Source organism: Solanum dulcamara, chromosome 11 (assembly GCF_947179165.1).
Source record: "Solanum dulcamara chromosome 11, daSolDulc1.2, whole genome shotgun sequence".
Lineage (NCBI taxonomy): Eukaryota > Viridiplantae > Streptophyta > Magnoliopsida > Solanales > Solanaceae > Solanum > Solanum dulcamara.
The window spans coordinates 35001357-35145535 of NC_077247.1; the positions used below are offsets into that span (position 1 = coordinate 35001357).

The 144179-nt window shown below is 35.4% G+C and overlaps 6 protein-coding genes, 1 long non-coding RNA gene and 1 pseudogene across 21 annotated transcripts in view; 3 read left to right on the plus strand and 5 right to left on the minus strand.

Annotated features, from left to right (window-relative positions):
- Positions 1-846: 846 nt before the first annotated feature.
- Positions 847-4122, plus strand: LOC129872529 (uncharacterized). The gene has a single exon (XM_055947493.1). It carries the CDS (start codon positions 847-849, stop codon positions 4120-4122), a length of 3276 nt encoding a protein of 1091 aa, XP_055803468.1.
- A 19230-nt stretch (positions 4123-23352) lies between these two features.
- Positions 23353-26437, minus strand: LOC129873882 (peroxidase 72-like). The gene is made up of 4 exons (XM_055949068.1): positions 26176-26437; positions 24618-24809; positions 24366-24531; positions 23353-23931 (listed from the first exon to the last, which is right to left on the minus strand). The coding sequence occupies exons 1-4, from the start codon at positions 26398-26400 to the stop codon at positions 23501-23503; spliced, it is 1014 nt and encodes a 337-aa protein (XP_055805043.1). The 5' UTR covers positions 26401-26437; the 3' UTR covers positions 23353-23500.
- Positions 26438-31414: 4977 nt separating this feature from the next.
- LOC129873290 (uncharacterized) lies at positions 31415-33157 on the plus strand. The gene is made up of 2 exons (XR_008762703.1): positions 31415-31706; positions 32144-33157. It is a non-coding gene; the product is annotated as an uncharacterized LOC129873290 (long non-coding RNA).
- A 1157-nt stretch (positions 33158-34314) lies between these two features.
- On the minus strand, positions 34315-98996 carry LOC129872821 (RNA pseudouridine synthase 5). Of its 6 annotated transcripts, XM_055947714.1 has the most exons (16): positions 98980-98996; positions 49549-49714; positions 49414-49471; positions 49303-49330; positions 49161-49207; positions 48978-49068; positions 43042-43210; positions 42056-42140; positions 37725-37809; positions 37491-37566; positions 37287-37354; positions 37097-37166; positions 36066-36144; positions 35385-35478; positions 34780-34841; positions 34315-34741 (listed from the first exon to the last, which is right to left on the minus strand). In XM_055947714.1, the coding sequence occupies exons 1-16, from the start codon at positions 98980-98982 to the stop codon at positions 34738-34740; spliced, it is 1185 nt and encodes a 394-aa protein (XP_055803689.1). In that variant the 5' UTR covers positions 98983-98996; the 3' UTR covers positions 34315-34737. The 6 variants fall into 6 exon arrangements, with proteins under 6 accessions (XP_055803689.1, XP_055803688.1, XP_055803692.1 ...); XM_055947713.1 differs by having other exon boundaries at positions 34315-34841; XM_055947717.1 differs by lacking the exon at positions 98980-98996 and adding an exon at positions 51735-51901 and having other exon boundaries at positions 34315-34841; positions 49549-49706.
- Positions 83256-98955, minus strand: LOC129872823 (double-stranded RNA-binding protein 1-like). Of its 5 annotated transcripts, none has more exons than XM_055947727.1 (7): positions 98820-98955; positions 97307-97374; positions 97107-97178; positions 92551-92612; positions 91392-92283; positions 89245-89504; positions 83256-84255 (listed from the first exon to the last, which is right to left on the minus strand). In XM_055947727.1, the coding sequence occupies exons 5-7, from the start codon at positions 91414-91416 to the stop codon at positions 83572-83574; spliced, it is 969 nt and encodes a 322-aa protein (XP_055803702.1). In that variant the 5' UTR covers positions 91417-92283; positions 92551-92612; positions 97107-97178; positions 97307-97374; positions 98820-98955; the 3' UTR covers positions 83256-83571. The 5 variants fall into 5 exon arrangements, with proteins under 5 accessions (XP_055803702.1, XP_055803700.1, XP_055803701.1 ...); XM_055947725.1 differs by having other exon boundaries at positions 91392-91429; positions 92042-92283; positions 97107-97374; XM_055947726.1 differs by having other exon boundaries at positions 97107-97374; positions 98910-98930.
- Positions 93399-94108, minus strand: LOC129873189 (leucine-rich repeat receptor-like serine/threonine/tyrosine-protein kinase SOBIR1; annotated as a pseudogene).
- A 13381-nt stretch (positions 98997-112377) lies between the features above and the next one.
- LOC129872530 (uncharacterized) lies at positions 112378-112977 on the plus strand. Its single transcript, XM_055947494.1, has 2 exons — positions 112378-112516; positions 112568-112977. Exons 1-2 carry the CDS (start codon positions 112378-112380, stop codon positions 112975-112977), a joined length of 549 nt encoding a protein of 182 aa, XP_055803469.1.
- Positions 112978-132752: 19775 nt separating this feature from the next.
- LOC129872822 (double-stranded RNA-binding protein 1-like) overlaps positions 132753-144179 on the minus strand; it is a 15698-nt gene continuing 4271 nt past the window's right edge. For 3 of the 6 annotated variants that reach the window (XM_055947721.1, XM_055947719.1, XM_055947724.1), the window contains 4 exons: positions 141989-142050; positions 140830-141721; positions 138673-138932; positions 132753-133793 (listed from right to left, as the gene is read on the minus strand). In XM_055947721.1, coding sequence (XP_055803696.1) covers positions 133110-133793; positions 138673-138932; positions 140830-140854 — 969 coding nt within the window. In that variant the 5' untranslated portion in view covers positions 140855-141721; positions 141989-142050 and the 3' untranslated portion in view covers positions 132753-133109. Of the gene's footprint in view, positions 133794-138672; positions 138933-140829; positions 141722-141988; positions 142051-142217; positions 143535-144179 lie in introns of those variants that run through there. The other 3 variants (XM_055947722.1, XM_055947723.1, XM_055947720.1) reach the window with 3 other exon arrangements.

Here is a 144179-nt window from a genome sequence, read left to right on the forward strand (position 1 = left end):
GATAGAGGCAGGAAATGAAAAATGGTGCACGCCAGAATATTATGTGTGGCGTACCACTGTGAGACATTTGGCTCGGCCAAGTACGAAGGGGATTGTGGGTGTTGCGGACAACCAATGGATTAATTGGGTTAAGCAGGGAGTACTCCCTCACATTGAATTCACAACACCAATGTACAATCAAATAATTCCAGGATCAGTAGATCATTTGATACCAATGATCGAAGAAGATCCAGAGGAAGACCCTGAAGAGGATCCAAGTGAAGATCCTGAGGATCCAGAAGAGGACCCAGAGGAAGAAGCTCACTCTGAGTATGGTTCGATAGGGTTCGATGAAGAGGTAGGATCGAACCAGATTGACGAACTGTCGGAGTACTATCCAGGGCCCTATTATGATTATGATGATGATGACGACGCTCCAACATGGCCTTAGAGTTTCATTCTTATCATGTGCTTTGTCATCCTTTTGTTCGCCTTATGGCCTCCATGTACTTTCTTTTTTTTTAGGTTTCTGCCCATATACTTCATTACAAAGATCCAAGGCATCTTTGATTAATAAAATTATGTTATTCCAAATCCGAAATGTGTTTAATGGATCATTTATCATCAAATTGATTGCAATATATGTCATCCTCTAGCAAAAAGAGGCTATGTATAGGACACATTTGAATGTCGTTAACTTGGCGTGTATGTGTATTATATACTTGTTGTACTTTTAAATCTTTCCCAAACTAACATACTTTCCTTTTTCTTTCTTTTATTTTGTTTTGTTAATCCCTAAAAGAACGTTGATTTGTGTCGACTTGCGAACTGGCTGACTCACGATACAACCTTCGATCAAGGGGAAGGATGACAGGTGGAGAAGAATTTAATGCTGCTGCAAACATAATGATACCAGTAGAAAATCCTGAAAGTTCTCAAAATATAGCCGACATCCAAAATGACGAGAAGATGGCTCACATGGCGCAAGAGCTTGAGATTTTGAGAGAGGAACTACGTCAAGTGCGAGACTTGGCCAAGCTTTCGGCTACTACCTTCCCAAGTTTCAAGATGCCCAGCTACCTCCCTAGAGCTGACCTGCCTCCTACAGATTCTCCAAACATGCCTAAACGTGCTCCCGTTCATGGTCAAGCACCATTAGCTCATCCGTCTGCAATCAGGACTGCTCCTGACCTTCCCACTCAAGACCCCGTCACACCTACCTACCCAGTGACAAACCAGATATTTGGAGCACACACCGTCGCTCCTTATGATTCACAAATCCCACCTGTATATGCTGTTGAGGCCCCTACTTTCACGACACCGGTTAGGGTCAAAGTCCCGTATGAGGTTGACCAATATGCAGAAATGGAGAAGGATGCTCGATTAAAAGAAGATAAGTCAATAGACGCTCAACTTCGAGGTCTAAGAAAGGCGTTGAAAAACCTACAAGTCACTAGGGGAACAGAGAGCTTAGATTATGATGACTTATGCATCCACCCAGATATTGACATGCCGGTAGGATACAAGCCCCCAAAGTTTGACATATTTGATGGAAAGAGCGATCCTCACGCACATCTGAGGGCATACTGTGACAAGTTAGTCGGTGTAGGGAGAAATGAGAAACTAAGAATGAAGTTGTTCATTCGAAGTCTATCTGGAGAAGCGTTGACTTGGTATACACGCCAGGATCCTCGCAAATGGTATAACTGGCAGGAAATGGCTGAGGATTTCATGAATCGTTTCAGATTTAATACTGAAATCACTGCGGACAGGTTCTCATTAGCCAACATACAAAAGAAACCATCGGAGGACTTCCAGGAGTATGCACGACGTTGGAGAACCGAGGCTGCAAGGGTTCAACCACCGCTCGATGAGAGTGAGCTCTCAAAATACTTTATTCGAGCCCAAGAAGGTATCTACTTTGACAAGATGATGTCAATGATGGGCCAAAAGTTTGCAGAATTGGTCAAGATGGGAGATTTTATAGAGGAAGGCATCAAATCAGGTAAAATTCAGTCCATGGCTGCATTGCAAGCTGCAAGTAAGGCCATACAATCAGGATCCATTGGTGGCATCAAGAAGAAAAGGGAGGATGTTTCAGTCGTCAATTACCAACATGGAGGACAATCCCACCAATACCCAAACAATCCCCAAATTGTTGCACATACTCCATACACCTCGTATCCAGTGTATAATACCCGACCACACTATAATCCACCTCGAGCACCAACATACCAAAGTCCAACAAGACCACATGTCCCACTCCAAGCACCAACCCACCAAAACAGACCAGCATATGTGCCAAGACCACGTCCAAATCTCGAAGCCAGAAATACTCGCACCTATACACCCATTGCTGAACCTTATGCTCAATTGTTTGAAAGGTTAAGGATAGCAGGAGTACTACAGCCAGTTGAGGGAAAACTCCCCGACCCAATCCCTTACAATTTTGATGGAAACAAGCGATGCGCTTACCACTCGGGAATCCAAGGGCATGACACAGAAGATTGTTATGGCTTGAAAAACCAGGTTGAGACGTTGATCAGAAGAGGAATAATAAAATGCACTCCAACACCTCCGAATGTGAACAACAACCCTTTGCCAAATCATGAGAATCGAGAAGTCAACATGATTTCTCTAGAAGAAGAGTACAACTTGGGAGAAACCATCACGCCTGTCTGGAACGCCGAAGAAGCTGCCACTGCATCTCCAGTGCAACCTATTATCACTGTTCAGCTAAAGGAACCTCTTACTGTCCAAACATATCTCCCGAGAGTTGTAGTAACCACTACAGTTGCTAGAAAGGCTGAGTTTGACACCAAAGAAGTCCCATGGGATTATAAAACAAAAGCCAAGGGCAAGATGATTGACACCGCTGTGGCTCAGGGGATGACTAGATCAGGAAGGTGCTATACTCCCGAGAATCTGGATCAAGGAGTTATTGGGGAGGAGCCGAATCCCAAGAAGAATGTTACGGATGCTGAAGTCACAAAATTTTGGAGAAAGATGCAGCCGAAAGACTATTCAGTCGAAGAGCAACTGAAGAAGACCTCGGCTCATATATCCATAATGTCTTTGCTAATGAGTTCTGAGGCTCATAGGAATGCTTTGATGGAGGTGTTAAATGGGGTTTGCATTCCAAAAGAGACCGCAAGTGAAACCTTAGCTGCAACAATTGGACAAGTATTGGAATCTAACAAAATCTCTTTCCATGATAATGAGCTACCAACGGAAGGGACTGGACACAACAAAGCACTCCATATCGCGGTCAAATGTCGTGATAAGATTGTGACCCGAGTTCTGATTGATGACGGTTCTGGATGTAACATCTGCCCTTTCACAACTATGAGAGTTTTAGGCTTGAATATGGGAGATATAGAGGAAAGTCGTGTAAAGGTGAGAGCTTTTGATGGAGCACAGAGAAGCGTCATTGGAGAAATCCATCTCACATTGCAAGTGGGACCAGCAGAATTCCCTATTTTATTTCAAGTGATGGATGTGTCATCGAACTACAACCTGCTGCTGGGAAGACCATGGGTCCATATGGCAAAAGCAGTCCCTTCAACTCTTCATCAATGTGTAAAGTTTGAGTGGGGTCACACAGAAGTTACTGTTCATGGGGAGCTCAATCACCCCATTTATTCTGTCAATTCTGTTCCAGTAACTGAGGAATTAGATGGAGCCACTTTTCACACTTTAGAAATCATGCAAGCTGTGAGGATTGACGAGAAGTTAGAGTCGGTTGGTGTGAAATTGTCAGGGGCAGCGAAGATGGTCGCAACAGAGATGTTGAAATACGGGTATCAGCCTAAGACAGGACTTGGACCCAGGGCCAATGGCATAGTTGAACCCATCCAGTTGAAGCATCAGAAAGGTACCACTGGACTCGGATATGGATCTACATCGGGACGAGTCCACAACAGGGGATCCATCAAGACAACGTTCGTACCAGAGCAAGTTCCGATTCTAGATCACGCATCTGACGATGATATAGTGGAAGGAATAGGAAATTTGTTCGTGACCATGATTGGAGAAAAGGAAGAGATAGATCTCCGCAAATTGAGCATCCGTGATTCCAAGCCTGGAGAAAGCTTGCAGAATTGGACCGTCAGTCCTTCCCTGTTTCGACAAAAGTCCTGGTAGTGTGGAACGTAGTTTTGTATTTTTAAATTTGAATGATCAAAGCTGAGGCTTGTATCATGCTTGATCTTTGTTTTTGGTTGCTTTTTCTAAAAAAGCTAGAACGCTTTTAAATAAAAGTCTTTAATTTCTTTAAAAAATTATCTTATTATTTCTACCTACTTATTTTTTTTACTCGCCTTTTATACGTTTCAGCATTCATATTAAAAATCCTAGTTCAACGGTTATGACATGTAATGAATCCATCGAGCAAAGTGAAAAGAATGAACACGATCAAGAAGAATATGATGAAAGCATGATGCCTGAAAATCTACCACAGGAGATCGAGAAGTTTGAAAGTCAGGAGAAACCTAATATGGATGAAACAGAGGTTGTCAATTTAGGAGATGAGGAAACTGTGAAGGAAACCCGAATTAGCATACATTTGGAGGCCGAAAGAAAGAAGGAGTTAATAGAATTGCTTAGGCAACATGTCGACATATTTGCTTGGTCTTATGACGATATGCCAGGGTTATGCACCGATATCATTTCACATAGACTACCAATTGATCCCACCTGCCTACCCGTTAAACAAAAGACAAGAAAGTTCAAGCCAGACTTGAGTCTAAGGATCAAAGAAGAGGTAACCAAGCAGATTGAGGCGAACATTGTAAGGGTCACAAATTACCCCACTTGGTTGGCAAATATAGTACCAGTGCCAAAAAAGGATGGAAAGATCAGAATATGTGTGGACTATCGAGATCTCAACAAAGCTAGTCCTAAGGATGATTTCCCTCTCCCAAATATCCATATACTCATTGACAATTGTGCAAAACATGAATTGCAATCATTTGTCGATTGTTTCGCGGGATATCACCAGATATTGATGAATGAAGACGATGCAGAAAAGACAGCATTTATCACTCCATGGGGGGTGTATTGCTATAGAGTAATGCCATTTGGCCTAAAAAATGCTGGTGCAACCTATATGAGGGCCATGACCACCCTCTTTCATGATATGATCCACAAGGAGATTGAAGTATATGTGGACGATATCATTATCAAATCCAAAAGGAGTTTGGACCACCTATATGATTTGCGAAAATTCTTTGAGAGGTTGCGAAAGTATAATCTAAAATTAAATCCAGCAAAGTGTGCATTTGGAGTACCTGCAGGAAAACTGTTAGGATTCATTATTAGCAGGAGAGGCATAGAGTTGAACCCCTCTAAGATCAAAGCAATTCAAGAATTACCTCCCCCGAAGACCAGGAAGGACGTGATGAGTTTCTTGGGAAGGCTTAACTACATCAGTCGGTTCATAGCACAATCCACAGTAATTTGTGAACCCATTTTCAAATTACTTAAGAAGGATGCTGCCACAAAATGGACGGAGGAATGTCAAAGGGCTTTCGACAAAATCAAAGAATATTTGTCCAACCCGCCAGTATTAGTCCCACCTGAGCCTGGGAGGCCGTTGCTACTATACTTATCTGTCATGGATAATGCATTTGGATGCGTATTGGGACAACATGATCAGACAGGTAGAAGAGAGCAAGCCATTTATTACTTGAGCAAGAAGTTCACACCGTATGAGGCAAGATATACCTCGTTGGAACGAACATGTTGTGCTTTGACTTGGATCGCGCAGAAATTTAGGCATTACCTGTCTGCATACACCACGTACTTAATCTCAAGATTGGATCCACTCAAGTACATCTTTCAAAAACCAATGCCTACAGGTAAATTGGCAAAATGGCAAATTTTGTTGAGCGAGTTCGACATTGTGTACGTGACACAAAAGGCCATCAAAGGACAAGCCTTGGCTGACCACCTCGCAGAAAATCCAGTGGATCAAGATTATGAGCCTCTAAAGACTTACTTCCCTGATGAAGAAGTATTATTTGTAGGAGAAGACGTATCAGAACGATACGATGGTTGGAGGATGTTTTTTGATGGAGCATCAAATTCCAAAGGGGTTGGAATAGGAGCGGTTTTAATTTCAGAAAAGGGTCAATATTACCCAATTTCAGCCAAGATTAGGTTTGATTGCACCAATAACATGGCAGAGTATGAAGCTTGTATTCTCGGACTTAGAATGGCCATAGACATGAACGTCAAAGAGCTTTTGGTCATAGGTGATTCTGATTTATTGGTTCATCAGGTGCAAGGAGAATGGGCTGCTAAGAATGTGAAGATCCTTCCTTATTTGCATTGCATAAAGGAGTTGAGTAGGAGATTCACAAAGATTGACTTCAAACATGTCCCTCGAGCTCAAAATGAATTTGCCGATGCTTTGGCAACAATATCCTCAATGATTCAACATCCGGACAAGAATTACATCGACCCTATTGAAGTAAAGTTATATGATCGACATGCATATTGTTTTCATGTTGATGAGGAATTGGATGGAAGACCATGGTACTATGACATCAAGAGATTGATAGAAGCACGAGAATATCCCGAAAATGCCACCAGCAAGCAAAAAGGGACTCTGAGAAGGATGGCCAATCATTTCTTTCTTAATGGAGAAATTTTGTATAGGAGGACTCCAGATTTAGGATTGCTAAGATGTGTTGACGCCAAGGAAGCGACGAGACTTTTAGAAGAAATACATGCAGGAACATGTGGACCTCATATGAATGGGTTCACTCTAGCTAAGAAGATCTTAAGAGCTGGATATTTTTGGATGACCATGGAGAGAGATAGCATTCGATACGTGCAGAAGTGTCATCAGTGCCAAGTGCATGGAGATTTTATACGAGTTCCACCAAATGAGCTCAATGTTATGGGTTCCCCATGGCCATTTTCTTCTTGGGGCATGGATGTAATTGGACCCATAGAGCCTCCCGCATCAAATGGACATCGTTTCATCCTTGTAGCTATTGATTATTTTACAAAATGGGTCGAAGCTTCTACATATAAGGCAGTAACTAAGAAAGTCATGGCAGATTTTGTTCGTAACAATATCATTTGTCGATTTGGGATTCCAGAATCAATTATAACAGATAATGCGGCCAATCTCAATAGCGATCTTATGAAGGAAATTTGTGAGCGATTCAAGATTGCTCATCGAAATTCCACAACTTATCGGCCACAGATGAATGGAGCAGTTGAAGCAGCAAACAAGAACATCAAGAAGATTTTGAGGAAAATAGTGGATGGTCACAGACAATGGCATGAGAAGTTACCATATGCTCTGCTCGGTTATCGTACCACAATCAGAACTTCCACTGGGGCAACTCCTTATATGTTGGTTTATGGTTCAGAAGCAGTAATACCTGCTGAAGTGGAAATACCATCTTTAAGGATTATTCAAGAGGTCGGTTTAGATGATGCAGAATGGATTCGCAGCAGGATTGAACAGTTGATGCTCATTGATGAGAAAAGAATGGATGCAGTTTGTCATGGTCAACTTTACCAAAACAGAATGGCCAAAGCATTTAACAAGAAGGTCAAGCCTCGACAGTTCACACCAGGACAATTAGTATTGAAGAAGATATTTCCTCACCAAGGAGAAGCTAAAGGAAAATTTGCACCAAACTGGCAAGGTCCTTACATGGTTCATAGAGTATTATCTGGAGGAGCAGTAATCTTGGCAGAAATGGACGGTACAGTGAGCACGAAGCCAATCAACTCAGACTCCATCAAGAAGTACTACATCTGAAGACATCAAGACTAGCTTTCATTTTTTTTACTCTTACATTCCATGTAAACAGAACTACGTCTCGACCTGACTTCCCACGGTGGGGTACGTAGGCAGCCCACATCGGGTTCGGTCCTCTTTTAGAAAATCCAAAAACATCATTTCCATGTATTTAGAACTACGCTCGACCTGACTTCCCTCGGCGGGATACGTAGGCAATCCTTGCCGGATTCGGTCCCTTTATAGTTTAACTTTTCTATTGTACTCGAACTACGTCCTGACCTGATTCCACTTGGATACGTAGGCAACCTTAAGGGTTCGGTCATACCTTAGAAAACTCTCCTTTAGTTAGGTATCATTAGAACGTGAAGGATCTCGCGAATAAATCAAGAGAAGCATCGTCACAAGACAAGACTACAAGAAAGATTACATTTGGATATGGAGAAGCATGATGGACTCCAAATCATGTCATAACCTTAAGATGATCCAGGATTACTCTCTCTCTCTCTCTCTCTCTATATATATATATATATATATATATATATATGATGATGATATACTCTTTTGTCTAAAAACAAACTACTATTTTTATTTATTTATTTTTATTCATTTGTTTTCTTATTTATTTATATTTTTTTTTTTAAAAAAAAAAATGCTTTTCTACTATTCCACCTACTAAGTCTCTAGGTTAAGATACTACGGACGGACTATAGAGGTATTGGAGGTTCCCAGTGACGAGGCCTGAATCAGCGAGTCGATACAAATCAACACCCCCTCCCAAACTAAAATTTTCTTTGAGCGCAGGAAAACAGAAGATCGAGGAAGACAACCTCAAGTCTAGAGGATGACTGCAGACGCCATTCGACTTCTCCAAAATCATAAGCCAAAATATTCTTCCCTTACTTTATTTATCAGAAATACTTTATACTTCGATGTGCTGTCTAAAGGATTTCCCTTTAAATCTTTGCAGGTACGATCGAGATCCAGATCAAAATACTGAAGACAAGGGGGGCCCATATGATAAATAGGATGGTTTACTTTTGTCAAATATAACTCCATCAATTGGAGCTTATCTTCTAACCTCGTCAACAACTCCTCCGTCGGAGAATATCGTCTAACTGCGTCAAACAAGCTCCCTCGATTGGAGAACGCCATCTAACACCATTCAAAACTCCGCTGACCGGAGGCTGTATATATCCATCACCGTTCGATTGTATATATCCACCGAATATTGTATATAGCGAACATCATTCAAACTCCGTCGTCTGAAGACTGTATATAACAAATATCGTCCAAATTTCGACGTCTGGAGGCTGTATATACCAAATAGTCCAAATTCTACCATTTGGAGGTTGTACATAGCAAACCCCATCAAACTCCTTTGATCAGGAGCATGCATACTACAACGTCGTACATTTACAGTTAAATTTACATTACCAGTTTTACACCGCCGGATACAGGCGTCACTTTACAATCTCTACACCGCCGGATACAGGCATTACTTTACAATTTCTACACCGCCGGATACAGGCGTTACTTTACAAGTCTTACACCGCCGGATACAGGCATTACATTTACAGTTTTACATCGCCGGATACAGGCGTTACATTTACAAGTTTAACACACTGCCGGATACAGGCGTTACATTACAGTTTTACACCGCCGGATACAGGCGTTACATTTACAATTTCTACACCGCCGGATACAGGCGTTACTTTACAGTTTTACACCGCCGGATACAGGCGTTACATTTACAATTTCTTACATCGCCGGATACAGGCGTTACATTTACAAGTTTTACATCGCCGGATATAGGCATTACATTTACAAGCTCTACACCGATGGATACAGGCGTTTACATTACAATCACTCTGCCAGACGACGGTTTTACATTATAAGGACGCCACACTACAACATAGAACTCCTTTTAAGCAACAAACTAGAGCAAGCTAGTGGAATGTCAAGCATCCCTAGCTACGCCAATGATTCTCTTTCGAAACTCAACTGGGCTCGATTCTCCAAGTTTTGGATTTGAATAACTCTTTCATGTCTCAGCATCACCATGACTCGATACTGGGGCAATTTATTTTGAAAATTCCCATTCTTTTCTCTACCATAGGTCTTTAGTAGAAATTACTATGGAGCATTTCTCATTCCGAGTTTGTTTTTTTAGAATTACCTCCAACCTGATTTCCCACATACTAGAATATGCTAATAACCTCGGTTCGAGTGTTGATCATATTCATTCTATTCGTGCTAACATCCCCATACGTTCATCCCTCTTAAGAACTCGGTGTCACTATAATCCAACACTGGGGCAAATTTTGAATTCGATCAAAATTTGTTGTGATTCTACAATCCAGAACTACACACGACCTGATTCTCGTATAACCAGAGATATGTAGGCAACTTGAAACTGAAGTATCGGCTGCAATATTTTTTCAACTCCCATTCATTTTATTAGGTTCCTCTAAGGTTGTCTCATCGGTCGGACAAAATCGGCTACTCCGTCAAATTTCTTTGCTCGTCAATTCATCCTCATTCCCAAGCAAAGAAGGGGCAAGCTGTTGACACCCAATTTTGGCCGACCTATAATTATTTTTGAATTACTATCTTAATAGATAGACATTTTTTTAAAATTATTTTCTTGAATTATATATATATATATATATATATGTATAAAGTTAATTATTTTTAGTTTTTACCAAAAAATAATAATAATAATAATAGTAATAAAAATCATATATTTTGGATTTCATAGCTTATAATATTTTATTTTTTTTTATATTTTTGTTAATATTATTAACATCATTTTTTTTATCGTTTATGAAAATAACAAGCTTTGTACATTCAAATATTTTTTTTTCCACATTATTTAGTATATATTATTCGTGTGTGTGTGTTTTCTTTGTATAAATATTACTTAATTAAGTTTATTGTGAATTTTAGTTAATATGTATGTCATATCTATTTTTAGTATATACATAAGTATTTCTTTATAAAATATGTTACTTACTAAGTTTATTTTTGTAATTTTACTTATTCATATTAATATATACGTATTTTAATAGGTCTTATGTACATATATATATATAAAAGGATTATTATTGAAGTTTATTATATATTTTAATTTGTTTATGTTAACATACCTATTAAACATCTATTTTAGTATGTATTATATACATGTTGGCATTTATGTGTATATACACAAATATTTATATTGTATGTACATGCATATTTACTTTACATATATAATATTATAATTTGATAAATTTATGATTTTTACTTATTCAACATGTATTTGATAATTAATTAGATGACATTTTATTTTTACAATTACTTATAATTATTTCCTAATCAAATTTTAATGTAGTCTACTTTTATATTCAATTTTAATCTCAACCGTACATTACATTTTTGATCCATGGCCATAATTAATTCTATCATTTTTTATTATTATTACCCAAATCCTAAACCTAAAGGAATTTTTTCCTTTTCATTTTATTTTTTTGGGGTTATCTTCTCCAAATGAGAGAAGACAACAGCAGCGCCGCCTCCCCATTTTTGATGCCTTTCTCGATCTCTCCCTCCGCCTCGCACACTCCTAACCCCGGCGAGATCATCCTCCGCCACCATCGCATCACCTCCATCAAACGCCCCATGAACGCCCTGCACACCCTCACACTCTTCTTCAGCGAACCAGTGAGCAGCGGTGGCGAACAGCGAGCTCCGAAGCTCGCACGATGAACAACAAACAGCGCCGCTACTGCTGCTCCTCCACCTTCAACAACACGCAGCAACAACGAACCACTCCAACAGCTCACAGCGATGGCAACGCTGCCATCAGCAGCCATGGCGCATAGCAGCTCCTTCAGCTGCAGCAGCAGCGAACCAGCGCCAGCAACGACGAGCAGCGGCGGACAACATCTTCACCGGCGAAACCTCCAAGCGAACACGGACAGCAGCTCCTCAGCGGCGACCTCACGCACAGACGCCGACGAGATGAACAGCAGCAGCGACTCCATCGATGACTCCTATCTTCTCTCTTCTCTCCGTCGACGAAGACGAGAACCACCAACTTCGAAAACCACCATGGACAGATCTTAGTTTGCTAGAAGCTTTGAGATTTGGTTTGTTAAAGACGGATCTTAACAGATCCGTCCAGGTTCGTTTCTTTAAAGTTTGATTGCCATCTATCTCATTTTTTTTGTTTTGAACATATTTTTTATTTTGCCTATGGTTATGATTCAAAGAGTCTAATATGAAAAATCTTAAAATTGCAAAATCTATGATATGTTTGTATCCCATTAAATTCAAATCATTTAATTATTAATTTGTATGTGATGTGAGTTTGGTGGTTAAATCGTTTGTTCTTCAATTTCATACTCACTGATATGTGATCAATTGGTCAATTAACCATGCCTATTTATCTCGGATTTTAGAGTTGAGTTGTATGTTTATGTCTTTAAGAATGTAAATTATCATATATGTTTCTTCAATAAGTGGAAAATCATATCTAGGCTTGATTGTGTTAAAAAAAAAATGTACTGAATTGCATAACTTTACGAGTTTCAAATTATTGTGGCTTTAAATGTTTAAATTTAAGAATTTGTAGCGAGTTGTGTGGAGCTATTTATTTATTTCTTTCCCATTGTTAATATTGAATTGGTCCTCTGCTTAGATTGTAGATTGATATTTCCTTTTTGCCTTGATTTATTTTGAAACAACCAGTTTGAAACATTAACATTTTCAGCAGTATGAATATGATTTGTTGTTAGAATTGATAATTCTTGCCTTAAGTTGATGGATGTGGATTTGATAATTGTAGTCATAATTTATTTCCCGTTGAAATTAATTTATTCTCTATAATTAGTTTCTTCTACAATTAATGAGAGTAGGTCCCTCTTGGCATGATATTTGAGACTTCTTTTTGACAAATGGAGTTGTTCTTTCTGACTTTTTCATTTGGTTGTTTGAATTTTGATAGATTTCATTGTTGAAATCTTAATTGATTTGTTTGTTGAAAATTTTATTTGACTTTATTGAAATTTTGTACCCCTTTTGAAATATTTGCTCTTTTGTTTGAATTATTTGAAAAAGTCTTGACTAAGAATAGTAAAATTACTTTTGTTGATTTTCTTGAATACCTTTCTTCATTATAAATTAAGAACTCACATCTTCATTTAAGGAAGAGAAAAGAGACAGAGAACAAACAGAGAGAAAAGACAACAAACAGACAAAAAAAGAAAGGGGACGAAACACATAAGAAAAACAAAATACATTAGAACACAAGAGAGCGCTTTAACAAAAATACTTAATTGCTTTTAAGTTCTTTCTTTTGCCTCTTTGCTACTTCAACTTGTTTGGATCTCGGATATTGCTACCGCTTTTCATTAACATAAAACTCATATTAACCGGTTAGTACTTTCTTTTCCTATTTTATTGTACTGTCTTCACTTTAGATTCTTACATATTATATCTTGTCAAAATAAATACATGAAGTATCCAGGTTAGTTCCCATTTTCCTCAATATATTAGTTTATTATTTTGAAATATGTTCTTGCTTTGTTTGTTTGCTTTGTTGTAGTAAGATTGTATGATCATGATATATCGCTACATATTTGTATATTGCTTGTATTTTGCTTATGCTTTAAGCAGGATTTGAACTTTAAAGTTCAAGACATGAAGAGTTCGCCTGGACCGGAGATCTGAAATTTTATTACTCTACTTCGATTTTTTTTTATTTATAATTTATGTTACTTTATTTATTTGCTTCTCTATGCGGTTTTGTAATAATTTTGTAAGTAACTCTCTATATAAATAATGAAAATTGGGGAAAATATATGGGGAGGGGATATACTTGCTACTTGCTTTATTTATTTATTTTTTAGTTTATCATAAATTTATGTGTTTGAATGCATGTGATCTAGTTATACTACTCATTTCCACATGCTTAGGTCCATTTATTCACGATATAAAAATTTATATGTTTTACAAGATGTTTACTTTATATATATATAAAAATAACAATAAAAATGATCTAAGAATAGTTCGTTAAATATCATTTATCATCATACATGTTTAAAAAATAATTTGTTTATTTTTATGTGTTATCTTTGTTTATGAAAAATCTCATTTAATAATTACTTTGATGATATTTCCACATCATAACCTGTACTTTAAGACTAAAACCATGAATATAGTTTCAAATAATAGCTTTGTCATATTAATTATTTAGGCATTATATATGTAGGATCTACTAAATAATTTTGAATGTAGTAATAATCATATTCAGATTTAAATGTCATTTTATGTAGACATTATGTTCATTGGATCTACAATTTTAATTACATCATATTTAAATATTTTAATTAATATTTTTAACATGCTAGTCATTTGGAAATCATGTGCATGAGATTTTATGTTGAATATCATATAGCAAATCATGTCTATAGGACTTAATGAATATTTTAGTATTTTTATAGGAATTAAGTTATGCTTATAAGATGTCAAATATTTTCATTATATTGATTCATATAGAAATCATGTCTAATGTAGTGTGTTGTCAATCCATAAATCATACCTATAGTTTTAATAAAATTTAGAAATCATGCCATTAATATCATGTTTAGATCTAATTTAAAGCAATAGTTTGTTAATAAGGTCGTTGATTTTATGTTTGTTAGGACGATGAAAGACCAAATCTTAATTTACTATCCTTGTTATGCATTTAAAACGTGTCATCTAGTTTAATGTTTTGAACTTCCTTTAAATATACATATGAAGTAATAATATGCCCAAAATCTTGCCTCGTTTGAGTTAAAATTACCAATCATCATACTATTTGAATAATTGTTAATTAATCAATTTTATATTAGAACATTCTCTTTATTTAAAATCATATTATTCCATATTTATAAACTTTATCCAAGATTTTCAGCAAAGTAGTAAAAATGTATTCTAAATATTAGGAAGAACTCACACGAGTTATTGTAGTTATCATGCTTATAGTTTCTGCGCCTTTAATAAATATTTCATCATATTTCTATAGTTTAGAAATCATGTTCATAGGTTTAAATAATAATTTCAGCATATCTTTTGATTGTAAATATTTTAAGAACATTGTTTCATGCAGAAATCATACTCATAGATAAAAATTAATTTTGCCGGTTAAAATCATATCCCCTGTAATGTGACGTTATTATGTATAAAAATCATGTCTATAAGATTCTAACAAATATTTATTGTATTATTCCATTTTGAGGCCATGTCTACATTTTTAATAAATTTTCATTTCATTTAGAAACCATATCTATAGTATTTTAATAAATCTTCAGCATGTTATTAACTAACTCATATTAATAGGATTTATAAATACTATTAGTTAATAACTAAAATTATCAAGCATGCCTTCTTTATTACAATCGCCTTTGTAATTAACATTGCCTTCATATATTAAAATAATGAAATTTATCGTCTATCTTATTCAAGTTTTATATTTTACAATATCTACGTCTGATTATATGCACACACATAATTATTATGACCTTCACAACTTATCGGTGTTTTCAAGCATGCTAATTAATTAATCTAGAGGCTTATTTGAGATTTTATGTGCTAACTGCTTGTCCTATCTGTTTTGTTTGACGATGGGTCTAATTAGGACGCCTATATTTTCTTTGGTCTAAAACCTACCCTAATAGTATATCCAATGCCTCTTGGACATTAAGTTGGGTCGATAGACACGCTTTAGGACGTTAGTTATTATTTATTTTAGATCGCTTTAGGATTATAATAATAAATAAACTTAAGAGGGGTAGGGGTAATTAGGCCCTTCGAAAATGATGGAAGTTGACCCGAGCAGAAAAATGACAAAAACTTTATATATTTTGTCTTCCAATTAATGAGCCGGCGCTGATCCGAAGAAAATAAGAACGTAGATAATTTTATTTCCTGTCGACTTTTAAATATTTTGTTTGTATATATATTTGGGGTAGTTTAATATTTTAAAACTCAATGATTTTTGGCATCCTTAATCTTATTAGAGATTTCACCTAAATTAGATTTACAACATATTATATATTCATATATCTACACTTGCCTATTATCTTAGTCATTTTCTTTTATTATGGCTACAAATAAAATAATCATTGCTAATACTGGATATTTATTTTACCATAAATTAAGTAAGTTATTTATTCAAATGATTTTAAAATATACATTTGTATTTTTATATATTTTAAGTATATTATTTATTATTTATTTTTACTATACAATAAATATATTATTATTAAATTTGGTTCATTCATATATAAGACGTATATATATGATATACCTTATATTTTCACCATTTTCTCAAAATTTAATAAGATCCTTTTTCTTAATATTTCTAAAACAAACAAAATGAATAAATATCCCTAATCATTTTTCTAAAACTAAATTTAAGGACTATCTTTGGATAGGCTCTGAGGGATGCCTAATACCTTCCCCTCGAGTAACTAAAACCCTTACTTAGAATCTCACAGGTTTCGCAAATCCAAACAGAGTTTACATTTACAATGGTTTTCCTAATATTTTCCTTAAAATTAGGTGGCGACTCTAAACAAACAATTTCAAAATCAGAGGCATAGCCACATTTTTTTTATGTTGCGAACTATTTCGACCCGCTCGAAAATAGGGTGCGACACATTCTGAGCTCAAAAGTGTGGGGTGTAACATTTTCCTTTCTTTTACTAATGAGGGAGAAATGACTTTTTATTTTTCCTTCACTTGGTTCCCCTACATTTTCCAATTCTTATTTCTCATTCACACTTCACATAAACCAACAAATCCCCTACATGAATGGAGGATGATTATTGTTTAAAACATATGTATGAAAAATTATGTGATTCGTAAGTAAGGATTAATTGTATTTGGATAAGTAGGTTTCCCTTTGAACTTTTCATAGTGAACATATATCGGATATACTCGGTCAATTGGTAGATTTGATATTTTTGAACCATTGAGTTTTGGTGTATATTAAACAATATAAGTCATACAATTAACCCTTTAACTATTTTTGGTTCTCATTGTTTTATTCGTTTTAGCTATGAACACTTCCTAGTTCATAAGTACGTAGAAAACTGGCCTTACTGGATTCTCCTTGAAGCGGTGTGTTATCCCGTAGGAACACCATTTGATATTCCCTATATCAAAATTAGATATCATTAAAAGGTCCTAATGCCTTATCCTTGTTACCGAACATTGTCGCATCATGAGACTGGATCATAAAAATTATTTTGACAATGTTGAAATGTTATCAACGACTTTGTTTGATCTCCTTGAACCTAAATCTTGGGATCTCCACTCTTCTAGGTAGATTTACAGCCATGATGATTTGTCCTCGGTCATATTCTTATTCCTTTGGATGATCTCTTAACTCCCTCTCTAGTTAGGCCTTTTGTAAGTGAATCTGACACATTATCCTTTGACTTTACATAGTCAATTGTAATAATTCCACTATAGAGTAGTTGTCTAATAGTATTATGTCTTTATCGTATGTGACGAGACTTACCGTTATACATAACTCTCCCAGCTTTTTCTATTGCAACTTGACTATCACAATGTATGCATATAGGAGCCATTGGTTTAGACCAAAATGGAATATCTTCGAAGAAATTCTAGAGCCATTTTGCTTCTTCACCGGCCTTGTCTAAGGCTATGAACTCAGACTCTATTATAGAGCGAGCTATACATGTTTGTTTGGATAATTTCCAAGATATTGCTCCTCTACCAATGGTAAAAACGTATCCACTTGTGGACTTAGTTTCAGTTGACCTAGTAATCCAATTTGCATCACTATATCCTTCAATAATTGTTGGATACTTATTATAATGCAAAGCAAAGTTTTGAATGTGTTCTAAATATATCAAAACTCGTTTCATTGCCATTAAATCATTTTGGTTGGGAATTCTTGTGTATCGACTCAATTTACTTATAGCACAAGCTATGTCTAGTCGTGCACAGTTCATGATGTATATCAAACTTCCCAATAATCTTGCATAATCAAATTGAGCCTAACTTTCACTTTTATTCTTAGCAAGATCAAGGTTCACATCAATTAGTGTTTTTTGCACTTTTGAAGTTTAAGTACTTGTATTTTTCAAGTACCTTTTGGATATAATGAGTTTGAGACAATGCTAGACCTTGAAGAGTTTTGTGAATCTTAATTCCCAATATCAAATTGGCAACTCTTAAATCTTTCATATCGAACTTACTAGAAAGCATATGTTTAGTAGCATTATGTTTGTAATGTCGTTACTCATTATTAGCATATCATCCACATATAAACAAACAATGACAACTTTGTTTGGAGTGTCTTTAATATAAACACATTTATCACACTCATTAATCTTAAATTCATTTGCCAACATGGTTTGGTCAAATTTTTCATGCCATTGTTTGGGTGCTTGTATTAGTCCATAAAGTAGACTTAACAAGTTTGTACACTTTCTTTTCTTTATCAGGAACCACAAAACCCTTGAGTTGTTCCATGTAAATTTCTTCCTTCAATTCTCCATTTAAGAAAATTATTTTTAAATCCATTTGATGGATTTCAAAGTTATACACACCAGCTAGTGCAATTAACATCCGAATAGATGTAATCCTAGTTATAGGTGAGTATGTATCAAAATAATCAAGGCCTTATTTCTGTCTAAATCCTTTGACGATAAGTCTTGCATTATATTTGTCAATAGTTCCATCAGCTTTCATTTTTCTGTAGAAAATCCATTTTGAACCCAAAGGTTTGTTTCTTGGAGGAAGATCAACCAATTCTCAAGTATGGTTGCTCAAGATTGAATCAATCTCACTATTGACAATCTCTTTCCAAAAGGATGAGTCCGCAGCAGACATAACTTCTTTGAATGTTTAAGGCTCATGTTCATGAGGAAATGTTACAAAATTATATCCAAATAAAGTAGATGTCATTTGACGTTTACTATGCCTTGAAATTTCTTCATTAGGTACATTCTCATTTGGTTCTTCCCAAGATCATTTAGACCCTATATTAGACAATTCAAGTCTAGTTTTATATGGATAGATATGTTCAAAGAGCTCAGCATTATCTGATTTTATTATCGTATTATGATAAACATATGGATGTTCGGACTTGTGAACCAAAAATCGACATACTTTACTATTTGTAGTATATACAATGAAAATACAGTCCACAGTCTTAGTAACAATTGTGATCCTCTTAGGTTTAAGAACTTGGAATTTGTCTAGACACCTTCACACTTTGAAATATTTCAAGTTAGGTTTTCTTCCATTCTATTTCTCATATGAAATAGACTGTGTTTTACTGTGGAAACTCTATTGAGTATTCGATTTGCTGTAGGGATGGCTTCCCTCCATAAGTTTTGTGGTAAACCTGAACTTATAAGTAAGACATTCATCATTTTCTTTAAATTTTGATTTTTCCATTATGCAATTTTGTTAGATTGAGGTGAATAAGGGCCAGTAGTTTGATGGATGATTCCATTTTCCAAACATATTTCTACAAAAGGAGATTCATACTATCCACATCTACCACTTCTTATCATTTTTATCTTTTTATCCAACTGATTTTCAACTTCAGTTTTGTATTGTATAAATATTTCTATTGTTTCATCCTTACTATTCAACAAATAAACATAACAGTATCTAGTGCAATCGTCAATAAAAGTTATAAAATATTTTTTTCTACCACGAGTTGGTATTGACTTCATATCACAAATGTCTGTGTGAACCAATTCTAAGGGACTGGAATTCCTTTCAACAGATTTATAAGGATGCTTAGCATAATTAGATTCAACACACACTTGACATTTTGATTTATTACACTCAAAATTAGGCAATACATTTAAGTTGATTAGTGTAAGGTTTTATAATTGACATGTCCTAAGTGTGAATGTCATAAATTATTTGACTCAAGTAAGTAAGAAGAAGCCTGAACTTTATTGTTATCAACAACCATTATATTTAGTTTGAAAAGGTCCTCAGTGAGGTAGCCGTTTCCTAAATACATTTTATTATTACTAACTACTACTTTGTCTGAAACCAGAATGCACTTGAATCCATTTTTGATTACAAGACCGGCAGATATCAAGTTCTTTCTCATTTCTGGAATATGACAAACTTTGTTCAGAGTCACCATCTTATTGGATGTCATTTTCAAGAATACTCTACCATATCCTTCAACCTTAGCCGTTGTAGAATTTCCCATATAGATAGTCTCATCAGATGCAGTAGGGGAATAAGTAATGAAGGTTTCTTGAACCACATAAATATGTGATATGTCTCCTGAATCAAGCCATCATTTTTGAGATTTCCTACTATGTTGCATTCGGTCAGCATTGCACACAAGTTTTCAACATTCTCATTTGTATCAACCATGTTGGCTTGACCTTTTTTTTTTCTTAGAGCACGACATTTCATAGCTTTATGTCCATTTTTTCCACAGTTGTGGCAGTCTCCCTTGAACTTCTTTTTACTTCGATAATTCTTTAGTCTAGAAGGTTTCTTCCTCTTTTTTGATTTAGACCAGCTTTAACTATATTTGCTTCCATAATTGTTGAGTTTCCTTTAGCCTTATTCTCTACAACCTTGTTGTCTTCATCGATCCTTAGACGAACAATCAAGTCTTTAAGATTCATTTTCTTTCGCTTGTGCTTCAAATAATTTTTGAAGTCTTTCCATAAAGGAGGCAGTTTTTTAACCAATGCTGCTACTTAAAATGTCTCGTTTATGATCATACCTACTATGGATAATTTAAAATCAATAGCACATTCAATAATTTTAACAGTAAAACTATTGAATTTGATCATATCTTTTGCCAGAAGATCATGAATAATGACTTGTAGTTTTTGGACTTGACACATGACAGTCTTGCTATTAACCATCTTATAGTCCAAATATTTTGTAGCCACAAACTTCTTTAAGCCTGCATTTTCATTTTTGTATTTTTTTCTCAAGAATATACTAGAGTTTTTTAGAGGACTTACAAACACTGGAGACGCTATATAAGTCATCTTCCAATCCATTGAGCATGCAGTTCTTGCAAAGAAAATCAGAATATTTCCATCACAATAAAATTTTCATTATCAGGAGTTCCTTCCTCTAACATAGGAACATCTTCATTGATAAAACATTGTAAACTGAGGGTAGTCAGATAAAAGAACATCTTCTGCTGCCACCGTTTGAAGTCAATACCAGTGAACTTTTCAGGCTTTTCTGCATTAGTCATTGCTGTAGAAACTGGTGTTTAACTAGTTGAAGGCATTGTGTATTCTTCAAAACTGGATACATTTGTATCTCCCATTCTATTTGACAAAACAAAAGTAGTATTACACAACAAAATGACCAAATAGGAATTTTTGTTCAATTCGATGAAATTTTTATCTTCAAACAGAGAAAAAAAAAATTTAATTAACTTGATGAATATTTTATTTCTTCCAACCAAGTTAATCACTGGAGTAGAAAATCTTTCGATTTTAGTTTTCAGCCCCCAAACAGAATATAAGATGAAACAGAAATATACAATTTGTTTCTAGTTTAACGATGAAGTTTTTATATTCTTCCAATCGTTAACGAATGAATCTTGAATACTGATGAAGTTTTTATATTCGTCAAATCAGTATTAGATTCAGACAGAGTAGAAAACTATAAAGGTTTTAATCTCCAGAACCGTCAGAGACAGGAAAAAATATGTAAATTCCTTAAGCTTTTTATCTCATATATTAAAGTTAGTGAACTGAAAATAATTTAAGATGAAAAGAAAGAAATAGTATCCAAGTCCACAGAATTCACATTGTGTCCTTAAGGAATTTAATTCTCTCACTGTACCCAAGGTTATTGATTATTTCCTTCCAAGATAAAACAGATAGAACATTAAAGAAGTAGCGGTACCTCAAACTTTGATAATTTCAGCGAACTCAAAAAATAGCAACGTAATCATACAAAGACACAACTTTATTTGTAAGAAAATATATGCAGAAGAAGAAAAAAATTTGATATTGAAAACTGAGAGGAGACCTCTCTATTTATAGCTAACAAGGCTGCAAATTCACCTGTTCAGAACAGTCTCGTCTGTTCAGAACATGCATGGTTTTTTTTGAGAAGGGAAGTGTCTGTTCGGAAGGAAAGGGTCCTTTCCGAATCCGCGAAGGGAAATATCTATTCGTTAGGAACAGATCCTTTCCAAGTTCGCGAATTTCAAATTAATTCGTTTCATGAATTAATTCATTAATTCTGTTATTAATTCCGCAATTTAATTAATTCAAATTAATTCTATGAATTAATTAATTAATAAATAATTCAGCGGATTAATAATTAATATTAAAGAAAAAAGAAATTAAATAATGATCTAAATTATCAATCAATTACATCCAAAGCCAAATCAATAGCTGAAGTCGAGCAAGCGACGATGACGGCGCGAGGGGCACTCTCTACTTGGCCTTTTATGAGTTAAATGAAGTCTTTCCTAATATAAGGACAATCATTTTCCTTTCTTCTACCAATGAGGGAGAAATGACTTTTTCCCTTCACTTGGTTCCCCACATTTTCCATTCACACTTCAATTCAGTTGTTTACAGATAGTAAATCAGCTATGCAGATAGCAAATAACCCTATGTTCCATGAGAGAACAAAACAGATATTGATTGTCACTTCATAAAGGAAAAGGTGCAACAAGGTTTGATACATCCAGAATATGTCCCAACAACTGAACAAGAGGCAGATTTGTTGACAAAGGGACTTGGAAGTCCTAAATGTGTTTTCACCACCTAGCTTGAAGGGGGTTGTTGAGATGATCATAGAGAAACACTAATGAGTTGTGTATAGCTGGCATTCCGTTATAACAGAATGACCACTAGATGGCTAGGTAGTTAGCAAGGTAGTTAATTAGTTACTCTATAAATAGTTGCTAGTAGAGTAGAGATAATTCATTCTATATTCATTCCTTCTATCAATACAAAGAACCAGTTATTTGCTCTCTGTGTTAGCTTCGACAATGACCTAAAATATCTCACATCCATTCATCAATGGTGGATTTTATCATACTAAAGTTAACCATATATGCCTTAGAGCCTTTTATATATATAGATCGTTTAGCAATAGTAAGATATGACTCTTTCATGATGATGTAGTCTTTTTGAAGGGTTCATGACCCATAAGTTTTTGGAATAAAGCCATAACTTGGCAAATAATTGAAGAATTTCCATTGAATATGCAGGTTATGGGATTGAGTAGGAAATTTAAGGTTGTGTGCGTAAATGAGTTCCCTTGAAGTTCGACTCAACAATGCCCTCTCTTTGTAGCTCCTGGTAGAAAATGTTTTTCATTTTCCTTCGTACCTAACACACTGTACATGAGAATTTGTAGTATAGCTTATGATTTAAGACTTCAAATTCCTGAATTGCAATGGAACTGAAAGAGCTATCAGCTATGAACCCTCCAAAAGTACATATCAATATGAAAGTCGTTTTACCGGTATTTTGCAAGAACAATTGAAGTGATTCAATTTTGAATATCATAAGCAGAAAACAGAGAACCCAGAACATGATTGCTGTTATAGTAAGTCGTTTGCTTTTTTTGACGTTAACATTAGAAAAGCGAACTTTTTAGATAGATTAAAAAGGAAAGTTCACCATATAAATTAAGACAGAGAATATTTCATGAGAAAGTAAAATTCAAGAATGTTGAAAGAAAAAAACAAATACATAACAATATATAGAGCCACAATTATTCCTTTTTTTCATGCTGCTTGTTGATCTTCCTGCAATTCTTCCTGATTTCTCCCCTGGAACCCGTCAAAGGTGAAATATTTCCCATCTTAACCATAGATTTCGTGAAATGCTCGAAGAAAAGCTCATTGTTCTCTGCATATTGTTTCACCAATGTTAGTGATTCTTGATTCTTAGTAACAAGAACTTGGTCTGAGTTCAAAAGTCCCTTTGAAGCCAACAAGTTCTTGAAGTAGCTGTTGTCAAATTTTGTTGGGGAGACAAAGTCCAAGAAAAATAAGGTTTGGTCACCACCAGATCTTGGACACTTAGCGCGCAATTGGGCAGCATATGACTGTTCCAGTGTAGAGTCTGGTAAACTATTTCCTGACTGATTGTAAAGTCTCTGCCTGAAGCTAGTGCATCTTGCATTTCCAATTGTGTGGCTCCCTGCAGAACAAATTTTGACATTAATTAAGTGATAACTTGTTTACAAGTTTACAATATCATTTTAAGGAAATAGCACACAGAAAGTTGTTGTTAATATGTTATATTCTATAATAGGTATAAAACACCAGCACTATAAATCGCATTACATTATCGATGTATATAAGTTGAACTCATTAACTATGGTTTCACGTGTGATAAGTACTCTAGGTACTAATTTAATTTATATACGTCGTTGTTTTATATTATAATTTAACCTGTTGTAGCAGGTTGACTGTCTTATTTTTTTTCTAAGTAATGACTAATTCCACTTTTTATGAACAGTTTACTTGTTATTGTCGTTAGATGATTGTGTAAAAATTGTTTCATACACGTTGTATAGAAGTTAAACGTTAACGTCTACGTCCTCTAGGAAAGCGAAAGAGAGGAAGTTTTACCAGATAAAGCTACAAGATCAACAATATCAAGCCCCTTCAACTTGAATTTAGTAAGAATGGTATTAAATGTGTTGTTTGGAGCAGGGATATTATAGTTGGAGCCACTTAAACTGGCACCCCTGGAGTCTCTTCTTCCTAATGGTACCTCCCAGTTTGGTCCACCAGCCTGAATAAACAAAAATATATTAATTAAAAATGTCAAGTTTTGTTAATCTTAAAAATGTACTTTTGTATGATAGCTATTCAACTTACTAAAACTGTTGAATCCCTTGCAGCTAGTGCCAATATGTCTGCACATGATACAGTTTGAGGGCACTCCTTCTCAAGTGCCTTCTTAATTTCATCAATGACTTCAAATCCACGTGCCGAATTCCTGTTGGGATTTGATCTTTTCTCACTAACTATGCTTCCACTGCTGTCAAGAAGCAGAGATGCATCACACCCCTACATCAAAGATTGAAAATTATAGTTAGTCATCACTTTGTACTGCGGTCTAACTCAGGGGCGAAGCTACATGGTCCGAAGGGGTTCAACTGAATTCTCTTCGTCAGAAAATTACTTCGTGTGATAGGATAAAATTAACTTTACTGTATATCAATGTGTATATGATTGTTGAATCCCTTAGACTAGAGAGAAAGTAGTGGCAAAGGTGGCTATAAAATTGTTTAGGTCAGAGGTATGAATCACATGTATGGCATCCTTGGGTCCACTATAAAAAAAAAGGTTTGATATATCACTCAACTTTGTTATTTAGAGTTGATATAACTTTTGTTATAAAAGTGACTCACATATACTTTTACCATTATAAAAGTGGTTCACATATATCCCTACCGTTACAAAATGGCTCACGTATACCCTTTTCCTCTAACGGAAATGAAAAAGTACTTTTAAATTTATTTTCTTGATTTTTAATTTTTTAAAAAAATTAATGTAGGGGTATATATGATCTTCTCAGACATGAATTATTTTTTTACTTCTTTGATTATCGTTATATGAGTTTCTTATTCTTATTTCATTTTTTTTCTTTCATTCTTTAGTGTAAAAATATGAGAAATTAAAGAAAAAAGTGTGAATGAAAAATGAGAAAAACCAAATATACCCCTACATGAATTATTATTTTAATTAAAAAATAAATTTAAAATTATTTTTTCACTTCCGTTAGAGGAAAATGGTATATCTGAGTCATTTGTAAAGATATATATGAACCACTTTTATAACGAGAGATATATTAGCACTAAATGACAAAGTTGAGGAGTATATCATGTCCTTTTCCCTAAAAAAAAAAAGCATTAACTATGTAATTTGTTATTGATTTGTCTCTAAATAGCTCGTATCTAGTATGATTTTAATCAGTCTTTAAATAGTATTAGCGATGAATGGTGTTGATTAGTGACAAAAGTTGTCCATCGCGAATTTCTATTTTATTGAATGTGATTTATTTATTTTTTGAATTTCCCTTGGTAGAACTGTGACATTCTTACATTTCTTTTAATAAACTTATTAGAATTTCTGACTTCGCCATTACAGGTCTAACCGATACAAATATTATTATCTCTAGCCCAAGTTATGTGCACAGTTTGTTTTGATACAAATTTTAAGAAAGAATGACTTTTAAAATTTGTGGTATAAAACAAACCTTAGATATTTATGTCTATAAATCATTTCATTAAGGTAAAAAGAGAATTATTAAGTTAAGTTGTTTGTAATTATGGAAATGTGACATTCTTTTTCAGAAAGAACTAAACAAAAAGGTGTGTCACATAAATTGAAATCGGAGGGAGTGACATGCATATAATAACATTAGTCTTACCTTGACAAAGCAATCATGGAAATGCAGCCTCAGCAAAGAAGCAGCCATTCGAGCCTCTTTGGCTACGGCCTTGGCAACAATAGACTTGACTATTTCTTTTGCTTGGGGACATGAACGGTCATAAAATTGTGGGAATAGATAACCACCATAAGTCTTGGTAGACAAACAAATTGGCGCAAAAGCAATGAGAACAATGACCATGAAGAAGCTCATTGATTGAGCCATATTGAAAAAGTATCTAGTTAAGGACTTAATTAGTATACTAGGGATTAATTTGAGAATGTGATTATAAAAGCTATGGGAATAACGAGTGCTATATATAATGTTCAATGAATGGAATATTTGTTACAAATGGAGTTGGTAGCTTATAATTAGTTATGAAATTAGTAGTTTATTCACAAAGTGAAGCAGAGACATATTCTTTATCTATGATTGATTTGGTCCGTGATTGAGAATTAACATTCAACTTTATAAGAATTTTCAAGATTTTGAAATCATTCTCAATGAATTACAAATGATTGATTATGACTTCCTACCTTACTAATAGCTTAATTAGTAATGGGCATGTATTGGGGTAGTCGTCTCTCCTAACCAAAATCCAAATATATTGTAGTTATCAAGGGTAAATCTTTAATCAAAAGCTATTATACTAATTAATAATATAAAAAGTACTCAGAATCTTAAAGTTGGAGCAGAAGCACCTGCTCTGTTGACAAAAGAGGACCACAAGATACTTTCATTTGAACCATATATGAATTAGGACTTCAAATTTCTGAAGACAATGGAACTGAAAGAGCTATCAGCTATTAACCCTCCAAAAATACATATCAATATGAAAGTCGTTTAGGTATTTTCAAGAACAACTGAAGTGATTCAATTTTTGAATATCATAAACAGAAAACAGGAGAACACAGAAGGCCAGAACATGATTGCTGTTATAGCAAGTCGTTTGCTTTTGATGTTAATATAAGAAATGTAATCCCATATGGCAATGCATTTCTGTGACTCTAAATCATCTAAATTATTTTTAAATATAAAAAGGAGAACTTTATGATAGATTAATTAAATACGAAATTGTGCCACATAAATTGACAATGAGAATATTTCATGATAGAGAAAGTAAAACTTAAGAATGTTGAAAGAAACAAGAAAATACATAATATATAGAGAGACACAATTAAAGATGAAATATTTCCCATCTTAACCATAGACTTTGTGAAATGCTCGGAGTAAAGCTCATTGTTCTCTGCATATTGTTTCACCAATGTTAGTGATTCTTGATTCTTAGTAACCAGAACTTAATCTGAGCTCAAGAGTCCCTTTGAAGCCAACAAGTTTGTTGAAAATGGTGTTTTTCATCGATCTCAAAGAATAACATTTGGAGAAGATGAAGTTTAAAGAAACGAGGGAAGCATTTCAAATGTTAGGGCAAAATTAGGATGAAATAATCTTGCCCTCTTCTGTTAGCAATGAATATGTGTCCTCTGAGGCCCCGCAAATTAATGTGTGCTGAAACTCATCTCAACCATCAAATCAAACACAATCACATCCGTTAATCGCAAGCTTTGGATACTTGGAATATGGTTTAGAGTTTGTTATGCAAAGCCCAATAGAAATAGCACACCTGTACAAAATACTTCGTATTTTTTATTTATTTTATTGTGTAAATACATCTATACATGTAAAATCAAATAATCAATACAATCATCAGAAAATTTTCAATTCAAGTCTCTTTAATTTTTGTTCTTCAATTCAAATGTCTATCTAATTTCTACATTTATTTTCTGCAAATTTCTATATGATATCAGAACAGTACTAAATTGCTACATCAATGGAAACTGGTTCTGTTGTGATCTCATCAGCTACTGGATCCTTATCAATGGATTCAAGTAGCCCCTTCTTCCTTCTCCCATCAGATTCAACTGGACTATCACTTGTAAACTTCATCTTTGAAGCAACGGGCTATTGGGGTTGGAGAAGATCCATCCTTATTGCTCTGTCAGCTAAAATAAGTTGGGCTTAATTGATGGAAGTTGCAAGTCTTCAGGTACTTGTTCACAGATCTTCAACCCTGGAACAGAAGTAATGACAGGGTGACCTCTTGGTTACTCAACTCCCTTCCTAAGCACTGTTGATAGTGTTATCTATTCAAAATCAACACAAGCCCATTGGAAAGATCTTGAAGACAGGTTTGGACAGCCCTATGGGGCCAAACTCTATCACCTGCAAAAGGAATTAAATGATTTAATTCAGGGAACAAATGACATAACAGGGTATTATACTAAGCTTAAGGGACTATGGGGTGAACTGAATATTTTAAATACCAGAAATTGTTGTTCTTATGACTGTACTTGTGGCGGAAAAAGTGTGTCAGCCAAATCTCTATAGGATGAGAGGCTCATTTAATTCCTAATGGGTCTGAATGATGCTTACTCTTCTGCAAGAAGTGACATTCTGATGATAAACCCTTCCTTATAATGAGTCTAGAAAATCTAATCATGCAAGATGAACAACAAAAAGAGTCTGCCATTCACTCATATTTTTTAAGAAGTTCTACTTCCTATTTGACTACTAATAATCATGCTAATGGAATCAATGATTGCAAGTGGAAGAAGTCTAACTTGGTCTATTCTCACTGTAAGAAACTTGGACATACAGTGGATAAATGTTACAGAATCACTACACCTATCAGGTAGTCCACTTTCCTAATCAAGCTAAGTCAGTCTTCTAATCACTCTTCACCATTCCAATCCAGCTAAGTCAGTCTACTAATGACTTCCCCTGTATCAACTTGTCCCTCTCCTATTTCTCATCATTCTACCATGCCTTGTATTCCTCCTACTGTAATACCTATCAGGCAGCCCACTAGGCCTCATAAGAAGCCTGGATATCTATCAGATTGCATATGTAATGTAGTTTACCTCACTGATCTAACTCAGTCTTGTTTTACTTCTCCAATTGAGCCTCATATCTACCCTTTTGCAACACTTTCTTTACCTAATCAACATATCCTGAACAATACTTTAAACATCACTGAACCGACCAGTTTTGCACAAGTTGCAATGCACCCAGGCTGGCAGCAGGCAATGACATCTGAATTTGCAGCCTTAGAGTCTAACAAGACTTGGAAGTAGTTAGTTTACCTAAGGACAAGAAGACTCTACCTTGTAAGTGGGTCTACAAGGTAAAGCAAAGTTCAAATGGGACTTTGGAAAGGTTGAACGCAAGATTCATAGTATGAGGTGATGTTCAGAAAGAAGGGATAGATTTTAATGAGACTTTCTCTCCGGTGGCTACAATGACCATTATTAGGTGCATTTTAACCATTGCAACAAAGAAAGGGTGGATTATTTCTCAACTGGATGTTAATAATGCATTTTTGCATGATGATTTACAAGAGAATAGTTCATGAGGTTTCCTGCTGTAATGATTGGTCCTAGTCCTCATCATGTATGCAAGCTCACTAATTCTTTGTATGGATTGAGGCAAGCCTCACGCCAGTAGTATGCTAAGCTTACTTCTCAGCCCTATACTATAAAGGATTTACATCTCCTCTAAATGATTATTCTTTGTTTGTTAAGAAGGATGGTCCTTTTATATAAATAGTTGTTGTATACATAGATAATATTATTTTGGCAGGAAACAATTCAAATGAGCCTGACCAGCTTAAGTCTTTCCTTAATGATGAATTAAGATAAAGAATCTTGGAGACTTACATTATTTCCTTGGGCTTGAGATTCTCAGGGAACCACATGGACTGATCATAACTCAACAGAAGTATACTATGGAACTTCTCTCTAAATATGACTGCTCACATCTTCCAGTTACTTCTTCACCAATCGATTCTACATTCAAATTGTCTACTACATGAGGGGAATCTTTGATTGATGCTACTTCATATAGAAGGTTAATAGATAAGTTAAATTACTTGACTCATAGCCGGCCTGATATATATTTTGCAGTCCAGCATCTTTCACTGTTTATGCAAGAGCCTCGTAATCCTCATTTCAATGCAGCGCTTCGAGTGCTCCGCTATTTGAGGATCAATCCTGCTCAAGGTATAATTTTATCAGGAGATTCCTCTCTCAAATTAGTTGCTTATTGCGATGAGGATTGAGGAACTTGTTTGAATAGTCGCAGCTCTGTTAGTGGTTATTTTGTAACTCTTGGAGGTTCTTCCATTTAATGGAAGTCTAAGAAATAACTCTGTCTTTTTTTCATACGCGGAAACTGAATACCGTTCTATGCTGCTTGTTGTAGCTGAGTTGACTTGGCTCAATCGACTTCTTCTTGACCTTGGTTGTCCGCCGGATCTTCCAATTCATGTTCACTCTGATAGTCAATTATCGATTTACATCGCCCGAAACCCCGTCTTTCCTGAGAGAACCAAGAATGTGGATCTCGATTGCCATTTTGTCAGGCAACAGTTTCTTGCTGATATATGATCTCATTTCACTCTCTTATGTATCGGCTTCCTCTTAACTCGCCGATCTTTTTACTTAGGCGCTTTCTGGACCTTCTCATCACACCATTCTTCCTAAGTTGGGTCTCTCTGCACTCCCCTCCATTTTGAGGGGGTGTTGAAAATGGTGTTTCATCGATCTCACATTAGAACAAAGAAGAATATTTGGAGAAGATGAATTCTAAAGAAACGAAAAATGTTCGCGAAAAATTCAGATGAAATAATTTTGTCCTCTTTTGTAAGCAATGATCACGTGTCCTCTTAGACCCCCACAAATTAACGTGTGCTGGAACTCATCTCAGCCATCAGATCAGACGCAATTACAGCCGTTAATCACAAGGAAAAACTACAGGTTATAGTAAACATTAATTTTTTTTATTATACAAACATTAACTTTTATTATATATTTTTTATATTAAATGAATACAATTATCTATTAAATAGCAAATTTAATTATATATAATAATCATTTCTTTTTTATATATATATTTATATCAATAAAAAAAGTAGTTCGATGTACTAAACTTTCCTTATTAAATAGATAAACAATATTACATTAAATGTGGTCAGGCTCGTGAGCTCGGTTCCCCATTGTTTCCCCTCTTCAATATCTCCTCTTTCAAATCCCTATTACACAGCTTTTTTTATTTTATTTTATTTTTCCCCCATATTCCATCTCAATCACGTTTCTTATTTCACGATCTCAGGCTTGATTTGTGCGATTCATCCTAATCGGGTATCTTCTAAGAAGATTTCATCATTTTTTTCTCAGTTTTTTTAACATTATGTTTGATTCAAAAATAGCTTTATCGTATTAAAAATGGTACAAAAATATCTTCTTTTCAGTTATTAGATCAAATTTGCTTTTCAATTAATTTATTAAGTTTTATTACAATAATAACTAAGTTTCAATTTCAAACTAAGTTGGTTGGTGATATGAAGCTACCACGGACCATATACTTCTTCAAGGACGAGAATGGGGTAATGTTTGGAATGCGTGTAACTAAATAGCACTTTTTGTTTGTAATTTAGATATCTGCAGTCCCCCTTTGTGATTATTTTTTGGAAGGTGAGTATTCTCTCCGTTTCTTTTTTATTCAGTCATATCTATTAAGAAAATAATTATTCATAGAGTAAGTTTATTATTTTATTTCAATAATGAATAGAATAGAATTTTAAACATATTTATTTATTATATTTTTTAAAGATATTAACTCAATATTAATAAATTGAGAATATAATAGTAAAAAATAAATTATCCTTTATCAAAATTAATAAGTAAAAAAAAAAATTAAATTAGAAAATATTTAAGAAGTAAATAAGGACGGAGAGAGGGAGTAGTATTTAAGTAAAAGGAAGTTTGTGATTATTTGTAAGTTGTTTGTTTCTAATTAAACTACAAGTGACAACATGCATAGAAGTAACAATCCATGCCATATATATATATGCACCGGCTCGGATACCCTTCATTTAAAATAATTGCTACTTCCATGAATATGGTTACAGTTTCTCGGGAAGGTGTTGAAATTGGCTTGCCTGACGTACCGTCCCAATGAAGTTACTGCCTAGCATTTAGGGGAAGAAATCAGGGGACTGAACATGATTTGAAAGATAGAAAAGCAGAAATAACTCAAATAGGTAGGTCAAACTGCTCTTTGGAAGATAGAAAGCCCAATCTGTGAATAATGTCATTTTAATGGAGATCCTGGCTGCACATTGCAAGAAATCCAGAAGGTGGGTAGGAATTTACAATTTGATACATTTTCTACTACTGGTTGCTTTCTCCAGAAGTGCAATGGTACAAATCGTGGTGGTGGTTCTGTTTCTGATCTTCTGATTCCCGACCAAGAACAGACAGGAGGTAATTCATCAAATGTGATGTGAAATTGTTCGGACAGATTCTCAGTAAACCATGCCCTAAGCCAAATCCTAGTTCCAATGCACAGTGGAGTGATGGTAGCAACCAGCAGTTGAAAGTTGGCAGCGATTCGTTAAGTGCAAGTCATAGTTTAGATGGCAATTCCAAATTCGAGCGAAATAACTTGCTGGGTTCTGAGAATCATCCAGTCAGGAGTTTTGGTTTTTGGGATACAGACAGGGTTTGCTTGGTTGCCCGATTCTGCTATCCTGCTGGCAAAATATCCTGCGGCATTTGGTAATTATGCGATATCTTCCACCAAAATGGAGCAGCCTACTTTGCATGGGGTTGTGAAGACCACTGGGCGGAATTTGAACAATTTAGTGGGCAGGCGGCAAGCATTTGCAAGGGAAGCCAGTGTAAGGTCTCCGTGGCAATTCTCTTTTTGCCACAATGTACAATAGTTTTTGTAAGTTTAATCCAGGAAACCATAGGGCAGTAGATGTTGCCGTCTTTTTGGTTACAGAATTCTACGTCTCTAATATTTGCCAGTAGCAGCTTTGTATTTGTTGTATTGATGGAAATACAGCAATAAATTATCAAGAGTTTGGTAGGTGTAAGAAGTTCAGTAGGGGAATCTTATTAGCTCAGTTGGTTGATTACCTGAATTTTTATTTTGTTGGTTAGGATTTGATTATCCGCATTGTAATCCCCTCCCAATTTTCCCTTCCCCTGCCCCCATTACAAAAAAAAAATAAAAAAAAATCAGTACCATTTTGCATTTTTGATATTCCAATTATTCTCCCCTTTCATCTTTCCCGCCCTCTTGTTTTTCTCTAGTTTCTTTTGATATTTTATATTATTGTCAAGTGGCTGTTAATTTTGTTCCAAAGAAGGGGTCGTTTGGTGTGATCAACAACAATATATCCAATAAAATTTTATAAGAGTCTCATAAGGTAAAGTATGTGCAAATCTAACCACACTCTTTTACGAGCCAAGGTCCCAACTCACCTATTAGTGACTTATTTATGGGTTGCCCCATAATGACTGATGCAATGGTCATAATACTTCTCATAGACCACCCTTAAAAATATCTATAGGATTAGCAATGCAGAGTTTGTTTTTTGTCAAATGTTTGATTCGTTGCTTCCTCCTAATCTTATGTTTAAATTAAAACTTTATAAAAATCTTTTTTCCAATTATACTCTTGAATTATTATGAAATTCTTTCTTCTATATAATTGGGTCAATATAAATAACTATCAAAAAATATTATTTTTTTGTGGCCTTCTAACTAGCTAGGAGAACAACAATTTTGTCAACATGTTTGTTATTTTCTCACTTGTATTATTGAGTGTAAATAATTGTTATCTTAATAAATTGATCACCCACAACATCAATTTTTAATTTAAAAAAATAGACCATCTAATTTTAAAATCGAAAAAATAGTAAAAAATAGTAAAATCAAATAAACCATCTACATTTACTAATAAAAATTACAAGTTGTATGCAATTTTATAAATTGTTCAAAATACAAATAATTAGACAAACACATATATATCAACAAATAATACATTCAATTAAAATCACAAAATTCGTGTGGTCATATATTTACTTTTTCAATTAGTAAATGTTAAACAACTCAATATTGATTTGCGTTGGATTTATTTAGCAACAAACAACTCTCTCTAAATAATAAAAATTGTAAGCTAATTTATTTAAATAAATTTACTAATACAAATATAAAACATAAAATCAAGAAAATAAACAAAATGATTTAAAGAATTTGAGGGGTATTTTTGTCTTTATATCAATTAATCTCGTGGAATTGAATCCTATATATTACTAATACCACCAAATGGAAGATATTAATTATACATCCTATAATACCATGTAGGGTGTCTAACTAATACATGAATTAGTTATACATAGATCCAAAATTCTTATCAAACATAGTACTAAATAATACCATACATAATACATGGACTATTTTCTTTCTCCGCGGCAAGCATATTCAAGTACCGAACAGCCCCTAATACACCGTACCAAACAACCCCTTAGTTTTTTCTGTTCTTGTTTAGATATAAAAATCTCCACTATTCTTTTTTCCAAAAAATTTTGACCAAAAAAAAAAGAGAGCGCTCAGGTTATAAGTTATGAGACATTGTACCATGACTTGAATCACTAAATAATGCTTCTACTTTCATTGGAAATCAGCCGTCTAAGTAGTAGTATGAGCTTCACTACCTAGCTAAGGGCACAACTTCTAGCTGGAGTTTGGCTAGCTCGCCTTGCGTTCTTCTCGTGTTTGAAGGATGGCTGGAAGAGGTGCTGTAATTTTGAAAAACTGCAAGATGAAGCACTGTCAATAAGTTTACTTTGAATTGAGATATCTAGCAAGGTAACCAACCTTGTTTAAATTTTTTTAAAAATAATTCTACTGTCAAATATGATCCTCTTTGTATATTTGCCAAATCTGAAGCATCGAAAGCTTGGGAACATTCAATCAATCTAGTTCCATAGTTAGACCAAAGGAAATGGATGAGTGCATGCTTAAGGTTTGTGGAGTTGAGACCCATCCAGCGTTAAAGATCACACTCAAGGTAGTAAGGTCCCGTTTGGTAAAGTCAGTGTTGCTACATGATAAAGGTATAGAGTGATAACAGCAATAAAGTAATCAAACAGCTTAAACTGTCAGCAAGACTGTTTCATCAAAACAAGCATTTCAGTTGAATACTCATCTGATTCATTAATGTAAAACAGCAAATGACTAATAATAGAATTGCTAGGGTTGTAAATATGCAAATGTCGCATTGAAATTACTGATTTTTGTTTGATCGGTGACATCAAAATTACTGGTTTCTAAAACTATATTAAGAAAAAAACTAACCTCATTTGTGATTGGGTGAATAAGAACTACTTGATGTGCATGCAGGTTATATCCACAGTCTCCAGGAACAGGATTCTCAGGTCTTTGATAGCCACTAATAAGAAAGTAAAGCCAACTAAAATCAGATCACGATATTAGCAGCAGACGAAGCTATTGTTCTTGTTTAAAGTGATTAGATAGAATAAATATTCAGAAGGGGAGCCTTGGAGTAACTGGTAAAGTTGCTGCCATGTGACCAGGAGGTCACGGGTTCAAGCCTTGGAAACAGCCTCTGGCAGAAATGCAAGGCAAGGCTGCGTACAATAGACCCTTGTGGTCAGGCCCTTCCCCGGACCCCGCGCATAGAGGGAGCTTTAGTGCACCGGGCTGCCCTTTTTTTTTTTATAGAATAAACATTCAGCTGCTTTCTGTTTCAATTTTAAGTAATTTGACTATCTTCGCAATTAACATGAAGGATAAAGCTTTATTTGGTCCAAAATAGGCCTAATGTATTAGAGAAATCTGTGAACTTCTTGTCTATAACTGTCATGATAAAGGTCACTGTTGATAAGTACTTTCTCGCTTAACAGGATAACAAAAGATGTGGAAGAAGGGTAACCTAGATAGCAAATTCAGTTAGTGTTTACTACTAGGACTATCTAATTAAAATGAATACCAACAAATAAAAGTCCAATTTCATACCCATCCTTCTCAAAACTTTCACCCGTTAATTCAGGATGAAAGCACTTTGGTTGCCCGCCAGATGCATAAAGAGGATCACCTGGTAAGATAACAATTATTTATAAATCATAAAAGGAACTTACAGAAGAGCTGCTGGGCAATACAAGTTTGTAATACTACATGAGCAGAAAAGCTGGTGTGGTATGCTACAGCTATGTTACAAGAGCACTCCTAATTATACACAAAGATTAATCAATTGTGGTTGGTTAGTATGATAAGGTATACAAATTATTTTTTCCAGAACCAATCTCTTTAAACAGACCCTCTATGGTCTATGAAGGTAGTAGGACTGTTGCCTAGATGTTCAGCTTGCACACAGTTACAATTAACTCAGGGATAACAATTCTTAGCCTTGGACGGACCACATTGTACAGGGGAGTGTACTCGGTAACAAAATCTGAACACTAGATATTCGATGAGAAATTACATAATGAACGATACAGTAAGGAAATACTAACTGCTCTTTTTTAAGCTTGCAATTGTTTGTCAGCGGAAGAAGTATCTAAACCTGCATTTAGATAAGTAAATCATTTTTGCTTCGCTATAACCTAGAGGAAGAAACACATTCCAATGCCCCATAGTTCCAATAACATATTTACGTTGTAGAGGGCCTCATGTCGACTTAATCAGAGAGGTCATTGACATTTCTGTAACAAAGCAGATGCATAGTCCACAGGCTTAGTTCAGGACTCATTCTCTTATCGTAACCCAATGTATAGACTTAAGTTCTTCCATCACCTTTTCTCCTTTACTCGTGCACTTAAGTAGATACTTACTGATATGCTTTCATATTACTAAGAACGACAAATGTCTGCAATGCACCATCCAATGTCGAAGTACTAGTCAATACATGGTTGAAGTTGGTGAACTTCGTGTTTCTCTTTTCTTTTGTGTGTGTTTCTTTTAGAAGACACAAACTGATATTTCCACTTCTATGCTTATATTTATTCTTTTATGATGGGGGAGAATAGATTAAAAAAATTCAGATTTACCAATTAGTGGAAATCCAATGAAAGAGAGATGGATACGGATTTGGTGTGGCCTTCCAGATTGAATTTCAACCTGTTAATAATGTACAATGTTAAGGAAATAAGATATAAGGTTCCTTCTCCTGCTCAAGGGTAGGGAAGGTTAAGGAAGGTGTCTATAACATTAAATTTCTTATGTCTAGACTTCTAATACCTGAACCAATGTGCAATTATTCTCCGAATCCCTTTCAAGAACGCGAACACTGCTCAGAGCTGGCTTCCCTAGAAAAAAAGATCAGAACAGATTAAGACAACACTAGTGTCATCTGAAGCACCGCATGAATGATAACAACTGAATGGATCTTTTATAAAAAGTTAATCAAGGAAATGTTCGCCTAAAATAAATAAATTTGAAAACCTGAAGGAGAAGCAACATACAACCCTTTAGCAACTCCAGGATATTTAATTGTACCAATTGGTTGCTTGATGACAACCTATCAGTCAAAACTACTTTTAAATTCCAGTAACCTGATGGATTGACTGCCGTACAATAGACACTCCAACAGAACAATTGAAACCAAACTGAGGTGCGAACATGCATAGGAGGCCAAAGGGGGGGTCAATGAGATGGAGAATAATGCTATGCTATTACCTCATCCATATCCATCACACCACTTACTAGCGCCCGATATATCTTGCAAATCTTCCTCATTGTATTGCACTCTGAGTTGGTGTATCTATACAAGTAAAGTTTAACCATCGTTGACAAAATGATTGAAAAACTTTTTACAAGACAAATATGTGCTAATTATAGCAGAAAAGTACAGGAAGGAGCACAACTTTCAAGAAGCAAATGATGTTTCTGAATTTGCCTTGAGGCTTTAGTAGGCGGTCCACAAGTGCCATTCCAAAAAGTGTCAAATAGAGTCAGTGAGTCACCCTCTTCAGATTAGGATTTCGTTTTTTTCAGAAGATTAAAATATCAAAAATTACAAAGCTAATGTCAAGGAAGAAAGCAACAGAAAGTAATGATTGGACCTAACGCCTGACTTTTAGTCCTTTACTTACTAACCATCAGCTATCTTCATTATATGACACAATAAGTCAATAAGCATGCAGAAGTAAAGCTGAACTGCAAGTGAGATATAGGAAAAATGAAGTCTTCCTACGTTGGTAAAATAAATAAAGTCCTTCATACTGGTCTCACTGCTCTTTAATCTGTAAGAACTTGGTTTTCTCTCCATTTGGGGGTTTATAAATGGACTGGGCATGATTTAGTAAAGACAGAAAAGTGGGTAATCAATAATAACAATATACCCAGTGTGTTCCCACAAGTGGGGTCTGGGGAGGAGGAGGGTGGGGTATACGCAAACCTTACCCCTACGGAAAACTGTGTAATCATAGAACTTAATGCTTAAATGTGCTGGATTTGACTTCAGAATTCTAAGCTTATATAAGTGGATACCATGTAGCTTGTAAAGGGATGTAATGTCTAAAAGCAAACTAATTTTGCACCCAACTTTTGTTTTGATAATGCTTGTTGAAATTTACTTTTAGTTACTGCAGTCGCTTTTAGCAAAATAAGTTGTTTAGTTTAAATGAATTTGAATTTTGAATTTTATGTGAGTTGTTGAGATATTTTAGGTTGTTTTAAATTTCAAATTATGCAGATTATGTGTTTTATGTTGTCTATTTAAAGGCCGTCAATGATTAATAAAATTATTGAAAGCTACTTCAATCCATTGAGAGACATTTTCAACCTTTTTTGTTGCACCATCTTTTAAAAAAACCAACAGTGGTATCAGAGTCTCATTGATCCTACGGAAGCTGTGAGTTCTTTCAAACAACTATCATACTATTTTTAACGACCAAGGGCTACCTTTTAACCCATCAGGGCTATCCATTTTAACCCATTAGGGCTACCCATTTTCAATCCATGCTTATTTTTAAAGCATAGGACTATTTTCAACAAATATTGATGTCAAGCAACAGTCTCTCTTTGAATGCTCAAAAAAGTTTTACTGACAAAAACTATCAAATTTGGTTGGTGAAAATGCAATCATATTTTATAACTTATGTCATATGTGTTGTTGTGATGGATGGAAAATGCTTACAAAAACACTTTGCAGATTCTACAATTGTCCAAATAAAAGCACTTTCAAAAGAACTTCTATACAAGATAATGTCATGGAAGAACATGAAACACAAAATCAAAAGAAGAAAAAACAAAGAAAAAGCGAAAGATCAATATCCAAAAAATGTGCAAGTTCAAAATAACCAAGAAAATTTCAAGATCAACTACTAGAGCAAAAATTGAGGAGCAGTTTTTAAAATTGCAGTAACTAAAGCAAAGGAGGAGTGTTGAAATTTGTTTTTAGTTACTGCAGTGGTTTTTAGCACAATAAGTTGTTTAGTTTAAATGAATTTGAATTTTGAGTTTTAGTTAGGTTGTTTGAGTTGTTGAGTTGTTGAGTTTTTTTAGGTTGTTTTAAATTTCAAATTATGCAGATTATGCATTTTATATTGGCTATCTAAAGCCCCTCAATGATTAATAAAGCAATTGAAAGCTATTTCAATCCATTGAGAGACATTTTCAACCTTTTTTCCTGCCCCATCTTTTAATCAAACCAACAATGCTAACTTTAAGCTCAACTTGATTGCATTCTAGAAAGTTCCAAGAGAACCAAAATAGAGAGTTAGATATTTAAGGGGACCAATGACCTATAATATCCTATGCATTGACAAAGTGATTCATACTTTTCAGAGACTTCTCTAATGACCTCAACAGTGTGTTCTATGAAGTGATGTTGATGGGCAAGAGAGTTACTAGGATAATTTAGAGAATACTTGGTCAAAAGGTGAGAGTTGAAGATTCGATTAAACCTAAATTTGTTTTGTTCACCTCTACAAAGACTGCTGAAGGTTAAAAGACAATCTTGTTCTCACCTGACAACAAATCAAGTCTACTAAAAAGGTTCAAATATCAGAGAACGATATATTGTTGTAAACAGAACAAACTGAAGAGCTTAACTGACGTTGAGGTGAGCGCTCTCAAACCATTGGTGTGACTGGAACTGATTGAGTGGGTAGCATAAGTTGCTGCTTGTGAGAACCAAGTCTGGAGTATCTTATATACCAACGTATCTATGTAGAAAGTTTGGATGTTTAAATTACCAACTTCCTATTTACATTTTACATAAGGAAGGATGTATGGATGAATGAAGCTAATAAGGGTTCCAAACAAATAAAGAGCGCTGTGTAATCTGCATCAAGGAGGAATAGAATAATCTCGCTTCAATGAGGCAACTTTCTATTCAACAGCAGCAATTGCTGTTTGTATCTTTTCTTACTCCAGCACTTACAACAGCTCTCAAAGACCTGAGTTACCTTCTTAACTAGGAAATATCGAGCTAATCATCCCCAAAGAAAAAAATAAGAAATGAAACAGCATAATCATACTAGAGTAAATTGGGAAAGAAAAAAGAAGATATTTTGTCATATCTACTGTGGAAATGCTTAATTAATATAGTAACCTTTCAGTTGTAAAAGTTTATGCTCAAGATTCTCTTCTTTTTTGAATTATTGATATTGTTCCCACGTTCAAAAGATGAAAGTAAGCAGAAAGGAGGATGATACTAAGAGAGATAAGATTAGGAACGAAGATATACAGGAAAAGGTGGGAGTGCTCTCCGTGGTGCACAAAATGAGGACAGTGAGATTGAGATGGTTCGGGCACGTGAAGAGGAGCACAGATGCCTCAGTGAGGAGATGCGAGAGATTGACAGTTATAGGCCTAAGGAGAGGTAGAGGTAGACTAAAGAAGAATTGGGGAAAGTGATTAGATAAGACATGACACATCTTCAGTTCACCGAGGACATGACCCCAGATAGAAGAGCATGGAGGTCGAGGATAAGGGTAGAAGGTTGGCAAATAATTGTGGCCTTGTGGGGGAGCATGGTTTTGGCTTGGGAGTATCTTATTTGCTCTCTCTTCTCCTTTTCAATATTATCATTATTATTTTATTATTTCTTATTCTTCAACTTTATCTTTACTTTTGTTCTTTTGCTTTGGTTATCTTTCTTTTTTTACTGTAAATATTTTCTTAGTATTACCATCCGAGCTTCTTTCACCTTGTATTTATCAAACCTATTTTGAAATGTTTTTCTTGAGCCAAGGGTCTATTGGAAATAGCTTCTCTAACTCACAAGGTAGGGGTAACATCTGCATACCCTCTACCCTCCCCAAACCCCACATGAAGGATCACTCTGGATATGTTGTTGTTCTCATTGTGTTCTTTACCTTCATATAACACAATCTTTCAATCCAGAAGTTATAATTGACAAATCTCTTTACACATTGTTAGAATGGTCAAACTGAAATTTAAAGCAAAAAAAACATCTAAGCCTACAGAATATTGTCCAAATAAAAGAAAATAAAGAAACAAACTAACCTCAGTATGTTGGAAACAATTAATGGAAGTATAAAGTTAAGTGAATGGTACTGATAGAAAAAAGTGAATGGTAGAACTAAAACACCAAAATACTCGAACACTTGAAATCACTACACAATTGACCCTTGTATAAGTATAGAGTAAGCTGAGTTTTCTCTCTAAAACTTCAACTGGGTGGGGTGGGGGGGAGGACAATTTCTGAGCTGTTATAGGCCATTAAATAGGAGTTTTTTCTATTAAGCATGATGAAAACCAGAAGAATTTGGACAATCAGATGTTTAGCAATGTAGCGGCATATCCGACTCAATCAAGATTCAAGAGAGAATTTTGCACGCCAAATTAACAAATGTTTTATAGAACAATAATAATATTAATAAGACAACTTGATGCATCAGGGTCTGACACTCGAGCATAGACAGTAAGCTGCCTATATTGTATTATCATAGTGATGCTCTTACTGATATTAACAATAGCAGCATAAGTATGTAAGGAAAAATATGGCATGTCTAAGTGGTGAAGCAAACTCAACATACTTGTCTTCAACATTTGACGTCCCCTCAGCAAAATATGCTGCAAGGCGAGATTTACCAAGCTTTGTTTTTGCACAGAGCAGTATTCCTGGAACATTCCATAAAAGAATCAAGAATGTTCTTTCTTACTTGATTTCAGATGAACAAAAAACTGTTACATGAATTTTTTATGATATTAGAAAGTGCCCATAGTTCTAGTAAAAACCTCTACTGCATGATGACTCGACTTTGTATTGGTTACTAGATCTCAGAAATAAGATCAGGATTAGATTACTGTCAGATCCTATTAATAAAAAGGGACTATAATATTCACATTTATTGAAAAGTAAAATGGTGAAATAGGTATTTGCAGATTTCGACTAAAACTAGGCAAGAATAATGGGTTTCCATGACAGAGGACGATTAAAGGTCCACCTGTTGGAAACTATATGCAGAAATCAGAATACTATGGAGAGTTTTTTCTAAGATGGACTAGTCTACTGATTTTTCAAATCATGCAAAAATTCAAGAGTGCAGTTGGGAATCCAACAATCATGAAGCTAATGTAGTCACATTGAATGACAATTAACATTTAAAAAAACAAAATACAATGGAAAAAACCTACCAGCATTCTCTTGTTGCTGGAAATAAATATATTCATCCTTGTTCATCAAAATATTACAAAAAACATATCTGAATCAATTCAATTCAATTTTTTCCAGAATTGGTTATATTTCTGTTTTCTTTGCAGAATGGAGGTGAAAGATAGCAATAATTTTAATATTTTATTATATTTACATCTAGTAGTTTTGTTTATTAATTCAAATTAAAACTTATCTGCTACCATTTATGACAGGTTTATGTAATTCTGTTCTTTTTAAATAAAGGGACATGACATGAAATGAAAGATTACCCATCTTACAAATTATACTCAGATCACAAATTCATTCTTTGTTCTATCAGTGTACTTGGAGCAGAAATGCATGTACGGATGTACCTAGATAACTCACCTGATGTACCCCTTCCTAGGCGATGAACTGGTACTGGATGTGTTTTTTGACAACCTGATGAAGTGGTTGTCAGCTTGTGTGCATGCCACTGGAGTTGTGTCAAGACAGTCCGCTGCTGGTATAACCCTCCAGGAAGAACTTGCAAACCAGAAGGTTTATTTACAACAATCTGAAAATTGAGAATACATAACATGAATATACCTTTGGCTCCTATAGGATGGTGTGAAAAATTCTCTACCAGCTATGCTATATATATATACACACACACACACACATACATACATCATACATGCATACATATAAATACTCCAAGCTCTTTATACATCCACTCATAAGACTTCCAACAGCAAGGCTTCTTTACTTTTTTTTTATAAAGAGCAAGGCTTCTTTACTTTAACTTGTCCCAGTTTAAAATTTTCATTCAAGATCAGAACTGGGCATGTAGAAAGAAAGATCAATGAGTTTACAACGACTATGCCTCAATTTCAAACAAGTTGGGTGACTATATAGATCCTTTATATCCATTCCATTCATTTGGGTTTATTCCAATACTGGAATTTGCCTACAGATTATCCAAAGGGATACTCTAAATATCGCATTTATCCCTACAGTGACATACAAATCTCTAACCAAACCAAAAAGACTCCTGGCGAACACCGATCATAATGTAAGTGTAACAACAACGATTAAACCTTTATATTTTGAGATAAGGGTAACTTTGTATTCACAAAAGGATGATGAATTGGAAACTTACATCCCACAGGGTGGTGGGCACACCCTCAAAAAGATATACAGAATTACAAGTTTCCTATCAAATCGACTATCTCTATGCTTTCCCCTACCAAATCTTGCTTACACCAAAAAAACAAAAGACTTAAGCATTTCATTTTTATCTTCTGAAAACTATCTTTTTGTCCTTCAAAACACCTAGCATTCCTTTCTTTCCATAGAGTCCACCATATACAGGCTGGGATAGTCTTCCACCAGTCTTCACTTTTCCTTCTGTTGCCAATTCCTGACCAGCCATTAAGGAGCTCCATGGTTGTCTTTGGCATCACCCAGCTAACCCCTAGTATACACAAAAACATATTCCACAATTTTGAAGCTGTTTTACAGTGAATGAACAAATGATTATTTACTTCTGCTTTCTGCTCACACATAAAGCATCTTGAGCAAAACTGCATCCCCCTTTTTTGTATTGCCTCATGGGTAAGGCAAGCTTTTCTTATGACCAACCAGGCAAAACATGCTACTTTTAATGGGCTTTGTGTCTTCCACACTAGCTTCCAAGGCCATTTGTTAGTCACTGACTGATGAACATTCATCCTCCCGTAGCAAGATTTAACTGTGAACATTCCTTTGCTATGTAGCTTCCGAATTGGTATGTCCTTTCTTTGAGATATGCCTGGTGGGGTGTTCAGCACTTCTAGTAGCCTGGCCACATCCTCAAATTCCCAGTCATTCAGCGCCCTCCTGAACACTACATTCCACCCTTGTTGGCTCCATATTTGAGCAACAGTAGCAGATCTTTGTAAGCTCAAGGTGTAGAGGTTTGGGAATAAGTTCCTCAAGCTATCATCCCCTTCCAGATTTCATTCCAGAAATCTGTTTTCAAGCCATTACCCACACTAATATAGATATTGTTATTGAACTCTGGCCACAGCCTTCTAATGGTCTTCCATACACTGCATCCAAACGACCCCATCACATCCTCAGTAGTCCATTGGCTAGACAAGCCATATTTCCCTGCTATGAATCTTCTCCATAGGGCTCTATCTTCAGTACAAAATCTCCATGGCCATTTCTGTAGCAAGCAATTATTCTGGATCCTAAGATTTCTCATGCCAAGGCCACCTTGTTTTCTGCTCAAAGTGAGTATCTCCCAATTACACCAGGTTGTAGCCTCTTTTTTCTTTGTTCCCTTGCCAAATGAAGAATCTTCTCATTCTGTTGATTCTCTTCTCAGTGCTCTTGGGTATTGGGAATAGACTCATCATGTAGGTAGGTAGCCCATCTAAAACTGACTTGATGAGAGTCAACCTACCCCCAATGATAGGTACTGACTTTTCCATCTTGAGAGTCTTTTCTCACATCTCTCCATCACCTCACTCCATATATTCCAAACAGTTTGTATTGCCTATGGATAGTTTTTTTTTTTTGATAAGGGTAAAGTTGTATTCATCAACATTAAGGACATGCTGGAGACCTCCAAAAACTGAGTTACAGCATTTCAAACTACGATAAAACATCTACTAGATTACATATTTCCTATAAGCTGAGTTACAGCATTTCACCTACAGCATTTCTATTCCTTCTTCTTTACACCAAAAATAAAAGGTTGTCATATACAACCATTTGACCTTCTCAATTGGATTAGCCTTGTTTTGAAGCACCTACTGTTTCTCTCTTTCCATATGGACCACCATATACATGATGGTATATTACTCCACCATTTTTTCTGAGTTTTACTCCCCCCCCCCCCCCCTTCTGATCCAACAACTAAGTCTGATGTGTGTTCTGGCATGGTCCACTCTGTTTGTGTTAGGCCCAAAAATAAATTCCATAATAATGTTGTCACATTGCAATGTAGGAACAAGTGGCTATTAGTTTCCTCAGCTTCATTACATAGAGAGCACCAAGAAGCAATGTGAAAGCCTCTCTTCTTTAATCTTTCATGAGTGAAGCAACCTTTCCTTGTCACCGGCCAGGAGAAACACTTCACCTTGGTTGGTGCCTTGGTCCTCCATATCTGGTTACAGGGACCAATCTTGCCGCCTTGTAACTCTTTGACTTCCTTGGTATACAATCTGTTAACTGATAGTACCCCATCTCTGCTATGTCTCCATCTGATAAAGTCTTCCTCCATTGTTGTCCCTGTAAACCCTTCCAATATTTGTAATAAACCATCGACTCTCCCAATCTTCCAGTCGTTAAGTAATCTTCTAAACACAATGTTTCATCCCTGTTGGGACCAAAGATCAGCCACTGTCTCTTCCGGATTAGTACTCAGGAGGAAGAGATCTGGAAACAAGACCATCAATAACTCATTTCCAATCCAGTTCTCCTTCCAGAATGAAGTTTTGGTTCCAGATCCCACTTTGTAACCTATGTTTCTGTTTAGATTGGGCCACAAATTCCTGATGGTTCTCCACACTGAAACACCATAGGTGTTGTTCACTAGGTTGGAGCACCAATTCCCATCCATACCTATGGATAGTTTGCTTCCATTGTGTTTTTTTTCCTTGTTAAGTCCACATGGATGTGAAGGGAATGTAGTTCTCTATTGAGATGACGCCCCTCCATTTGATTTTAGGTCTACCTTGTATATGAACTAGTATATTTGGAGGTCTACGCAGGATATATAACCAAACGCTTGAGCTACTTGCACCTTTTGTTTTGTAACTTTTTCTAGTGTTGCATGATTGCATATTCATCTTAACATTCGCACTTCTACGCTACTCATCTTATGGATATGTTAGACTTGAGAGACCCAACATTCACTCCCATATGACATTGTTGGTCTCAAAGTCGTCTAATTTTACATAAACCTCATTATTCTTATACTGAAAACCTAGAGGTGCATATATTCTAACTTCTACTTATCCTAAAGCTCTTGCTATGTAGAATGTTTCTCCATAAATCATAATTCAAACTTTTGATTGACCATTTCATAGTGTCAAATATTGTTTGCAAATAGTGAACACTAATCCTTATTATATACTATTTGTTAGCTTATCTATAACTAGGATAAACAAGTATAGATGCAAAGTAAATCACCAGTGTAAACACACGGTTATGATAACATCTTGACTAGTTTTATGCTAGTCGTAAATGTGAGCAATATAGAAGAAAAAATATTATTGAATTGTCTCTACACAAGTACACTGGAATCCTATTTATAGACACTATGATACAATGTTTTTCCAAGTAGTATTATATATACTATACTTGTTCATATTCTTATTCAAACACTACCCCTCAAGTTGGTACATACAAGTAATATGTATCGAGCTGGTTACTGATGTAATTAATACGAGGACCAATGAGGGGCTAGGTGAAGATATTTGCAAGTTTTTTTTTGATAACCGAGAAATCCGTCTGTGGCCCGCCTTTTCGACCAACCATAGCCTTCTAAACTCGATGGATAATGGGTTCGCCTCTCTACCTTTCACCACTTAAATACCAGGCTTCGCTTTGCAGGGTGTGGGGCTTGAACATGTAACCTAAGCCATAAATCCTCCACCCTTTGCCACTTGAGCTAGGCCTTGGGGGCGAAGATATTTGCAAGTTGATCACTCGACTTCACAAATTTTGTAACAATATCTCTAGAGAGTATCTTTTTTCTGACAAAGTGACAAACAATCATAATGTGCTTAGTCCTCTCATGAAATATTGGATTTGATGTAAAATGTCAATAAAACACAAAATGATCATCTCCTCTACGAGTTATGCTAAACTCCTTAATTACTGTATTGAACTTCCCAAACCAAGCTCCAGAAGACTGTTTCAAAACAAAATGATCAGCTCCTCTACGAGTCATGCCAAACTCCTGAATTACTGTGCTAAACTTCCCAAACCAAGCTCGAGAAGACTGTTTCAAACCATATAGTGACTTGCGCATTCGAAATACAAAGATACTAGACTCCCCTAAGCAAAAAACCAGATGGTTGCTTCATATAGATTTCTTCCTCAAGATCACCGTTAAGTAAAACATTCTTAATGTCCAACTAATTAAAAGGCCAATGACGAACGGAAACCATAATAGAAAAAGGTGGATAGATGTTATTTTAGCCACGGGAGAGAAAGTATCCCTGTGATACAGCCCAAATAACAGAGTATACCCCTTTTGGCAAAAGTGAATCTGAAACACAAAGAACACTACTGGAAATCTCAGATCTGTCGAAAACAGTGTAGCATTCGCCGAAAAATGCTCAAAATCTATACAAAATATATGGAATCAAGAGATTAGTCTATATTGAACAAGAAAGTCCCGGAAACACTAGTCAAGAAATGCTCACGCGCGGTCGCTGGAAACCTAGATCTAGACGCACGTGAGAGTGCATAAGGGATCCGCGACCGACGACACTGGTTGGGATTTGGTCACCGGAGGTTGTTAGACCTTGTGGTAGTGTTGGATTTTGCACAACACCAACAGAAATTGAGATAGCTACGAGTAGTAACCAGAATTTGCACAGTGATTGTTGATTTTGCTAGAATGAAGCACAGCGATACTTTTCGAAAAGTGGTTGAAAAGAGGCTCATGCGTGCAATGCGTGGTGAAGATCTCGCCGAAGAAGGCTGCTTTTGACAATGGGTGAGAGCACGAGGAAGGTTTCCTGCCGGAATAATTTTCTGGCTTATGGTCGCGAGAGGCTGGGGGACCCCGTGGTGGTGTTGGTTTTCGCACAACACTAACGAAAACAAGATTTTGCAGAAGATAGAAAGAATAGCAATTAAGTTTGAGAACCACAGAATCTACCAATGTGGTTTCTTTATGTTTTGCCTATTAAATCAAGTTCTCTTAGAAAACCTCTTGACAAGATGGTTAGCCAACAGGTGTATTATCAAAAATACAAGGAAACTGGCTTTATCTTATATTATTTATTTATTTATTTTTATTATTAATTATTTTGGTTAGGATGGAGCTAGCACAAAGATTTTGGTCTTTTACTTAACGTTGGTTATGACAGAAAAGAAATGTCATCATTTTCTCCTTCATGTAGGCATTTGAATTGCTCAAGCCCAATATGCATCTAGATGTCTTTAACTTTTCCATTGATCACCTATGTACTCGAGTCTAGTTTCATTTCTCTCAAGAGTCGGGACATCATTAAGATGTTGGTCATTGATCTTTCCTCTTGAATTTCCAGTTTTCCTCTATCGCATAAATGAAGTATAAACATTGATAACAAAAAATAACCTCAAATTTAATTTACCAAGTAGTCATCTTCAAATAGTACTTCTAGCAAGTAAGGTGCATCAGGCTCTCTCCAAGGAAGACGATGATATACTAATTCAGCACCTGCTCTGCAGGTCCAAAAACTACACTTCAGATATTGAATCACCCAACTTATGCAGGCTAAATCTTGCAAAAAAAAAAATCATTATACAGATGTGACCTGAGTTCAGTATCTGGTAAGATAACAACTTTACCATCAATTGTTATCTGCATTAATTAAACATGACCAAGCTTCATTCATAATCCCAAGATACTCCATGTGCATTAAACACCAAGTTTAACCATTTCCTTGACGAACTAACCTGTTTATTTTGAATTCTCTGCAACCAACTATTCAACAGTTTAAAAGCTGAATCTTCAATAACACAAGCAAAAAAATAAAAGAAGTTTTGCAAAAAGGATCGGAAGCTTACCCTTGTAAAGGAGCTGAATTTTTGTACTTTCTGAAGTAGAATTCGATCAATGTAAGACCTATAAATTTTGAAAGAAGCCTACAATTTTTAAAAAAAAATTGTTGGAAAAATGAGTTTATTTATGTAAATACGAACCAGCATCGGTGGGTTGGACGATGTCATGGTAGGTTAATCCGTCATTAAGTTGTGGCCACGGCAACCCAAAGTAGGTTGTCACCGTTGCAAGCTCTGCTTTTTTCGACATTCCTAACTCAGACTCTCGGAGTAAGGAATATATCGCCGAAAGAAACTTCCTGAAACACTATTGTCAACAAATTATCATATTCTAATATCCTATCCTCGATCTTATATACAAACCAAAGGTTAAAAACTAATTAATGAATATTGCTATAGAAAATGCGTCCTAAAAGGAAAACATTTTGTCTAAAAAAATAGAAGTATATAATATTGTTTCAAATTTCTTGTTTGATTAGAATTTTAATTTTACCTTAAGTGTTCCCACATCACCTTCCACACCCAAGACTTTTTTCACTTTAGAATCAACTCCAAAAGGGAGAGAAGTAGAAAATGACAGTTACTAGGTTCACCTATCTTTTCCATCCAAAGGGACTTAGATGGCCAAAATATAACACAGTTACTTATGTTTCTTTGTTCTTCAGGCTCCTTTTGTATGTACTAGCTCCTGATCAAGGGGAATAAGAGAGAGTGATAGGAGGGGTTGTTATGAGTCTGTGGTGTGAGCAGTGCCTTTGTGTAACTTGGAATTTCCTTTTTCTTTGTATTTGTTTTGGGTTTTGGCCTATGTTGCTTGGACTCTTCAAAATTGTGGGTGTTGGAACTCCAAAAGTAGTCTATATTTGGAGTACCTAACACGAGTTCGGCATCATTTTTGGAGAGTCCGAGCAACGTAGGGTTTGGCTGAATGCATGAGGATTTTGTTTATTGACTTATAAATTAGCTTTATCAAATCAAGAGAAGTTACTTTTAGTTGGCTGCTGCAGCTCTTTTATCTCTTGCTCTACCTAAGCTTAATGCAACTAAAGCTTGAGGTAGCAGTATCACTTTTTTCCTGAGACTCTTGAAGAGAAATTTGGTCGTAAAGGCATCAAATTTTCAGATGCAGGGACAATTGGGCTGACTGTTAGAAATGGAAGTTCAGTGAAGCTACAAATACCCAATGCCCACGTCACTTCTTACAAGCCTTAAGTTTATTGGAAAGATGATGGCTTTGAGGAAGTTCTTTACAACCTTCCTCCTTCCAGAGGTGGCATTGGTTTGGTAATCAATGAAATCTTGGAGCCTAATCCTAAAGGACCAGCACCCATGGCAAAGACAACAACACCACCTTCTGATCAGTGGACTGTCACAGATGTTGATTCTGACTTTATTGATGCTCTCCAGGTATATGGCACTTCTCATTTATTTATTTAGAGCACTAAATGAAACTACTTTCTGAATAAGCCTGTTCCAAACAATCTAAGATTAGATTTGAATGGTAGATTAGCAATTGCCATACATAATTAAATGATAGACAAGGCCTACCCATTATCTCTATTCAAAGACACTTAATTATTATCAATACCAACAAGTGTTTTAGGCATAAATAGGCAATTGTGTTGTGTTGAATATCTTGATCCATTATTTACCTTTCTCCTGAAAAACTAGATTTATTTGTGTTGTGTTTTAGACATGATTTCAATCGTAATTGCATTTATCTCTTCTCGAGTATATGAACAACCATACAACTGAATGAGAGACAAAATGTAATGTGGTTAACTACAACCTACAAACTTGTAGAACTTTGGCTCATATACAACGACCACATTAAGTTCATAAATGGGTAACAAAAAAGAGAATCAAGTAACGACTAGTTCAATAGCATTTAACAATAATAGAGCTGAAAAGCTGCAAAATATCTAGGAAACAAGACTCAAGAATTTGTTCTCTCTACTCCATTTTCAACATTCAAAATTTTCACTCAGTCTCTCTATCCTCCATTTTCTATCTCTACTCCTCATTGCCGAGTAGAGCCATTTCGAGCAGAGCACAGAAACCCTAGGCCAAGACGACTACTTATCAGAGTCGGAATAAGAAATTCGAGAACTGGGGATGACAGAATCACACTTCAAAACTATTCTCAAAATCCATCAATATACCAAAACAAAAACTAATCTGAGCCACATACATACAAAATAAACTAGAATCAGTGAAGGAAAAACACAAACAAGCTGAGAAAATATAATTAAAACCCACATGCAAGATGAAAAAAAATGTAAATTACAATTTGAAGAGCAAAATCAAAGAATCAGGAAGAACAAGACCTTAGATCAGTATATTCGTATCCCAAAACTTGAAGAACTCAACAAATTTCTGGCAAAACATTAAACTCAAATTCAAATCCTACCGCTAACCAATAATGTCAAAAATTTCTACAAAACCTTATCGAAGAAATCAGAGAGACCGAGTATAGTGGGCTATTACCATGTGAACAGTATTATGGTGAAAAAGAAATTAGTGAAAAGGATTTAAAAAGAGTGAACAACCATCTATTTCTGGTGCTATTTTAAAAAAAAATAATAATAATAATAAAAAAAAAATTAAAAATAATAATAATAAAAAAAAAAAAAATATATATATATATATGAAAAGGCCCACACTTTGCAACTCATAGGTTTTAGGTGACAATTTTAATGGAAGGTCAGATTCTAGAAGAAGCCCATGAATTCGGATTGTTGATTCAACCGGCAGTGACGAAATCAATGTTGGTCCTAATTTTAATTTGAAAATTTCTGCAAATCAGTCTCCAGAAGAAGTTGATGGTGAGGTTAATCAAAATTGTCAAGCAATGTATGTGAAGAAAACGGGCGATAGAAGTAAGAAAAAAATAATTGAGTTGAGTTACAAATCTAAATTGAAAAGAAAATGAGTTGATGTTGCATTGACATCTAAGAAAGTTGTTGACAGTGATGATGATTTTTAGGATTTATCTCCTCAATTTCAGTCAAAGAAAGTGAGACCTACAGTTGCTCAGGAGAAGAATCCAAAAAGTCAAAATCGATTGTCCAAAAATATGGTTCTACCGGAAAGTCTATATTCGGTATGTCATTCTACCAACAGATTATTTAACATATAGCTTTTTTAATCTGTTTATGTGTACTTTCTTAATTTGTGGTTGTTTTGAACTTGTTTGCTCGATGTTGAAGAAAAAAATTGTGTATTTGATATTTTTATTATAGTCTAAATTTATTTACTCAAGTTTATTATACTTCAGTGATCTATAGACACACATTGAAATTGAATTAGAAGAGAATTAGAGACGAATGAAACCTGTAGCTAATGAAAAAAGTCTTTAGTGATCTGTACACGACAAAAAATGAATTAAACTTTGAACTAAATGTATTACACACACATTAAAATTGAATTAGAAGAGAATTAGAGACGAATGAAATCTGTAGCTAATGAAAAAAAGCCTTTAGTGATCTGTAAAGAACAAAAGTGAAATTTTTTGTGTATTTGATTCTTTTATTATAGTCTCTTTTAGTTTAATATGGTCTTTACTTTTCTTATGAAGTGAAATTAGTGTTCTTTAGCCTCTTCTGTTAAGTCATTTTAAATTGTTTCAACTACTGTTCGTTGATGTGTTTTTTTCATTGTGTTGGTGTATTATGAACTTTGTTATTTAGCCTTTTGTTTTCTATGAAAAATACTACTTCGTTATGTGACTAATTTAGATGTTAAACATGTTGTTCTGAATCTTACATTGAAAAAGTTGTGAATCAGAAATCTTTAAACATATTGTTCTGATTTTGTTATAGTTTAAGCATTGAGTATTGAATTATAGCTTGCCTTGAGTTCATGGTTCTTTTAAATATTATACTCGTCTAAATTTGATTTATCTACTGTTTGATAATTGCACCTTGAAATATGTGATCACTTGCTTAGTTTGAGCTATTTTCATGTTTACTTTGGTCTCCTATGCTTTGTGTTCTTTCCCTGCATATTTCTTATTCATCTGTTAGTCATTGTAACACCCCAATTTATTTTTAAGAATTATTTTTTTCTTCAAAAAAAAAATATTTATATTTTTTTAAGTTATGTTTTTGGGTAATCTGACTTCAGGAGGACATAACCCTATCGAAATTTGAAATTTTGATAAAACCCATAAAATGAAAGTTGTAGATAATTGAAATACCTTTCCAACCATAGGTCATGGGCTTATATATGACATTAGAATAAAAAGTTATGGATATTGTAAGGCAGAAGAGTCAAGATGGGCAGAAAGTTTGGCCCAACCCGATTCCAAGTCGGGTCAGCCCATATTTCTTACCATGTAAGAGATAAGTCCAGCCTTATCTCTTTCCTTTCATTCAATATACTTCCAGAACACCATAGATATATATATATAGAGAGAGAGAATTAAAAGCCATTTTGACCCAAATTCGAGTCCCGATTTCCGAAGCTCGTGAAGAGAAAAACATTGCACGTTGCGTTGTCTTCATTTTGAGCTAAAAATTAGAGAAGAAGAAGTGTATTAAGGTGGTTGACTTATACTTCAAGGTAAGATTGAGGTGTTGTTTTTCCTTATTATCAAGCTTGTTTAGAGATTTAACGGATTAGAACGGAGAAAATAGTGTTATAAACTTGTTTGTTGCCTTGTTGGAATTTATGGATTAGGGGATGTTTTGGTTGGATTAAATGGGTGGAATTAGTTAAGTTATGAAGTAGAATGATTGTTTATATTGTTCTTGATGTTCTTGATAAGTTGTTGTTGTCGAAATTGGGGGAATAAACTTTGCTTGCAAACCCGTTTTTGGTTGGGACTGTTGTTAGTAATTGTAGTATAAATCCTTGTGTAAAACTTAGTTTTGAGTGATTCAAGATGTTTTGGAAATATATTCCATAGGGCTATAACTTTTGTTTAGGATCCAAAATCCATTTTTGCTTTTATTGACTCGAAAAAGGGTGATGAAGTACAGGGGAGGTGCTGCCCAGATTTTGGTCTAAAAATCCTACATGGACTGTTGTGGGTATTTTGAGCATATCTTGTTGTACATAATTGCTGTAGGGGTGATTCAAAGTTGTATATGACCCTAAGACATATAGCTATAACTTTCTTTGAGGACACAAAGCGTAATTCTCCCATTTACCCCTTCGAAACTGAGCAGCAATATAAGACAGTAGTGCTGCCCCGAATTTCCATTTTGATACTTTGGGTTGATTTTCAGTGATTTTATGTTTAGTTTCGATATGCTGGAACTTTTAAACTTAAGTAGATATTTGATTGTGTATTTAAGGTGTATATTCTCTTATACAAGCTAAGAGGAACTGTTTGACGAAGTGGATTTTGGTTGATCTATGACATAGAGAAATTGAACTCCTCGAGTGGTGGTAGAACTTGTTGTGTGCTAAAACGCCAAGGTTCGTGTATAAACTTGAACTTGAAATATTTTATTTTTCTGAAATTTGAAGTATTTTGTTGGGTTGTTTCCTTACTCCTTGTTTTGTATTTTGGTATGACTATTATCTCAAGTATTGCAAAACTTCCGCTGAATCGCCCACTTGTACGAATTGCTTGATCATTTTGCATTCTTGTTGGGAATTTGTCCTTCTTGTTACGGTGACTTGTCATCGATATTGGCATGCCTCTCGATTCAGATCTTGCCCATCTTGACTTTAGATTTACATTTCGTCTTGACGATGGATTTTCGTCCATTTTTGAGTACGAGTGAAAAGCCACTTTCAACATGATCTTTGATCTTCTTGATATTGGGTGACGACCCTTCTTGATATGGACACTTCTTGATTTCGGGGCTTCAGTCCATCTTGATATTGATTGTGCTTAGTGTGAAGGCATAACGTACATATGGGGTGAAATTGATTATTTGACTACTCTTTTGAATTGAATTATAAACATTCTTGGTACTTAAGCCTTTGAATATTAGTATTCATATTTTGAAACTCTCCAAGATTTGTATTCGATACTTGATATACTTGTTCACTTGGACTTAATGCTACCTTATTGAACCGCTTATGATGAAAAAGGAAATTTGAGAATTTTTAATGGCTCTAAGTCCAAAGGTTATACACCACTAAGCTTTATGCATAGCGATAGTTGTTTCCTATCGTAGGTGATGTGCGAGACGGGATATGAAGATGGCCATGTGGAGTAGACTTTTGGGGAGCTCTTTTGAAGATCACATATGCATATACATCTAGTTTTTGTATATTATTTTGGGGACTTGTACATGATACATGTGTGGCACTTATGTACGAAATTTTGAAGGCTTGTAACTTGAACCAAGTGACTAATTTTGTTATTTTAGAGTGTGCTTTTAACTCAAGTTATGCAATGTACTAGGTTATATTTTGACTTGTCATTATGCACGAAGGAAGATAATATTTTTGTGATAATTACTTATTTGAAGTTTTGTGTATTTTATGGACCTGCAGTATTGTTGAATTGAAAATCATTTTTTAAATAAAACTCCTATATCGTATTTCAATAAGTTTTTTTTTGTTTTTTTAGGGTAAAATAATTGTAATAATTAGTTTTTGTTTCGTAAGTGGTATTCTCCTAAAAGGGGATGCTACAGTCATAGCCTGATTCATTTTCTCCTTGCAGTTATGTTAAGATTCTCTCTTTAATAGTTTCTTCTTAGTTTCTATTAATGATCAACTGCTTAGTTTCTCTTTTAAAAATTGTTGCTTCATGTTATAATGCTTTGTTGGAATATCTCATATGTCTTTAAACTTTCTTGTTTTTCTAATTGAGCTTAGTATGTTGCTGTTGGTTTTGAATATTACTACTGATTTTAATTAAGCTTAGTATATTGCTACTGGCTTTGAGTCCTATTTGAGGGTTCATGTTAAGATATAATTATCTATATTGATAGATTGATATTATTTATATGCAGGATCGTAAATTTTTAAGACTTCCAGATGTTTTGTATTCTTCAAGTAGGTGGTCTTCATATACTAATCATGACGTGATTGAGAAAATAAAAGTTTTTTTATCTGAAAAACAGCTTGAGCTGTTTAGGAATACTTGTTTTGGTTACTTTCTTGACCTTCAGAAAGTAACCACACAACTCCAACTTATTCATTGCCTTATGAACAAGTAGTTATTACACACACAAGATGATGTATTTGTTGTTGAATTACATGAGAAGAGGCCATTTTTTGGGCTTAGGAAATTTGGTCTAAATACAGACTTAAATTGTGTTAGCGATGGTTGCTCAATTTAATGTTCCAGATTCTCCTTGTCGGTTGTTGAACAATTATTTTCCTGAATAAATCACTGTTCAAAAGAATCATTTACGGGAGTTGTTTTTAGCAAAAAAAAATCATAGATGATGATTTCGCTGTTTCACTAGCTATTTTGTTCTTCAATAATGAATTTTTGTTCTCATATGAGAACAATGAATACTAAATTAGTAATAGAGATTTCTTTTTTGTGGAAAGTGGACAATTCAATTCTTATCCATGGGGTTTAGATGTCTACAAGAAGTTGGTTGATAATGTGAGGCACAAGCTTAATTCAACCAATCAATACTATAGATTAGGTGGATTGCTTCTTGCCCTTCAAATTTGGATATTTGAGTGATGTTCTAGAGTCGATGACAATTTAGCTATTGGGATTTCTAATTCTATTCCAAAAATTTTGAGGTGAAAAACAGTTGCTGAAAGTTCATGGCAAAAGCATATTGAAAATGGCATCTTCATGCCTACGAAACACAAAATATCTATACAAAGTTAATACAATTTATGACACATATATATATTAGTTCAACTCAAGTTAATATATCTATCAATTTCTGTATTTTAATTTCAATTTGAGAACATAGTGGCATGTGAAGATGAGGTATCTAAATTCAGGCTTCCTGAACCTCGTGATTACCATTCTGAAATATTGAAATTGGAGCCGAAAGGATCAAAGCATGGTCTAGATATGTTGATCAGGGAGGCTATAGAGTTGAGAAAAGAACTTGTAAAGGTATAAGCTAACTTGGCTTTAGGCATTATCTTTTTCAAAACTGTTATTCTAATATTTGTGTTATGTTTGATTATATATTAGGTAAATAAAAATTACAAAGCTCTTGAAGAGAAGATAGACTTACAATCTATTCAAATGTAAGAATTTGTGATGAATTCCAACAAGCAATTATTGAAGGATATTTCTTTGTTGTTTGTTAAGAGAGACGTCAACAATTCTTTTACTCAAAAAGCCAAGGAATCATCTAACAGTGAGGCTGGCAAGACATTTTCAACTAAAGCTCATGAAAATAAGAAGAAATTTAAAATCAAAGCTTTGAATGCTATTGCTAAATATATATGTGGACTCCGTTTGTTGGCAAGTAACCCATGAGACAAAGTGGATTATTTTCTTTTTTCAGTAAACATTAAAGAGGGTTGTTATTGAATTTTTGTTGTGTTTGATATTGTTGAAAAGTCTTTAAAAGTGTGTGATTCATTTCCAGCTGGGGGGGGGATTATCTGGCTAAAAACGTTGTTGGCATGATTTCACCTGTTTTACCGTACTACTTGAGTGGGGTCAATTTCTATGATAAGCGTTCTGAATTGAAGACATCACCTAAATACAATGGAAAAAAATGAGTTTAAGTTCATTCAATCTAAGTTTATAACTGAAGGGATTTCTAGACAACAAGAAGATTCATGATAAGTTTAATTATTTATCAAATAGGTATTATCTTTTGTATTGGTCTTATTAAATTCAATAGTATTTTTATAATAATTTTATATTTTAAATTTTGTAGGGACCGTGGAGTTTTTGTAGCTGCATTTGTGGAGTTAGATAGCAATGGCTAGGATATTGCAAATCAACAACTAAGTTCAAACAGTCTCCGAAAGAGGTTTGAGGCTCTACTATGGGAATATGTAGTGAAGAAGCAAAAGAGTAACCTTCAAAGTGAAGACGAAAGACCGCATAAATAAAGAAATGTAGTTAGTTATATTAGTTAATATGTCTATGAAAACTATATTGTCTAAAAACAGTTTATAGCTGATGTATTAGTTACGTTTTGAAGATTGTTTTGTGCTATCTTTTTTAAGGTGATTTTTGTTTATGTAAGATGCACTTTAATGTTTTTTATTCATGTAAAATATATCTTTTTTGTGCTATTTTTTTTAAGGTGATTTTTGTTTATGTAAGATGCACTTTTATGTTTTTTGTTCATGTAAAATATATCTTCTTTTTTTTATAATGTAATACATAGCTACGTTAATATTAAGGTGTTGCAGTAGTGTTATCAAACTGAAACTTGCATTATGAATTAATATTGTGTTGAAAACGCCTTAAATGATTTATAAACCACAAAAATAAAACTTGAAGTAAAAATGAATCAAAATTGAATGAAAAATGAATTACATGTACATTAAAGTTGAATTAGAAGAGAATTAGATACGAATGAAAATTTTAGCTAATGAAAAGGCCTTCAATGATCTATAGACTGCAAAAATAAATTAAATTTGAACTAAAATATATTACATAGGCATTAAAGTTGAATTAGAAAATAATTAGATACGAATAAAGTGTAGCTAAGAAAAAGGCATTTAGTGTCTATAGACCACAAAAATGAATTAAATTTGAACTAAAATTGATTATATAGACATTAAAGTTGAATTAGAAAAGAATTAGATACAAATGAAAAGTGTAGCTAAGGAAAAGATCTTCAGTAATCTATAAACCACAAAAATGAATTAGACTTGAACTAAAATATATTATATGCACATTAAACTTAAACTTGAATTAGAATACAATTAGCATGAATGAAAAGTGTAGATATTGAAAAAGCCTTCAGAAATCTACAGAACACAAAAATGAATTAGACTTGAATTAAAAATGAATTACATACACACTAAAATTGAATTAGAAGAGAATTTGAAACGAATGAAAATTGTAGCTAATGAAAAAGCCTTTAATGATCTATAGAACACAAAAATGAATTAAACTTGAAGTAAAAATGAATTACATACACACTAAAATTGAATTAGAAGAGATTTAGACACGAATGAAAATTGTAGCTAATGAAAAAACCTTTAGTGATCTATAGACCACAAAAATAAATTAAACTTGAACTAAAAAATGAATTCTTATAACAAACTAATGACCTAAAACAAACAGAGTTTATTCTTTGTTTCAAATGTCATCCTTTATTCTTTATCTAAAGGACTAACATCCTTGCAAATCTTCCTGTTGTGATCTTGTTGTCCACAATTGTTGCATGTTATTTTTGATTTTTTGAATTCATATTTTCTCAATTGCGTGTGTCTTTTATAATTTAGCCTCCTGGGAGGTCTCTTTCCAAGAGGTTGAAGTAAAACCCCTTCAAGAACGTCTGTTGATAAATTTCAAGTGCTTTCATCTGGAAGAAAATTCAAGTGAAATTGGTATGTCAATAATAAATTTCCTCTTGTATAGTAATCATAGCAATATTTTTTATAACTAGTGTGTTTTGTTGTTAAAACAGCCAAAGCATGTGGGCATGACAGCTCATCTAATTGAAATCTCTCACGTGTGCATGTACGTTGTTGAAGACATACCGTGGATTATGTAATACCATCAAATTCTGTATACACATATTCATTTGTCTTCCTAACCTATGGGGAAAAAAAGAAAAATATATAAGAAGAAAAATGTTGGCTGTAAATCAGAAGAAAAATATTAGCAAAAAGAAATTTACAGATTCCATACTCTTAATTTCTCCGATGCAGTTTTGTTACGCTGTAGATTTTTTTCATACTTTTTTTCAAAGTAAAATTCTGAAAATGTTGCCATTGACCTGTTATTATTTTATTTTTGAACAAGTTGTCTCATGAATTCTAGGAGGTGCAAGAATGTAAGAACTTTGGCATGTCTTATTCTTGAATTGATTGATTCTGCAATGTTGGATGTCATCATGCAAGTTCTATTTACCTGGCCATGCACACGTGACCATTTGTTGTATCCAATATTTAGCAAATAGTCTTTAATCCTCTTGTCTATTTCTCAATAGTTTTCATATGTTGATTAAACTCTACCATTGTGTATGTTTTTGTCATAGAGTAGAATAATATCTTTTGCTGACTCTTTCTAAAGTTTTTCCTTATGTTTTGCAACAAGTTTCATATACACGCGAAATGAGGTACTTCATTATACACTACTGAAGTTTCCTTAATAATGCTTGCATGCCTATCCGAAATGATACACATCTCTGATCTTTGACCAAATGCATCTCTGATTTGTTCAAAAAACCACTTATAAGATGCATCATTCTCTGAATCAACAATGGCATGCAATCTAATTCAAACCTTCAAACAATTAAACATTCAACTATTCAAACCTTTAATTAATCACAGATCTGTACTCAAAAATCACAATTCTTCAACTGATTCAAATCTGCATTCACCTAAAATTCGTAATTCTTCTGCAATAACCACTGAATATACATCACTGAATTCCAAAATTGGAGTATTAATGTTGTAGAAAGTCGTGGTTGAGAAGCTAGAAAGGTAAGTATTGCCCTAATTTTTGGAAAAATTGTGGGGTGAGAAGATTTGACTGAATATTGGTGTAACAAATTTGAGAGAAATAGGGGAAGAGAAAATCGCGGGTGAGAGTTTTATAAGAGTAACGACCGTACTTAATTTAATTCAAACAATTTGCTATATATGGTTAAAATAATTATGTTGCTATATGTGGTAAATATTTCTTGAATATGTTGTTGTAAGTCTGTAATGATGAAAACATGGCTCCACAAGTACAACAAAAGTATACTCTCTAACATAGGATAAATATGGAATTAAATAATTAAGACTTGGCTCTTTTGTCAAACAAAGAAAATGTATGCTAACAACTCCATATGGTACAACAACTTTAAAACTACAAAGAATCAGCTGTATCAACTGATTATGAAATGAACAAACTATCCTTGATCGTCCTCCTCTTCACATCTCTATATAGAAATGTTGTCTTCTTCCCGCCCCTTGTCTTCTTTTTCTTCTTTCAAGTTCATCCATTATTACCACAATCCTTGCAATTATGCCCTAATAAAAAATAAAAAATAAATTTATATTTTCCTATTATATGGAAGCACGAAGAATGAACGATCAAGGACAAAAATATCTTTTACATCTAAATTATACCTTCTTTATGTTATTTTAGTTGTCATGATAAGGCTTTGCACAATTCTTAAGAAAATATTAATTAGGAGCGTTATTTGACTAATATACCCCTTATTAGTTCTTTGATCTTTATCTATTTATATATCTCTCAATTCTAGAATAATTAATGCTAAGGATAAAGTTGGACAAATATAATTAATTCTTTCTTGATTGTTTAAATTGACAACTATTTTGAAATAATTATTTTTAATATGCATGACAACTAATATGAGATAGAAGAATTATCTAACATGTGGCTATCTCTTCTCCATATACCACTATAGACTTTGTTAGAATATATGAAAATATATTCTGACAGATTGTAACAGATTGTCTATATTTAGTTCCTAATATATAGATATTTAGTTTCTTTAATTATAGTCTAATTATACTCTTGTATTTTGTGCATATAAACTGATGAGGTTAATGAAATAAATCAAAGAATTAATCTCTTTCATGGTATCATCCTTTTAGGGCACAATCTGACCTTCTTCATTCTTCTCGGATTCCCACTGCCGCCGCCCCTCTCTTCTCCCTCTTCTTCTCTTCTCCATCACTCTTGAGATGGAGAACGTACAATATTCCACATGGGTGGAACTTTTTAAGATTCATGCAAGATCCCATCGGGTAATTGATCATATTATTCCTCCGATAGCGGGCACGTAGAAACGTCCTCAGAAAGAGGAGGACAAAGAGTTGTGGTCCACCCTTGACGCCACCGTTCTCCAATAGCTCTACGCTACTATCTCTCATGATATTTTGCATACAATTCTTGAACCCGACACCACGACGATGAAGGCTTGGAATCGCTTGCATGACATATTCCAGGATAACAAACACTCTCGTGCTGTCACCCTTGAGTACGAATTCACTCATGTTGACATGACAAATTTTTCAAATGTCTCTACCTATTATCAACATCTCAAATCTCTGGCGGATCAACTCAAGAATGTCGGCTCCCCGATCGCTTACGATCGACTAGTTCTTCAATTTATCTCTGGCCTTACCGAGCCCTACCAAGGTGTGGCCATTCTTATTCGCCAATGTGACCCTTTGCCTCAATTTTATTAAGCCCGTTTGATGCTCACTCTTGAAGAGGGTGGCCGTGCTAAGAAAGTGTCCCAAAGCTCCTCGCTGCCTTAGTTGCTTACTCGTCCAAGGGTCCTCGTGATGTTACTCATAATTTCTCTTCCAACCGCAATACTAATGGTGGGAAGAAGAACCACAACTGAAGTAATAATTTTATAAAGTGTCACGTTAACAATGGTGGTTATGGAGGCGACAAAGGAGCTACCAGCATCGGTGGTAATGCAGGCCATGGTGGTCAACAGTCAGCGTGGCAGAACCCTCCGCCCTATTCTGCATGGGCTGCTAGCAGCAATAGGAGTGGATGGCATCATGGGGTCCTTGGTCTATACCACCGTATTCATATCCTTCATCTTTTTGGTCCTGACCTAATTATGAACAGCAACAGCCACCACGAGCGGGTGTTCTTTGCTCCCGACCTCAGCACGCCTACATAGCAGCCCCTACTCCTATAGTTATTGAAGTTGCCATGCATACTCTTGGGATCACTCCTCCGAATGCAAATTGGTACATGGTCATCAGTGCCACTTCTCACATGACATCCACAAAAGGTAACCTGACGTCTTATTTTAATAAGAGCAATAAACATGATATAATTATTGGTAATGGTCAATCAATTCCAATTCATGGCTATAGTCACACGACTTTGTCCTTTCCGTGTCCTTTCTTGCACTTAAACAATGCTTCATGCCCCTCACTTAGTTATAAATTTGGTGTCCGTCCATAAATTTATCATTGATAACTCTGTCTCTGTTAATTTTTGATCCCTTTGGGTTTTCTGTGAAGGATTTTCAGACAAGGAGGCTGGTAATGAGGTATAACAGTAGGGGAGAGCTTTATCCAATCACCAATCTAGTCACTTCACTATCTACTTTTGCTGCTTTGGCACCATCTCTTTGGCATATTCGTTTGGGTCACCCGGGAGCACCTGTGTTGAATTCCCTTAGGAAGAATAAATTGATTGATTATAATCAAAGTAGAGATGTTCGTATTTGTCATTCTTGTTCTCTTAGAAAACATGTTAAGTTATCATTTTATGCTTCGAATTCTAGCACTCTTATGCCATTTGATATTATACATAGTGATCTTTGGACATCACCCGTTTTGAGTTCCTCAGGTCATCGATATTATGTCTTGTTTATGGATGATTATTCTAAATTCTTGTGGATATTTCCTTTATCCCAAAAATTACAAACCTTTCCCACATTTTTAACTTTCAAGAAATTTATTTGAACTCACTTTGAGCGGGACATCAAGAATATTCTATGTGATAATGGCACAGAATTTGATAATGGCCCCTTTTGGGACTTTTGTAAAGCCAATGGTCTGTCGTTTTGATTGGCATGTCCTCATACATCTCCTCAAAATGTAAAAGCCAAAAGACAAATCTGTACGATTAATAACATTGTTCGTACCTTATTGGCCCATGCTTTCCTTCCTCCTTACTTTTGGCATCATGCTTTGCAAATGGCAATTTACCTTCTCAACATCCTTCCTCATAAACTAATAAACTATCAATCCCCTCTTCGCATTCTTTATCAGAAGGATCCCTCTTATTCCAATCTTCGTGTATTTGAGTGTTTATGTTATCCTCTAATTCCCTCTACACTCATAAGCAAACTTCAATCCCGATCAATCCCGTATATTTTTTTGGGATATCCGTCACATAATCGTGGGTATAAATACTTTGATTTATCATCTCAAAAATCATCAATAGCCATCACATAATATTTGACGAGACGCAATTTTCTTTTGTCAAGTTACATAATCCTCAAAATTACACGTACCAATTTTTAGATGATGGACCCTCTCCCTATGTGGTTCATCATCTCACTATCTCTACAAACCCACCGGATCGCCACCTTCCTCCCAAATCTTTACCCATCTTGCCGTGCCCAACCAGCGGATCTGCCCCTTCACTTGGGCAGATCGCTCCTTTGCTTCCTGCTGGGCCGACCCCAGCGTCTTTTTCTGCTCTCCCACCTAGCTCTCCTCCTCTACCCACTCCCGTCTCTCCCTTTAGTCTACCACTGGTCTTGTTATTAGGAGTCAGCATGGGATCTATAAGCCTAAGAGGTCTTTCAACCTTCTTACATCCGTCTCGAAGTCCCCTCTACCTTGTAATCCTGTGTCTTCTCTTCGTGACCCAAATTGGAAAATGACTATCGATGATGAATATAATGCTCTTATTCAAAATAAGACATGGAAGTTGGTGCCCCATCCTCCAAATGTTAATGTTATTCGGTGTATGTGGATTTATGCTCATAAAGAAAAATCTGATGGTTCGTTTGAGCGACATAAAGCTCATCTTGTAAGTGATGGTAAAACCCAACAGGTTTGAGTGGATTGTGGTGAGACATTTAGTCCACTTGTAAAACAGGGGACTATTCATACAGTTCTTAGTTTGGCTCTCTCCAAGGCGTGGCCGATTCATCAATTTGACATCAAAAATGCTTTCTTACATGGCGAACTCAAGGAGACTGTTTACATGTATCAACCTTTGAGCTATCGGAATCCTGATAGACCCAATCATGTGTGTTTGCTGAAGAAATCTCTTTATAGGTTGAAACAAGCTCTGTGGGCTTGGTATAAGTGATTTGCTGATTATGTCCATACTCTTGGGTTTTCTCACAGTAAGACCGATCATTCCTTGTTTGTTTATCATCGAGATACTTCTATGGCTTATCTTTTATTGTATGTCGACGATATTATTTTAATTTCTTCCTCTGATGTACTCCACCGGTTTATCATATTGCTTCTTAGCTCCGAATTTGCTATGAAGAATTTGATCCAGTTAAGCTATTTCTTGGACATTGCTGTCACTCGTCATACAGGCAGTTTATTTTTATCTTAAAAGAAGTATGCGGCCGAGATCATTGACCGAGCTGGCATGTCATCGTGTAAGCCATCCCCTTGAATCTCTTTAAGACTTTTCTAAAAAATTTTAGAATTAGATATTCTACCAATATAAAGAGACGTTATCTCACTCCTCATTCATTAGTTCTCAGTTTTCTCCTTTCTCGTTCTTATAAGTTAAGTTTCTTTTTCTTTTTTGTTTTATCTTTTCCATTTTCATGATTTCAGCTTTCTCCTCAAACGAGTAAATTTTGATTTCTTCAAAAAACTATAATTTTATGTGGTTAGAAATTCTGGGTTAAATTAATTTTTTTAATAATCTTTATCAACATCTTTTAGATTTTGTCTAATATTTTTGTAATTATTATGTGTTATTTGATATGTGTTTGTGTTGGAATGCATGATTATTTTCTTATCCTCACTTTAATTTTTATTTGGTGCTTTCTCTATTTTCTTTAAATGGCACAATGTTCATGTATTTTTGGCATGTGATGTTGTTAGAATTTATTGGTTTTCTGTAGGAACTGTTTGATTTTAATTCTAGACTCTTTTAAAACTTATTTCTCATTACTTTGAAAAAACGAGTTAACATTAATGATTAATTTCGAATTTCAGTGTAATGATAGATTGAAGTGATGCTCAACATAAATTTTGGGCTCCCTTTATTTTCAAGTTACTACTTATCTTCGGGCTAATAATTCAAGTATATTGTTAATATTTATTATTGTTACATTCATAATGAAATTTCTGTTTGTTATAGACATACGATCAAATTTATTATTGTTGTGGTTTGATGTTGAACTGCATGATTTAATAGCTCCTAATTATTAATGTTTTACCTAATTTGGTGTATATTCATGTATGAATTTAACATTGATGTATAATCACAGAAAAAGACTTGTTTGTATTTATAAATTTAGCCTTAGAATATAAGGTTTAAGCAAAGGAATCACAAGTTATGTGGTTGAAAAAGAAAGTTAGTGCTCAACCTATCTGATTGCATAAAATATGCACCTTTTTTGCTTGAGAATTTGACAAAGCAGTTAAATGCACTTTTTTTGATTTTCACTTAAAGGTATAGCACTTGATAGTATTCATATCTTTTACATTCTAATGCAAGGATGGCAATATTTTTCAATTTTGTTCATCCAAAAGTACTTGATGAAGAAGTGAATATTTCTTGTGTAGATGAGGTAATTATATTTTTTATTTTCGGCAATTTAGCAATTAATAAATATCATTAACATTTATTTACTATCCTACCTATTCCGATTCAGAGCTGAAAAATTATGTAAGAGCATGAATTCCTATAGTAGATTATTCTGCTGGATGTAGTGTTGGTCCTCCCAGTTTTAGAACTCGGTTTTCAAGAGAACTGGTTGTGTATGGAAATTTAAGGGGTAATGCAAATGGGACCAAAAACTGTATTAGTATTGAACTCCCAATTTCAAAATGATCTAGCGCTTTTTTGTGTGCTTTGATTACACAACTTTGAATTGAATGAACTGTTATAACTTCACATAATATAATGATGAGGAAATGTCAATGTGTATTGCTGATTGTGAAGTGGAAATTTGGATGCTAAATACTTAGTTTTCCTTCAATCTTTTTTTTCCCTTTTCTCCTGTTAAGTGCTTTCTCTTTAGGAATTGATGAAGACAAAGTTGTGAATAAGAGCTTAACTTTAAGATTTACTTTCATTTTGACTTGAGTGAATGCCAAGACGAGTAGTCAATTTCCATCTTTTCATGTTTTTAGCATCTCTATGAACTATACTCTCATTTTATGAATTACCTATGCTCTGTCTCTTCTATATCTATGTTATTAATCAGACTTTTCTGGAAGGTACCTGTGCATTAGGTTGCTTGGACTCTTCAAAAATGTTGTCGCATTCGTATCAGATCATCCCAAAAGACTATGGAGAGTCCCACATCAGATATGGATGGACAATTGGTCGCCTTGTATGATCTTTGATAATCTTCACCCTATGAGCTATATTTTAGGGTTAAGTGTCACGACTCAAAAATAGAGGTCATAATGGCACGCACCTTAAACTCCATCCCTATGCGTAAGCTGAAAAGTAAAACCATATGAGACTTCCAAAGGGAAGTCAGGCCACAAACAACCGCAAAATAGAAGACAACAACTAAAATACCCCAAAACCTAGTGTCATAAGTTTTAAGAGCATCTAAATACAAATCTGAATCTGAATACACAGTTTAAGTCTCTGAATATAGAAAAAATTGTAAATAAAAGATGGAATAGCGGCGATCTGCATCCTAAGATCTTACCACTGATCCGATGATGATGAATCTGAGAGAAAATCAACTATCGCACTGGGTACCTTGACTAGTATTTGCATAAAAAAGGGACACAAAAGTAGAAGTGAGTACAATCCATATATACTCAGTAGGTTTAACCGACTGAGTATAAGAAATTAATCAAAAACTATAAAATAAACTAAGAAACGCTTCTATTTTCATGTAGAAAAGTCCTACTCTGGCTACGCTATCGCTAATTTATGTAGAACGACGCAAATAAAGTAAATACATAATTATAGTTCAATAGCATAATTAACAGATAAAACAAATATCACAAGTATCAATATAATGTAATGCATTATGATGATGCAATGATATGATAGTACGGTAGAATCAAGGTTGTCGCACAACCTATCATATACACCTGCTGAGCTGTGTTACCAAGCAGGACCCATGGAGGTTTCTGAGACTATATACCTCATCACAATCTCAATGTATCAACTACCTCGCCACCCAACTCGTGGTCAAGAACTCATGATACTAATGTCTCATTTGCTTTCCACCTATCTCTTGGTCAAGGATACCAAAGATGTCACTTTTTTTTTCTCAAAAGGGGTTTCCACAGTTCTCAACTTCCCAATGATCAATAATAGTATGAATGAGGATGAATGTAATCACAATGCATAATTCATAGAGGTAATATTCAACTCAACATGAAGTACAAGGTTCAAAGTTCTCAAAACTTAACCCAAGCATGGTATTCACCCTCAATTGGCAGTAATGGAAAGGAAATATATCAAATTAAGTGTTTATCCATTTCTCAACAATATCTCAATACTAGCATGCTCAAACCCCCAGCTCTACCCCTTAGATGGGTATTACAAGTCAAATAACATTTTCTCAATTCCACATAGTTAAGTCATAAATTACACAGTCTCAATCACATATAAAATATCACATAAGCCCCCATACAGGCTATACAACACATATAAGCCCCCACACAGGCATTCCAATATCAATTATCTGTCCCAAACTACACTACGACCCCATCCCAAGGTCTACAACATAGAATTTGACTAATCACCCCAACTCAGTCCCAAGAAGGATAGTCAATCCTACCTCGATAGACGAAACTGCACTTGAACACCTCCACCGGATGATCAACTCTCGAATTCAACACTTGGAATGGAAACCCACTATCATGAATGAAATATACTCGTCATAAGGAGTCCAATGACAGCCATATTGATAGATTTCAAAATCAGGGGTAAAATAATCCAAATATTGATTAATTTTGAAAAGGGTCAAATCTGAAACTTTATTGAAAAGTCACATTCTACTCATAATAAGAAACTCATGGTTGAAAAACCCATAAAAATAGAGTTCAAAATAAATTAGAAATCCATGAAACAGAATTGAAATTCATGAACTAAAATCCCTCGACAATTCTCACTTAAAACAAAACTTTTTCAAGGATTTAAGAGAGGTATTTCATAGGTAAATGATGGGGAAATGAAAAAGGAGCTTACCCACACAAAAACCTTTAAGAACTCAACCCAAATTCGCTACTCAAAGCTCAAAATCGATAATAATGGTGGTTTTTTGGAAATAAGACTGTTTTCACGACTTAACACTGGTTAGGTCATTTTTACACATCGCGAGTCATTAAACGTCGCGATCACGAAGCACAAGGACATTCCCTTACGCGATTGTGAAGACCCCCCTCACAATCGCGAAGCACACTACAAGAGAAGACTCTTTGTGATTGCGTGACCACACGTCGCGATCGCGATGTAGGACATGGGCTGTAACAGAATGCAGAATCAATAATTTTTGTCCAAGTCTAAGACACTCTCAATTGGATCCTCAAAAATCGTTCGAAATCCCATACTCACAAACCATATATGCACTCATACTAAATTCAACGTTCCAGACTCAATGGAACTATCGAAATTCAAATTCGAGGTCTCCTTGATCCGGATCCATTAAGTCACAACTAAATTAGTTTCGGCACTTGAAATACCCAAAATACCATTGAAACCTCTAAAAATTACAACGAAGCCATTTCTAGGAGTAGAATTACCACCCGAACCCATTGAATCATCAAAAATCCAATTTGAATCTCCGAACTCGATTTGTTGACCAAAATCAAACTTAACTCTTTTAAAACTAACTTTTCAACTTAAGACCTCAAATTCACATATCAACCCCAAATCTGTTTCCGATGACTCTCTTAGACCAATTTCCATATTTCAAAGTTGATGGAACTGATGAAATTCTATTTTGAGACCCATAGCTCCAATTGACACCGAAAATCACTTTTGACAACTTAACTCTATAAACCTCAAGAATTTGCCCATTTCACTATCTATTAAATGATAGTGAAATAATACTCTGAGGCATTAATGCTAGGGGTAAAATGGTAATTTTGAGCCAATTTCCGAAATTGACCCTCAAGGTCTTACATTAAGTTAGAGCCATGATCCATTTCAATACAAAGGCACTACTTTTGGGGGATACGACATACACCTGTTGACTTTTTTGAATTGCATGTTGCTTGGACTCTTCAAAAATATTGGCACACCCAAGTCGAATCATAAAAAAAATACTACTTTAGAAGGATTTGGAGTAAGAAGTTGGTGCTCAACCTGATCAACATATGGGACTAGCCTTGCTTTTTGGTATATGTTGATTACCATTCACTAAATAGAAAGGGGTTGTATTTTTAATGTGCTAGCCTATTAAACATTAAGCACCATTTCATTTGAAAAAAGCAAGTATATGTGTTTTTCTAGGGTTGGAGGTTATTGTTAGTGTTGTTAAGGTTCTACAAAGAGTATCTTAAACTTCAACTCAATAGTCCTTCATTATATATTTTGATCTCTTATTCTATAATCTGTGTTGTTATTTTCTTCTTCACCCTTCTGAGATTGCTCTTCTCGTTGCTATTTTGATTTTCAGGTTAATTATTTCCTTCAAAATTCCACCAAATTTTGTTCTTCGGGTTTTGAAAATGTGGACTTACATCTGCTCTCCGAATGTAGATATCTAAATTTTCAAGTCGTTTGAGCTGCATGTAGAGTTCTTAATCAATTGGCTTAGTGGAAAAAAGCTAACCTTTTGAATTCTATTAACCATAAATTTTGATATGTACTTTACCCATTCTCTTTTATTTGTTCACTTTTGCTTGTCTACTTTAAATGTTACATGGTTCTTAAGAAATAATAATTAATATGAGTATTGTTTTATCATAATATCCATATTAAATAATTGGAGAAGAAGTAATTAATGTTGAAGGTAAATTTTTTTTTTTGATCTTTTTTTAATATATTAAATATTAAAAGTGACAAGTAAAAACAAAAAAATTATTTTTAAAATAATGGACAGTAAAAATTAAAGAAGGGAATAGCAACCATATAAATTTAGCACCATATGAATTAATGTGTACTTTGTTGCAATCTATGTCTGAAGCCAAAGAAGAAGTTAGCCCAAGAGCTGGATTACAAAATGAGAAGACCCATTGAAATTGAGCCTGAGCTTATTAAATTATATTTTGAAAAATCTACAGAATATAGCAAACATCAATATTTATTTAATATAAATAGCTACAGTTGTAACGACCGATACCCATCATTATGGTTAGGTCAATGGTGAAGGATTTTGGGCCAAAAAACTTTGAGTAGTAATTTCAGAAAAATTTAGCCTAGGCCAGACTTGAACGAATTCTAAGTCAGGTGAGGTCTGGAGTGACTTTGTGAATTATGGGGGATAGAATCCCTAATTTAATTGGGTAAGTTGATACATAAGAAGATGCGGAGCAGTTACGACTTCGTAGAATTTCATTCGGATGAGTAAAACTCCCATTACTGGACTAGGCATGAAGGGTATAATTTAATGCATCTTTAGAAGGAGGTGTACTTTGAAATAGGGGATTGGAGCTCAAACTCTAAGCTAAATGTTTCTGCATATCCCTCTAGAGAGATATTATTCTCGCCAGAGTGAAATGGGTCCTGCCAACATGGGATAATCGCGGATTTAGACAAGAAAACCCCCATAACGGTTTCATTCTGCAAAAACATTCCGGTGATCTAGAGCAATTTTCATCAATTTTCCATGAATTTTTACGCTTAAGGTAAGGAGTTTACCCCCTGATCTCATCCTTCGATTCCTAATACTAATAAACTAGGATGGGTGATTGTTGTGGAAGGGTTTTGGCTTGTGGGTAAGGATGAAAAATAGCTCTAGGGTGGAATTAGGATTATGAGTTTGGCCTAGGATGAGAATTGTGTTATTTTTCATGATAGTTAGGCCATTTTTGTTAATCCTTTATATATATTTACTCTACTTAGAACAAGAGCAAGCGGAACGAACACGAAAAGGGAAAGCTCTTGTATTTTAAGGTTGTTACAACTCGAATTCGAGGTAGGTGATAGTTTTGTTTCCCGTATGTGTTTCATGTACTTGTTAAATTGCTTCATGATATGCATATGTGTATATGAATAGGGAAGCATGCTAGATTTTATGTAAATTAATCACTTGTTGGCCTGTTGTATGCTGAATCTATTCTTGGTGACAAAATATTGAATACTCAATGTAATTGTGGCTGTTTTGTATGTTGGGATCTGGTGTCATGTTCTGACATATAAATGGGATTGAGTGTCATGTTCCAACACATATTTGGATCAAGTGTTACATTTCGACATAAATTAGGGATTGGGTGTCACATTCCAACACAAGTTAAGTGGTTGTAGGTCCCATGAAAGAATCCTTATGTGAAATTGCACTATATGGATTTAGTTGAATTGTGATCTTGTTGAGTACTGAATTGGATGGAAATGGTTAACTTATCCTGTATATATGTGCTTATTGTGTTGAGTTTACTTATCCATGATCACCTTACTTGTTAACCACGTGATCCTATCAATACACCATTGATTTTGTGTACTGATACTATACTTACGTTATTTTTTATTGAGTACAGGGTATATTCAGCCGACTACGGAGAGACTTCGCCTAGAGGAGTAGTTGTATTCAAGTTCAGATGTGAGCTGTTCTTTCAGGCTGCCATGGACTCTATCTTTATTGCTAGTCCTTTTTCCAGGACTTAGATGTTTAGAAAATGGTTTATTCATTACTGGTTTTCTATTAAGAGTTGCACTGCCGTTCTAGACTTGTTTGGTTTTATAGTTTTGGTATGATGACTTATAGTTCCTAGGATGTTTTTTCGCATGTTAAGTTAATGACTAGATTATTTTCTGAGTTTATGGGAACTCAGTAGTTCTTATTGATTTAAACTTGCTTCCGCATCTTTGAAGTTTTTTACATCTTACAATTGCTGTTAGTTGGGCTGTAAGAATGGTTCTCCCATCGGAGTGTTAGAGTGGGTGCCAGTCACGGCGGGTTGGGGTTATGAAAAATTAGTATTAGAGTCCTAGGTTCGTTGAACTTGTCATACCAAAATGAGTCGAGTAGAGTCTTGCGGAATGGTATGGAGACATATGTACTTTTCTTCGAGAGGCTACAGGATTTTAGAAAATATTTCCTTATCTTCTTTCCTTCATGCTATAACATGATTTCAATTGGTATCTAGTAATCCAAATTAGTATCTGACCTCTTTCACTCTCTTGTCAGCAGATGGTTAACACATGATATAACGGTGTATGGCCCGTAGCTCTAGTGGAGCTAGAGGAAAAGCCCTTTGTTCGAGGGAGAGCAGAACCTGCCAAAGTAAAGGTTTCTATTGAAGAGGTGCTAGTAGGCGAGGCCCCTCCTGCTCCCCAAAATGAATTAAAGAGAGATGTAGAGGTTGGAGAAAAGGAAAATGCTGAAAAGGAGGAAGACACCCAAGCTGGGGCTGCCGGTCTTCTGGACCCCATACTAGCTCAGCCGATCATGGCCTTTTTGAGTGGGTTGGCTGGAACTAGAGCCATCCTCATTATGCCCACAACATCTTGTTCTGTTGCTATTGCAACTCAGCTAGCAGATGAGGTGGTAGGCACTAATGCTTTCTTTAGGCCACTCACGGGTCCTGTGATGATTGGTACTGAGCATGACGTGCTCACCACGTTCCTAAAGATCAAACCTCTAGTGTTCCACAATATTGAGAATGAGGACGCTTATAAGTTTATCCTTGATTGCTACGAGAGGTTGCACAAGCTGGGTATAGTGCACCAGCATAGAGTTGAGTTTGTGACATTTCAGCTGTAGGGTAAAGACAAGTAGTGATAGAGGGCTTATGTAGAATGTCATTCGCTAGTATTTTCCCCACTTTCTTGGGTTCAATTTCATGCCCTGTTCCTAGAAAAGTATGTGCCCCATACTTTGAGAGACCGAAAGAAGGATAAGTTTATGGCACTAGAGCGGGGAGGGTTATAGGTGGCTGCTTATGAGTCAAAATTTCATGTGTTGTCCAGGTATGCTACGAAGCTGGTCACTATAGGGAAAGAGAGGATCAGGTTATTTGTGATGAGGTTGAACATCGAGTTGCAAGTGCTGTCAGTTTGTATGAATTCGTCAGGCAGGTGTTTTAACGAAGTCACTGACTTTGTAAAAAATGTGGAAGGTATGAGAAGAGATGGGCATGCCAAAGCTTTGGCTAAAACCCCCAGGAGCGCAGGTAATTTCCAAGGACCCTATTCTAGAGGGTTAGGCAGGTCGGTAATTGCAGCTCGGACAATTCAGTCACCGCTACCAGCTTCTACTGCCAGCTTTTCAGGTACTCCACAGCAGCATCCAGCCAATGAGGGTCAGAGAGTATCATTCCCAGGTAGTAGGCCGTCTTTTGATCGTGGATGTTTTAATTATGGAGAGCCGGGACATATATAGAGAGAGTATCCTCATCTTCACGAGGCAGTTTCACCATCCCAGCAGGCCAGAGCAGTAGTACCAACGTCTAGGGGGAGAGCAATGGTAAAGGATGTCTACAGAGTGGGCGAAGAGAAAATTTAAGAGGCCGTGGAGGTCGAGGTAATGGTAGTGCAGGTCGAGGAGTAGGACAGCCAGGCAGGGAGGTAGCCCATTAGGATGACCGGGTTTAGTTTTAAGCATTTTCGGGCAAGACCGAGGCAGAGACATCTAACACAATGATCACAGGTACTATTCATCTATGACCAGATGGCTACTATTTTGTTTGATCTGGGTTTCACTTATTCTTATGTATACGTGAAATATGCCTTGGGTTTTGATGCTCTGTATGATATACTAAATGCCCATGTTCATTTTTCTACTCTTTTTGGAAAGTCAGTCATAGTCACCCATGTGTATTATGCTTGTTTTGTGGTGTTTATGGGATACCAAACTTTGGTTGACTTAGTGATTTTAAACATGATCGATTTTGATGTAATCTTAGGCATGAATTGGTTGTCCCCTTATTTTTCTCTGCTTAATTGTAATGCAAAAAATTGTGGCTCTAGAGATCCCAGAGAAGGAAAGATTAGTGGAAAGGGGTGTACAAGCCTAAGCCAACTAAGATCGTATCTTTTCTCTAGGCTAGAAAAAATGGTAGGGCAGGGTTGTTTGGCCTATTTGGCCCATATTCAAAATATGGATGTAGAGTCTCCTTCTATTGAGTCTATCCTAGTAGTATGTGATTTTTTGAAAGTGTTTCTTTTAGACATGCTTAGTATGCCTCCTGACCGAGATATAGTTTCTGCATTGACTTAGAGCCGGGTACTAGTCCAATTTCCATTACTCTCTACCGTATGGCTCCGAGAGAGTTGAGAGATCTTAAGGATCAGATATAGAAACTTCTTGATAAGGGATTTATTAATCCCAGTGCTTTTCCCCGGGGTGCTTCCCTGTTGTTTGTTAAGAAAAAAGATGGTAGTATGAGAATGTGCATCGATTATCGACAACTGAATAAGGTTACCATCAGAAATAAAAACCCATTGCCACATATTGATGACCTTTTTGATCAGTTGCAAGGTGCATCAGTCTTTTCGAAGATTGATATCAGGTCTGAGTACTATCAGTTGAAAATTAGGCCTGAGGATGTGCCCAAAACTGCTTTTAGAACTAGGTATGGGCACTACAAATTTTTGATGATGTCTTTTGGGCTGACCAATGCATCTGTAGCCTTTATGAGTTTGATGAATGGGGTGTTCAAGCCGTTCCTGGATTTTTTTGTGATTGTGTTTATAGACGATATTTTTATATATTCAAAGAGTGAACAGGAACATGCCGATCATCTCCGAATTGTCTTAGGTGTTTTGGAAAGACAAAAGTTGTATGCAAAATTGTCTTAAGTATGAATTCTGATTGCCTTCAGTTGCCTTTTTAGGCCTTGTTGTTTCAAAAGAAGGAGTAATGGTAGACCCACAAAAGATTGAGACAGTTAAGAACTGGGCTTGGCCTAGTTCCGTGACCGAGGTTAGAAGTTTAGTGGGTCTGGCTAGTTATTATCGCCCGTTCATGAGGAACTTTTCTTTTATCACTACTCACTTGACCAGGCTGACTAAAAAGGAGTTGTCATTCGAGTGGACTGATAAGTGCGTAGAGAGCTTTCAGAAGCTTAAAACCCTTCTGACCACAACACCAATTTTGACCTTGTCGGTTGAAGGTAAAGACTCCATTGTTTATTGTGATGCTTCACATTCAGGTTTAGGTGTTGTGTTAATGTAGGATAATAACATCGTAGCTAATGCTTTGAGGCAGTTGAAGGTTCATGTGAGGAACTACCCGACTTATGATTTAGAGGTAGCAGTGATAGTGTTTGCACTAAAAATTTGGAGGCATTATTTATATGGCGTCAAGTGTGAGGTGTCTACTGATTACCGTAGCTTACAACATATGTTCACCCAGAAGGACATGAACTTGAGATAGTGCAGGTGGATGGATTTTCTCAAAGACTATGACGTCACTATCCATTATCATCAAGGTAAGGCTAATGTGGTAGCAGATTCATTGAGCTGAAAATCGGTTAGTATGGGCAGTCCAGCCTGTTTGGGAGCCTGTAAGTGGCCCCTGGATAGAGAAATTCAAGCCTTGGAGGCCAGGTTCATGAGGTTAGGCATCTCAGAGAAGGGTGGGTGATGGCCAGTGTTGATCTAAGGGACACCTTTATAGAGGAGATTAAGACCAAACAGTTTGAAGATGTGACTTTGAATGAAATTAAAGGAAAGGTGTTGATGGGCAAGGCCTAAGATTCAACACTTGATGCAGGTGGGGTACTCTATTTTAGGGGAAGGATTTGTGTTCCCCGGGTAGAAGGCTTAATTCAAAGAATTCTGTCTGAATCTCATTGTTCGCGATACTCTATTCACCCTGGCGTAACTAAGATGTATTAACACTTGAAATATTTATACTAGTGGACGGGTATGAAGAAAGACATAGCTGAATATGTAGCCAAATGTCAGAATAGCCAACAAGTGAAGTATGAGTACCATAAACCTGCAGGTTTACTACAAAGAATGCCAATTCCTGAATGGAAGTGGGAGAGAATAGCCATTAACTTCGTGGTGGGACTTTCTAAGACTTTGGGAAAGTATGACTCCATTTGGGTGGTGGTTGTAAAGTTGACAAAGTCAGCACACTTCATTCCGATGATAGTGGACTATAATACACAACAGTTGGCAATGATTTATATGAAAGAGATAGTAAGGTTGTACGGGGTGCCCCTATTTATTATTTCAGACCGGGGTACGCAGTTCACTTCTAAATTTTGGGGGAAGTTGCATGAAGAGTTGGGCATCAACTCACCTTCAGCACAACTTTCCATCCACAAATAGATGAGTAGTCTGAAAGGACTATCCATGTGATGGAAGAAATGTTGATAGCATGTGTGATCGACTTCGGGGGATATTGGGATAAGTTCTTGCCTTTGTATGAGTTCTCCTACAATAATAGCTACCACTCCAACATTAAGATGGCACCATTTGAAGTCCTTTATGGGAGGAGATGCCGGTCTCTCATAGGGTGGTTTGAAGCTGGAGAAATTAAGCCATTGGGGGTAGACTTAGTGAGGGATGCTCAGAATAAGGTAAGGAGCATCCAAGCTAAGTTTTTAGCATCTCAAAGTTGTCAAAAAGAGTATGTTGATCGTAAGGTGAGGGACATGAAATTCGAAGCTGGTGAAGAGGTGCTTCTAAAAGTGTCACCCATTAAAGGAGTAATGAGGAATGGTAAGAAAGGCAAACTCAATCCCCGCTATATTAGGCCTTTTGAAATTCTTGATTATGTAGGACCAGTGGCGTACATATTGGCCTTGCCACCTAACTTGTCTGGGGTACACCCAGTGTTCCATGTGTCATGCTGAAAAAGTACCATAGAGATGGGGACTACATCATTAAATGAGACTTGGTACTGTTACACAAGGATCTTTAGTATGAGAAAGAGCCAGTTGAAATACTTGATCGTGATGTCCGGAAGTTGAGGACTAAAGAGATCAAAATAGTTAAAGTGCAGTGGAAACATCATTTGGTGGAGGAGGTGACTTAGGAGACTGAGAAGGACATGCGAGACAAGTATCCTCAATTGTTTACCAAAACAGGTACTACTTTATCTCTACTTTAGCCCTGTTTTCCCTAGTTGGTCACTCGGGGAAGAGTGATGGGTAAATTGGTATATATTGTAATGACATGTCCCCGTCGTTATGGATAGGTCAATGGAGAAGGATTTTTGGCCAGAAAACTTCGAGTAGTAATTTAGGAAAAATTTAGACTAGGCCAGACTTGAATGAATTCTGAGTCAGGTGAGGTGTAGGGTGAATTTGTGAATGGTGGGGGATCTAATCCCTAATTTTATTGGGTAAGCTGATAGACAAGATGATGCGGAGTAATTACGGCTTTGCGGAATTTCATTCGGGCGAGTAAAACTTCCGAAACTGGACTTGGCGTGAAGGGTATAATTTAATAAATCTTTATAAGGGGGTGTGCTTTGAAATTGGATCTTGGACATCAAACTCCAAGCTCACTATTTTCGCATATCATTCTTCTGCCACAGCGGGGTCGCCAGAGCGGGATGGGTCTCGCCAGAGTGGGACAGTCTCGGATTTAGACGTGAAAAACCCCATAAATGGTTTCATTCTACAAAAACCATTCCTAAAATGATAGGAGGTTATCTAGGGCAATTTTCATCAAGTTTTCACGGATTTTCATGCTTAAGATAAGGATTTTACCATTAAACTCATCCTTTGATTCCTAATACTCATAAACTAGGATGAGTGACTGTTGTGAGAGGGTTTTGGCGTGTGAGTAATGGTGGAAAATAGCTCTTGAGTGGAATTAGGATCATGAGTTTGTCCTAGGATGAGAATTGTGTTATTTTTCATTATAGTTAGGCCATTTTGTTGATTCTTTATATATATATTTATTGTATTTAGATCAAGAACAAGCAGAATGAATCCAAAAAGGGAAAGCTATTGCATTTTAAGGTTGTTGAAGCTCGAATTCGAGGTAGGTGATGATTTTGTTTCCTGTATGTGTTTCATATACTTGTTAAATTGCTTCATGATATGCATATATGTATATGAATGGGTAAACATGCTAGATTTTATGTGAATTGATCACTTGTTGGCCTGTTGTATGATGAATCTGTTCTTGGTGACAAAATATTGAATACTCAATGTAATTGTGGTTGTTTTGTATGTTGGGATCTGGTGTTATGTTCCGACACATAAATTGGATCTGGTGTCATGTTCTGACACAAACCTTAGATTGGATGTCATGTTCCGACACAAGTTAAGTGGTTGTAGGTCCCATGAGAGGATCCTTATGTGAAATTGTACAATATGGATTTAATTGAATTGTGATCTTGTTGAGTACTGAATTGGATGGAAATAATTAACTTATTATGTATATATTGCTTATTGTGTTTAGTTTACTTTTTCATGATGAGCTTATTGGCTAACCGCGTGATCCTACTAGTACACCATTGATTTTGTGTACTGATACTATCCTTGCTCTGTCTTTTGTTAAGTACAAGACGTATTCAGTCGATTGCGGATAGACCTCACCTAGAGGAGTAGTTGTGTTCGAGTTCAGGGGTGAATTGTTCTTTTAGGATGCCATGGGCTCTATCTTTATTTCTAATCCTTTTTTCAAGACTTAGACGTTCAGACAATGGTTTATTCATTATTGGTTTTCTATTGGGAGTTGCACTCTCGTTCTAAACTTGTTTAGTTTTAGAATTTTGGTAATATTACTTTCAGTTCTAGGATGTTTTTCCGAATGTTAAGTTAATGACTAGATTATTTTCTGAGTTATGGAAACTCAGTAGTTCTTATTGATTTAAACCTGCTTCCACATCCTTAAAATTGTTTACATCTTACGGTTGTTTTTAGTTAGGCTGTAAGAATGGTTATCCCATCGGAGGGTTAGAGTAGGTGCCAGTGACGATGGGTCGAGGTCGTGACAATAATTTACCTTTATTATATTATATGGATACAATTTAATATTAAATAGCAAAGTTAATTATACATAAATAATTTTTTAAATTTTATACATAATTATAAAGGTAAACGGTAGCTATTTATATTAAATAAATATTGATGTTTGCTATATTCTGTAGATCAGTTTAATTCAAAATTATAATACATAAATCAAATACAACGAGAAAAAAAAAGTTTTCACTGCATACTGTTACGACGGCCGAAGAAGAACAATGTAGACAAAATATAACAACAAATGTAACCCTATCTTTTAGGTTAATCTGTTAACAATCCATTCGTATAAAAGGGCAGCTCGGTGCACTTAATCTCCCTCTATGCGCAGGGTCCGGGGAAGGGCCCGACCACAAGGGTCTATTTTACGCTGCCTTACCTTGTATTTCTGCCATAGGTTGTTTCCAAGGCTTGAACCCGTGACCTTCTGGTCACATGGCAACAACTTTACTAGTTACTACAAGGGTCACATGGTAGCAACTTTACCCGTGACATCCATTCGTATGTGCTTCTTAAATAGGTAATTAATAGTTATTAATTTAATAATGAGAAGTTGAGAGTTTTTGGAGAGTGAATAAAGGGATGTCAATTATTGTATCAAATTTTTACCTTATTTACTGCAGTACATTTAAGAATGTATTACTGTATAAATTAAAAAAGAAAAATTATACTATAATACAATGAAAATCGGATATAAACTATAGTCATTTATGGTAAATTAGATACTTATAGCTATTCAAATTCAATCACCCTACTACCATAGCTATTTATGTAAGTCTCTCTTATATTTTTACATAAGTCATAGTCCTTTGACATTATTTGTGTTGTGATAGTAATTGTCCCTCTCCAATGGTGCTTTAATAATCTAAAACAGAAGCTGTTCAAGAAGTTCACCATCTATTCAACCGTGGATATCTGCCCTTGCAAAGGACTTTTTTCGTTTATCAATTAAATCTACCTTGTCCGTCTATAGTTTCAAAGAATAAAATAAATTTCCTCAAACAAAAAAAAGGTTTCATGATAAGAGTGCCAAATACAATAAAATCTATTATCATGTGACAATGAGCAAGAAAATAAAGCACTTTTGTGGCAACGACATCTCCAAAATTGAGAGGCAATAACCGTCTTCTTACAAAAACAAATAACGTCAACATCGCATGCATGGTTAATCTTGCTATTACTGCATGTTCTATTTACACAATAGACTAAAATACCTGTTTTATTATTTTTTTTCCTAAAATGTTGTATATTTTGTCAAAAGTTGAACTATAAACTAAGAATGTGTTATTGTTGTTCCCTAGATTAAGGTAATTCTTTGGGTCCTTATTTGAATATGAACAAGTACTTGAGGTTTTTAAATTCAGCTCTATTTTGTCAAGTACGACATTAAAAAGTGATTGTTGCTACTTTTCTCTTTCAAAATACTTAACAATTTACTCCCTCAAAAACACTTTTTGCTTTAGTGAGACATTTTTTCAAGTGAATCCAAAATTTGATAGTATTAGTTACTCAACCTCATTATTTTCTTGTCTTTGTCAGATGATACAACTGTTTGAATTTGATCCTCAACTAAGATGGCCTCATCTCTACAATATCATAGCAAGTATAACAATCAACTACATTCAACTTTGTAGTGACAGATTATGTTGTGGGGGTCATTTGAATTGCATTAAGATAATGCCAGCCTATTCCATTTTACGTGATTTTAAAGCCACGACAGCTATAACTGTGTAGGCCTCAAGAGATGGCCTTTGGTTCTTATGGCTTCATCTTTCGAAAAATCTGGAGGAACTGAACGAATTTTTCATGTGCACTGGAGACGCATTTTTTGTCATTGGTTAATTCAAGAGGTGAAATTGTTGGTGTGTGCCCAAATACACATGTTCAATCAAATAATTTATTGATAGAATAGGTGCAAGTGATCTTTGCTTCTTAAGCATTGTCTCTTGCCTATTTTTTTAATTTATCAAATTGAATTATTTAGTTATAAAACTAATGGTGTATATCTTGGTTCATTTTTATCATAGGAGTTGTCCGATCCATTTCTGAAAATTCCTTATCTAAGAAATACTGACTTCAGAAAAATTTAATTGATTACTTTAAAGGTAATATTTGAATTGTTTGTAGCTATATGACCTCTATATATATAAGTAAAGAAATCAACAAAACCTTAAGCTAAAATACGAATGTTGCTTTTGCAAATAAAATAAATTATTATTAAAATAAACTTTAATTGAACATGTTGGGTTGTGCAGAGCGCGGCTTCCCTCATCTATTATTATATAGAAATTCGAAGTTGACTGTTATCACGGCCAAAACCATTGGATAGAATTTAAAGTCTCTAACTTTTACAAAAGAAATCTTCTTACAACAATTACAACACACCTATATTCGGTGAAATTTCTCGAATGAGATTTGGAAAAGGTGGTGTTTATATAACCTTATCCCTAACTTGAAAAAGTAAAAAGATTATTTCTTATAAATCATCGACTCAAGTAAAACATATCTAATTATTTTTAAAAAGCACAACAAGGAAGAAAACATATAGAGAATAATGAAGAATAGAACAATAACCACAATAAATAGTACGATAACCGAAGCAGGAACAATAGGTTAAAAAATAAAATAAAAACAACAGTTGCGGGCATAGCTTGCCGTAGTTCCGGTGTGAAGTATAAATTTATATATAAAATTCACTAAAATTGTGATAAAGAGAACATATGAGCCCATAACTTTAAAAACACAATAGGTTCAAGTGAAGAACCTTAAAAGTTGAACCCATACATTTAAATCCTCAATCCATCTCTGCGTTCCTCAATCTGTCTCTCGCAGAAGGATACTACTAACAAAATTTTGTAAGTTATTACTGTTAATAGTGATGAAACAGTAACTTATGAGTACACAAGGTTTTTGTCCAAAGGACCATGAGCGAGCTTGGAATGTGGGGTTCAAACAAATGACGACGACAACAACAACAATAACATACCCAATGAAATTCACAAGTGAGGTCTGGAGAGAGTAAACGGACGCAAACCTTACCACTACCTCGTGGAGGTAGAGAGGTTGTTTCCAAAAGACCCTCGGCAGCAAATCCAAATCAAATATTGTCATAAAACAGGTTACCTCATCAAATAGCAAATCAAATGTTCAAGCAAATGAAGTAAACCAAACAATGTCAGACTGATTCATGCACCTGTGACTATGCCAACTAAACCACACATTTGACATGTACTAGTAACTATAAAAGCTATAACACTATGGCAAAAGCACGCCATCAACAACCCTTTCAATCTGGATGTTCAAATGAAAAGCTTATAATCTAACTCTTCTTGTACCCACCAGCTGATATAACTAATCCTGCAAAACAAACATGTTGAGATATTTCTGCCTCCATGTTTGAACTTCGGCCTTGATCTGCATCTATAGCACGTGAAGGTTATCGCTCCAAGCAACTGGTGTTACCTCTGAAGTTACCTGCCCAACTCCAATAACAGCATTTCCCTCAGTCGTAACTCCTCCACCACACTGAGAGTTGATTCCAAGATTTGAAGCTCCATAATCAGAACTCCAATTGTTGGATGAAACTAGACCACCCATAGTGCCTGCAAAAGGTGCAGGCCCAGATCCTGTACCTTGAGTCATAACAGCAGCATTTTCATGCATCTCTGGTTTTGCTTGATTTACCATCTGAACTTCCGAGTCACCAGTGTTCTTCGTCCGTACCTTACTACTGGCATCAAAAACATTCATCGTCTGCTTTTTCTTGAATTTGGATTTCTTTGGCTTCAGAGCTGCTGCACTCTCCTGGTTGCTGATTGCCAAATCTGTGACCTTCTTTATTGGAACGACAGTGTGTCCAGAATAGTTAGGCCCCAAACCACTAGACTGAACAGCCAACAATGCAGTTCGAGCAGCTTTGATCTCTGCTTCCTTCTTTGTTCTAGCTGCCGCTCCAATATATTTCATTCCCCCTACGTCAACAGTACATGAAAATGTGATCATTTTGCTTTCCGAGTCATACCTCTGGCATTCATAATGTGGAATTGCAAAATTCATCTTCTGAGCATACTCTTGCAACAAATTTTTGCACAAGCCTGATTCATGCTGAAAATACACCAAACAAGGCAAAATAGAAGGGTTTTATTACTTCTAGAATACAAAAATTGGAAATTAACAGTACAACCAAGCACTAGTACTACAACAACAACAACAATCCAGTGAAATCCACAACGTGCGGTCTGGGGAGGGTAAGTGTACGTAGACCTTACTCCTACCAAGGTAGGACGACTGTTTCCGAAAGACCATCGGCTCAATAAAAGCATAAAAGAGGTTAGATAAGGCTAAGAAGTTCAAAGCGATATGGAAAAGCAAATAACGAGAGCAACACAGATAAAATAGAGTAATCAAAGTACAGAAAATAATAAATAATAACATAAATCAGAGCACAAGAAATTATAGTGCGCTAATGCGCCTATTAATAAGAAAGAATAACGAAACTATATACTAGCCTTCTACCCTAATGTGGGTCCTCCACACCCTCCTATCTAAGGTCATGTCCTCGGTAAGCTGTACCTGCGCCATGTCCTGTCTAATCACCTCTCCCCAATATTTCTTCGGCCTACCCCTACCTCTTCTGAAACCATCCATGGCCACCCTCTCATACCTCCGCACTGGGGCATCTGTGTCTCTCTTCTTCACATGTCCAAACCATCTCAGTCGCATTTCCCGCATCTTGTCTTCCACCGAGGCCACTCCTACCTTTTCCCGAATAGCCTCGTTTCTAATCTTGTCGCTCCTGGTATGCCCACACATCCATCTCAACATTCTCATCTCGCAACTTTCATCTTTTGAACGTGAGAGACCTTAACTGACCAACACTCCGCCCCATATAACATAGTCAATCTAACCACCACTTTGTAGAACTTTTCCTTAAGTTGTGGTGGCACCTTTTTGTCACATAGCACACCGGAAGTGAGCCTCCATTTCATCCACCCTACCCCAATACGGTGTGTGACATCATCGTCAATCTCTCCAATCTCCCCAATCTCCCCGCTGCCTTGCATGATAGACCCAAGGTACTTGAAACTACTTTTCTTTTGGATGGCCTGGTCACCAAGCCTAATTTTTGCGCCAACCTCCTGAGGTGTCTCATTAAACTTGCACTCTAAGTACTCTGTCTTGGTCCTACTCAACTTAAACTCTTTAGACTCCAAGGTATGTCTCTAATCCTCCAGCTTAGCGTTAACTCCACTACGAGTCTCATCGATCAGACTATGTCGGCCGCGAAAAACATACACCATGGCATCTCACCTTGAATTTGTTGCGTCAATCCATCCATCACTAAGGCAAATAAAAACGGACTGAGAGCTGATCTTTGATGCAACCCCATCACAACTGGGAAGTGCTCTGAGTCACCTCCTACTGTCCTTACCCTAGTTTTGGCACCCTTATACATGTCCTTGATCACCTTAATGTACGCCACAGGTACACCTTTAGCCTCGAGACATCTCCATAGTATCTCTCGTGGAACTTTATCGTAAGCCTTTTCTAGGTCAATGAATACCATATGCAAGTCCCTCTTCCTCTCCCTATACTGCTCTACCAGTCTCCTCATAAGATGGATAGCTTCTGTAGTTGAGCGTCCCGACATAAATCCGAACTGGTTCTCTGAAATAGACACGCCTCTCGCCACCCTCATCTCCACCACTCTTTCCCACACTTTCATAGTATGGCTTAGAAGCTTGATACATCTATAGTTGTTGCAGCTCTGGATATCCCCCTTGTTTTTGTATAGGGGGATCATTACGCTCAATCTCCATTCTTCGGGCATCGTTGCCGTCGTAAAGATGACATTAAATAACCTAGTCAGCCACTCCAAACCTACCGAGCTCGCACTCCTCCAAAATTCCCCAGGAAGCTCGTCAGGTCCGATCGCTTTTCCCCAACGCATCCTACGAATAACACCCTTAACCTCCTCAACCGTAATACTCCTGCAACCCCCAAAATCATGACGCCTCCCTGTATGTTCCAAATCTCCCAACACAATTTCTTTGTCCCCTTCTTCATTCAAGAGTTTATGGAAGTATAACTGTAATCTCTGTTTATTGAGGGTCTCCTCTACCAATACTTTTTCATGCTCGTCCTTAATGCACTTCACTTGATCCACATCGTATGCCCTTCTTTCCCGCGCCCTGGCTAGCCTAAACAATTTCCTATCCCCGCCTTTCTCTTCTAGTTCAGCATAAAGGCGTTCAAAAGCTGCTATTTTTGTCGTCGAAACCACCGACTTTGCCTCCTTCCTCGCTATCTTATAAAATTCTCTATTCGTCCACTTCTCTACCTCATTCTTGCTTTCTATCAACTTCGCATATGCCATCTTCTTTGCTTCCACCTTTCCTTGCACTTCTCCATTCCACCACCAGTCCCCTCGATGCCGACTACGACTACTTGTCGAGACTCCCAACATTTCCCTTGTTACCACCCTAATACAACTAGTCGTTCTATCCCACATACTGTTCGCATCCCCACTACTATCCCGGGCCCCCATATCCTTTAATTTCTCTCCCATCTCCAGGGCACTAGCCGTGATCAAACTCCCCCATCTAATCCTAGGTCGGTCATCCCCGACTCTCTTCTTCCTCATCATCTTGATTCCTAAATCCATCACCAAGAGCTTATATCGGGTTGTAAGGTTGTCGATCGGAATGACCTTACAGTCTTTGCACAGACCTTTATCATCCTTCCTAAGGAGTAGAAAATCTATTTGAGTCTTAGCCACCGAACTACGGAAGGTTACCAAGTGGTCCTCCTTCTTTGGGAAACTCAAATTGGCCATCACCAACCCAAAAGCTCTTGCGAAATCCAAAAGTAAAACTCCTTCATTCCTGTCCCCGAAGCCAAAGCCTCCATGCACATCATCATACCCTCCCGAAATAGACCCAATGTGCCCATTGAAATCCCCTTCCACGAAAAGCTTCTCAGTAGGCGGTATGCCTCCCACTAACTCGTCCAAATCCTCCCAAAAGCACCTTTTATCCTCCTCACCTAAGCCCGCTTGCGGCGCATAAGCACTAATAATGTTCAACGTGATCCCTTCAATGACCACCTTAATCGACATCATTTTATCACTGACTCTCCTAACCTTCACCACCTGATCCCTTAAATCACTGTCTACTAAAATGCCTGCCCGATTCCTATATTTCGATCTACCAGAGAACCAAAGCTTATACCCCTCTACCTCCTTAGCTTTGGAACCTACCCATTTGGTCTCTTGGACACAAGCTATATTAATCTTTCTCTTCTTTAGAATCTCAACTAGCTCTATGGATTTTCTCGTTAACGTCCCAATGTTCCAAGAACCGACTCTCAGTCTAGACATTCTTTTAACCAACTTACCCCTCCTTACCCTCGTCCCCGTCCCTGAGCGAGAAAATGACCCTAGTCTACCATCACTACCCAAAGCCACGAAAATGCGTATGAACTAACCAATTATTCAAAGGTCTAAAGTCAGCAAAATGTATCTACAAGTGTATGAACAAAGAATAGATATGGGAAGATATGGAAACCGGAGGTACCAACTCCAGTTGAAATGAACTTAGTTACCGCCGAAAAACACTGTTCACTTCGGAGTACTTTTCACATCAGAGTTACCGTTCACGTCAGCTTACCAACAAGCTCCTTTTCCTCTTAGACAATTTATCGAACAGATGGGGTGCATTCAAAATCAAAGAGAGAAGTTGTTGCGTAGATGAGAGAAAGAGCCAGAAAGTTCTACAAGAAGAACCGACCGAATGAAATGCCCAAAGAAATCACCCAGCTAGATATCTATCAGACAACAAATTAGAAAAAGTTCAAAAATTCAAAAATAGTTGCAGATCTAAAGATTATTCAAAAATAGTTGCAGATCTAAAGATTATTCACAGAGCAAAGAAAGCTCATAAATTGGTTGAAGTTTCTCCGATCAGCTTTTGTCACCGGAGTTTTGTCGGAGCTCTGACGGAGCCTCTTCTGTACGTGCACCTGCGTGAATCAACCGAAGAAGTTGGCGGAGAAGAACACCGTCAGGAATCCAAGCGGCAAGTGAAAATTTTATAATAAGACTCAGAGAATATATTTCATAGCTATCACTGATTACCAAATTCTTGTACCAATAATCACATATGAAAAGTTCAAGATGGACAGAGAATGGGAGGTGGAAGGAGAAAGAGAGCTGGATACACGTGATATCTGTGTATGTAGCAAATGAAGCAATCTAACACACTTCAAACTAACACATAAACCCCTAAAGGTAGTTAGAGTGGTTATGCTAAAGCATATCTTCATTGCATTGTGGACCTAATTAACACAACCAGGGAAGTCAAACATTAGCTATTTCTAATGGCTGCCCAAACCGCAACAACAACAACCTAGTTTCAAATCCAGAGGCATGAATGCAAATAAAAAACATTTGCCAAATTCATGCTCTGCGAGATGTTCCTCACCACCTTCTACTGCAGGTTATTAGAGGACTTCAAAGATTCAACTGTCATATCTAGCTATTTCTAATGGCTGCCCAAACTGCAACAACAACCCAGTTTCAAATCCAGGGGCATGAATGCAAATAAAAAACATTTGCCATATTTATGCTCTGCGTGATGTTCCTCACCACCTTCTACTGCAGGTTATTAGAGGACTTCAAAGACTCGACTGTCATATCTTGCTGGGAGAAGGGGAAAGGGGCTCGGATGACTAAAACCAAAAATAAGGCATTCAACCACAAAATGGAAGTTTATACATTCACCAAAACAGAAAGATCATTAAGAACTGGCCAAGGTAAGTTATTGGCATGAAGATGCTGGCCATCATAGTGAAGTCCTACAGCAGATTGAAATTCAAATGGGACAAGTTACCCGGAAGATGCAAATTTTCGAGGAAACAGTAGCGTAAGAGATTGCCATGGCCAAATTTTTCTTGAAAAGTAACATATGTATTTGCACAAGCTAGATCTGACACTGTGGCTTATCGTTAGAATACATGAACAGTTAAGATCATAGTGCATACGAGCGCAGAAGCACAATTGTTTTGTCTCGAGTGATAAAGGATAAAGCAAATTACCACTGGCTGAGAAAGGTTTTCCATTGACCCAGAGTTTCCAAGACTCATGAGTGCAACTTCAGCAGCTGATTGCTCCGCTGCCTTGCGATTGTAAAATCCAGCTAGAGAATCATATCTAGCATTGTTTACAATCACCGTTGACGTAAATGTAGGCTCATGAGAAGGGCCTTTCTTGATGGTCTCATAAACAGGGGTAGGAAGTCCAACTTTTTGGGCATACTCTTGCAACCGGCTTTTGAAAACATAAGAACTTGACACACCTGTAATATGTTTAATAGTAAGTTACCATCACCGTTAATAAAACAAGCAATAAGCAATAAAGACAGCTTTAAAGCAGAAAGGTGACAAGTAAAGATGAGAGAATTATTATAAAATTGTTGAAAATCTTTCATAATAATACAAAAGGCATGCACATATATGTCTATAAAGCTGAGATTTCAGCAATTGGGACCATCAAATCCCGTAGATCAGACTACGTAAATATTTTGGATTGGAAACTGTCCTTATTTACTTTTCCTCTCTCTTTTAAAACCCTAACATCTCTGTCTAAAAGCAAATACTTGCACCTATCCAAAATTATACGAAGTGGAGAAGTAATTAAAAAAAACTATGCCAACTACCCTTTGTTAAAATGACCAACTTTAATGGGTACATAGGTATGGATACTGCAATCTTTTATATCACTCAAGGATCGTTTGGTAGGTCGTATTAGAGAAAATAGTACATGTATTAGTCTTGATATTATTTAATATCTTGTTTGGTAGTGTTTTCAACGTATGTATACATTATTATAGGGTGTATAACTAATACATAGCAACTCATGATATTAGCAATACCGGGCTTAATACATGGTTAAAGACAGAACTACCCTTGAATACACGAAACCAAACAGTAGATAAAACATAATTCTAACATAATTAATCCCAACATTACTAATACATCCTATTCAGGTACTATTCTAATACACTTAAACGATCACAAACATTGCTATTTTAGAGGTAAGAATTAACTCTGCTATGGCAGAAAATGAGGGCTCTTTGCCATGAAATGGACGCTTTTTCTATGCACATCTTTTTCGTAGCGGCAGGAAATTTTCCTTCATTGCCTCATAAAATAATTTGACGAGCCAAACATTTCAGCTGCATATTGCTCATAATGGATGTTGACACAGACGTGTCAACAAATTTACAGAAAAGACGTTTGCAGTTATGTATCAAATGCTTTCCTCTGTGAGTAGGGAATTGAGGATAGCATATACTTATTCCTGCATTTTTGAGGTTGTTGGTCCCTTTGTTATCTATTTTTCAAAACATCCTTGGGATCAAATGGATTATTCCAGCAACCATTAAGGATCTCATCAGCATATGAATGTATTTCAAAGGAAATACGAAAATGAAAACGATATGGAGGACTATTCCTCGTTGTATGTTTTGAACTATATGACGGAAAGAAACTTGAGATGTTTTGAGGGAAAATAATTTTTTATACAGATGCTGAAATTTACATGCTCATGTAAATTAACTACAAGTTACAATCAGCAGGATATGTATAACGAGGGACACCATTAGCATATGCATCGCTAAGTTGGGCTTAATTATACTATCTAGCAGCACTAACAGGTTCAGATCTATATAAAAGCATGGTTATATTTCCAAGCACAGAAAGGGGTGAAAAAGAATGCCCATCACCAGAAGAAAATGCTACTCAATATCCAATATTGCAGAGCTACATACCTAGATTTCCCCAATAGGCTAGAAACTCTACATACCTTTTTGCTTTTCTGAATCAAGTATTAAATCTTTAAAAAAGTACAAATACGGCTCAAAACTGCTACATTTATCACAATATACCTCAATTACCCATTAAACCCAAATGCATTAGCCAAACTTAACAACTTAGGATTGGTTTTTCCATAAAAAAGATTTCATCTTTTTTCCTTCCTCCTTGCTCTTTCTTAACAAGTTTTTCATCAGAAAAAACAGTTTTTTTAGTATACAAAATTGTCCAAGCACATTAAAACTCAAAAAAAAATAATTTACAAATAAGAATCTGAGGTTTGTATATCAAACACTGAATTCAATTGATCCTACTCAAAGTAAAAAAAAATTACAAGAAAATTCAAGAGATATAAAGGAAAAAAAACTTACTTCTGATGCTCTGGTTGTTCGCCATTTTGGTATTGCCGCTTATACCAAAGACCAAAGAAGAGAATGAATAGAAACGAGAAAACCCAAATTTTTATAAAAGGAAAAAACTGAACATGGTATTTATTCTCTGAGAAAATTCCATAAATACCCATCAAACTTTTGAGCCGTGGAAGGAACAAGGTGACAGAATTGTTATTCTCATTATATTTAAGGGTAAAAAAGGAAATTGAATGACAACTAATATAAAATCCATTGGATTCTAGGAATTTGAAACTTGTTCTCCTCCTTTTTCCACTTTGACCTTCAAAATTTCCAGCAAGGATACAAGTTATTTAAAGGGTCATATAACCAATATGGTGCCTAGTATACATGCGAATAGTTTTATAAACTCCTATTTTATTGGAACATATGCAGTTAAGCCATCCCATACCAAAAATTAATATAAAGTTAGGAAGAGATAAAAAAGAATGTCACGTTCAGTATTTGAAAAAGTAGAAAGTTGGTGGAAGAGATCTTCAATTTGGGTAAATCTGAAAAAACTTATCATTTCTATAAGTCTATAAACATTGAAAATAAAGTGCATCCAAGCCTTCAATGAAAACTTTATCACTATCACTTTACAATAGAAAAAAACTATGCCAATAACTTACAAATCTGTATTGATCTCTATGCAGTAACCATCAAGCACACTTGATAAGAGCAGTTCAAGCAGCAGCTTTCTGCAATGCCTTACACCTCTTAGTTTTCATATGAGATCTCTGTTCTTTTGAGATCTGAATAATCAAAAAATTCTTGCTACATCATTTCCAGTTTGTTTGTTGGCTCTCTTTCTCCAAATGAGATATCAACGACAAAAATGTTTTGATGGAATATTTCAGAGAGGTCCTGCAAACTATTTAACACAAAATAAATTTTAAAAAGTAGACTCCTTAAGACTCTTAAAAGCTTAGTTAGTTAGTTGGTTAGTTGGTTGGCTATCTGAACTTAGTTCACCTTATTGATGAGGGTTCGATTCTTCACCTTGCAATTCCCTTCCCCTACCTCTTAACTACTTAACTAACTTAGAGGACTAATCATAGTTAGTTAAATAAGCTTAGTATTTACCAAGTAACCTCAGATTTTGAAGAAAAAAGTACTTAGTCAGAATTATGGAACTTACATTTCTTCCATGCATCACCAATTCGCCACCTGCATCACACGCCTTTATGTAGAAAACTCTCCCTACAAAAATTTACACATGATAAAATTTAGAGTTATAATTTCAAATTAAATGCATTTCAAAAAATAAATTACGAAAATTTCGAGTTATAATCAACTTGCAAAATCTCCATCTTGGAGATAGTAACTGAAATACAGAACACATTTTTAGTTACATAACCAACGTATACCGTATGCCTTATCCTGTGTATACTTAATGCTTGACCTGAGTTAACATGCACCGAACACCTTTACTGTTAGGCCTCTCCTTTGGATTTTCCAGAGCACAAAAGCAAGCTATCTCAAGAACCAAAAGCATTTGCTCCCCATATCCATTTCCTATCAGCTTAGGATCAATTTCTCGTTTAGGATCATCAGAAGTCATTATATTTCTCAGCCACTTAACTAAACTCTTTTTAGAAGTATTCTGGAAAAAATCATCTGAAGGAAGCTTTCCAATAACCAAAACGGCTAGCACCACACCGAAGCTGTATCTATCACTTGTCTGTAAACTTCAGTGTTTGATGGTATTCTGGTGCAATAAAGCCCACAGCTCCTGCGACATTTGAAGTCGTAACATGTGTATGCCTGTATGAGCGTCTGGAACTTCCTTTGCAAGGCCAAAATTAGCAATTTGAGCTTCCATATCATCATTAAGAGCCGTTTGGATTGGCTTATAAGTTACTTATAAGCTGTATTCAGCTTTTTTGAGTGTTTGTCGGCCAACTTAAAGTCATTTTGTGCTTAAAATAAGCCCCAATAAATAATTGGGTTTGTTTGAATGAACTTATTTTAAGAAGCTTATAAGTTGAAATAGCTTATAATTCAAAAAAATAAGTTGGGCTACACCTACTTTTTAAAAAAACTTATAAGCAGTTTTCAACTTATAAGTTACTTAAAATAAGTCCATCCAAACAGGTTCTAAGAAGGATATTTGTTGGCTTTAGATCTTTATGAATTATGCGTTGAGTATGGTTTATATGAAGAAACTCAAGACCAGCAGCTATTCCTGCTGCAATTCTGTGTCGTCCCAACCAATCTAATTCCCTTGTCCCTTATTTAACTTGCTGGAGGATGTCATGTGAACTCCCATTTGTCATATATTCATAGATCAAGTAATGGCAATCTAGCCTTGGCATATGTGCTAGTAATGGAAGCAGATTTTGATGTCTGATTTGACCTACAATTTGAATTTCTGATTTAACTTGGCGCATTTTCTTGTTCAAAGCCTTGGTATCTCCCCCAGTGATCTCTGAAGCACCCATTGAGGATTGTATAATCTTCCCATTACTTTCCGGTAACTCGGCTCTATAAACATCTCCACAACCACCTTTTCCAATCATTTCAAGTGATGCCACTCCATCTTCATTCTCTAAGAAAACCAAGTCCCCGACTTTCTTGATCAACGGACTATATATTGTTAAACTTGAATTGTTCTTTCCCCTTCTTACGAAGAACATTACAAGTTTGAAGAGCAATGAAAAGATCACAGCAGATATAATTGGTTTCAATTTTCGAATTATTTGTTATTTCATTTTAAGAGTGTAAATATTATTCAGATATAACAAAGAGAGAAGATATAACCTTCAATTGCAAAAAAGATATGGGAATATAAATAGAACAAAATTCTAAGTGGCACCACAAAGTTCACATTTCTTTTGTTGACCTTTCTCATTTTCAGCATACATTTGATGAGAGAAGCGAGACTGAGATGGTTCGGGCTTGTGCAGAGGAGGGGTGTCGATGCCCCAGTTAGGAGGTACGAGCGGTTGGAGTTGGGTTTATGCGGAGGGGTAGGGGTAGACCGAAAAAGTATTGGAGAGAGGTGATTAGACAAGATATGGCACTACTCCATATCACCGAGGACATGACCTTAAATAGAAATGAGTGGAGGTCGCGGATTAAGGTAAAAGGCTAGTTGGGATAGAATAGTGTCTTGCCATGTGTCGGTTTAGGGGGTCGTAGATCTAGGCGTGCCTTTATAGTTGTGTTGTTATTGCCTTTGTTTATCACATTATTTTGCTATCGTTAATGTTCTTGTCTTGTAAAATTTGCATCGCTTTTTTACCATTATGCTATATATATTGTTTGTTTTTCTCTCTTACTTGGGACTGTGACTTTTGAGCCGAGGATCTTTCGAAAACAGTTTATCTATCTCCATGAGATAAAGGGAAGGTCTCCGTACAGACCCCACTTGTGGAATTTCACTGGGTATGTTGTTGTTGTTGTATATTTGAATTCGATAATAAATGGGAAAAAATTAGCATGAGAAGGCAAAAAAGATAGAGCAAAGGGGAAAAGCTAAGGAAAAAAATTTAAGGAGGTGAAAGAAGAGAAAACTACCTAACTATTTCTCCGTCTTTTGGGATTAGATACATCTAATTTCTATTACAAACAACCCGAAAGGTGTTTAATTGGAACCATTTAGTGACAAAAAATTGAACACCTCACAAATTTGAATCTATGGAATTTTGATCCTAAGTCAAAATTACAAGATTACAAAAAATACAATCTCACTTTTGTGACAAAAACAAAGAACTCAGAAAGAAAATATATTAAACTCATCAAAAAATGAAGGAAAAAGGCTCAAATATGCTATCGAACTTTGAGAAAAGGCTCATTTATGCCATCCGTTAAAAGTTTGGCTCATCTATGACATTACCATTTGAGAAAAGGCTCATCTATGCCATTATTTTTTAACTCCGGTTTTGTAAAACCACTCAAACAACTTTTAACACTTTTCTACTGAAGTTTTGAATCAAATATACACTTTTTGCTTCTTCTTCTTCAAGAACACCAAGAACAGATGAAGAACATCAAGAACTCCAAATTTCCAACTTCTTCAATTTTTCATGAAATTACCTAAAATTTTAATAGTAGCATCCCTCCAAGCTAGATATCAAAACTCAATATCTTTTAAGCTCGAATTCAACCTAATCCAACAAGACACTTCAAAAAATTTCAAAACTTTAACCTTCTATAATGGTAGAATTTTCTCCATAACTCCAAATCACTTGAAATTTTTAACATAGATATAGTAAACTTTAACATAGTATTTTTTGAGTCTATTTCAAGTAATTTGGAGTTGTGGAAAAAAATTACGAGGGTAAAGTTTTGAAATTTTTGAAGAAATTTTAAGTGTATCTCGTTGGGTTAGGTTGAATTCGAGCTCAAAAGATATTGAATTTTGATGTCTAGCATGGAAGGATGCTAATATTGAAATTTGAGATGATTTCGTAAAAAATTGAAGAAGTTGAAAATTTGGAGTTCTTCATGTGTTCGTAAAGAAAAAGAAGCAAAAAGAGTATATTTGATTCAAAACTCCAATAAAAAAATGTTAAAAGTTGTTTGGTTGTTTTGTAAAATCGGAGTTAAAAAATAATGGCATAGATGAGCCTTTTCTCAAACGGCAATGGCATAGATGAGCCAAACTTTTAACGTATGGCATAAATGAACCTTTTCTCAAAGTTTGATGGCATATTTGAGCCTTTTTCCAAAAATGAATGAAGATTAGAAGCAGAAGTGAAATGGAGAAACAAAAGAAGAAGATCAAGGAGAGCAGAACATAGGATTGAACAGAGAGAGAAAAGAGAGCTATGTCGGGAAGAGTTAAATGGATTCTAGAAAATATAGAAGAACAAGAAAAAACTTATGCGTTTCGAATACAAGTTTGCCCTCACATTAGCAAAATATTACTAAACTGCCCTTGGTCGTTCAGCCCATGGCTTTTCTATATAGTAGAAATATAAGATAAGTTGTACCTGCACATGTAGCAACTATAACGGGAAATATATAAGATGGTAAAGTAATCCAAAAACAGCCAAGACATAGCTCCGATACACACATAAAAAAAGAAGATAATCTAAAAGTAAAATTGTGAGAAGGAAAGGCAATTTGAAGGCATTGCAAATATAATAGATACTATGTATGTAAAGTTAATAAGTAAATGTTGATAATAGTAAAATATGTCTAGAGAACTCCAATTTACAACTTGAGTCTTGAAAGGTTATAGAAGATGTAGCTTCAATGATTAATAAGCTAGGAGAACTATCAAAAGAATAAGGTAAGCTACAGATGATTCCAGAAGATAATAATTTCAATAATTGAGAAGGAGAATTATAAAAAGAAAGCAATGGTACGCGCTAGAGAAACATTTTACCCATGGAAGTATCCCACTAAGTTGAAGTTATAGTAGTACACATGCTAAATGTGATCTACATTAATTGATTTCAAATGGAGGAAAGAGAAGTATGCAGACATTACTCTAAACTCAAGTTGGCTCTAAGTCATAAGGACCTTGTATTTATGTTGTATTCTACTATTGCATATAATATTATAATGTTTGAAACTTTTGAGCTTATTGTATTCAACTCCGCCATATGTGATTCATATAATTGAGAAAATCTAAAATGGAGTTATACATCAAAATTAGCAGAGAATCAACTTATGATAAACAAAAAAGAAAAATTAGAATATATTAACCCTTCAAAAAATAAAAAAAATGAATTGCGGTTATACCTCAACATTTCCAATCAACAATTCGAAAGCTCCATGAGTGCTCCATCTAGCACTAACCAGTTAGAGTATTTTCTTCGATTGGTACATATATTAGGCAAACAACAGCACACAATTTATCCCAAATTGTGAAACACATAGCTGTTTTCGAAATCAGCTTCCTTTTTGAAGAACTTAAGGGTTAAGAAATGCATAAAAAGAACCTCATGAAGAGTGACCCAATATATGTCGAGATCCCTCACAACCTCATTTGATTCATCAGCATTCAGGCCTGCATAAAGTCAAAAATAGCAAATCAAGTTGTAAGAAGAAGGTTTACGAGAAAAAGCTTCGACTTATTAATAGAAATTTTTAGTATCAGTGAGATTTACATAGAGAGTGAATAAAGAGAATAATTTAGTTAGAGAGATGAAAATAGAAAAAACAGAACAAAATTATCGTACATATATTCAGCCGATGGACACCTAACGTAAATCTATCGATAACAACAATTGAGACTCAAAGCTTCTCACAAAACAATTCGGTTCTTGAATCGACACGAACATATACAAAAATAAACTAAATAATCTGTTTGTTCATGGCTATCTATCCAATACACAACTACACTCACGCATAACAAACCTTTGAAAACTTTAGCCCGTTCTCTAAGTTGACGAATTTGTAAAAAATTGAAAGAAGATTATAGAAAAATATGAGAGAAAAGTTGGAGCGTAGCTTCTTGGGTATTTCGTTGGAACCGAATTGTTTTGTGAGAATTGAATCAATCATCATACACATGTTATCTTTTTGGATTATTATATTTTCCATTATGAATTGATTCTCTTTTTAAGGAAAATGAAACTACTTTCTGAATAAGCCTGTTCCAAACAATCTAAGATTAGATTTGAATGGTAGATTAGCAATTGCCATACGTGATTAAATGATAGACAAGGCCTACCCATTATCTCTATTCAAAGACACTTAATTATTATCAATACCAACCAGTGTTTTAGGCATAAATAGGCAATTGTGTTGTGTTGAATATCTTGATCCATTATTTACCTTTCTCCTGAAAAACTAGATTTATTTGTGTTGTGTTTTAGACATGATTTCAATCGTAATTGCATTTATCTCTTCTCGAGTATATGAACAACCATACAACTGAATGAGAGACAAAATGTAATGTGGTTAACTACAACCTACAAACTTGTAGAACTTTGGCTCATATACAACGACCACATTAAGTTCATAAATGGGTAACAAAAAAGAGAATCAAGTAACGACTAGTTCAATAGCATTTAACAATAATAGAGCTGAAAAGCTGCAAAATATCTAGGAAACAAGACTCAAGAATTTGTTCTCTCTACTCCATTTTCAACATTCAAAATTTTCACTCAGTCTCTCTATCCTCCATTTTCTATCTCTACTCCTCATTGCCGAGTAGAGCCATTTCGAGCAGAGCACAGAAACCCTAGGCCAAGACGACTACTTATCAGAGTCGGAATAAGAAATTCGAGAACTGGGGATGACAGAATCACACTTCAAAACTATTCTCAAAATCCATCAATATACCAAAACAAAAACTAATCTGAGCCACATACATACAAAATAAACTAGAATCAGTGAAGGAAAAACACAAACAAGCTGAGAAAATATAATTAAAATCCACATGCAAGATGAAAAAAAATGTAAATTACAATTTGAAGAGCAAAATCAAAGAATCAGGAAGAACAAGACCTTAGATCAGTATATTCGTATCCCAAAACTTGAAGAACTCAACAAATTTCTGGCAAAACATTAAACTCAAGTTCAAATCCTACCGCTAACCAATAATGTCAAAAATTTCTACAAAACCTTATCGAAGAAATCAGAGAGACCGAGTATAGTGGGCTATTACCATGTGAACAGGGTATTATGGTGAAAAAGAAATTAGTGAAAAGGATTTAAAAAGAGTGAACAACCATCTATTTCTGGTGCTATTTTAAAAAAATAATAATAATAATAAAAAAATAATAATAATAATAATAATAATAATAATAATTTAAAAAAAAAAAAATATATATATATATATATATATATATATATATGAAAAGGCCCACACTTTGCAACTCATAGGTTTTAGGTGACAATTTTAATGGAAGGTCAGATTCTAGAAGAAGCCCATGAATTCGGATTGTTGATTCAACCGGCAGTGACGAAATCAATGTTGGTCCTAATTTTAATTTGAAAATTTCTGCAAATCAGTCTCCAGAAGAAGTTGATGGTGAGGTTAATCAAAATTGTCAAGCAATGTATGTGAAGAAAACGGGCGATAGAAGTAAGAAAAAAACAATTGAGTTGAGTTACAAATCTAAATTGAAAAGAAAATGAGTTGATGTTGCATTGACATTTAAGAAAGTTGTTGACAGTGATGATGATTTTTAGGATTTATCTCCTCAATTTCAGTCAAAGAAAGTGAGACCTACAGTTGCTCAGGAGAAGAATCCAAAAAGTCAAAATCGATTGTCCAAAAATATGGTTCTACCGGAAAGTCTATATTCGGTATGTCATTCTACCAACAGATTATTTAACATATAGCTTTTTTAATCTGTTTATGTGTACTTTCTTAATTTGTGGTTGTTTTGAACTTGTTTGCTCGATGTTGAAGAAAAAAATTGTGTATTTGATATTTTTATTATAGTCTAAATTTATTTACTCAAGTTTATTATACTTCAGTGATCTATAGACACACATTGAAATTGAATTAGAAGAGAATTAGAGACGAATGAAACCTGTAGCTAATGAAAAAAGTCTTTAGTGATCTGTACACGACAAAAAATGAATTAAACTTTGAACTAAATGTATTACACACACATTAAAATTGAATTAGAAGAGAATTAGAGACGAATGAAATCTGTAGCTAATGAAAAAAAGCCTTTAGTGATCTGTAAAGAACAAAAGTGAAATTTTTTGTGTATTTGATTCTTTTATTATAGTCTCTTTTAGTTTAATATGGTCTTTACTTTTCTTATGAAGTGAAATTAGTGTTCTTTAGCCTCTTCTGTTAAGTCATTTTAAATTGTTTCAACTACTGTTCGTTGATGTGTTTTTTTCATTGTGTTGGTGTATTATGAACTTTGTTATTTAGCCTTTTGTTTTCTATGAAAAATACTACTTCGTTATGTGACTAATTTAGATGTTAAACATGTTGTTCTGAATCTTACATTGAAAAAGTTGTGAATCAGAAATCTTTAAACATATTGTTCTGATTTTGTTATAGTTTAAGCATTGAGTATTGAATTATAGCTTGCCTTGAGTTCATGGTTCTTTTAAATATTATACTCGTCTAAATTTGATTTATCTACTGTTTGATAATTGCACCTTGAAATATGTGATCACTTGCTTAGTTTGAGCTATTTTCATGTTTACTTTGGTCTCCTGTGCTTTGTGTCCTTTCCTTGCATATTTCTTATTCATCTGTTAGTCATAGCGTGATTCATTTTCTCCTTGCCTGGCAGTTATGTTAAGATTCTCTCTTTAATAGTTTCTTCTTAGTTTCTATTAATGATCAACTGCTTGGTTTCTCTTTTAAAAATTGTAGCTTCATGTTATAATGCTTTGTTGGAACATCTCATATGCCTTTAAACTTTCTTGTTTTTCTAATTGAGCTTAGTATGTTGCTGTTGGTTTTGAATATTACTATTGATTTTAATTAAGCTTAGTATATTGCTACTGGCTTTGAGTCCTATTTGAGGGTTCATGTTAAGATATAATTATTTATATTGATAGATTGATATTATTTATATGCAGGATCGTAAATTTTTAAGACATCCAGATGTTTTGTATTCTTCAAGTCGGTGGTCGTTATATACTAATCATGACGTGATTGAGAAAATAAAAGTTTTTTTATCTGAAAAACAGGTTGAGTTGTTTAGGAATACTTGTTTTGGTTACTTTCTTGACCTTCAAAAAGTGACCACACAACTCCAATTTATTCATTACCTTATGAACAAGTAGTTATTACACACACCAGATGATGTGTTTGTTGTTGAATTACATGAGAAGAGGCCATTTTTCGGGCTTAGAAAATTTGGTTTAAATACAAGCTTAAATTGTGTTAGCGATGGTTGCTCAGTTAATGTTTCAGATTCTCCTTGTCGGTTGTTGAGCAATTATTTTTCTGAACAAATCACTGTTCAAAAGAATTATTTACGCGAGATATTTTAATACAATTTATGACACACACACACACACACACACACACACACACACACACATATATATATATATATATATATTAGTTCAACCCAAGTTAATATATCTATCAGTTTCTATATTTTAATTTTAATTTGAGAACATAATGGCAAGTGAAGATGAGGTATCTAAATTCAGGCTTTCTGAAGGAGGGACTTGAACCCTCAACCTCAGCCTTGGCAAGGCTATGCTCTACCATTAAGCCTCGTGATTACCATTCTGAAATCTTGAAATTGGAGCCGAAAGGATCAAAGCATGGTCTAGATATGTTGATCAGGGAGGCTATAGAGTTGAGAAAAGAACTTGTAAAGGTATAAGCTAACTTGGCTTTAGGCATTATCTTTTCCAAAACTGTTATTCTAATATTTGTGTTATGTTTGATTATATATTAGGTAAATGAAAATTACAAAGCTCTTGAAGAGAAGATAGACTTACAAACTATTCAAATGAAAGAATTTGTGATGAAAATCCAACAAGCAATTATTGAAGGATATTTCTTTGTTGTTTGTTAAGAGAGACGTCAACAGTTCTTTTACTAAAAAAGCCAGGGAATCATCTAACAATGAGGCTGGCGAGACATTTTCAACTTTATGAAGCTCATGAAAATAAGAAGAAATTTAAAATCAAACCTTCTAATGCTATTGTTGAATATATATGTAGACGTCGTTTGTTGGCAAGTAACCCATGAGACAAAGTGGATTATCTTCTATTTTCAGTAAATATTAAAGAGGGTTGTCATTGAATTTTTGTTGTGTTTGATATTGTTGAAAAGTCTTTAAAAGTGTATGATTCATTTCCAGCTGGGGGGGGGGGGGGATTATCTGGCTAAAAACGTTGTTGGGATGATTTCACCTGTTTTACCGTACCACTTGAGTGTGGTCAAGTTCTATGATAAGTGTCCTGAATTGAAGACATCACCTAAATATAATGGAAAAAATGAGTTTAAGTTCATTCAATCTAACTTTATAACTGAAGGAATTTCTAGACAACAAGAAGATTCACCGTAAGTTTAATTATTTATCAAATAGGTATTATCTTTTGTATTGCTGTTATTAAATTCAATAGTATTTTTATAATAATTTTATATTTTAAATTTTGTAGGGACTGTGGAATTTTTGTAGGTCCATTTGTGGAGTTAGATAGCAATGGCTAGGATATTGCAAATCAACAACTAAGTTCAGACAATCTCCGAAAGAGGTTTGAGGCTCTACTATGGAAATATGCAGTGAAAAAGCAAAAGAGTAACCTTCAAAGTGAAGACGAAAGACCGCATAAATAAAGAAATGTAGTTAGTTATATTAGTTAATATGTCTATGAAAACTATATTGTCTAAAAACAGTTTATAGCTGATGTATTAGTTACGTTTTGAAGATTTTTTGTACTATTTTTTTTAAGGTAATTTTTGTTTATGTAAGATACACTTTCATGTTTTTTGTTCATGTAAAATATATCTTTTTTTTATATATAATGTAATACATAGCTACGCCAATGTTAAGGTGTTGCAGTAGTGTTATCAAACTGAAACCTGCATTATGAATTAATATTGTGTTGAAAACGTCTTCAGTGATTTATAAACCACAAAAATGAAACATGAAGTAAAAATGAATCAAACTTGAATGCAAAATAAATTATATGTACATTAAAGTTGAATTAGAAGAGAATTAGATACGAATGAAAATTTTAGCTAATGAAAAAGCCTTCAATGATCTATAGAACACAAAAAAAAATTAAACTTGAAGTAAAAATGAATTACATAGGCATTAAAGATGAATTAGAGAAGAATTAGATATGAATAAAGTGTAGCTAAGAAAAAGGCCTTTAGTGATCTATAGACCACAAAAATGAATTAAATTTGAACTAAAATGTATTATATAGACATTAAAGTTGAATTAGAAAAAAAATTAGATACAAATGAAAAGTGTAGCTAAGGAAAAGAACTTCAGTAATCTAGAAACCACAAAAATGAATTAGACTTGAACTAAAATATATTATATGCACATTAAACTTAAAGTTGAATTATAATACAATTAGCATGAATGAAAAGTGTAGATATTGAAAAAGCCTTCAGAAATCTACAGAACACAAAAATGAATTAGACTTGAATTAAAAATGAATTACATACACACTAAAATTGAATTAGAAGAGAATTTGAAACGAATGAAAATTGTAGCTAATAAAAAAGCCTTTAATGATCTATAGAACACAAAAATGAATTAAACTTGAAGTAAAAATGAATTACATACACACTAAAATTGAATTAGAAGAGATTTAGACACGAATGAAAATTGTAGCTAATGAAAAAATCTTTAGTGATCTATAGACCACAAAAATAAATTAAACTTGAACTAAAAATGAATTCTTGTAACAAGCTAATGACCTAAAACAAACAGAGTTTATTCTTTATTTCAAATGTCGTTCTTTATTCTTTATCTAAAGGCCTAACATCCTTGCAACTCAGCCTGTTGTGATCTTGTTGTCCACAATTGTTGCATGTTATTTTTTATTTTTCGAATTCATATTCTCTCAATTGCGTGTGTCTTTTATAATTTGGCCTCCGAGAGGTCTCTTTCCAAGAGGTTGAAGTAAAAACCCTTCAAGAACGTGTGTTGATATATTTTAAGTGCTTTCATTTGGAAGGGAATTCAAGTGAAATTGGTATGTCAACAATAAATTCCCTCTTTTGTAGTAATCATAGCAATATTTTTCTTAACCAGTGTGTTTTATTGTTAAAACAGCCAAAGCATGTGGGCATGACAGCTCATCTAATTGAAATCTCCCACGTGTGCATGTACGTTGTTGAAGACATACTTGGATTGTCTAATACCATCAAATACTGTATACACATATTCATTTGTCTCCCTAACCTATGGGGGAAAAACGAAAAAATATAAGAAGAAAAATGTTGGATGTAAATCAGAAGAAAGAATATTAGCAAAAAGAAATTTACAGATACCATACTCTTAATTTCTCCGATGCAGTTTTGTTACGCTATAGAATTTTTTCATACTTTTTTTCAAAGTAAAATTCTGAAAATATTGCCATTGACCTGTTATTATTCCATTTCTGAACAAGTTGTCTCATGAATTCTAGGAGGTGCATGTCACAACCCGAATCTGGGTGTGATGGCACTCATCTCAATCTACCGAGATAAGTCAGCCTAAAACTCAAGAGAAAGTGAATGCGGAAGAAAAAGAAATAAATCCAAATTTAACCTAACCAAAAATAAGTAAAATAAACTCAAACTCCCCCAAGATTGGTTGTCATGTGTACAAGCCACTAATACATTTCTGAAATATAAAAGAAAATACAGTCATAATGTCTTTGTCTCTAGAATAGGACTAAAACATATTAAAAGAGTAAGAGGTGTCCGCTAGATAGATGTAACAGCTACCTCAACACTCGAAATGATAGCCTTGGAAGTGGTAGAAAATGCTAGAAGATCAAGCAGGTCCGGACTCACAACCTACATAAGTGTGGAAGCAAGGGGTGAGTACCAAACAACACGGTACTCAGTAAGTGGATAACTAAAACTAAGCAAAACTTAATAGATACAAGTACTCCTGTCCTCCCAACCGAACCTCATTAACTACAACCTGCATAAAATCAGCCCAACTCTACACTTGTAATATAACAACAGTAATACAGTCCACAAATACTCATCAATAGTATCGTCAATAAATCATACCAAATCAAGTTCAGCACACACAGAGCAAATATAGGGGTAAACACAAATTCACAAATATCAGAAAGGTGCAATGCAATTCAATAAAATAATGCATGTTTGTCCTATCGGTACACATCTGCTGAATCACAGTCCGAACCCCATGGGAGACATTTCTGTCCATGTAACTTCCACGGAGCGTGTGGCCCGTCCTCTCAATATATATATCCCGTCAGGAGCGTGTGGCCCGACCCCTTTGTTTCATAATACCTGTCACGGAGCGTGTGGCCCAACCTCTTTTGTTTCATATCATTTTCAGTCTCAACACAATATGTCAGAACCAATGCAATCAATTCATGTTCATATAATTCACGATAATATTATGACAACAATAATAATATTTTCTATCTCACATCAACATAGTCATTTTATATGTCCAAAATAAACTCATAATCACAACATATCAATTCCACCAAAACATGTCATTAGATCACCATTGTATACCCCTCATCTCTATTTTTAAGGCCAATCATACAGACAATAACCTAGTTCAATCCTCATCACTCCCCAGTACATATAACACAGAAATACCAGCATCTACAAGGTTAAACTGAGGTTTAGAATTCAGTTGCCTTAATTAATCAAGCAATCACTCTGGGACTTGAGCCTTCCCTTTTCGTTGGGCCTCCAAATCAATGTAATCTAGTCAAATAAATAATCACAATAAGATTTTGGAGCTAAAAGCACCCATATTACCATATATCTAGCCTAGACCTAAATCTGTAATCAAGTTCCTAATGTTGATGTCAAATAACATGTCACTCTCATATTTTTCCAATTTCAAGTCTAGGGTTATATCTTAATCCCTTCAAATAGAATAAATCTAATGATATTCATATAATATAATATATTTAATATTTAATTGGGTATATCAATATATCACAATTTGAATAATAATATAATAACTATAAAAAGATTTGGAAGATAAATGAAAGCCAAGTAAAAAAAATTAGTACGTCAATTCACTGAATCCGAAATTTGCAGAATTTCAATTCATAACCCTATATTCCTTTATGTAATTCTAAATAGCCATTAGCTCCAATCATTTGGTCCTCCACTAACAACTACCACTATAATTTATCCCCTAAATATCTTAACAACTAATACCCCAACCTAAGGAAAATCAAATTGTTGCCTGTTGTTCATCCGCCAAGCTATATAATCATAAATAATGCCCCACTTTTGAATATAAATCTATACAAGATGGAAGTTAGATGTATATATATATTTTTTATTTTACCTGATCTACTCTCTGATTCCTGCATAAGTTCTCCACGAACTCCCTTTTCTGTGGTTATCCGCACAAGTGAACCTTCTCACCCAATGTATTTTCTTTTTTAAAAACAAAATAGTTATGCAGAAAACTCTACTAACTTATTTTAAATAAATATGGAATAAGTGGTATAAAGTATTAAATGTATTACCATTTTAGTCCATTAATTAATTAAGTTATCAAATTCACCCCTCAATTAAATAACTATAATTATCGAATAGTCCAAATTTATAATTTAATTTTTTTTCTTTTTTTTTCGGAGGGAGTATTTTATGGAAGAGAGATGACTCATTCTCAAAATGACCAAACGGGTCATTACAGTACAAGACTGTAAGAACTTTGGTATGTCTTATTCTTGAATTGATTGATTCTGCAATGTTGGATGCCATCATGCAAGTTCTATTTACCTGAGCATGCACACGTGATCATTTGTTGTATCCAATTTTAGCAAATAGTCTTTAATCCTCTTATCTATTTCTCAACAGTTTTCATATGTTGATTAAACTCTACCATTGTGTATGTTTTTGTCATAGAGTAGAACAACTTCGTTATCTTTTGCAGACTCTTTCTAAAGTTTTTCCTTATGTTTTGCAACAAGTTTCATATACACGCAAAATGAGATACTTCATTATAGACTATTGAAGTTTCCTTAACAATGCTTGCATGCCTATCCGAAAAGATACACATCTCTGATCTTTGACCAAATGCATCTCTGAATTATTCAAAAAACCACTTACAAGATGCATCATTCTCTGAATCAACAATGGCATAAGCAAGTTGCAGTATACTCCCTACATTAGGTATAATGTTTAATACATTTTTGTTTCATGCATAACACATTTTTAATACATAGTGCAAACTTTTAATACAAATTAGAATTTCATTTATAGAAGCACTAGTATTGTATTCGAAAAGTCTCACCTGCTACATCTAAGGTATTAGCTATTAGCATTATCCCTTTGTATGATCCTTTTAGAAAAGTTCCATCAACAACTACAATTGGTCTACAATACTCTCATCCTTTTATCGATGTAAGAAGAGATACAAATTTATATAGGAAATGGTCATCCTCTTATTTGTGCAATCTTATATAAAAATCAGGGTAAATTGCCTCTAGCATGTGAAAGTAACTTGGTAACTTTGCATATCATTGAACTGAATCACCTCGGACTAATTCAAGAGCTTTTTCTTTATCTCTCCAAGCTTGCATATACGCATACCATATTCCTTTAAGATGTCATTTTGTATATCTCCTAGTGTGTAGTTGGCATTTGGATCAATATATATGGCAACAATAATACTCCCAACAACTGTCTTGGTTACTTGTCTTTTCGATAATGAATTATGTAGCAACAAACACATATGTTCGCTTTGAAAATCTCTAATAGCGAACATTTGAGATTTATTTACACTTGAAACGTGTGTACTCTAACTACAGTTTTCTCTGAGGCATTGTATTGAATAGCTATTGAAAAAAAATTGTTAATATACAATCAATAATATAAACTAACTTGAATTTGAGTCTTACCATGTTGAGCCTGATCTCAATGTCTTAAATTTGAAGTGTTTAAGAATGAAATGTCTTTTTAGTGCACTGATAAGGATATATTTATTCTTGTAAACTTGATGTTTCTCAAAAAAAGATTGATTGGGGTTAATAATGATGTTTGTTGTATTTTTTCTTGCTCATCAACTTTCTCACATGATCCAAAACCAATTAACTCTAACGCATCACCGATACCACTCAATACATTAGAAAAGTATGAATTGTGTGTAATACTCATATCTTCTGAAGTGTCTGAACATAATAGTGGAATTAGGGTGAAAATAATCTCCAAGTTGACTGATTAGCTTATTTTGACACATAAAGGTTATTTTGCCATATCTCTATGTTCCTTTTTAGTTTCAATATACATTTTTACCCCCACATCATTATGAATTTGAATTGGAAAAGACCTTTCATCAATCTTATATCTGATTTCAACTTTACTTGTTGATGTGTCTATCAATAATTAAGCAGCAATCACAGAAATGAGGCTAGCATACGTTGAATCAGTATTTATCAGCACGCCATCTGTCAAATAATTAATATACTTGTTGCTAGAATTTCATCGATCATTGAAGTAAAGCAGCACAACCAGATTAGTCATGTTTTTCTCTTGCACATTTTTTTTTGTTGAATTAGAAGAAAATTAGAGACGAATGAAACATGTAGCAAATGAAACTAGTCTTTAGTGATATGTAGACCACAAAAATGAATTAAACTTGAACAACAAATATATTACACACAGATTAAATTTAAATTAGAAGAGAATTTATACGCGAATGAAACTTGTAGCTAATAAAAAAGCCTTCAGTGATCTGTTGGCCACAAAAATAAATTAAACTTGAACAATAAATATATTACACACGCATTAAATTTGAGTTAGAAGAGAATTAGACACAAATGAAACCTGTAGCTAATGAAAAAATCTTCAGTGGTCTGTTGACCATAAAAAATGAATTAAACTTGAACAAAAACTGTATTAAACACATTAAACTTGAATTAGAAGAGAATTAGAGACGAATGAAATATGTAGCTAATAAAACCAGCCTTCAGTGATCTGTATGCCACAAAAATAAATTAAACTTGAACAACAAATGTATTACACATACATTAGACTTGAATTAGAAGAGAATTAGACACGAATGAAACTTGTAGCTAATGAAAAAACCTTCAGTAGTGATCTGTAGACCACAAAAAATGAATTAAACTCGAATAAAAAATATATTACACACATTAAACAAGTAAACAAGTAATCGTGATAAACGTAGAAACAAAAATAAATTTTCATATTTAATCACAACTGAATAAAAATCGTAGGACAAAGACCTATATCACTAATGAATTAGGCATGCAATCTAATTCAAACCTTCAAACAATTAAACATTCAACCATTCAAACCTTTAATTAATCACAGATCTGTACTCAAAAATTACAATTCTTCAACTGATTCAAATCTGCATTCACCTAAAATTCGTAATTCTTCTGCAATAACCACTGAATACACATCACTGAATTCCAAAATTGGAGTATTAATGTTGTAGAAAGTCGTGGTTGAGAAGCTAGGAAGGTAAGTATTGCCCTAATTTTTGGAAAAATTGTGGGGTGAGAAGATTGGACTAAATATTGGTTTAACAAATTTGGAGAGAAATAGGGGAAGAAAAAATCGCGGGTGAAAGTTTTATAAGAGTAACGACCGTATTTAATTTAATTCAAACAATTTGATATATATGGTTAAAATAATTGTGTTGCTATATGTGGTAAATATTTCTTGAATATGGTAAAATTAAAAAATACCTTATAACTTATTTAGGTTACCACAACTAACATTAAGAACTTATGTAATTTAATATTTATTTAACGTTATGCCAGGCACATACATTGAATTAAATGACGAAACTTATATTGAATATAAAATATGTCACCTCCTTTAATCATATACATTAGCCTCATATTAAAAAGTCATAAACCTTCAAGCATATTTCGAATAAGGTGGATATGTATAATTATAAATTTTATCTAACACGCATAATCAATGATAATGCTTGTTGATTCATACAAATTTAGTTAACAAAAAAGAAGTGAATGAAAAATTAAAATAAACGATTGAATTGAGGATTAGGAAGAATTGTAGAACATATCTAAAAATGGTGGTACTCTATTGAGAAGATGAAAATAGTAGTGAAAGATCACTATGATGGTTTTTTAGGAAGAGGATGATTCTACATTTTTTTTATCTTATCTAAATTTATTAATAATTACTCCTATGAAGAGAGTTTGAAATTATATTTTTACCCTTGATCGTCCTTTTTCTATATCTATAATATATAGATATGAAAAGATTCGTTTATGAGCCCAATATTAATAAATTAAATTATGTTTATAATTGCTTAATTATTATATTTGAAAAATAAACTAATCATTAATAGTTACAGCCAAACACGATTGAGAATTGTAATGAAGATCACACTTTACAATTAATTATTTTTTCTATTTTTAAATTGTCACGATTCACATAAACTTAATTTCTCTAAGTTATATATGAGCTAACACTTTTAAAATTCAAAGCTTATATGTATAAAAAAAAATGCTAATGCACATAATTAAGAATAATAATATGAATAGATCAAAGAAAGAATAGACTAAACAATGACACGCAGATATGAAGAAAACACCTCTTTAATTGAACTTGTAGTTTTATGCAACACAATTTCGACAAAAATATATTTGTACTACAGTGTATTTATTATGCAAGATGGGTTTTTAGTTAAGATTAATTGATGCATGATGTGTTTGTAAAATATTTCTTTTATTGTTGTTACTGTTTGTTATCACTGTTTTCTTTTCTGCTCTCAAAGTTGCGTGCTTAAAAAATGAATTCTCTACCCACACTTTGAAATGTTACACGAAAATACCTACAGAAAATTACCACAACCCAAAGTCGCACCAAATAGCCACTGAGTTAAAAATAAATACTCGAACTAATAGAAGCACATGCATATCAGATTTGAGCCAACAAAAATAGAAGTTTTAAATAATAGAATGGAAAATCTCACTGAACTTTAATATAAAAAGATACACACTGAAGTAACGATATGAATAACGTCTGTATACACTATATTCTCGTCAAATCTTAATTATACGATTATACTGAATATGTATGTATTATTGTTGTTGATCATGATAAATTAATACAATCCAATAGAGAAATATTCTGTACGAATAACTTTGTATCATCTATTTATTCTTCTATGCAATATTAAATAAGTGGAATAGCTTAGAATATCCTCATATTTGTACTGAATTGTCATCCTAACCTTTGTACTTGATTTTGTGTTAACATTGTTCACATCGATTTTATTTATTATATTTGTAAAAAAATAAAATTACACATTTCTCTTCCTAATTACTAAGTATTTGATTTGCTCGCATGTACTTGTTTTAATGAGCCAATGAAAAACAACACTAAAGCTGAAATAAACTTTAAAAACAATATATCACTGCCAATTTTAAAACACACATGTTAGTTTTTAGAAATACTTATTATTCCATCTTTCTTATTTATATGACTAATTTTTCTTTTTAATTAAAAATAACATATTTTTATATTTAATAATAATTTAATATTAAAATATTTATTTACTTCGAATAAAATAATTTCTATTCATATAAATTTTTATGATTTATTTTAAATAATAATTTTTTATTTTTTTTCTTAAAATTCTGTTCCAAATCAAACTCTCGCAAATTAGGATGGACCCAATATATAAAAATATGGCGTGGGCTTTAGGTGTAATATCAAACCATATTTGTTTCAGTATGAGCCACGTGGCTATCCCTGTGGTTGCAAATGTTCAAAGGCTGCAAGTCTGTAATGATGAAAAAATGGCTCCACAAGTACAACAAAAGTATACTCTCGACATAGAATAAATATGGAATTAAATAATTATAGCCTAATTATACTCTTGTATTTTGTATATATAAATTGATGAGGTTAATAAAATATATTAAAGGATTAATCTCTTTCATGATATCAACTATCTAAGGCACGATCTGACCTTCTTCATTTTTCTCGAATTTTCGCTGCCGCCACCCCTCTCCTCTCCCTCTTCCTTTTTTCTAAATCACCATGTCTAACTCCAAATCTTCCTTTCATCCTGTTCTTATTGTATCCAACATCAAGAACCATGTTTTCATCACTCTTGAGATGGAGAACGTACAATATTCTACATGGGCGAAACTCTTTAAGATTCATGCAAGATCCCATCGAGTAATTGATCATATTATTCCTCCGGCAGCAGAAACAGAGAAACGGCCTCAACAAAAGGAGGACAAAGAGCTGTAGTCCACCGTTGATGCCACCGTTCTCCAATGGCTCTACGCTACTATCTCTCATGATCTTTTGCATACAATTCTTGAATCCGACACCACAGCGATGGAGACTTGGAATCGCTTGCGTGACATATTTTAGCATAACAAACACTCTCGTGCTGTCATGCTTGTGTACGACTTCACTCATGTAGACATGACAGATTTTTCGAATGTTTCTGCCTATTGTCAACATCTCAAATCTCTGGCGGATCAACTCAAGAATGTCGGCTCCCCGGTCGTTAACGATCGACTAGTTCTTCAACTGGCTTTTGGCCTTATCGAGCCCTACCAAGGTGTGGCCACTCTTATTCGCTAATGTGACCTTTTGCCTCAATTTTATCAAGCCCGTTCGATGCTCACTCTTGAGGAGGCTGGCCGTGCTAAGAAAGCGGCCCAAAGCTCCTCCACTGCCTTAGTTGCTCGCTCGACCGAGGGTCCTCGTGATGTGCCTGATAATTCTTCTTCCAACCGCAATACTAATGGTGGAGAGAGGAACCACAACCGAAGCAATAATTGTGGAAAGTATCGCATCAACAATGGTGGTCGTGGAGGCGGCAAAAGAGCTACCAGCATCGACGGTATTGCAGGCCGTAGTGGTCAACTGGAAGGAGGCAACAACAGCGGCACAGGGCAGCAGTCAGCGGGGCAGAACCCTCCGCCCTATTCACCATGGGCTGGCGGGCAGCAATGGACGTGGATGGCATCATGGGGTTCTTGGGTTATACCATCGTGTCCATATCCTTCAACTTCTTAGTCCCGATCCAATTATAGATGGCAGCAGCCACCACGAGTGGGTGTTCTTAGCCCCCGACCTCACCAAGCCTACACGACATCCCCTACTCCTACGGACATTGAAGTCGCCATGCATACTCTTGGGATCACTCCTCCGGATACAAATTGGTACATGGATACTAGTGCCACTTCTCACATGACATCCACACAAGGTAACCTCATGTCTTATTTTAATAAGAGCAATAAATGTGGTATAATTGTTGGTAATAGTCAATCAATTCCAATTCATGGCTATGGTCACACGACTTTGTCTTCCCCGTGTCCTCTCTTACACTTAAACAATATTCTTAATGCCCCCCACCTAGTTAAAAATTTGGTGTTCATCCGCAAATTTACCACTAATAACTCTGTCTCTGTTAATTTTGATCTCTTTAGATTTTTTGTGAAGGATTTTTAGATGGGGAGGCTGGTAATGAGATGTAACAATCGGGGAGAGCTTTATCCAATCACCAATCCAGTCACTTTACCATCTACTTTTGCTGTTTTGGCACCATCTCTTTGGCATGTTCATTTGGGTCACCCGGGAGCACCTGTGTTGAATTCCCTAAGGAAGAATAAATTGATTGATTATAATCAAAGTAGAGATATTCGTATTTGTCATTCTTGTCCTCTTGGAAAACATGTTAAGTTGTCATTTTATGCTTTGAATTCTAGCACTCTTATGCCATTTGATATTATACATAGTGATCTTTGGACATCACCCGTTTTGATTTCCTCAGGTCATCGATATTATGTCTTGTTTATGGATGATTATTCTAAATTCTTGTGGACGTTTCCTTTATCGCAAAAATCACAAACTTTTTCCAAATTTTTAACTTTCAAGACATTTATTCGAACTCACTTTGAGCGGGACATCAAGAATATTAAATGTGATAATGACACAGAATTTGATAATGGCCTCTTTTGGGACTTCTGTAAATCCAATGATCTATTATTTCGATTGTCATGTTCTCACACATCTTCTCAAAACGGGAAATCCAAAGGACAAATTCTTACGATTAATAACATTGTCCGTACCTTATTGGCCATGCTTCCCTTCCTCCTTACTTTTGGCATCATGTTTTGCAAATGGCAACTTACCTTCTCAACAGCCTTTCTCATAAACTGATAAACTATCAATCTCCTCTTTGCATTCTTTATCAAAAGGATCTCTCTTATTCCCATCTTCATGTATTTGGGTGTTTATTTTATCCTCTGATTTTCTCCACACTCATAAGCAAACTTCAACCCCAGTCAACTCCGTGTATTTTTTTGGAATATCCATCACATCATCGTGGGTATAAATGCTTTGATTTGTCATCTCAAAAAATCATTATTAACCATCACGTAATGTTCGATGAGACGCAATTTTCTTTTTCCAAGTTACATACTCCTCAAAATCACACGTACCAACTTTTAGATGATGGACCCTCTCCCTTTGTGGTTCGTCATCTCACTACCTCTACAAACCCACTGGATCGCCACCTTTCTTCCAAACCACTACCCATCCTGTCGTGCCCAGCCAGCAGATCTGCCCCCTCACTTGGGCAGATCGCTCCTTTGCTGCCTACTGGGACGACCCCAGCATTTTTTTCCACTCTCCCACCTAGCTCTCCTCCTCCACCCACTCTCGTCTCTCCCTCTAGTCTATCCACAGATCTTGTTATTAGAAGTCAACATGGGATCTATAAGCCTAAGAGGTCTTTCAACCTTCTTACATCCGTCTCGAAGTCCCCTCTACCCTATAACCCTGTGTCTGCTCTTCGTGACCCGAATTGAAAAATGACTATGGATAATGAATATAATGCACTTATTCAAAATAAGACGTGGGAGTTGGTGCCCCGTCCTCCAAATGTTAATGTTATTCAGTGTATGTGGATTTATGCTCATAAAGAAAAATTTGATGATTCGTTTGAGCGACATAAAGTTCGTCTTGTAGGTGATGGTAATACCCAATAGGTTGGCATGAATTGTGGTGAGACATTTAATCCAGTTGTAAAATTGGCGACTATTCGTACGGTTCTTAGCTTGTCTCTCTCCAAGGCGTGGCCGATTCATCAATTTGATGTCAAAAATGCTTTCTTACATGGCGAACTCAAGGAGACTATTTATATGTATCAACCTTTCAGCTATCGGGGTCCTGATAGACCCAAATCATGTGTGTTTGCTGAAGAAATCTCTTTATGGGTTGAAACAAGCTCCGCGGGCTTGGTATAAGTGATTTGTTGATTATGTCCATACCCGATCATTCCTTGTTTGTTTATCATCGAGATACTTCTATGGCTTATCTTTTATTGTATGTCGACGCTATTATTTTAACTTCTTCCTCTGATGTGCTCTACTGGTCTATCATATCGCTTCTTAACTCCGAATTTGCTATGAAAAATTTGGGCTAGTTAAGCTATTTCTTGGACATTGCTGTCACTCGTCATACAAGCAGTTTATTTTTATCTCAAAAGAAGTATGCGTTCGAGATCATTGACCGATCTGGCATGTCATCGTGTAAGCCATCCCCTTGAATCTCTCTCAGACTTTTCTACAATTTTTTAGAATTAGATATTCTACCAATATAAAGAGACGTTATCTCACTCCTCATTCATCAGTTCTCAGTTTTCTCCTTTCTAGTTCTTATAAGTTAAGTTTCTTTTTTTTTGTTTTATCTTTTCCATTTTCATGATTTCAGCTTTGTCCTCAAACGGATAAATTTTGATTTCTTCAAAAACTACAATTTTATGTGGTTAGAAATTCTGGGTTAAATTAATTTTTTTAAATTATCTTTATTAACATCTTTTAGATTTTGTATAATCTATTTGAAATTATTATGTGTTATTTGATATGTGTTTGTGTTGGAATGCATGATTATTTTTTTATCCTCACTTTAATTTTTATTTGGAGCTTTCTCTATTTTCTTTAAATGGCACAATGTTCATGTATTTTTGACATGTGATTTTGTTAGAATTTATTGGTTTTCTGTAGGAACTGTTTGATTTTAATTCTAGACTCATTTAAAACTTATTTCTCATTACTTTGAAAAAAAGAGTTAACATTAATGATTAATTTCGAATTTCAGAGTAATGATAGATTGAAGTGATGCTCAACATAAAATTCGGGCTCCTTTTATTTTCAAGTTACTACTTATCTTCGGGCTAATGATTCAGATATATTGTTAATATTTATTATCGTTACATTCATAATGAAATTTCTGTTTGTTATAGACATACGATCAAATTTATTATTGTTGTGGTTTGATGTTGAACTGTATGATTTAGTAGTTCCTAATTATTAATGTTTTACCTAATTTGGTGCATATTCATGTATGAATTTAACATTGATGTATAATCCTAGAAAAAGACTTGTTTGTATTTATAAATTTAGCCTTAGAATATAAGGTTTAAGCAAAGGATTCACAAGTTATGTGGTTGAAAAAGAAAGTTAGTGCTCAACCTATCTGATTGCATAAAATATGCACCTTTTTTGCTTGAGAATTTGACAGAGCAGCTATATGCACTTTTTTTTATTTTCACTTAAAGGTATAGCACTTGATAGTATTCATATCTTTACATTCTAGTGCAGGGATGGCAATATTTCAATTTTGTTCATCCAAAAGTACTTGATGAAGAAGTGATTCTTTCTTGTGTAGATGAGGTAATTAACTTTTTGTATTTTCGGCAATTTAGCAATTAATAAATGTCATTAATATTTATTTACAATCCTACCTATTCTGATTCAGAGCTGAAAAATTATGTAAGAGCAAGAATTCCTGTAGTAGATTATTCTGCTGGGTGTAGTGTTGGTCCTCCTAGTTTTACAACTCGGTTTTCAAGAGAACTGATTGTGTATGGAAATTTAAGGAGTAATGCAAAGGGGACCAAAGACTGTATCAGTATTGAACTCCCAATTTCAGAATAATCTAGTGCTTTTTTTGTGTGATTTGATGACCTAACTTTGAATTGAATAAACTGTTATAACTTCACATATTATAATGATGAGGAAATGGCCAATGTTTATTGCTGATTGTGAAGTGGGAATTTGGATGCTAAATACTTAGTTTTCCTTCAATCTTTTTTTCCCCTTTTTCCTGTTAAGTGTTTTCTCTTTAGGAATTGATGAAGACAAAGTTGTAAATAAGAGCTTAACTTTAGGAGTTATTTTCATTTTGACTTGAGTGAATGCCAAGACGAGTAGGCAATTTCCAGCTTTTCATGTTTTTAGCATCTCTATGAACTATACTCACTTTTTATGAATTACTTATGCTTTGTCTCTTTTATATCTGTGTTATTAATCAGACTTTTTTGGAAGGTACCTCTGCATTAGGTTGCTCGGACTCTTCAAAAGTGTTGTCGCATTCGTGTCAGATCATCCAAAAAGGCTATTAAGAGTCCCACATTGGATATGGATAGATAATTGGTCACATTGTATGATCTTGGACAATCTTCACCCTATGAGCTAGAGTTTGGGGTTAAGTGTCATGACTCAAAAACAGAGGTCATGATGGCACGCACCTCAAACCCCATACCGATGCGTAAGCTAAAAAGTAAAACCACATGAGACTTTCAAAGGGAAGGAAGGCCACAAACAATCGCGAAATAGAAGACAACATCTAAAATACCCCAAAACCTAGTGTCATAAGTTTTAAGAGCATCTAAATACAAATCTGAATCTGAATACATAGTTTAAGTCTCTAAATATAGAAAAGACTGTAAATAAAAAATGGAATAGTGGCGATCTGGATCCCAAGATCTCACCACTGATCCGATGATGATGAATTTGAGAGAAAATTAACTACCTCACTGGGTACCTTGACTAGTATTTGTATAAAAAAGGGACACAGAAGTAGGGGTGAGTACAATCCACATGTACTCAGTAGGTTTAACCGACTGAGTATAAGAAATTAATCAAAAACTACAAAATATATTAAGAAACGCTTTCATTTGCACATAGAAAAGTTTCACTCCGGCTACGCTACCGCCAATTTATATAGAACGACGCGAATAAAGTAATATATAATTACAGTTTAATAGCATAATTAACAGATAGAACAAACATCATAGGTATCAATACAATACAATGCATTATGATGATGCAATGGTATGATAGTATGGTAGAATCAAGGCTGTCGCACAACCTATCGTATACACCTGTTGAGCTATGTTACCAAGCAGGACCCATGGAGGTCTCGCAGACGATATACCTCGTCACTATCTCAATGTATTAACTACCTCGCCACCCAACTCATGGTCAAGGACTCATGATACTAATGTCTCATTTGCTTGCCATATATCTCTTGGTCAAGGATACCAAAGATGTCACATTTTCTTTCTCAAAAGGGGTTTCCACAGTTCTCAACTTCCCAATGATCAATAATAGTATGAATGAGGATGCATGTAATCATAATGCATAAGGCATAGAGGTAATATTCAACTTAACATGTAGTACAAGGTTTATAGTTCTCAAAACTTTATCCAAGCATGGTATTCACCCTCAATAGGCAGTAATGGAAAGGAAATATATCAAATTAAGTGTTTACCCGTTCCTCTAAAATATATCAATACTCAGCATGCTCAAACCCCCATCTCTACCCCTTAGACGGGCGTTACAAGTCAAATAACCTCTTCTTAGTTCCACATAGTTAAGTCATAAATTAAAAAGTCTCAATCACAGATAAAATATCACATAAGCCCCTACACGAGCTACACAACACATATAAGCCCCCACATGGGCATCCCAATATCAATTATCAATCCCAAACTACACTACAATCCCATTCCAAAGTCTACAACATAGAATTTGACTAATCACCTAACTCATCCTCAAGAAGAATAGTCAATCCTACCTCGATAGTCGAAACTACACTCGAAGACCTCCACCGGATGATCAACTCTCGAATTCAATGCTTGGAATGGAAACCCACTATCAAGAATGAAATATATGCGTCATAAGGAATCCAATGACACCCATATTGATAGATTTTAAAACTGGGGGTAAAATAATCAAAATATTGATTAATATCGAAAAGGGTCAATCTGAAATTTTATTGAAAAGTCATGTTCTACTCATAATAAGGAACTCACGGTTGAAAAAACCCATAAAAATAGAGTTCAAAATGAGTTAGAAATCAATGAAATCAAATTGAAATTCATGAACTAAAACCCCCGACAATTCTCACTTAAAACAAAACTTTTTCAAGGATTTAAGAGAAGTAATTCATAGGTAAATGATGGGGAAATGAAAAATGAGCTTACCCACATGAAAACCTTTAAGAACTCAACCCAAATTTGCCTACTCAAAGCTCAAAATCGATAATAATGGTGTTTTTTTGGAAATGAGACTGTTTTCACAACTTAACACTGTTCAGGTCATTTTTACACATCGCGATCGCGAGTCATTAAACCTCGCGATCACGAAGCACAAGGACATTCCCTTACGCGATTGTGAAGACCCCTCTCGCAATGGCGAAGAACACTACAAGAGAAGACTCTTTGCGATCGCGTGACCACACATCGTGATCGCAATGAAGGACATGGGTTGTACCAGAATGCAGAATCAATAATTTTGTCCAAGTCTAAGACTCTCTCAATTGGATCCTCGAAAATTATTCGAAATCCCATACTCACAAACCATATATGCACTCATACTAAATTTGACGTTCCAGACTCAATGGAACTATCGAAATTCAAATTCGAGATCTCCTTGATCCGGATCCATTAAGTCACAACTAAATTAATTTTGGCACTTAAAATACCTAAAATACCATTGGAACCTTTAAAAATTAGATATTTCTACTGTTAGAATCACCCCCCGAACTCATTGAATCATCAAAAATCCAATTCGAGTCTCCGAACTTAATTTGTTGACCAAAGTCAAACTTAACTCTTTTATAACTAACTTTTCAACTTAAAACCTCAAATTCACATATCAACCCCAAATCTGTTTTTGATGACTCTCGTTGACCAATTTCCATGTTTTGGAGCTGATGAGACTGATGGAATTCCATTCTAAAATCCGTAGCTCCAATTGGCACCGAAAACCACTTTTCACAACTTAACTCTATAGACCTCAAGAATTTGCCCATTTCACTATCTATTAAAGTTTTAACCCATTCAACCACACAAACTGAAGAAATAATACTCGGGGCCAATAATACTAGGGGTAAAATGATAATTTCGTATCAATTTCCGAAATTGACCCTCAAGGTCTTACATTAAGTTAGAGCCATGATCCATTTCAATACAAAGGCACTACTTTTGGGGGATACGACATGCACCTGTTGACTTTTTTGAAAAAAATATGTCTCGGACTCTTCAAAAATATTGGCACACCCATGTCGAATCAAAAAAAAAAACACTACTTTAGAAGGATTTGGAGTGAGAAGTTGGTGCTCAACCTAATCAACATATGGGACTAGCCTGTGCTTTTTGGTATATGTTGATTACCATTCACTAAATAGAAAGGGGTTGTATTTTTAATGTTCTAGCCTATTAAACATTAAGCAGCATTTCATTTGAAAAAAGCAAGTATGTGTGTTTTTCTAGGGTTGGAGGTTATTGTTAGTGTTGTTAAGGTTCTACAATGAGTATCTTAAACTTCAAATCAATAGTCATTCATTATATATTTTGATCTCTTATTCTACAACTTGTGTTGTTATTTTCTTCTTCACCCTTCTGAGATTTGCTCTTCTCAAGTTGCTATTTCGATTTTCAGGTTAATTATTTTCTTCAAAATTCCACCAAATTTTATTCTTCGGGTTTTGAAAATGTGGACTTATATCTGCTCTCCGAATGTAGATATCTAAATTTTCAAGTCGTTTGAGCTGCATGTAGAGTTCTTAATCCATTGGCTTAGTGGAAAAAAGCTAAACTTTTGAATTCTATTAACCATAAATTTTAATATGTACTTTACCCATTCTCTTTAATTTGTTCACTTTTTCTTGTCTACTTTAAATTTTACATAGTTCTTAAGAAATAATAATTAATATGAGTATTGTTTTATCATAATATCCACATTAAATAATTGGAGAAGAAGTAATTAATGTTGAAGGTAAAATATTTTTTCTTGATCTTTTCTTAATATATTAAATATTAAAAGTGACAAGTAAGAACAAAAAAATTATTTTAAAATAATGGACAATAGAAATAAAAGAAGGGAATAGAACCATATAAATTTAGCACCATATGAATTAATGTGTACTTTGTTGCAATCTATGTCTGAAGCCAAAGAAGAAGTTAGCCCAAGAGCTGGATTTAGAAAATGAGAAGACCCATTGAAATTGAGCCTGAGCTTATTAAATTATATTTTGAAAAATCTATAGAATATAGCAAACATCAATATTTATTTAATATAAATAGCTACAGTTGTAATGACCGGTACCCATCATTATGGATAGGTTAATGGTGAAGAATTTTGGGCCAGAAAACTTCGGATAGTAATTTCAAACAAATTTAGCTTAGGCCAGACTTGGACAAATTCTGAGTCAGGTGAGGTCTAAAGTGACTTTGTGAATGGTGGGGGATCGAATCCCTAATTTAATTGGGTAAGTTGATATACAAGACGATCCGGAGCAGTTACAGCTTTGCAGAATTTTATTCAGATAAGTAAAGCTCCTAATACTGGAATTGGCGTGAAGGGTAAAATTTGATGCGTCTTTAGAAGGGGGTGTGCTGTAAAATGGGGGATTAAAGCTCAAACTCCGAGCTAACTGTTTCCGCATATCCCTCCAGAGTGATATTATTCTCGCTAGAGTGAAATGGGTCCCGTCAATGTGGGACAGTCGCGGATTTAGATGGGAAAAACCCCATAAACGGTTTCATTCTTTAAAAACATTCCGGAGATCTAGGGCGATTTTCATTAAGTTTCCATGAATTTTCACGCTTAATATAAGGATTTTACCCCTGAACTCATCCTTCGATTCCTAATACTCATAAACTAGGATGGGTGATTATTGTGGAAGGGTTTTGGCTTGTGGGTAAGGGTGAAAAATAGCTCTAGGGTGGAATTAGGATCACGAGTTTGTCCTAGGATGAGAATTGTGTTATTTTTCATGATAGTTAGGCCATTTTATTGATCCTTTATATATATTTACTGTACTTACACCAAGAACAAGCGGAACGAACACAGAAAGGGAAAGCTCTTTTATTTAAGGTTGTTACAGCTCGAATTCGAGGTAGGTGATGGTTTTATTTCCCATATGTGTTTCATGTACTTGTTAAATTGCTTCATGATATGCATGTGTATATGAATAGGGAAGCATGCTAGATTTTATGTAAATTGATCACTTGTTGGCCTGTTTATGATGAATCTGTTCTTGGTGACAAAATGTTGAATACTCAATGTAATTGTGGCTTTTTTGTATGTTTGGATCTGGTGTCATGTTTCGACATATAAATTGGATCAGTGTCACATTCTAATACATATTTATATCGAATGTTATGTTCAGACACAAATTAGGGATCGGGTGTTATGTTCCGACACAAGTTAAGTGGTTGTAGGTCCCATGAGAGGATCTTTATGTGAAATTAAACGATATGAATTTAGTTGAATTGTGATCTTGTTGAGTACTGAATTGGGTGGAAATGATTAACTTATTATGTATATATGTGCTTATTATGTTGAGTTAATTGTTCATGATCACCTTACTGACTAACCACGTGATCCTACCAGTACACCGTTGATTTTATGTACCGATACTACACTTGCTTTGTCTTTTATTGAGTACAAAGTATATTCTGCCGGCTGCAGAGAGACCTCGCCTAGAGGAGTAGTTGTATTCGAGTTCAGGGGTGAGTTGTTCTTTCAGGCTGCCATGGACTCTATCTTTATTGCTAGTCCTTTTTCCAGGACTTAAACATTTAAACAATGGTTTATTCATTAATGGTTTTCTATTAGGAGTTGCACTCCCGTTCTAGACTTGTTTAGTTTTAGAGTTTTGGTACGATGACTTGCAGTTTCTAAGATATTTTTTCGCATGTTAAGTTAATGACTACATTTTTTTTGAGTTTATGGGAACTTAGTAGTTCTTATTGATCTAAACTTGCTTCCTCATCTTTAAAGTTGTTTACATATTGCGATTTTTATTAGTTAGGCTGTAAAAATGGTTCTCCCATCGGAGGATTAGAGTAGGTTCCAGTCACGGCGGATTGGGATCGTGACAAAGTTGGTATCAGAGTCCTAAGTTTGTTGAACTCGTCATACCAAAATGAGTAGAGTAGATTCTTGGGAAATGGTACGGAGACATTTGTACTTTTCTTCGAGAGGCTACAAGATTTTAGAAAACATTTCGTTATCTTCTTTCCTTCATGCTATAACATGATTCCAATTGGTATCTAGTGATCTAAATTGGTATTTGACCTCTTTCACTCTCTTATCAGCAGATGGTTAACACACGCTATAATGGTGTATGGCCCGTAGCTCCAGTGGAGCTAGAAGAAGAGCCCGTTGTTCGAGGTAGAGCAGAACCTGCCAAAGTGGAGGTTCCAATTGAAGAGGTGCCAGTAGACGAGGCCCCTCGTGCTCCCTAGAATGAATTAAAGGGAGATGTAGAGGTTGGAGAAAAGGAAAATGTTAAACAGGAGGAAGACACCCAAGATGGGGCTACTGGTCTTTCCCCTCTGGACCCCATACTAGCTCAGCAGATCATGGCCTTTTTGAGTGGGTTGGCTGGCACTGGAGCCATCCCCATTATGCCCGCAGCACCAGCTCCTATTGCTCGTCCTATTGCTATTGCAGCTCAGCTAGCAGATGAGGTGGTAGACACTAATGCCTTCTTCAAATCACTTATGGGTCCTGTGATGATAAGTACTGAGCATGATGTGCTCACCACATTCCTAAAGCTCAAACCTCTAGTTCCACAATACTGAGAATGAGGACTCTTATGAGTTTATCCTTGATTGCTACGAGAGGTTGCACAAGCTGGGTATAGTGCACCAGTATAGAGTGAAATTTGTGATATTTCAGTTGCAGGGTGAAGCCAACTAGTGGTGGAGAGATTATGTAGAGTGTCATTCGCCAGTGTTGTCCCTACTTGCTTGGGTTCAATTTCATGCCCTGTTCCTAGAAAAGTATGTGCCCCATACTTTGAAGGACCAAAAGAATGATGAGTTCGTGGCACTAGAGTGGGAAGGGTTATAAGTGGCTGCATATGAGGCCAAATTTTATGCATTGTCTAGGTATGCTACACAGCTGGTCACTATAGAGGAAGAGAGGATCAAGTTGTTTGTGATGGGGTTGAACACTGAGTTGCATGTGCTGTCAGTTTGTATGACTTCGTAAAGAAGGAGTTTCAATGAAGTCACTGACTTTGTAAAAAAGGTGGAAGGTGTGAGAAGAGATGGGCATGCCAAAGCTTTGGCTAAGAAACCCAAGAGTGCAGGTAATTTCTAGGGACCCTATTTTATAGGGTTAGGCAGGTCGGTAATTGTAGCCCGACCAATTCAGTCACCACTACTAGCTTCTACTGGCAGTTTTCTAGGTACTCCACAGCAGCATCTAGCCAATGAGGGTCAGGGAGCATCATTCCTAGGTAGCAGGCCATCTTTTGATCGCGACTATTTTAATTTTTGAGAGTCGGAGCATATACGGAGGGAGTATCCTCATCTCCGTAAGGCAGTTTCCCCATCCCAGCAGGCCAGAGCAGTAGTACTAGCAGCTAAGGAGAGCAATGGTAGAGGACGTCCACAGAGTGGGCTAGAAGAAAATTTGAGAGGCCATGAAGGCCAAGGTAATGTTAGTGCAGGTCGAGGAGCAGGACATCTAGGCAAGGAAGTAGCCCATCAGGATGAATAGGTTCAGTTTTATGCATTTTTGAGCAAGACCAAGGCAGAGGCATCTGATGCAGTGATCACAGATACTATTCTTGTCTGTGACCAGATGGCTACTATTTTGTTTGATCCGACTTCCACTTATTCCTATGTTTACGTGAAATATGCCTTAGGTTTTGATGCTCTGTGTGATGTACTAGATGCCCCTATTCATGTTTCTACCCATGTTGGAGAGTCAGTCATAGTCACCCATGTGCATCGTGCTTGTTCTGTGATATTTATGGGATACCAAACTTTGGTTGGCTTAGTGATTTTAGATATGATTGATTTTGATGTAATCTTAGGCATGACTTGGTTGTCCCCTTATTTTACTGTGCTTAATTGTAATGCAAAAATTGTGGCTCTAGAGATCCCAGGGAGGGAAAGGTTAGAGTGGGAAGGGGTGTATAAGCCTAAGCCAACTAAGATCGTATCTTTTCTCTAGGCTAGAAAAAATGGTGGGGCAGGGTTGTTTGTTCTATTTGGCCCATATTCAAAATATGGATGTAGAGCCTCTTTCTATTGAGTTTATCCCGATAGTGTGTGAATTTCTGAAAGTGTTCCCTTTAGACTTACCTAGTATGCCTCGTGACCGAGGTATAGATTTCTGCATTGACTTTGAACTGGGTACTAGTCCAATTTCCATTCCTTCCTACCTTATGGCTCCGGGAGAGTTGAGAGAGCTTAAGGATCAGATCTAAGAACTTCTTGATAAGGGATTTATTCATCCCAGTGCTTCCCCTCGGGGTGCTCCCGTGTTGTTTGTTGAGAAAAAAAATGGTAGTATGAGAATGTGCATCGATTATCGACAATTGAATAAGGTTACCATCAGAAATAAAATCCATTGCCACATATTAATGACCTTTTTGATCAGTTGCAAGGTGCATCAGTCTTCTTGAAGATTGATATCGGGTATGAGTACCATCAGTTGAAAATTAGGCCCGAGGATGTGCCCAAAACTGCTTTTAGAACCAAGTATGGGCACTATGAATTTTTGGTGATGTCTTTTGGGCTGACCAATGCACTTGTAGCCTTTATGAGATTGATGAATGGTGTATTCAAGCCATTCCTAGATTCGTTTGTGATCGTGTTTATAGACGATATTTTGGTATATTCAAAGAGTGAACAGGAACATGCTGACCATCTCCAAATTGTCTTAGGTGTTTTGGGAAGACAAAAGTTGTATGCAAAATTATCTAAGTATGAATTCTGGTTGCCTTCAGTTGCCTTTTTAGGCCATGTTGTTTTAAAAGAAGGAGTAATGGTAGATCCACAAAAGATTGAGGCAGTTAAGAACTGGGCTTGGCCTAGTTCCATGACTGAGGTTAGAAATTTTATGGGTCTAGCCAGTTATTATCGTCGATTTGTGAGGAACTTTTCCTTTATCGCTATTCACTTGACCAGGCTGACTAAAAAGGTATCATTCGAGTGGACTGATAAGTGTGAAGAGAGCTTTCAAAAGCTTAAAACCCTTCTGACCACAACACCCATTTTAACCTTGTCGGTTGAAGATAAAGACCCCATTGTTTATTGTGATGCTTCACATTCAAGTTTAGGTATTGTGTTAATGCTGGATAATAACATTGTAGCTTATGCTTTGAGGTAGTTGAAGGCGCATATGAGAAACTACCCGACTTATGATTTAGAGTTAGCAGTGGTAGTGTTTGCACTGAAAATATAGAGGCATTATTTGTATGGCGTCAAGTGTGAGGTATTTACTGATCAGCGTAGCTTACAACATATGTTTACCCAGAAGGACTTGAACTTGAGATAGTGCAGGTGGATGTAGTTTCTTAAAGACTATGATGACACTATCCAATATCATTTAGGTAAGGCTAATGTGGAAGCGGACGCATTAAGACGGAAACAGGTTAGTATGGGCAGTCCAGCCTATTTGGGGGCCTGTAAGTGGCCCCTGGCTAGAAAAAGTCAAGCCTTAGAGGCCAGGTTTATGAGGTTAGGCATCTCAGAAAAGGGTGGGTGATGGCCAGTATTGATCTAAGGGCCACTTTTATAGAGCAGATTAAGACCAAACAGTTTGAAAATGTGACTTTGAATGAAATTAGAGGAAAGGTGTTGATGTGAAAGGCCTAAGATTCAACAATTGATGCAGGTTGGGTGCTCCATTTTAGGGGAAGGATTTGTGTTCCCCGGGTAGAAGGCTTAATTCAAAGAATCCTGTCAGAATCTCATTGTTCACGATACTCTATTCACCCTGGAGTAACTAAGATGTATCAAGACTTGAAACATCTATACTGATGGCCGAGTATGAAGAAAGACATAGCTGAATATATAGCCAAATGTCAGAATTGCCAAATGGTGAAGTATAAGCACCACAAATCTACAGGTTTACTACAAAGAATGCCAATTCCTGAATGAAAGTGGGAGAGAATAGCCATGGACTTCGTGGTGGGACTTCCCTGGGAAAGTATGACTCCATTTAGGTGGTGGTTGGCAGGTTGACAAAGTTAGCATATTTCATTCCGAAGATAGTGGACTATAATGCACAACAGTTGGCTATGATTTATGTGAAATAGATAGTAAAGTTGTACGGGGTGCCCATCTCTATTATTTCAGACCGGGGTAAGCAGTTCACTCCTAAATTTTAGGGGAAGTTACATGAAGAGTTGGGCACTCAACTCACCTTCAACACAACTTTCCATCCACAAACACATGAGTAGTCTGAAAGGACTATCCAAGTGATGGAAGATATGTTGATAGCATGTGTGATCGACTTCGGGGGACATTGGGATAAGTTCTTGCCTTTGTGTGAGTTCTCCTACAATAATAGCTACCACTTCAACATTAAGATGGCACCATTTGAATCCCTTTATGGGAGGAGATGTCGGTTCCCTATAGGGTGGTTGAAGCTGGAGAAGTGGAGCCATTGGGGGTAGACTTAATAAGGGATGCTCAGTATAAGGTAAGGAGAATCCAAGCTAAGCTTCTAGCAACTCAAATTCGTCAAAAAGAGTATGCTGATCGTAAGGTGAGGGATATGAAATTTGAAGCTGGTGTCACCCATTAAAGGGGTAATGAGGTATGGTAAGAAGGAAAAAGTCAATCCCCGCTATATTGGGCCTTTTGAAATTCTTGATTATGTAGGGCTAGTGGTGTACATATTGGCCTTTCCACCTAGCTTGTCTGGGGTACACCCAGTGTTCCATGTGTCAATGCTGAAAAAATACCATGGAGATGGGGCCTTCATCATTAAATGAGACTTGGTATTGTTAGACAATGATCTTCAGTAAGAGGAAGAGCCAGTTGCAATCCTTGATCGTGAAAGTTGAGGACTAAAGAGATCAAAATGGTTAAAGTGCAGTGGAAACATCGTTTGGTAGAGGAGGCGACTTGGGAGACTAAGAAGGACATGCGAGACAAGTATCCTCAACTGTTCGCTGAAACAGGTACTACTTTATCTCTACTTTAGCTCTGTTTTCCCTAGTTGGTCACTCGGGGAAGAGTGACGGGTAAATTGGTATATATTGTAATGACCTGTCCTCGTCATTATGGATAGGTCAATATAGAAGGATTTTGGGTCAGAAAACTTCGAGTAGTAATTTAGGAAAAATTTAGCCTAGGCCATACTTAAACGAATTCTAAGCCATGTGAGATCTAGGGTGACTTTGTGAATAGTGGGGGATCGAATCCCTAATTTGATTGGGTAAGCTGATAGATAAGATGATGCTGAGTAGTTACGACTGTGCAGAATTTCATTCGAGCGAGTAAAACTCTCGAAACTGGACTTGGCGTGAAGGGTATAATTTAATACATCTTTAGAAAGGGGTGTGCTGTGAAATGGGAGCTTGGGGATCAAACTCTGAGCTCACTATTTTTGCATATCCTGCTCCTGCCACAGCGAGGTCGCCAGAGCGGGATTGGTCTCGCCAAAGAGGGACAGTCGCGGATTTAGACATGAAAAACCCCATAAATGGTTTCATTTTGCAAAAACCATTCCTAAAATGACAAGAGGTGATCTAGAGCGATTTTCATCAAGTTTTCACGGATTTTCATGCATAAGATAAGGATTTTACCCCCTAAACTCATCCTTCGATTCCTAATACTCATAAACTAGAATGAGTGATTGTTGTGAGAGGGTTTTGGCGTGTGAGTAAGGGGCGGAAAATAGCTTTTGAGTGGAATTAGGATCATGAGTTTATCCTAGGATGAGAATTGTGTTATTTTTCATGATAGTTAGGCCATCTTATTGATCCTTTATATATATTTAAGGTTGTTGAAGCTCGAATTTGAGGTAGGAGATGGTTTTATTTCCTGTATGTGTTTCATGTACTTGTTAAATTGCTTCCTGATATGCATATATATATATATATATATGAATGGGGAAACATGCTAGATTTTATGTGAATTGATCACTTGTTGGCTTGTTGTATGATGAACTTGTTCTTGGTGAAAAAATGTTGAATACTCAATGTAATTGTGGTTGTTTTGTATGTTGGGATCTGATGTCATATTCCGACACATAAATTGGATATGGTGTCACGTTCTGACACATATTTGGATCAGGTGTCGCACTCCGACACAAACTTGAGATCGGATGTCATGTTCCGACATAAGTTAAGTGGTTGTAGGTCCCATGAGAGGATCCTTATGTGAAATTGCACGATATAGATTTAGTTGAATTGTGATCTTGTTGAGTACTGAATTGGGTGGAAATGGTTAACTTATTATGTATATATGTGCTTATTGTGATTAGTTTACTTTTCCATGATGAGCTTATTGGCTAACCGCGTGATCCTATAAGTACACCATTGATTTTGTGTACTGATACTACACTTGCTCTGTCTTTTATTGAGTACAAGGCATATTCAGCCGGTTGCGGAGAGACCTCACATAGAGGAGTAGTTGTGTTTGAGTTCAGGGATGAGCTGTTCTTTCAGGCTGCCATCGACTCTATCTTTATTTGTAATCCTTTTTCCAGGACTTAAACGTTCAGACAATGGTTTATTCATTATTGGTTTTCTATTGGGAGTTGCACTCTCGTTCTAAACTTGTTTAGTTTTAGAGTTTTGGTACGATTACTTTCAGTTCTAGGATGTTTTTTCGAATGTTAAGTTAATGACTAGATTGTTTTCTGAGTTTATGGAAACTCAGTAGTTCTTATTGATTTAAACCTGCTTCCGCATTTTTAAAGTTATTTACATCTTGCGGTTGTTGTTAGTTAGGCTGTAAGAATGGTTATCCATCGGAGGGTTAGAGTGGGTGTCAGTCATGATGGGTCGAGGTCGTGACAACAGTTTACCTTTATTATATTATATGGATACAATTTAATATTAAATAGCAAAGTTAATTATACATAAATAATTTTTTAAATTTTATACATAATTATAAAGGTAAACTGTAGTTATTTATATTAAATAAATATTGATGTTTTCTATATTCTGTAGATCAGTTTAATTCAAAATTATAATACGTAAATCAAATACAACGAGAAAAAAAAGTTTTCACTGCATACTGTTGCGACGGCCAAAGAAGAATAATGTAGATAAAATATAACAACAAATGTAACCCTATCCTTTAGGTTAATCTGTTAACAATCCATTCGTATGTGCTTCTTAAATAGGTAATTAATAGTTATTAATTTAATAATGAGAAGTTGAGAGTTTTTGGAGAGTGAATAAAGGGATGTCAGTTATATTATCAAATTTTTACATTATTTACTGCAGTACATTTAAGAATGTATTACTGTATAAATTAAAAAAAAAATTATACTATAATACAACGAAAATCTGATATAAACTATAGTCATTTATGGTAAATTAGATACTTATAGCTATTCAAATTCAATCACCCTACTACCATAGCTATTTATGTAAGTCTCTCTTATATTTTTACATAAGTCATAGTCGTTTGACATTATTTGTGTTGTGATAATAATTGTCCCTCTCCAATGGCGCTTTAATAATCTAAAACAGAATCTATTCAAGAAGTTCCCCATCTATTCAACCGTGGATATGTGCCCTTGCAAAGGACTTTTTTCGTTTACCAATTAAATCTACCTTGTCCGTATATAGTTTCAAAAAATAAAATAATTTTCCTCAAACAAAAAAAAGGTTTCATGATAAGAATGCCAAATACAATAAAATCTATTATCATGTGACAATGAGCAAGAAAATAATGCACTTTTGTGGCAACGACATCTCCAAAATTGAGAGGCAATAATCGTCTTCTTACAAAAATAAATAACGTCAACATCGCATGCATGGTTAATCTTGCTATTACTGCATGTTCTATTTACACAATAGACCAAAATACCTGTTTTATTATTTTTTCCTAAAATGTTTTATATTTTGTCAAAAGTTGAACTATAAACTAAGAACGTGTTATTGTTGTTCCCTAGATTAAGGTAATTTTTTGGGTCCTTATTTGAATGTGAACAAGTACTTGAGGTTTTTAAATTCAGCTCTATTTTGTCAAGTACGACATTAAAAAAGTGATTGTTGCTACTTTTCTCTTTCAAAATACTTAACAATTTACTCCCTCAAAAACACCTTTTGCTTTAGTGAGACATTTTTTCAAGTGAATCCAAAATTTGATATTATTAGTTACTCAACCTCATTATTTTCTTGTCTTTGTCAGATGATACAACTGTTTGAATTTGATCCTCAACTAAGATGGCCTCATCTCTACAATATCATAGCAAGTATAACAACCAACTACATTCAACTTTGTAGTGACAGATTATGTTGTGGGGGTCATTTGAATTGCATTAAGATAATGCTAGCCTATTCCATTTTACATGATTTTAAAGCCACAACGGCTATAACTGTGTAGGCCTCAAGAGATGGCCTTTGGTGTGAAACTATTACTTCCACAAATATAACACAATTTTTTGCTTCTTATGGCTTCATCTTTCGAAAAATCTGGAGGAACTGAACGAATTTTTCATGTGCACTGGAGACGCATTTTTTGTCATTGGTTAATTCAAGAGGTGAAATTGTTGGTGTGTGCCCAAATACACATGTTCAATCAAATAATTTATTGATAGAATAGGTGCAAGTGATCTTTGCTGCTTAAGCATTGTCTCTTGCCTATTTTTTTAATTTATCAAATTGAATTATTTAGTTATAAAACTAATGGTGTATATCTTGGTTCATTTTTATCATAGGAGTTGTCCGATCCATTTCTGAAAATTCCTTATCTAAGAAATACTGACTTCAGAAAAATTTAATTGATTACTTTAAAGGTAATATTTGAATTGTATAGAAATTCGAAGTTGACTGTTTTCATGGCCAAAATCCTTGGATAGAATTTAAAGTCTCTAACTTTTACAATTACAACAATAACAACACACCTATATACAATGAAATTTCTCGAATGAGATTTGAAAAAGGTGATGTTTATATAACCTTATCCCTAACTTGAAAAAGTTAAAAGGTTGTTTCTTATAAATCATTGACTCAAGTAAAACATATCTAATTATTTTTAAAAAGCACGACAAGAAAATAGTACGATAACCGAAGCAGGAACAATAGGTTAAAAAATAAAATCAAAACAACAGTGGCGGGCATAGCTTACCGTAGTTCTGGTGTGAAGTATAAATTTATATATAAAATTCACTAAAATTGTGATAAAGATAACATATGAGCCCATAACTTTAAAAACACAATAGGTTCAAGTGAAGAACCTTAAAAGTTGAACCCATACATTTTAAATCCTCAATCCGTCTCTCGCAGAAGGATACTAATAACAAAATCTTGTAAGTTATTACTGTTAATAGTGATGAAATAGTAACTTATGAGTACACAAGGTTTTTGTCCAAAGGACCATGAGCGAGCTTGGAATGTGGGGTTCAAACAAATGACGACGACAACAACAACAATAACATACCCAATGAAATTCACAAGTGAGGTCTGGAGAGAGTAAACGGACACAAACCTTACCACTACCTCGTGGAGGTAGAGAGGTTGTTTCCAAAAGACCCTCGGCAGCAAATCCAAATCAAATATTGTCATAAAACAGGCTACCTCATCAAATAGCAAATCAAATGTTCAAGCAAATGAAGTAAACCAAACAATGTCAGACTGATTCATGCACCTGTGACTATGCCAACTAAACCACACATTTGACATGTACTAGTAACTATAAAAGCTATAACACTATGGCAAAAGCACGCCATCAACAACCCTTTCAATCTGGATGTTCAAATGAAAAGCTTAACCAACTCGCGAATTTTTTTGAGCGACCTATGTATTCTCTATAATCTAACTCTTCTTGTACCCACCAGCTGATATAACTAATCCTGCAAAACAAACATGTTGAGATATTTCTGCCTCCATGTTTGTACTTCGGCCTTGATCTGCATCTATAGCACGTGAAGGTTATCGCTCCAAGCAACTGGTGTTACCTCTGAAGTTACCTGCCCAACTCCAATAATAGCATTTCCCTCAGTCGTAACTCCTCCACCACTCTGAGAGTTGATTCCAAGATTTGAAGCTCCATAATCAGAACTCCAATTGTTGGATGAAACTAGACCACCCATAGTGCCTGCAAAAGGTGCAGGCCCAGATCCTGTACCTTGAGTCATAACAGCAGCATTTTCATGCATCTCTGGTTTTGCTTGATTTACCATCTGAACTTCCGAGTCACCAGTGTTCTTTGTCCGTACCTTACTACTGGCATCAAAAACATTCATCGTCTGCTTTTTCTTGAATTTGTATTTCTTTGGCTTCAGAGCTGCTGCACTCTCCTGGTTGCTGATTGCCAAATCTGTGACCTTCTTTATTGGAACGACAGTGTGTCCAGAATAGTTAGGCCCCAAACCACTAGACTGAACAGCCAACAATGCAGTTCGAGCAGCTTTGATCTCTGCTTCCTTCTTTGTTCTAGCTGCCGCTCCAATATATTTCATTCCCCCTACGTCAACAGTACATGAAAATGTGATCATTTTGCTTTCCGAGTCATACCTCTGGCATTCATAATGTGGAATTGCAAAATTCATCTTCTGAGCATACTCTTGCAACAAATTTTTGCACAAGCCTGATTCATGCTGAAAATACACCAAACAAGGCAAAATAGAAGGGTTTTATTACTTCCAGAATACAAAAATTGGAAATTAACAGTACAACCAAGCACTAGTACTACAAAAACAACAACCCAGTGAAATCCACAACGTGCGGTCTTGGAAGGATAAAGTGTACGCAGACCTTACTCCTCCAAAATAGGACGGTTGTTTCCGAAAGACCCTCAGCTCAATAAAAGCATAAAAAGAGGTTAGATAAGGCTAAGAAGTTTAAACCGATATGATAAAGCAAATAACGAGAGCAACACAGATAAAATAGAGTAATCAAAGTATAGAAAGTAATAGATAATAACATAAATCAGAGCACAAGAAATTATAGTGCGCTAATACGCCTATTAATAAGGAAGAATAACGAAACTATGTACTAGCCTTCTATCCTAATGTGGGTCCTCCACACCCTCCTATCTAAGGTCATGTCCTCGGTAAGCTGTAGCTACGCCATGTCCTGTCTAATCACCTCTCCCCAATATTTCTTCGGCCTACCCCTACCTCTTCTGAAACCATCCATGGCCACCCTCTCATACCTCCGCACTGGGGCATCTGTGTCTCTCCTCTTCACATACCCAAACCATCTCAGTCGCATTTTCCGCATCTTGTCTTCCACCGAGACCACTCCTACCTTGTCCCGAATAGCCTCGTTTCTAATCCTGTCGCTCCTGGTATGCCCACACATCCATCTCAACATTCTCATCTCGGCAACTTTCATCTTTTGAACGTGAGAGACCTTAACTGGCCAACACTCCGCCCCATATAACATAGCCGGTCTAACCACCACTTTGTAGAACTTACCCTTAAGTTGTGGTGGCACCTTCTTGTCACATAGCACACCGAAAGCGAGCCTCCATTTCATCCACCATGCCCCAATACAGTGTGTGACATCATTATCAATCTCCTCGCTGCCTTGCATGATAGACCCAAGGTACTTGAAACTACTTTTCTTTTAGATGGCCAGTCACCAAGCCTAATTTCCGCGCCAACCTCCTGAGGTGTCTTATTAAACTTGCACTCTAAGTACTCTGTCTTGGTCCTACTCAGCTAAAACCTTTTAGACTCCAAGGTATGTCTCTAATCCTCCAGCTTAGCGTTAACTCCGCTACGAGTCTCATCGATCAGGACTATGTCGTCCGCAAAAAACATACATCATGGCACCTCACCTTGAATTTGTCGCGTCAATCTATCCATCACTAAGGCAAATAAAAACGGACTGAGAGCTGATCCTTGATGCAACTCCATCACAACTGGGAAGTGCTCTGAGTCCCCTCCTACTGTCCTTACCCTGGTTTTGGCACCCTTATACATGTCCTTGATCACCTTAATGTACGCCACAGGTACACCTTTAGCCTCCAGACATCTCCACAGTATCTCTCGTGGAACTTTATCATAAGCCTTTTCTAGGTCAATGAATACCATATGCAAGTCCCTCTTCCTCTCCCTATACTGCTCTACCAGTCTCCTCATAAGATGGATAGCTTCTGTAGTTGAGCGTCCCGACATAAATTCGAACTGGTTCTCTGAAATAGACACGCCTCTCCTCACCCTCATCTCCACCACTCTTTCCCACACTTTCATAGTATGGCTTAGAAGCTTGATACATCTATAGTTGTTGCAGCTCTGGATATCCCCCTTGTTTTTGTATAGGGAGATCATTACGCTCGACCTCCATTTTTCGGGCATCGTTGCCGTCGTAAAGATGACATTAAATAACCTAGTCAGCCACTCCAAACCTACCGAGCTTGTGCTCCTCCAAAATTCCCCAGGAAGGTCCGATCGCTTTTCCCCAACGCATCCTACGAACAGCACCCTTAACCTCCTCAACCATAATACTCCTGCAACCCCCAAAATCGTGACGCCTCCCTGTATGTTCCAAATCTCCCAACACAATCTCTTTGTCCCCTTCTTCATTCAAGAGTTTATGGAAGTATAACTGTAATCTCTGTTTAATGAGGGTCTCCTCTATCAATACTTTTCCATGCTCGTCCTTAATGCACTTCACTTGATCCACATCGCATGCCCTTCTCTCCGACGCCCTGGCTAGCCTGAACAATTTTCTATCCCCTCTTTTCTCTTCTAGTTCAACATAAAGGCATTCAAAAGCTGTTGTTTTTGTCGTCAAAACCACTGACTTTGCCTCCTTCCTCGCTATCTTATAAAGTTCTCTATTCGTCCACTTCTCCACCTCATCCTTGCTTTCTATCAACTTTGCATACGCCATTTTTTTTGCTTCCACCTTTCCTTGCACTTCTCCATTCCACCACCAGTCCCCTCGATGCCGACTACGAACTACTTGTCGAGACTCCCAACATTTCCCTTGCTACCACCCTAATACAACTAGATGTCCTATCCCACATACTGTTCGCATCCCTACTACTATCCCAGGGCCCCATATCCTTTAATTTCTCTCCCATCTCCAGGGCACTAGCCGTGGTCAAACTCCCCCATCTAATCCTAGGTCGGTCATCCCCGACCCTCTTCTTCCTCATCATCTTGATTCCTAAATCCATCACTAAGAGCTTATGTCGGGTTGTAAGGTTGTCGATCGAAATGACCTTACAGTCTTTGCACAAACCTTTATCATCCTTCCTAAGGAGTAGAAAATCTATTTGAGTCTTAGCCACCGAACTACGGAAGGTTACCAAGTGGTCCTCCTTTGGGAAACTCGAATTGGCTATCACCAACCCAAAAGCTCTTGCAAAATCCAAAAGTGAAACTCCTCAATTTCTGTCCCCGAAGCCAAAGCCTCCATGCACATCATCATACCCTCCCAAAATAGACCCGATGTGCCCATTGAAATCCCCTCCCACGAAAAGCTTCTCAATAGGCGATATGCCTCCCACTAACTCATCCAAATCCTCCCAAAAGCACCTTTTATCCTCCTCGCCTAAGCCCACTTGCGGCGCATAAGCATTAATAATGTTCAACGTGATCCCTTCAACAACCACCTTAATCGACATCATCCTATCACTGACTCTCCTAACCTCCACCACCTGCTCCCTTAAATCACTGTCTACTAAAATGCCTACCCCATTCCTATATTTCGATCTACCAGAGAACCAAAGCTTATACCCCTCTACCTCCTTAGCTTTGGAACCTACCCATTTGGTCTCTTGGACACAAGCTATATTAATCTTCCTCTTCTTTAGAATCTTAACTAGCTCTATGAATTTTCTCGTTAACGTCCCAATGTTCCAAGAACCGACTCTCAGTCTAGACGCTCTTTTAACCCACTTACCCCTCCTTACCCTTGTCCCCGTCCCCGTCCTTGAGCGAGAACATGACCCTAGTCTACCATCACTACCCAAAGCCACGAAAACGCATATGAACTAACCAATTATTCAAAGGTCTAAAGTCAGCAAAATGTATCTACAAGTGTATGAACAAAGAATAGATATGGGAAGATATGGAAACCGGAGTTACCGTTCACGTCAGCTTACCAACAAGCTCCTTTTCCTCTTAGACAATTTATCGAACAGATGGGGTGCATTCAAAATCAAAGAGAGAAGTTGTTGCGTAGATGAGAGAAAGAGCCAGAAAGTTCTACAAGAAGAACCGACCGAATGAAATGCCCAAAGAAATCACCCAGCTAGATATCTATCAGACAACAAATTAGAAAAAGTTCAAAAATTCAAAAATAGTTGCAGATCTAAAGATTATTCAAAAATAGTTGCAGATCTAAAGATTATTCACAGAGCAAAGAAAGCTCATAAATTGGTTGAAGTTTCTCCGATCAGCTTTTGTCACCGGAGTTTTGTCGGAGCTCTGACGGAGCCTCTTCTGTACGTGCACCTGCGTGAATCAACCGGAGAAGTTGGCGGAGAAGAACACCGTCAAGAATCCAAGCGGCAAGTGAAAATTTTATAATAAGACTCAGAGAATATATTTCATAGCTATCACTGATTACCAAATTCTTGTACCAATAATCACATATGAAAAGTTCAAGATGGACAGAGAATGGGAGGTGGAAGGAGAGAAAGAGAGCTGGATACACGTGATATCTGTGTATGTAGCAAATGAAGCAATCTAACACATTTCAAACTAACACATAAACCCCTAAAGGTAGTTAGAGTGGTTATGCTAAAGCATATCTTCATTGCATTGTGGACCTAATTAACACAACCAAGGAAGTCAACATTAGCTATTTCTAATGGCTGTCCAAACCGCAACAACAACAACCTAGTTTCAAATCCAGAGGCATGAATGCAAATAAAAAACATTTGCCAAATTCATGCTCTGCGAGATGTTCCTCACCACCTTTTACTGCAGGTTATTAGAGGACTTCAAAGACTCAACTGTCATATCTAGCTATTTCTAATGGCTGCCCAAACTGCAACAACAATCCAGGGGCATGAATGCAAATAAAAAACATTTGCCATATTTATGCTCTGCGTTATGTTCCTCACCACCTTCTACTGCAGGTTATTAGAGGACTTCAAAGACTCAACTGTCATATCTTGCTGGGAGAAGGGGAAAGGGGCTCGGATGACTAAAACGAAAAATAAGGCATTCCACCACAAAATGGAAGTTTATACATTCACCAAAACACAAAGATCATTAAGAACTGGCCAAGGTAAGTTATTGGCATGAAGATGCTGGCCATCATAGTGAAGTCCTGCAGCAGATTGAAATTCAAACGGGACAAGTTACCCGGAAGATGCAAATTTTCGAGGAAACAGTAGCGTAAGAGATTGCCATGGCCAAATTTTTCTTGAAAAGTAACATATGTATTTGCACAAGCTAGATCTGACACTGTGGCTTCTCGTTAGAATACATGAACAGTTAAGATCATAGTGCATACGAGCGCAGAAGCACAATTGTTTTGTCTCGAGTGATAAAGGATAAAGAAAATTACCACTGGCTGAGAAAGGTTTTCCATTGACCCAGAGTTTCCAAGACTCATGAGTGCAACTTCAGCAGCTGATTGCTCCGCTGCCTTGCGATTGTAAAATCCAGCTAGAGAATCATATCTAGCATTGTTTACAATCACCGTTGACGTAAATGTAGGCTCATGAGAAGGGCCTTTCTTGATGGTCTCATAAACAGGGGTAGGAAGTCCAACTTTCTGGGCATACTCTTGCAATCGGCTTTTGAAAACATAACAACTTGACACACCTGTAATATGTTTAATAGTAAGTTACCATCACCGTTAATAAAACAAGCAATAAGCAATAAAGACAGCTTTAAAGAAGAAAGGTGACAAGTAAAGATGAGAGAATTATTATAAAATTGTTGAAAATCTTTCATAATAATACAAAAGGCATGCACATATATGTCTATAAAGCTGAGATTTCAGCAATTGGGACCATCAAATCCCGTAGATCAGACTACGTAAATATTTTGGATTGGAAACTGTCCTTATTTACTTTTCCTCTCTCTTTTAAAACCCTAACATCTCTGTCTAAAAGCAAATACTTGCACCTATCCAAAATTATACAAAGTGGAGAAGTAATTAAAAAAAACTATGCCAACTACCCTTTGTTAAAATGACCAACTTTAATGGGTACATAGGTATGAATACTGCAATCTTTCATATCACTCAAGGATCGTTTGGTAGGTCGTATTAGAGAAAATAGTACATGTATTAGTCTTGATATTATTTAATATCTTGTTTGGTAGTGTTTTCGACGTATGTATACATTATTATAGGGTGTATAACTAATACATAGCAACTCATGATATTAGCAATACCGGGCTTAATACATGGTTAAAGACAGAACTACCCTTGAATACACGAAACCAAACAGTAGATAAAACATAATTCTAACATAATTAATCCCAACATTACTAATACATCATATTCAGGTACTATTCTAATACACTTAAACGATCACAAACATTGCTATTTTAGAGGTAAGAATTAACTCTGCTATGGCGGAAAATGAGGGCTCTTTGCCATGAAATGGACGCTTTTTCTATGCACATCTTTTTCGTAGCGGCAGGAAATTTTCCTTCATTGCCTCATAAAATAATTTGACGAGCCAAACATTTCAGCTGCATATTGCTCATAATGGATGTTGACACAGACGTGTCAACAAATTTACAGAAAAGACGTTTGCAGTTATGTATCAAATGCTTTCCTCTGTGAGTAGGGAATTGAGGATAGCATATACTTATTCCTGCATTTTTGAGGTTGTTGGTCCCTTTGTTATCTATTTTTCAAAACATCCTTGGGATCAAATGGATTATTCCAGCAACCATTAAGGATCTCATCAGCATATGAATGTATTTCAAAGGAAATACGAAAATGAAAACGATATGGAGGACTATTCCTCATTGTATGTTTTGAACTATATGACGGAAAGAAATTTGAGATGTTTTGAGGGCAAATAATTTTTTATACAGATGCTGAAATTTACATGCTCATGTAAATTAACTACAAGTTACAATCAGCAGGATATGTATAACGAGGGACACCATTAGCATATGCATCGCTAAGTTGGGCTTAATTATACTATCTAGCAGCACTAACAGGTTCAGATCTATATAAAAGCATGGTTATATTTCCAAGCACAGAAAGGGGTGAAAAAGAATGCCCATTAGCAGAAGAAAATGCTACTCAATATCCAATATTGCAGAGCTACATACCTAGATTTCCCCAATAGGCTAGAAACTCTACATACCCTTTTGCTTTTCTGAATCAAGTATTAAATCTTTAAAAAAGTACAAATACGGCTCAAAACTGCTACATTTATCACAATATACCTCAATTACCCATTAAACCCAAATGCATTAGCCAAACTTAACAACTTAGGATTGTTTTTTCCATAAAAAAGATTTCATCTTTTTTCTTTCCTCCTTGCTCTTTCTTAACAAGTTTTTCATCAGAAAAAACAGTTTTTTTAGTATACAAAATTGTCCAAGCACATTAAAACTCAAAAAAAAAAAATTAAAAAAAAATTACAAATAAGAATCTGAGGTTTGTATATCAAACACTGAATTCAATTGATCCTACTCAAAGTAAAAAAAATTACAAGAAAATTCAAGAGATATAAAGGAGAAAAAAACTTACTTTTGATGCTCTGGTTGTTCGCCATTTTGGTATTGCCGCTTATACCAAAGACCAAAGAAGAGAATGAATAGAAACGAGAAAACCCAAATTTTTATAAAAGGAAAAAACTGAACATGGTATTTATTCTCTGAGAAAATTCCATAAATACCCATCAAACTTTTGAGCCGTGGAAGGAACAAGGTGACAGAATTGTTATTCTCATTATATTTAAGGGTAAAAAAGGAAATTGAATGACAACTAATATAAAATCCATTGGATTCTAGGAATTTGAAACTTGTTCTCCTCCTCTTTCCACTTTGACCTTCAAAATTTCCAGCAAGGATACAAGTTATTTAAAGGGTCATATAACCAATATGGTGCCTAGTATACATGCGAATAGTTTTATAAACTCCTATTTTATTGGAACATATGCAGTTAAGCCATCCCATACCAAAAATTAATATAAAGTTAGGAAGAGATAAAAAAGAATGTCACGTTCAGTATTTGAAAAAGTAGAAAGTTGGTGGAAGAGATCTTCAATTTGGGTAAATCTGAAAAAACTTATCATTTCTATAAGTCTATAAACATTGAAAATAAAGTGCATCCAAGCCTTCAATGAAAACTTTATCACTATCACTTTACAATAGAAAAAAACTATGCCAATAACTTACAAATCTGTATTGATCTCTATGCAGTAACCATCAAGCACACTTGATAAGAGCAGTTCAAGCAGCAGCTTTCTGCAATGCCTTACACCTCTTAGTTTTCATATGAGATCTCTGTTCTTTTGAGATCTGAATAATCAAAAAATTCTTGCTACATCATTTCCAGTTTGTTTGTTGGCTCTCTTTCTCCAAATGAGATATCAACGACAAAAATGTTTTGATGGAATATTTCAGAGAGGTCCTGCAAACTATGTAACACAAAATAAATTTTAAAAAGTAGACTCCTTAAGACTCTTAAAAGCTTAGTTAGTTAGTTGGTTAGTTGGTTGGCTATCTGAACTTAGTTCACCTTATTGATGAGGGTTCGATTCTTCACCTTGCAATTCCCTTCCCCTACCTCTTAACTACTTAACTAACTTAGAGGACTAATCATAGTTAGTTAAATAAGCTTAGTATTTACCAAGTAACCTCAGATTTTGAAGAAAAAAGTACTTAGTCAGAATTATGGAACTTACATTTCTTCCATGCATCACCAATTCGCCACCTGCATCACACGCCTTTATGTAGAAAACTCTCCCTACAAAAATTTACACATGATAAAATTTAGAGTTATAATTTCAAATTAAATGCATTTCAAAAAATAAATTACGAAAATTTTGAGTTATAATCAACTTGCAAAATCTCCATCTTGGAGATAGTAACTGAAATACAGAACACATTTTTAGTTACATAACCAACGTATACCGTATGCCTTATCCTGTGTATACTTAATGCTTGACCTGAGTTAACATGCACCGAACACCTTTACTGTTAGGCCTCTCCTTTGGATTTTCCAGAGCACAAAAGCAAGCTATCTCAAGAACCAAAAGCATTTGCTCCCCATATCCATTTCCTATCAGCTTAGGATCAATTTCTCGTTTAGGATCATCAGAAGTCATTATATTTCTCAGCCACTTAACTAAACTCTTTTTAGAAGTATTCTAGAAAAAATCATCTGAAGGAAGCTTTCCAATAACCAAAACGGCTAGCACCACACCGAAGCTGTATCTATCACTTGTCTGTAAACTTCAGTGTTTGATGGTATTCTGGTGCAATAAAGCCCACAGCTCCTGCGACATTTGAAGTCGTAACATGTGTATGCCTGTATGAGCGTCTGGAACTTCCTTTGCAAGGCCAAAATTAGCAATTTGAGCTTCCATATCATCATTAAGAGCCGTTTGGATTGGCTTATAAGTTACTTATAAGCTGTATTCAGCTTTTTTGAGTGTTTGTCGGCCAACTTAAAGTCATTTTGTGCTTAAAATAAGCCCCAATAAATAATTGGGTTTGTTTGAATGGACTTATTTTAAGAAGCTTATAAGTTGAAATAGCTTATAATTCAAAAAAATAAGTTGGGCTACACCTACTTTTTTAAAAAACTTATAAGCAGTTTTCAACTTATAAGTTACTTAAAATAAGTCCATCCAAACAGGCTCTAAGAAGGATATTTGTTGGCTTTAGATCTTTATGAATTATGCGTTGAGTATGGTTTATATGAAGAAACTCAAGACCAGCAGCTATTCCTGCTGCAATTCTGTGTCGTCCCAACCAATCTAATTCCCTTGTCCCTTATTTAACTTGCTGGAGGATGTCATGTGAACTCCCATTTGTCATATATTCATAGATCAAGTAATGGCAATCTAGCCTTGGCATATGTGCTAGTAATGGAAGCAGATTTTGATGTCTGATTTGACCTACAATTTGAATTTCTGATTTAACTTGGCGCATTTTCTTGTTCAAAGCCTTGGTATCTCCCCCAGTGATCTCTGAAGCACCCATTGAGGATTGTATAATCTTCCCATTACTTTCCGGTAACTCGTCTCTATAAACATCTCCACAACCACCTTTTCCAATCATTTCAAGTGATGCCACTCCATCTTCATTCTCTAAGAAAACCAAGTCCCCGACTTTCTTGATCAACGGACTATATATTGTTAAACTTGAATCGTTCTTTCCCCTTCTTACGAAGAACATTACAAGTTTGAAGAGCAATGAAAAGATCACAGCAGATATAATTGGTTTCAATTTTCGAATTATTTGTTATTTCATTTTAAGAGTGTAAATATTATTCAGATATAACAAAGAGAGAAGATATAACCTTCAATTGCAAAAAAGATATGGGAATATAAATAGAACAAAATTCTAAGTGGCACCACAAAGTTCACATTTCTTTTGTTGACCTTTCTCATTTTCAGCATACATTTGATGAGAGAAGCGAGACTGAGATGGTTCGGGCATGTGCAGAGGAGGGGTGTCGATGCCCCAGTTAGGAGGTACGAGCGGTTGGAGTTGGGTTTATGCGGAGGGGTAGGGGTAGACCGAAAAAGTATTGGAGAGAGGTGATTAGACAAGATATGACACTACTCCATATCACCGAGGACATGACCTTAAATAGAAATGAGTGGAGGTCGCGGATTAAGGTAAAAGGCTAGTTGGGATAGAATGGTGTCTTGCCGTGTGTCGGTTTAGGGGGGTCGTAGATCTAGGCGTGCCTTTATAGTTGTGTTGTTATTGCCTTTGATTATCACATTATTTTGCTATCGTTAATGTTCTTGTCTTGTAAAATTTGCATCGCTTTTTTACCATTATGCTATATATATTGTTTGTTTTTCTCTCTTACTTGGGACTGTGACTTTTGAGCCGAGGATCTTTCGAAAACAGTTTATC

Excerpts from the sequence above, each read along its gene's own strand:
- LOC129872529 (XM_055947493.1), top strand. The coding sequence starts at position 847 with ATGACAGGTGGAGAAGAATTTAATGCTGCTGCAAACATAATGATACCA.
- LOC129873882 (XM_055949068.1), bottom strand. The coding sequence starts at position 26,400 with ATGGCTCAATCAATGAGCTTCTTCATGGTCATTGTTCTCATTGCTTTT. Across the intron at positions 24,810-26,175 it reads TCCATGATTGCTTTGTCAAG|GGGTGTGATGCATCTCTGCT; the intron begins GTAAGACTAATG and ends TCTTTGATGTAG. Across the intron at positions 24,532-24,617 it reads CAAGGGATTCAACAGTTTTA|GCTGGTGGACCAAACTGGGA; the intron begins GTAAGTTGAATA and ends TTGTTTATTCAG.
- LOC129872823 (XM_055947727.1), bottom strand. The coding sequence starts at position 91,416 with ATGGCGAACAACCAGAGCATCAGAA. Across the intron at positions 89,505-91,391 it reads GAACAACCAGAGCATCAGAA|GTGTGTCAAGTTCTTATGTT; the intron begins GTAAGTTTTTTT and ends AACATATTACAG. Across the intron at positions 84,256-89,244 it reads AAAACCTTTCTCAGCCAGTG|CATGAATCAGGCTTGTGCAA; the intron begins GTAATTTGCTTT and ends GTGTATTTTCAG.
- LOC129872821 (XM_055947714.1), bottom strand. Across the intron at positions 49,069-49,160 it reads TTACCAGATACTGAACTCAG|AGCAGGTGCTGAATTAGTAT; the intron begins GTCACATCTGTA and ends TTGGACCTGCAG. Across the intron at positions 37,810-42,055 it reads ACGTCAAATGTTGAAGACAA|ATACACCAACTCAGAGTGCA; the intron begins GTATGTTGAGTT and ends TTACTTGTATAG.
- LOC129872530 (XM_055947494.1), top strand. The coding sequence starts at position 112,378 with ATGACAGATTTTTCGAATGTTTCTGCCTATTGTCAACATCTCAAATCT. Across the intron at positions 112,517-112,567 it reads CCTTATCGAGCCCTACCAAG|CCCGTTCGATGCTCACTCTT; the intron begins GTGTGGCCACTC and ends AATTTTATCAAG.